The 144,179-nt window shown below is 41.8% G+C and overlaps 5 protein-coding genes and 1 long non-coding RNA gene across 16 annotated transcripts in view; 1 reads left to right on the top strand and 5 right to left on the bottom strand.

The window, feature by feature from the left end:
• cog5 (component of oligomeric golgi complex 5) overlaps positions 1 to 54,995 on the top strand; it is a 70,230-nt gene extending 15,235 nt beyond the window's left edge. The window contains exons 7-22 of one of the 2 annotated variants that reach the window (XM_070549797.1): positions 28,890 to 29,020; positions 35,226 to 35,385; positions 41,541 to 41,653; positions 41,744 to 41,821; positions 45,733 to 45,814; positions 47,168 to 47,372; positions 48,182 to 48,343; positions 49,254 to 49,353; positions 50,054 to 50,164; positions 50,324 to 50,386; positions 50,819 to 50,922; positions 53,054 to 53,291; positions 53,371 to 53,447; positions 53,947 to 54,073; positions 54,138 to 54,217; positions 54,640 to 54,995. In XM_070549797.1, coding sequence (XP_070405898.1) covers positions 28,890 to 29,020; positions 35,226 to 35,385; positions 41,541 to 41,653; positions 41,744 to 41,821; positions 45,733 to 45,814; positions 47,168 to 47,372; positions 48,182 to 48,343; positions 49,254 to 49,353; positions 50,054 to 50,164; positions 50,324 to 50,386; positions 50,819 to 50,922; positions 53,054 to 53,291; positions 53,371 to 53,447; positions 53,947 to 54,073; positions 54,138 to 54,217; positions 54,640 to 54,766 — 1,958 coding nt within the window. In that variant the 3' untranslated portion in view covers positions 54,767 to 54,995. Of the gene's footprint in view, positions 1 to 28,889; positions 29,021 to 35,225; positions 35,386 to 41,540; positions 41,654 to 41,743; positions 41,822 to 45,732; positions 45,815 to 47,167; positions 47,373 to 48,160; positions 48,344 to 49,253; positions 49,354 to 50,053; positions 50,165 to 50,323; positions 50,387 to 50,818; positions 50,923 to 53,053; positions 53,292 to 53,370; positions 53,448 to 53,946; positions 54,074 to 54,137; positions 54,218 to 54,639 lie in introns of both variants that reach the window. The other variant, XM_070549795.1, reaches the window with a different exon arrangement.
• LOC139068954 (G-protein coupled receptor 22-like) lies at positions 4,838 to 16,612 on the bottom strand. 2 transcript variants are annotated; one of them, XM_070549800.1, is made up of 4 exons: positions 16,400 to 16,612; positions 12,138 to 12,273; positions 11,079 to 11,225; positions 4,838 to 6,067 (listed from the first exon to the last, which is right to left on the bottom strand). In XM_070549800.1, exons 2-4 carry the CDS (start codon positions 12,249 to 12,251, stop codon positions 5,015 to 5,017), a joined length of 1,314 nt encoding a protein of 437 aa, XP_070405901.1. In that variant the 5' UTR covers positions 12,252 to 12,273; positions 16,400 to 16,612; the 3' UTR covers positions 4,838 to 5,014. The 2 variants fall into 2 exon arrangements, with proteins under 2 accessions (XP_070405901.1, XP_070405902.1); XM_070549801.1 differs by lacking the exons at positions 12,138 to 12,273; positions 16,400 to 16,612 and adding an exon at positions 6,173 to 6,219 and having other exon boundaries at positions 11,079 to 11,215.
• LOC139068960 (uncharacterized) lies at positions 17,075 to 25,354 on the bottom strand. Its single transcript, XR_011520190.1, has 3 exons — positions 25,262 to 25,354; positions 25,029 to 25,145; positions 17,075 to 17,290 (listed from the first exon to the last, which is right to left on the bottom strand). It is a non-coding gene; the product is annotated as an uncharacterized lncRNA (long non-coding RNA).
• On the bottom strand, positions 54,859 to 57,596 carry ndufa5 (NADH:ubiquinone oxidoreductase subunit A5). The gene is made up of 5 exons (XM_070549808.1): positions 57,501 to 57,596; positions 56,413 to 56,457; positions 56,216 to 56,332; positions 56,076 to 56,141; positions 54,859 to 55,031 (listed from the first exon to the last, which is right to left on the bottom strand). Exons 1-5 carry the CDS (start codon positions 57,519 to 57,521, stop codon positions 54,930 to 54,932), a joined length of 351 nt encoding a protein of 116 aa, XP_070405909.1. The 5' UTR covers positions 57,522 to 57,596; the 3' UTR covers positions 54,859 to 54,929.
• A 1,444-nt stretch (positions 57,597 to 59,040) lies between these two features.
• Positions 59,041 to 66,069, bottom strand: aebp2 (AE binding protein 2). The gene is made up of 8 exons (XM_070549803.1): positions 65,527 to 66,069; positions 63,741 to 63,966; positions 61,793 to 61,900; positions 61,520 to 61,706; positions 61,324 to 61,448; positions 61,165 to 61,232; positions 59,407 to 59,520; positions 59,041 to 59,326 (listed from the first exon to the last, which is right to left on the bottom strand). The coding sequence occupies exons 1-8, from the start codon at positions 65,976 to 65,978 to the stop codon at positions 59,314 to 59,316; spliced, it is 1,293 nt and encodes a 430-aa protein (XP_070405904.1). The 5' UTR covers positions 65,979 to 66,069; the 3' UTR covers positions 59,041 to 59,313.
• A 7,156-nt stretch (positions 66,070 to 73,225) lies between these two features.
• On the bottom strand, positions 73,226 to 135,308 carry LOC139068933 (pleckstrin homology domain-containing family A member 5-like). 9 transcript variants are annotated; one of them, XM_070549778.1, is made up of 31 exons: positions 135,138 to 135,308; positions 134,953 to 135,029; positions 134,153 to 134,210; positions 108,739 to 108,822; positions 107,763 to 107,934; positions 105,224 to 105,328; positions 104,284 to 104,356; positions 103,903 to 104,003; positions 99,543 to 99,658; positions 98,377 to 99,426; positions 97,482 to 97,768; positions 96,196 to 96,434; positions 95,958 to 96,041; positions 95,669 to 95,788; positions 92,221 to 92,274; positions 89,156 to 89,236; positions 86,981 to 87,043; positions 86,813 to 86,893; positions 86,586 to 86,738; positions 83,666 to 83,767; positions 83,349 to 83,457; positions 81,142 to 81,185; positions 79,407 to 79,601; positions 77,284 to 77,419; positions 76,932 to 77,053; positions 76,595 to 76,786; positions 76,361 to 76,504; positions 76,139 to 76,261; positions 75,570 to 75,712; positions 74,906 to 75,036; positions 73,226 to 73,482 (listed from the first exon to the last, which is right to left on the bottom strand). In XM_070549778.1, the coding sequence occupies exons 1-31, from the start codon at positions 135,227 to 135,229 to the stop codon at positions 73,448 to 73,450; spliced, it is 4,566 nt and encodes a 1,521-aa protein (XP_070405879.1). In that variant the 5' UTR covers positions 135,230 to 135,308; the 3' UTR covers positions 73,226 to 73,447. The 9 variants fall into 9 exon arrangements, with proteins under 9 accessions (XP_070405879.1, XP_070405876.1, XP_070405878.1 ...); XM_070549775.1 differs by having other exon boundaries at positions 74,906 to 75,039; positions 135,138 to 135,307; XM_070549777.1 differs by having other exon boundaries at positions 74,906 to 75,039; positions 77,284 to 77,416; positions 135,138 to 135,307.
• Positions 135,309 to 144,179: the final 8,871 nt, after the last annotated feature.

Here is a 144,179-nt window from a genome sequence, read left to right as displayed (position 1 = left end):
TACCCTTTGATATTCTTGTCAGCAATTGGACAGCTGGTCTCGTCCTGTTTGGGCGATTGAAAAACAGCACACAGCCTCCACCACTCGGCAGAGCTCGGCAGAGACCGGCAGAGACCAATATAGATATATATATATGATTTATTTTTGTTACAAAACACACAATTAACTTAGAATATGTGATTATTGTTAATTTTATTTATTTATTTTTTAAAATTAAAATTAAAAACACGGAAAAACTGGGAGGGCGGCGCCCTATCGCCCTCTACTGGCCAGCCGCCACTGCAAAAAACTATAATTAGCACACGATCGTTCATGTCTGCACATGTTCTCTATTTTCTGTCTTATTTGTGCCTGCAGCGCTCTGCTACTGCGGAGCTCATCACCTGTGCTGCTGTGATTTCACCTGACGCAGCATCGAAAACGCGCTCTGCGATTTGCGGTCAGGAGATCCCTTTGATCTGCTCAGAAGTAACTGATGAGGTGAAAAAGTAAGAATCCAGGCAGCAGTTTTTCTGGAGAATTAAGAGGAGATGCAGGAAGATGAGAGACAGACAGGACAGGAAAATAGTTAAATAAAAACAACAAAACAAAACAAAGTGTTGAAAAGTAAAATGTAGGTAGATTTATCTCCACTACACGTTTTTACCTATAAAACAATAAGTTACACACATGTAATATTTATAAATTTGATACTATTCAGGTCACCTTCAACACTCAGTCACACACCCAGGGCCGTTTCAAGACATTTTGGGGGCCAAGGCAAAATGCCCCCCCCCCCCCCCCCCATAACTGGGCTCCCCAGAAGCCTCTGTGTAATTCATACCCTCTCCAGTAGTGTTAGTTATACAGTGTTTATAAAAGCCCCTCAGGCATTACTGACATGTTCTAATATTATCAGATGAAAAACTAAATTATCAGACATGCTGTCTCATCTGCTTTTTTTCTAAACTTGCAGAAAGTAACAAAACCATTTGAAAGCCACTATTTGTGGATTCTCTGAAAGTTTCCATGGAGTGTGTGACAACTTATTTTTTCAGTCATTTTTGGAAATAGTGATCAGTTTTGATTAATTCACAGCCTATGTTTAATTACATTTAAAAATTAGTTGTTTGACATCTGTTATGGCTCAGAGCCATTTGTGTTTTTCCCTGTGTGTGTGTGAGAGAGGAGATGCAGCACCTGGCTCCAATCTCACTAGATTGCCTCCCGGTTAGATCCTCCCAGCTGATCCTGATGACCAGCAGCATAAAAGTCAGCCAGCCCTCAGTTCAGGGAGCGGCAGGCCAGGGAGGTTCTCTCTGGTCTGTTGTCTCCTCAGCAGCTTTTGGTTTTAAGTTTTATGTAACAACTTTGAGAGCTTAACTCTCTGTGTTTAACCGTTCGCCTTTTAGGGGTAAAGGATACTTTACCCCTTCGCTTGCTTTTATTAAGACATCACTCAGTAAAAGGGAAATCGTGATGGTCTTTCGTGGTGTTTTTGTATTAATTTGGTTAATATGAGAGTTTAGTTGTTACTCGTTTTGCGTTGCTGCTGATGTGTCTTGTTAATCTGTGTTTTGAGTTTATATTTATGTAAATAAATGTTGTTTTGTTACGTTTACCACGAGAACATGCGTCCTCATTGTTACCCCAGGCTCCCTAGACAGCCTGGGACGTAACAAATGGGGGGCTCGTCCGGGATTTTTGATCCCAAACCTTACTTGGACGCATGTTCTCGGGCTTACTGTTATTACTTACATTTGGCTTTTGGAATAGTTCACAGCAGCTCTGTTCTGAACACCTTGGTGGTGCATGGTGTGCAAGGGGGGAGGTGACTCTTCAGTTGTGCCCTGGACGATGGATCTAAAGGATGGATCATCAGAGGAATCGCTCTTCAGTGGGTGAGAGGAACCCACTTGGTATGGCACGTCTGACTGGGATGCTACTCCAGTGGCCAGGTGGTCGCTCCGTTGTCTTCCCCCCCCCCCCCCCGCTTTCACAGATGGAACACTCCTGCTGTGGAAGCCTGCCTAACAACTCTGGAACAAGGAGGTCAGAATTGTTATCTTCTCACTGTGGACTTATTCTTTGTGTTAAAGACTTTGATGGAATCCTGTCTGGGGGAACTGAGCGAGCAGACAGTGAATCACCATCGAGAGTTCGGCTTGACCCTGCGTGATCAGTGGATGTGGGACTTTTGGCATGGTCGAGTCCGCACCATCAACCCAGCGCCGATTTGTCGCCTTCCCGCTGTTGTTCCACCAAGGGAATTTCAGAACCAGGGGTTGCGTGGGCTGGCACCGTATGTAGGGGGGGATATTGTGATATAGTATAATTAAGTGTAAACCTTAATTATCCTTTTTAGAGGGGAAGTGTTATGGCTCAGAGCCATTTGTGTTTTTCCCTGTGTGTGTGTGAGAGAGGAGATGCAGCACCTGGCTCCAATCTCACTAGATTGCCTCCCGGTTAGATCCTCCCAGCTGATCCTGATGACCAGCAGCATAAAAGTCAGCCAGCCCTCAGTTCAGGGAGCGGCAGGCCAGGGAGGTTCTCTCTGGTCTGTTGTCTCCTCAGCAGCTTTTGGTTTTAAGTTTTATGTAACAACTTTGAGAGCTTAACTCTCTGTGTTTAACCGTTCGCCTTTTAGGGGTAAAGGATACTTTACCCCTTCGCTTGCTTTTATTAAGACATCACTCAGTAAAAGGGAAATCGTGATGGTCTTTCGTGGTGTTTTTGTATTAATTTGGTTAATATGAGAGTTTAGTTGTTACTCGTTTTGCGTTGCTGCTGATGTGTCTTGTTAATCTGTGTTTTGAGTTTATATTTATGTAAATAAATGTTGTTTTGTTACGTTTACCACGAGAACATGCGTCCTCATTGTTACCCCAGGCTCCCTAGACAGCCTGGGACGTAACAACATCCCCAGTTATAATAAATGTCTACAGATGAGATCAAACAAAACAGATGAGGATTGCCCTTAAGCTGTTTAATTGGACCAAGCATTTTAGGTCACAGATAGGTGTAGCTTAGTGTCTCTGTCTATACACCTTATAAGACAATTTAGGTGATGGCATGTTGTTTTTCTGCTATTGAACTGTTTTCTAATAATGTTGTGTTAAATAAAGTGAAGGAAGGAGAGAAATAACGTTTCCCTAGCAGTTTTTAAAAATTTCCCCACGTAATCCGATTAATCGATTAATCGTGTCGAGACCCCATCCGATTCGTCGATTATCCAAATAATCGTTTGTTGCAGCCCTACTGGCTAACTTCCCCTCTGTTCAGATCTAAATGTATTTTCTTGCAGTTCTGGTCAATCAGGCTCAGAGGAAACTTATAGAAACGTTGTTCTCTAAAACCCTAGATCCTTTTTGGATATCCATTCTGCTGTAATTCTGCTGTAAACTCTGTTTAGGGTTAAAGGGGGTGGGGTATCCCTTCCTGATGTATCAGGATTAGGGTTTTTAGGGTTTCATCATCTTCCAGTTTAAAGTGGTTGACCCCTGGGGAAGCTAGAATCGTGGGCCAGCCATCGTGTGTCAGTGACACTGATGCCTTCCAGCTCTCCCGTCACACGGCTCTACTTATCACAAGTGTTCTCAATGGGGGTGGGGGAGGGGGGCGTGTGTGGGGGGGATTCTGTTAATGGAGGCTTATTGGAAGAAGTTTGAATGCTGTCGACTAAGATTTGGTGTTGAGCAAACACCCGGGCTGAGACGCAGTTTAATTGTGGATCTGGGTGCTCTGACATTTGAAAACGAGACAGAGGATCAGTAATAATTAGTTGATCAGATGTTATAAACACAGGAGCTGCATCCTGGACTGATGCTGGAACGGTTTCTTTTTGTTACTTTGTGCAGCCCAGACACTTCCTGGTTCTGCTCTGATTGCTTTATATTGAACTCATGGTACTGGTAGTGGTGAAACGATGAATGATAAGTAAATGACCCGCACTCGTTTAGCGCCTCTCAGAGTAAGGACTCCAAAGCGCTTTACACTACAGTGTATCATTCATCCATTCACACACACACATTCACCCACTGATGGTGATGAGCTACAATGTAGCCACAGCTGCCCTGGGGCGCACTGGCAGAGGCGATCCCAGTTTATGGTGGGTTCTGGACTCTACTAAGGACTTCATCCCAACCAACAACTTCTTTAGAAGCTTAGATGAGCTGCTGTGTGCGGGCCTATCTTATTTGAGTTTCAGTGATAAACGTCTCCTTATTAAAGTTAAAGTTAAGTTAAAGTCCCATTAGTTGTCACACACGCTAAAGTATGTGCGACATTTGTTCTCCGCATTTGACCCATCCCCTGGGGGAGCGGTGAGCTGCAGACACGGCTGCACTCAGGAACCATTTGGTGGTTTAACCCCCCAATCCAACCCTTAAAAGCTGAGTGCCAAGCAGGGTGGCATTGGGTCCCATTTTTCTAAGTCTTTGGTATGACCCGACCAGGAATTGAACCCTGATCTCCTAGTCTCAGGGCGGACACTCTACCACTAGGTCACTGATCTGGTATGTATTAGAAACTATGACATTACTAGAGTGTAAAATACTGTTTGTCCTGTACCATCATACATTAAACAATATACAACTTACACCACTGCAGATTTTACTGTAATGACTGTTATGTGGGTCTGGGTCAGACACTGCACAGTAACAATAACCATCTATGTGCCTTGGACCCACCATAGATGGATGGAACTGGCTGAAAGAAATTTATTTGAGCAGTTACTGTGTGTCTGATGAGGAAAGCATTCCATTAAACCAAGAGAATAATGTTTCAAGCGATTGCGGGATGTTTGTAGGATGCTACCCACATGTTTAGCTGTGTTGTTGATTCCATGGAGACATGAAGGTCTACTTCCAAACAGATTTATTCCCAAGAGCATTGTTACAACAGAGACATGATCAAACACATTTCCTTACTTTTTGTGCAGAGTTATTTTTTCTTCAAACTAATTTTATTTCCTTAAACCAAAGACTAGTTTTGAGTATTTTCCACATTCATGTGTTTGGACTGGACCTTTGACCCGTTAACCTGGATCTTGTGAACCCAGACATTTCTTTCTGGGTTCACTATTCTCAAAGGTGACCTTCTTGTTTCTCCTTGGGTCGATCCACGAGTTATGAATGACCACGTTGTTCTGTGTGGGTTCTGCCTCCACAACAGACACCACTCTCTTCTTCATCTTGCTCTTGAGAGCCTTTTGGAACTTCTGCCTGGTGAAGGCGTAGAGTAGTGGGTGGAAGATGGTGGTTCCGTAGGCCATCACCAGAAAGCCCAGGCGCAGGCGAACAGTCCAGTCGCTAGGCCCGGTGCTGAGGATGATTGTATTGAGCACAGTTATTGGAGTCCAGCAAAGCAGAAATGTGGAGATGATGAGAAGAGACATCCTAAAGACTCGTTTCTGTCTCTCCCTCCTCTCCCGGTGGCGCTTCATGGCTCGTCTTAGTGCAATTATAACAGAGACTGATGCTCGCATCCCTAAAGGTGCATTTCCACCCACTTTGACCCCTGTGCTGGTCTGTGAAGCATCTGTTGACTCAGCTTGTGTTGCAGTTCTCAGTAAGATGGTGTTTTTGGCCTTCTGTTTCCTTTTAGGTAAGTTGTGTTGAAAGCGCGTTCCGATGCGGATGTTCAGTGCCTGAAGAATCTTGTAGTAAGTTATCAGCATCACCACAGCTGTGAAAAAGAATATTGGGATCTGAGCAAGCAGGTGATAGTTCAAACCCTCCTCTGTGTGATACTCATTTGGGTGAGCTATTGTCACCACTTCAGTCTGGTTCGCAAGATCCGACCTGGAGCTGAAGACGAAGCCTACTTCCATGAACGGAATCAGGAAGCTGAAACAGGATAAAGCCCAAATGGATCCCATCAGAGCAACAGCCCGGCCCATAGTCAGCACACGGTTCGCTGGCCGAACGGAGATGTCATAACGGTCCACCGTGATGGCTAGGACGTTAGCGGCTGTAGCTACACTCGCAAAAGAGACTGACGCCTCGTGGAAGCAGCTGATCATGGCTGTGTCGGCCTCCAGTGGAAGTAGCACCACAGCTGCTGTCAGCGGGATGCAGCATACACACACCTGGGGAGGAGACGGGAAGTTAGGCCAGAACCAAAATACATTTTAGTGTGTGTTACACAGCCTTTACAACCAGAGGATACATGCTTTATGTTGACCAGAACATACCAGGAACATGTATAACGTTTCTTGGTTCAGCATTTAACAGCGTCTGGCTGTAGGTAAAAACAAAGTCAGAGTCACGGTTCCTACGGTTGAATTCCACTTTATGCTGTAATCACACTACCTCAGCACGTTAGAAAAGCATGTGATTTAGACCATATTGAATATTGTAATTAAGATACTAATTGTGATAAATCCACATTTTCTTCACATTTCTATTAAAAATCCATGAAATCCATTATAATTTTTATAATTACTCATGTTTATTCATCATTAATATGTGTTTTTGTTTTCTTTTATATTATAAATGCTTTTAATTTATGATCACATATAAACCATCAAATAAAAGTCTCATAGGACTCTACATACACGATGAGCTTCACTATCTCTATCAAGTCAACCGAGTATTATAAAGGCAGGGAGAATCTGGACAAAAAACTATTGCAGCACCTACAATTGGATAGCTTGTGATTTTTAAGGTATACATTGATATTTTGATGACCATAACTTTTCTATATATTGTACAGCTTTGGTTCCCCTCAGGTCCTAATGCTCAGGTTATGTTTTTCTGAGATTTCATGCTTTTTTTCTGTTCTCATAATAAATGTTATTGTAACAAGGCTCCCTTTTAAAAGGCTATAAATAATTAATGCACATGCTATTAATTATCATTAAGTGTTCATTCTAGATTAAGGTCAAGAACTAGAAAAACGGAATGATTTTTTTTGCTACGTTAGTAAACCAGATGTGTTCACCATCTTATTTGATCAAGAGTTGATGGATTAAATATCTCACACACTCTTGTAAGCACAGTGAGCATTCTTAAACCTAATTTTTTGCTTATATGTTACTTTATATCTGCATTATAAATAACCACCAAACGGAACTGTTATAAAGTATAAAATGTTTAGACAGTTTTTTTGATTATTTGTTTAATTTGCATTCAAATACCTCAGTAGATAAAAAATAAAGATCTACCACAAGCAAAATAGCACGAGACAAGGCTAATCAAAAGGTATTGGCTGAAGCACATGCTTATTATGCCAACCCTCCTAACAAAATATCATCTAGCATGCAGCTCATGTACTTAAGGTTTGAAGCAAAAGTGTAAAACAAAACACAAAAACAAGAAAACAAAACTAATTGAAGTTAAAAAAAACTTCCACCTTGGATAAATAAATAAATTAAATTCAGCTTAACAATAATCAAAGTAAGACAATCAAGAGTTTCAAAATTATTATTGTTGCTCTTTTCATTCTTGATTTATATATTTTTCTGCTAATCTATTTTTAAACGTGTTTTTAAACATGGAGAATGAACTACACCTCTTTAAATCACTTTTATAGCTATTCCACAAGTTAACAGAGATGCCTCATAGAGATGTAAGAAAATATTGATATGGCAATATATCGTGTCTTTTTTCCCCAGCGACATTATATCGATATTCAAAAGCTGTGTATATAATTTTTAGGATAATTTACATGCAAACGTTTATGCATTTTCTTCTCTGTTGGTATAATTCAAACGCCGACCACTAGTTGGCAGCAGTTTGCAATGGGTTTTGTTTCCACCATTGAAATGTAAATTCGTCAATTATGGTTCAGATGCTTCATGTTAAACATGTTAAGGTATCAGTTTGGACTGTTCATTGAATTCTCCTATTTTAAATTCAGTCTAAAACATCGCTAACATTGTCTGACTGAATATATCATGATATATTGCATTGTATTGCCATAATTTCACCAATACACAACCCTATTGCCCCATATCTCTAGACAATAAGTCATATATGGAAGCAAGAACAATAAAGTGTGTATAATGATTTGTTTTGCAAAAAATAGCAATATTTTTTGACATTTTTGTTTTCACGTGATTTAAATGAGACTTCCAGTTAAGCTTATCAATTATTACCCCAAGACATTTACTTTCGTGTACTCTTTCAACTTCAGCAATATGTGGTAATATTCTCTTACTTCTTCTTATAATATTTACTAATCTGTTTTTAATCGACTTATACTTTAGTTCAGCATTTTTCGTCCTGTTTTATAAATATCTTATACAGGTTACTCTTCTTTTTACATGCATCTTCTATCCCCTTTGTGATCCATGGCTTATTTGATCTGAGATACCTTGTAGTTGTTTTCATTAAAGGACAGTGTGTTTTTCATATAGTGAAATTACAGTTGACAAGAATGCATCATACGCACTGTTACCCTGGCTTTCCACTGGCCATGAAAGCGGTTGCCTAGTACGTTTCACGGCCGTGTCACGGCCGTTTCACGACGCTTTCACATGCAATGGAAAAAAGGGTTAGGGTCTTCATTTGCAAAACCTCATTCCACAACACATTCCATTGTGTTTCTTTCAAGTCCACATGTAGGGCAACAATGGCTCTTGTTGTTCTGTGTCATATCAGGTTAAATTTTAGATTCTTTTGTTTAGTTTTGATCCCAAAATAATTTAGAAAAATTGCAAAAACAGAAAGATGATTGCTTATCAATTATAAGTCCACCTCCTATTTCATAGTCCATTTTATTTGTGAATATATTACTATCAATGTAGCTGTATCAATTGTTATTCTACTTGGTTCTATTCTACAGAGAAAAGGCAGTTACTATACGTTGTATCGATAAAATCTGTTGTTTTCTGATGTCCATTTGGGTTTAGCAAATCTATTTTAAAATCCCCACAAATTATGTGCACTTTTGTATCATTTAGGTTGGTAAACATAGCAGCTAGTTTTTCATTGAATGTGTCAAGGTGTGATCCAGGTGTCCTATAGATGCAACGTATAATTGTTAGCTTTTTCAACATGGATTTCAAAAGTAACTCATTCCAATACATCATCTATGGTGCTTAACACAGCTACGGGTTTCTGCTACAGGGTTGTACTACAGGGTTTTACTACAGGGTTTTACTGCAGGGTTGTACTACAGGGTTGTACTACAGGGTTGTACTGCAGGGTTGTACTACAGGGTTGTACTACAGGGTTGTACTACAGGGTTATACTGCAGGGTTATACTACAGGGTTATACTACAGGGTTATACTGCAGGGTTGTACTACAGGGTTATACTGCAGGGTTGTACTACAGGGTTATACTGCAGGGTTGTACTACAGGGTTATACTGCAGGGTTATACTGCAGGGTTGTACTACAGGGTTATACTGCTGGGTTCTGCTACCATTCCTGAGATTAATGGGCCATTCCCATCTGTACCGGGTCGGCCCGGGCCAGGTAGCCCCAGTCGGCCCCAGCCTGGCCTGGTTGATTCCACACATCCTTGTCTTAAGCCCATGTGGGCTGATTCTACCCACCAATCAGAGGCTTGCTCTAATGAAAGGTGTGAATTTGCTGTCAGCAGTGGGTGTGTTGGCCCTGGTCGGCCTGAAGCAGACCCCCTCGAGAAGAGGGCTGAGAATGAGCCTTGGTTGGCCCGGAAAAATACCAGGCCACCCAGATATGTAAACAACCTACGCTACCCGGCCCGGGCCGACCCGGTACAGATGGGAATGGCCCATATCATATTTTATTTCCTCCTACTTCATGCTTGTTCATTGTAGCTCTTGTTGCACCTCTGCTCTATCAACAGCATCTGTGTCAGAAACCTGATGTGTTAAAGGAGTCTGTGAGTGAACGAGGAAGGAAGATTTTTTTGTTTTTTGCCCAAGATAGGTAACTCGGATATGAGGCTCAAATAATCAAGTGAACTAAACGTATAGAGGCACACCTAACCAGAGTTTCTGACCAGAAGAGTGAAAATGAATCTTCTACCCAAAATCCCCCCGTCTTTCTGTGTGTGTGCATGTGTGTATGTGTGTATTCTTTACTTTTATTGTTAAATCTTTCATTTTTCATATATTTAAAAAATACGCCTGAGAATGCTTACACTGATTTCTAGTAAATCAGCACTAGTTTTTATTATTGAAAGTCTCTGCTGAATAATGGAGGGCCCAGAAGCATTTGGGAAACCTACTTATTCTTCTGCTGCTTTTTTTTTTAGAGATCCCAAAATAAACATCCTGTCTAAACTCAGTGGGTCAGAAGTAGGACAGGTGAATACTGGAATCTTGTGACTTGGACTGGAGTCATGCTGGGTGTTCTCCAAACATGCTGCAGTGCATTGTGGGTAAATGCATCCACTCTGGTCTCATTGTTCTAGAAGTATCGTGGTTCATCAGATCAGAGCTGCCATGTTGTTTTGGAGAGAAGAAACTTTCTTGTACATTCCTTTTCAAACATCTTTTCTTATTTTATGAAACCAAACTTGAATGTTTAACCTGATAAGTGAGCTGGAGCCCTTGGCTTTTTTATTTTTATTTCTTTTTGCAGTTTCATTGTTGCATGGTCTGACCTCAGAGTGAACCTGCCAGAGCATCTTGGTTGATGAGTAGCTGTCTTGAATTTTTTTATTTACTTTTGAACATTTTTCTCAGTGTAGATGGATTCCAGACGCTTGCTATATTTCAGTCATTGGCATTGTTACCACACACCTCTGATTAGAATTATCTTTGACCCTGGAAAAGACTGGATAATTTCCATTGTGTCCTAAAACAAAAAACCCAGATTTTTTTTCCCTGTGTGTTTAAAAATCAAAGCCTCTAAAATTCCACAATTTTTGGAATTTGGAATTGCTAAAGACTGCTATGCATTTGTCTGACTACTACCAGGTCAGTAGTTGTCTAGTTGATGGTGCCATGGTGACAGAAGGAATAAAACAGGGAGTGAAGACAAGTGGGTTTTTCAATGCGGATGTTGTTATTGCAATATTCACCAGTGTTGCAATAACATTATTCCAATACTTTGCAGCTGTAGTATCAATGTGTCTTATGAAGGTGCCAGGGTTGAGGGGCTGTGTAGCAGCTGTTTCCTGCCATGCATTGGATGGATGTCTACCTAAGAGAAGAGAACTCACCAACACATCCACCACATGAAGGTTCATGGTAATGATGTTGGAGACAGAACTGATGAGATTCTGTTTCATACAGTAAAGGACCAATACAGTCAGGTTAGAGCTCAGGCCCAACACCATCTCCAAAACCAGGAAGCTTGTCAGAGAAACCTTCCAAAAGAAAAAAAAGAAAAAAAAAAGGGTGAAAATGCTTTATTTATCAGCAGCGCAATAAACAAAGGCTATATATGTACTCCTATACATATATAGAGCACTAGAACTGAGAATGAAACGCTATAGGGAGCCTAAGTCTACTTCCCTTCTGGTCTTTTCATGGGTCCTCTGAAGAACTAAAAAATGAATGCAAGTCAACGGGGCTAAAAGAGCCATTTCTAATCTCCTTTGCCTTAGACACTGAATCACACATATGTTGTACTTCTATTTAAATGAAAAGTATTGAAGTGTGTTTGGACCATGTCTGTCACGTACTTTGAGATTTATCAGCTTACAAATGTTCATAATGAGCATAAATCAGACGTCGGTACGTCACATATATGACATCACCACAGAATCTCCTCTGCCCTAGCGTAGCTGCTAAATCCCACATGGCGAGATTTATGATGGTTCTTTCCTCATGAAGGAAGTATTCAAAGTTTGCTGAACTTACAGCCATTTTTCCTCAGCTTTTCTCCGTTTCTGGTTCAGTTATGTCAAATTGGTTATGCACTTTTGTAGTCCTTGACGTATTTTTACACAGAACCTAAAATAACTTTTGCCCCCGTTTGACAATAAGTGCGTTCTTGGCATCAGAATGTATCTTTAAATTTCACGGACAATATATGTGAAATACACATAACAACACATAACAACACAAAACAACACATAACAAACAGGATTAGAAAATTGCTTTTAAAGCCCCATTAACTTGGTTTCATTTTTTTGGTTCTCCGGGGACCCATGGTGCAGAAGTTGATGGCTGTGACTTAGGCTCTCTGTGTATATAGATGCTTGGATTTATGTATTCATTAATTTATTTAAATAAGGTAGTTATAAAGTATCCCTGGATTAGAGTTGAATGATTACCTGGAAGCTGATAGGATAGGTGTTCTCAGAGGAAGTGATGTCATGGTCATAGGAGTCCGGTACCATCATGTTACTCATTGTTTTGACAGACGTCAACACTGCAGATTTGTGCATTATCCTGAGTGGACAAAGAGGCCTGGAAATGGCACAAACATGGACTTTAATCCGAGGTGAAATATATCCTTACAGCCTTTGTTTTTTTCTTAGATGGGTGTGATTGTGTAACAGGCACAGCATATTTTTTTGTAGGTAAAATGTTTAATAAAGAGAGAGAGAGAGAGGGGAGTTGTAGTTAGTGTTGTGAAACAAGGTGAGCTGAGTTCCATCATATCAAGATTCAAATGTTTAATGCAGAAAAAAAATACCTCAAAGTAAAAGAAAAGGATCATGTGTCGAAGTTTGTCCCATTTGTATAAATCTGCACTGTTAGCATGTTTTTACTTTTCATTTAACTGAAGTTTGAAAGTTCTGGACTGGCTTTTCTAGAAAGACAGAGTTTGATGCCCATTTAGCCATCAGTCTTGATATTTAAATTGCTGAAACTTTACCTTCCTTAAAAAATGAAGTTATTTCTTTATAGATCTTGTGGCACACTGTAGATTAGCATTTCAAAATAATATCTACAGAGATAATTGTAGAAAGAAAGAAAGAAAGAAAGAAAGAAAGAAAATTTGACAGTTCCACATGGAGCAGTTTCATCCAATACAAGTTTCCCATGGACTGCTGATGGTTGAAGGGAACAGGTGCATAACTAGGGCTGTCGCGGTTGAGGAATTCCTCCTGCGGTGATTCAGGGTGGCTTAATATTGCGGTGTGCGATATTATTGCAGCCCTTTTTTATTGCAGTACTATCTAAACATAATGTTTACACATTTAAAAAAGGTTAAAAATTGCCGTGCCTTCTCTAATAACACTTTACTGAATGCAGATCAAAGGGCAGTAACAACACAGATCGCAGTAACGTTTGTTTCTCCGACAGTCGGAGTCCGACTGAACTTAAAAACAACAAAATTCAGGAGGTTAAACTTTTAAATGCAAATTTGGCTGCAGCATCTAACAAATAATAAACAAGTCCCCATTTTGTTTAGTTGTTTAAAATCAAGCATAAAAAATTACATGTACCGGGGGCGCGGGGCACTATCATTTCACTTTCACTTTCACACACACGAATGACGGTGATTTATAGCTCGGTCACGTCCTTGTTACCTACAAGGAAAACCAGCATGTTAACCATATACGCTTTGAGAGAGGATCTGAGAGGGGTGGCAACATTTGCAGCAACACTGAAAACCCTCTCGGATGGTGCACTCGTTGCACTAACGCACACGTACTTGCGTGCGACTCTGGCGAGCAACGGGAATCTCTCCCGGTTGTTGCTCCACCATGTCAGGGGGGTTTCTTTAGGGTGGATGCATTCCTCCTACAGGTAGCGAGTGAGCTCCAGCTCGGCTCAAACTCTCTTCGGGACGGCTGCAGAAGCAGTGCTTGTCCGGGACTTCAGCAGGTCTCCGAGCATTTATTTATTTATTTATGTTTGCCGCTGGTGGCAGCTCTGTCTCGGCCAAGGACCCTGGCTGCGCAGCAGCTGACGTACTGAAAACCAAAGTGCTCCCAAAGGAGCGAAGTAACGTTTCGTTTTGATACCAGTGCAGCCATCCTTCTCAACATGCATCATTGAGTTGAACCAAGTTCAGTAATTGCGGTGGCCCATGATGCAGCGCGGTGGGCTTCTTCATATTGCGATATTTCATTTTTGCGGTTACCGCGACAGCCCTATGCATAACCAAATGTTTAATTATCTCACATATTATACAAAAGGTATAACTGTCTCATTTTTGTATTACCTCATTGTAATAAAATTCACTTCAAGACAAAACACCTTGCTGACCAGTATTTATAAAATGTATTGAAATGAGTTTAAATTAATGTTTATTTATTCTCTGCATTAAGATACCAAATGATCCATAGAAGGGATGTAAGGAAATATCGATACGACAATATATCGTGATATTTTTTCCTGCGATATATTGATATTCAAAAGGCATGTATCGAATTTTTGGAAGAATTTACATACTGACCACTAGTTGGCAGCAGTGTGCGATGGGTTTTGTTTCCATCATTGAAATGTAAATCCCGGTATTATGGTTCACATACCTCATGTTAAACATGTTATGTATCAGTTTGGACTGTTTATTAAATTTTCCTACAATGAATTCAGACAAAAAAAATTTGCTGAGATTGTCTGGCTGAATGTATTGCAATATATCGTGATACACTGTATCCTCTCCCCTGTATCGTGATACGTATCGCGTGAATTTCACCGATACACATCCCTAACATAGATTGGTGCTGGCCGATGGTGTGTCTGTATCCTGTATCAAACCTTAATTTTAGTTCCTATTTTAGCTGTTATTTTTTATATTTCTCATTAGAAATAGCTTTCCTTAACACATTTATTCTTGAAATCTAACAGTGTATACAGTGGTGTGAAAAACTTTTTGCCCCCTTCCTGATTTCTTATTCTTTTGCATGTTTGTCACACAAAATGTTTCTGATCATCAAACACATTTAACCATTAGTCAAAGATAACACAAGTAAACACAAGATGCAGTTTTGAAATGATGGTTTTTATTTAGGGAGAGAACAAAATCCAAACCTACATTGCCCTTTGTGAAAAAGTAATTGCCCCTTGTTAAAAAATAACCCAACTGTGGTGTTTCACACCTGAGTTCAATTTCTGTAGCCACCTCCAAGCCTGATTACTGCCACACCTGTTTCAATCAAGAAATCACTTAAATGTGAGCTGCCTGACACAGAGAAGTAGACCAAAAGCACCTCAAAAGCTAGACATTATGCCAAGATCCAAAGAAATTCAAGAACAAATGAGAACAAAAGTAATTGAGATCTATCAGTCTGGTAAAGGTTATAAAGCCATTTCTAAAGTTTTGGGACTCCAGCGAACCACAGTGAGAGTCATTATCCACAAATGGCAACAACATGGAACAGTGGTGAACCTTCCCAGGAGTGGGTGGCCAACTAAAATTACCCCAAGAGCGCAGAGAAAACTCATCCGAGAGGTCACAAAATACCCCAGGACAACTTCTAAAGAACTGCAGGCCTCACTTGCCTCAATTAAGTTCAGTGTTCACGACTCCACCATAAGAAAGAGACTGGGCAAAAATGGCCTGCATGGCAGATTTCCCAGACGCAAACCACTGTTAAGCAAAAAGAACATTACGGCTCATCTCAATTTTGCTAAGAAGCATCTCAATGATTGCCAAGACTTTTGGGGAAAATACCTTGTGGACTGATGAGATAAAAGTTGAACTTTTTGGAAGGCAAATGTCCCGTTACATCTGGCGTAGAAGTAACACAGCATTTCAGACAAAGAACATCATACCAACTGTAAAATATGGTGGTGGTAGTGTGATGGTCTGGGGTTGTTTTGCTGCTTCAGGAACTGGAAGGCTTGCTGTGATAAATGGAACCATGAATTCTACTGTCTACCAAAACATCCTGAAGGAGAATGTCCAGCTATCTGTTCGTCAACTAAAGCTGAAGCAATCTTGGGTGCTGCAGTAGGACAATGACCCCAAACACACCAGCAAATCCACCTCTGAATGGCTGAAGAACAACAAAATGAAGACTTTGGAGTGACCTAGTCAAAGTCCTGACCTGAATCCTATTGAGATGCTATGGCATGACCGTATAAAGGCAGTTCATGCTAGCAAACCCTCAAATAAAGCTGAATTACAACAATTCTGCAAAGATGGGTGGGCCAAAATTCCTCCAGAGCGCTGTAAAAGACTCGTAGCAAGTTATCGCAAATGCTTGATTGCAGTTATTGCTGCTAAGGGAGGCCCAACCAGTTATTAGGTTCAGGGGCAATTACTTTTTCACACAGGGCAATGTAGGTTTGGATTTTGTTCTCTCCCTAAATAATAAAAACCATCATTTCAAAACTGCATTTTGTGTTTACTTGTGTTATCTTTGACTAATGGTAAAATGTGTTTGATGATCAGAAACATTTTGTGTGACAAACATGCAAAATAATAAGAAATCAGGAAGGGGGCAAATAGTTTTTCACACCACTGTATATTGTGCAAAATTGAACAAATTCTCACAGTCAATAAAATATTTCAGCTCATCTTTGATTTGTTGTCAAACCTGAATACTCCGGAAGTCAGAATTTCAGAAGCTACTGTGATTCAGTTTGACTTTCTTTGTATATCATACTGAAGGAAACAGAGACTTTGACTTACCACTCCCTCCTATTGGTGTCATTTCCAGCTCATCAGTTGTCGCAAAGGAACTTGCTGAAGCCGTTCAGATCAGCCCACATTGTTGTGTTTCTCTGTCTTTAATATGTCCTCTCAATTTTAGGCATTCTCTGTAGAAATTAACATAATCACTGATTTTGAAATGACTTTGAGCGTCTTCAGCTTTGGGGTGCCAGTCCTACTAAGGCAACTAGAAAAGGTAGTTTGCAAAACACAGAGGCAGCACACACCCACTCCTCATTGGGGAACATGTGTTTTGTAGCATCAGTTCTCTTGGATCAATGGTTTCTTTCAGCAAAGCTTAGAGGTCAGTCCTGTCATTGTTGTGTTTGAACTGTTGCTTCCAGTGTCGTCTCCGCCTAGAAATGATGCCAGTGCAAGAACAATCCTCCTTTCTCCACCAGTCTCCGCTGTCCAGGTATAGGGCGTCTTAGATAATTGTCCCAATATCTCCATCCAATGTGAGTGTCCTTTTATCCCAAACAGCATCTTGAATTAGGGTACATCATATTGGTGCTTTACTATTTAAAACAATATTCCAGATGGCAACAAAAAGAGTAAACCATTAATCAAAAACCCCAAAATTATTCAAAATGGAAGAAAAACATGCTTGTGTTGTTGCTGAATTGGTTCCTGATTCATTCAGGCCCATCAAATCTGAGGGGTGCTTGAGTTGCTTTAAAGATAACAGACCCAGATCTAGGCAGTACATTATCTTTGAATATCACTTAAAGGACTTAAACCCTTTATTTCCAGTCATAAGTAACTATATTTCTTGAAAAAAAAAAAGTCACGAAGCAATGGAAGGAAAAAATGATATCATGTTCCTCTGTTGTCTTCTCCTGTTTCCATTTTATACATTCAGATGGGATCCTGCAGAGGAAAAGAGAAAGAAATAGGTCAATTTGAAATGAATGGTCCTCCTATGTTCGGTATGTTGAATTACATGTTGACCAAACAATTACAGATGAGTCTTCATCCCCCACCCAACCTCTAATTAACTAGTTGTGTGTGTGACAAATTGATGCTAGTCTACTATCGTTGATGGCCATAAATGTATGTTTTTGTACAACAAATGAAGACGTAAACCTTTATTGCCCAAAGAGAAGTGTAAGACAGATGGAGATTTAATCAGAAGCCACCAGCTTTTCCCTTTTGAATGAGATCATCTTTCTGGCTTCAAACTGCAGGAGCATGAGGGTGTCAACTGTGTTTCTTGCTTTCACACCAAACAGTTCAGTGTTCCCTAAAAATAAGTCTTTTGATGGTATCTGTGCAGGTGTGCCTTTTTGGAATCTCAATAATAATAATAATAATAATAATAATAATAATAATACATTTGATTTATAAGGCACTTTACATTTGAAACAAATCTCAAAGTGCTACAAAGTTAATTTAACCCAAAAGCTCTGGTAAAAAGATAAGTTTTAAGACCAGATACCCCATAAATACACTGGTGGGTGAGAAGGGGAGCCTTGTAATCAATTCTAGATGAAACAGGGAGCCAGTGAAGAGATTTAAGAATGGGCGTAATATGGTCATATTTGCATCCTCTCATCAGGATCCTAGCAGCACAGTTCTGATTATACTGCAGTTTTTGAAGGATTTTTTCCAGTAGTCCCAATGAGAAGTGCATTGCAGAAATCCAGCCTGGAGGAGCCAAATGCATGGACCAACTTTTTCGCATCAGCAAACATTTGTGCTGGATGCAGTTTTGCTATATTCCTGAGGTGGAAAAAAGACGTTTTACACAGATGCTTGACATGGGTCTCATACGTCAAACTCGAGTTCATTTTAACCCCATGGTTTATAACAGATGTTGACCGTGGGATATCCTGACCAGAAAAGGTAATACTGTTGATGTTAGATGACCTAACCTGATGTGGGGTGCCTACTAAAATAGCTTCAGCCTTAGAGCTGTTTAGCTGCAGGAAATGTTGCTTCATCCATGACTTTATCTCCTCCAAACAGATGGTCAAAGTGGATGATGGCGGAGTAGACAAGGAGGTGGAATTTATCCTGAGCTAAAGCTGAGTATCATCAGCATAACAATGGAATAAAATACCATGCTGGCTGATGATATGGCCCAGGGGAAGCATATATAATACGAACAAAATTGGACCAAGCACAGAGCCCTGAGGTACACCAGAGGTGACATTGTGTATAGCAGATTTAGCCTCTCTCAGGGCAACATGCTCCGTTCTTTCAGTAAGATAAGACGAGAGCCAATTGTAAACAGAGTCAGAGAGTCTAACAGTGTGATGTAATCTGTGAAGCAGAATGTTGTGATCAACAGTATCAAAGGCTGAGGACAGGTCCAACAGGATGAGAAGCAATGGGAAACCAGCATCAGCCGACATCAGCAGGTCATTCGTAACTCTAACCAGAGCTGTTTCCATGCTGTGGCAGGAGCGGAAGCCAGACTGGAATTTCTCAAACAAATTATTTGCTTCTAGATGAGACTGAAGCTGTGCAGCAATTACTTTTTCCGGTACTTTAGAAAGAAACGGGAGGTTAGAAATGGGCCAGTAGTTTGCAAGTACTTCTGGATCTAAAGTAGATTTTTTAAAAACTGGTCTGATGATGGCAGATTTCAATGTGGCGGGAACATATCCAGTCTGGAGAGAGTGATTTATTATCCTGGTAATCAGGGGATTTATGGCGCATAAGTTGGATTTAACCAAAACTGTAGGAAAAGGGTCCAGAGCACAATTTGATGGTTTCATCCTTCTGACAATGACCTCAACCTCTTGCTGTGTAACTGTAGAGAAACAGCTAAAGGGTTGAAAGTTCCCTGGCTGTGGGTCATCCAACAAGACAGGAAGTGCAGAGGAACTCGATAAAGATGAGCAGAAGGTATCCACTTTTTTCCTGAAGAAGGTAATTATGTTATTGCAGTTCCCCTCTGTAGCTTCCATATGAGATTGAAATTGTGGTTTCAATAGGCGATTTATAGTAGAGAACAGTTGCTTTGAATTTCCAGAGCTATTGTTATTGATATTCGAGTAAAACTGTGATCTTGCAGCTCTCAATGCTGTTGCATATGCCTTCTGATGTTCTCTGTAAGCTTGCTTATGAACAGTGAGTCCTGAAGCCAGTAGACGTCGCTCGAGAACACGCCCAGTTGTCTTCATCTTCCTCAGCAAACATGTATACCAGGGGGCTGAACATGAAAAACAGACAGTTCTGTATCTGACAGGGGCATGAACATTAAGGAGACTGTCGAAGGATTTGTTGTAGAAGTCAACTGACTCAGTGACTGAGGAACATTCAGCAGAGGAGAGATTCTGAAGATCTTTGCTCAGAGTATCTGCGTTGATCTTATGCAAGTCTCTGTAACGTATCTGTCGCTTTGCTTTTGTAGGTGAACAAGAGAGTGACAACTCCATTGAAATGACCTTGTGGTCAGACACCCCCAGATCATATGCAAAAAGGTTGCTAATGGGTACAGAGTTTGTAATAACCAGATCCAAGGTATGCCCTCTGGAATGTGTAGGAACATCAACATGCTGTTGGAGATTAAGGCAGTCCAGTAGTTGTAAAAACTCATCTGCCAAATGGCAGGAGGGGGAGTCTACATGAACATTAAAGTCTCCCAGTATAATAAGTGGTACAGATGGATGTAAGAAAATCATGTATCTCAGAAATAAACATTGAGTTTGGTTTAGGGGGTCGATAAATAAGCAGCATAGTTATAGGCAGAGGGGCTTTACACTTAAATGCAAGACATTCAAATGAAGACAGTGTAGGCACAGTGAGGGGAGACAGATCCAGTTGCTGTCTATATAAAACAGCTAAGCCACCGCCACGTCCAGTACTGCGGGCTTTCTCCAAATTGCCTTAACCAGAAGGACAAGCTTCATTTAGTGCCAAAAAAGCCTCTGGCTGGTGCCATGTTTCCGTTATGCACATAACATCCAAGCCTTTGTCCATTATATGATCTTGTTTAAACACTGATTTATTTGTGAGAAATTGTGAATTAAAAAGTATCCTGAGCATTTTTGGTGCGGTAAATTTCTGTATTGGCCGTAACACTGTAAAACCCACTCCACTTTTTCTGTCCTGCTTGGTGGATAGTGTCCTCCAAAAGTTTACGAGTTAGTCCGACAGAAAGCTTGTGGTGTTTCCCATGCTACAAACACTTGTTGTGACATCGCTCTGATAACGCGTTTGATGAGCGACAGCGGCCCACACAGAGGGAATGGATGAAGCCGAACAGCTAGGCCGATGGTAAACAAACTTTCGCCGAGAACTTCTGTGGATATAACGCGGCCGGCGCAGAAGTCCGAGTTCCTTTATGGCGGCAATGCATGTAGGAGTGGAACGACTGTTGACACTTAACAACTGCGGGATGGTGTATTTCAGCCCCATGCCGGTCGCTGGAGAACCAGCAAAACAAGCCAGCAGCCAAAACGACTGCAGAAGCAGCAAAACCAGACTCAAAAAACTCCGGTGCATCGAGACCACAGAGCGAGCATCCAAGGAAGCACACAACGCCCCAGCAGCGCCGAGAAACGCCAAGAAGCCAAGGGTAAAAAACTAGAGTTTTAAAACTTCCTCCAGGTTACTAAAAAAAGACCATATAAAAATTCAAATAGTCCATAAAAATCCACAAAAAAATACAAATAAAAGCAGCAGCAGGAGAAGCAGCAAACAGCAAGCGCCAGCGTCCTCTCCCCAGTCCACTGAAGCTTCTTTGTTGGGAACTCTAGTGCCCATGTGGAAAGTGGTAGTCACCTGGAGTGTAGGGATGGGTACCTTTGACATTTGAATCGATCCGGTACTAATTCCCAGTACCTAGGAATCGATACCGGTACTTAACGGTACCAATTTTCGATACTTTTGAGTGTTTATTATTTTAATTCTCTTTTATAATTAAATATATTTTTTTCTCAATATATAACAATATTTGATAAATATCACGATAAATAACATTCAACTGTTTATATTTTAACATCGTCCTTGTAGTTTTATAAGCTGATAATTAAACTGAAGCAAACATCTTTACTGTGAACTAAATTTACTGTGTATCTTCATTCATTTTGCTGTCTTTTTTCATTAGATTTTTCCTACTGGGAAGTTAGAATTTCCGAGGAGAAAGCGAACGCACCATTAGCTGATAACAACGGTGGCAATGGAAGCTAACATATCAAGCTAACGTTATCTTTAACAGTTTATTTAACTGCTGGAGCAGATTAAAACGATGATGCCTCACACTTAGATCGTTGTCGCTGGTTTCATCTTCACCCAATCACCCGTTGCATTTAGTAAAGTGAAGCCAAACTTTAGACCACGTTCATGTTCTTCTAGTCAGAAATTCGGAGTTCCGAGGAGAAAGCGAACGCACCATTAGCGAAACGGAAGCTAACATATCAAGGTAACGTTATCTTAAACATTTTATTTACCTACCGGAGCAGATTAAGATGAGGATGTCTCACTTAGATCGTTGTCTGTCGCTGGTTTCATCATCACCCAGTTACCCATCGCATTTAGTGAAGTGGACCCAAGCGTTAGCGTGCGTTCTTTCTACCCATGCTGCTCTGTTTACAACTCGCTCGCAGGGACCGACGACATAACGCTCTTGCGCATGCGCAGCTGTCTTGGCAAGTTCTCGTTATGAAGGACGGGTACCGAAACGAGGCACCGTTTGAAATGACATGAATCGGTGCTCGGTCGGTACTATGGAATTCAGTCGGTACCTTAAAAAGTACCGAATTCGGTACCCATCCCTACTCGAGTGCTGCACTTTATCTGAATTTGGGCCTCGTTTTTTTTTTTTTTTTTAATGCTTCCATGTTAGAAATGGCTTGTCCTCTAAATTGTTTGAGCAATACCAGGCCTATAGGTGTATATGGTCCCTTGGGCCAAAGGTTGATGGTGGATCTTGTTGTGTCTTATGACGGCGTGCATATGTACTGGACACTTGTGTAGAGAAAGAGACAAAGCCATCAAATAATCACCTCTTGGTGATATGGTCAGTCTATTGACAGGGGAGTCCCGGATAGACCTGGTAACTCCAAACAGTTACTGAAAGTGAACTTCTGTCCCTGAGAAAGTCAACTCAATTGGTCTGGGATAGTTTTTTTATGCACTTTAAGGGAGGTTGGGGACATGGAATCTGAATAGGTAGAGTTCAGGACTTCCACCATGCATCTTTATTTTTACTACTATTTTATTATTTTTTAGGCCGTCGTGTTGAAATTAGAATAAATAAAATTCCTGATCGTCAAAGAGCTCTGGTATAGCTGAGTGTACAGTGTGTGACTTTTTCACTTGGTAGTATTTAGCTCTATCTCAAACTGTGCAGCATCCATGCAGAGCAAAGTTAATGAGTCATGTTCTAATGGTATGAATGAAGGCTCGGATGCGACATGAAAGCTCACGCTGTACGTGTGGTATTAACACATTAAAGCTAAAATGAGTAATTTTAGCACAACACGTCAGACCTTGGAGTCTAAAAACCCAGAAGACCAGGAGGAAGGAAGTAAATGGATGTTTTGGGATCTGTTTTATTTTACATAAACTTGAAAAACATGTTTTCTTGACAATCCTTGTCATTTTTGTGTGTGGAGAAAAGTGTAAAAATCAAAAGAACCAAGGTGTATTGACAGAGAAAAAACTGTGGAGCCGTGTTGGTGCATGCCCTGTTTGAGCGGTTCTGGTACTTTTGGGTTGCACAGCTGCTTCAACAGTGCAGTACACTCACAAGGGATGAGCAAAAAATCAAACATGTTTGATATTGCTGATCGGAAGCTGGCCGTGAGGTGCTAATCGCTTCTTGTTTTCCCCTGTATACTACACTATGCACAGCATAAAACTCACCCCGTCCTCAAAGATTCTTGCTCAATAGGAAAGTTGGCTCAAAATGAGCCAAAAATCGTGAAATGTACACCTGGTTTAAGAAAGCTGTTGGAACATCTCAGTGTGCTTACATGCACATCCAAGTCGAGCTATGGCAATAATCAAGCACAAATCTTAACCAAAGTGAGCCTTTATCATAGTTTAGTACATCATTTATGTGTCTGATGTCAGTCTTTTTAGGGCAGGGGTCACCAACTCCTGTCCTCGAGGGTAACCATCCTGCACATGTTAGCAGTTTCTTTGCTCCTATACACCTGATTGAAATGAATGAGTAATTAGCAGGCCCGTGCAAAGTTAAACGTGGTAAGAAGAGGATTCAATTACTTCATTAAGATGTGGTGGAGCAGGAAACACAGAAAACTAGCAGGATGGCAGCCCTCGAGGACTGGAGTTGGTGACACCAATATAGGGCAATAGTTCCGTTTTCTGAAGCACATGTAAACTTACCGAATTAGTAGTCCAGTTCATTTCTACATTAGCCAGACTAAGGGGTTTACATGCATTTTAAAAGTCTGACATCAGTCCACCTAAGGCAGTATTTCGGTTTTCTGACACTGCACTAATGGAAGCTGTCCGTTCAAGGAGGAGTCTTTTGGTGTTTGACTTTCCCAGAAAGCTGATTGAGCAACTTAAAGTGACCAAATGCCCAGTAGACTAAATTATGTATAAACAGAAGCAATCCTCAGGCATAGAAGGAATTTCAGGAAACTATGTAGAAAGTTTGATTAGGATTAAGGGGGTTCTGCCTGATCATTTGACTCACCAAAAGCGGGTTCTATCTAGGTTCAGTTTAATTTGGGGAAAGGAGCCAGGATTCCCAATTGAAGAGCTTGTTTCAGCTAGCTGACTAGCTAACGGAAAAACATTTTTTATTGATTATTTCTGATTATAATCTGTCACTGAGATTTTCATGCAGGCTGAACATTAAATTAGTCTTCTACAACTATCTCCTGCATTAACTTCTGATAGAAAATATACAGTGAAACTCTGGGATTTGAAAATCCTGACAGATCATCCATCTTGACTCTTGATGGGGAAGACTGTTGTTGGTTTAGCATCCAGGAATCAGCAAACAACATCCTGACTAAAAGCTAACCATTAGCATTAGCAACTTCACCACACAGAAAAACTCTTCCAGGCTTGTGTCATTTGTGGAGATGAAATATCCAAGTTGCAAGTCAGAGTTTCGTTGTTTCATATAATTTAGGGTTGATTAGTTGCAAATCCCCTGTCCTGAAACTTCGTACAACAAGAGCTGAAACATTCCAACCTATCAGGAGATATCAGACAGATTTAAAGACGCTTGGAAATTTTATGAATGTTTTGATTATATTGAGTTTAAGGATTGAGTGTTGTAGCAGTTGTCTAGAATGTCATTTTTTTTATGTCTCAGTCAGACCAGCCTGTATTAATAAAGGAGAAATGGATTCATATCTCAGTTTAGTTCCATTTGTCATCTGTATAAATATTTGTTTCTGGTTAATAGATTAAATTTGGGCTGACTTTGCAGTGGTGATTCACTTTAAGAGCATATGGAAGTTAAGAATGATCTGATTAATCCTACAAAATATCCTGATTCCTGTAATCAGTCAAAATGTTTTCCTCTCAGAGGAAACACGACACATGCTAAGCAACATGTCAGCATGCTGTGTGTTTACAGTGCATCTTGCAGCACCTTAATGCAACACTGGACTCACAAGCTTGCCATCAGTCCAGCAGCGGTATGGTTGTGTGCTTCGTGTTGGTTTACCTTTAGAGAAAGACGATTCCTCTGAGATCCTAGGGTCTTCTCCCCATCCCCGTGGAGCTCTGTGTTCCCTCTTGCCAGTGGTTGCATGGTGCCTTTAGGGGGTGTGAGCTTGAACAGCTGTGGTTTAGTTTAAGTAGTCCATCATTAAAATGTTCAACGACACGCTGAATTATTTTAGTGTAGAGATTTAACTGGCAGAAAACACGCTACCAGGGAACAAAGAAAATACACACGCTCTAGCTCTGCCTCCCCCTCTCTTCTCTTGGCTGTGCTCCTCTTTCTGTCGGTCCCTCTGTCATGCTTTCTGCCTCTCACTGTATCTGCCCTCCCTACTCACCCATCGTTCCCTCCCCCTTCATCGTTCCAGTCTCAAACTGGGTTTTTCCACATCTATCCTCATGACTAATTAGACTCACTAATCAGATTTAACTCACTTTGCTTGACCCCCCTCCCCAATTCATGATTTTATATTACCACCCACAGCACCCCTACCCCTAGAAAAACAGAATTCTTGATGTGAGTTTATTTATCCACATGTAATAACCCAGACACATGGTGTCCATGGCAACCCTAATGGCAGGATGTGTTCTGTCAGGACTTTGGCCACTCCTCCTCTGGTTTTATTTGCATAGCACCTGCTAGGCAGCACCTGAGTGAGCAGCAGGCTGATTGCTTAAGTCTGGCCAAGGTTTAAATAGTCTCCTGGCTAGGATGAAGCTGGTGAAAGAACTAATTTACACTACTCTACATTGAAACGTGAGAGCCAAACAAAGGAAACCCAGACTGATCAAGCTCAGACCTGAGCCCATCAGTTCTTCTCCTGTTGTAATAACCTTCTACATGTCATGAGTTTTAACTCTTTTCACCATACCTTTATTTAAAGATTGTGGGTAGGTGGATGCTTTCCTCTGAGGCTGCTTAAGCATAAGGTCTGCTGTCCCACGCCTTTAGAGGCAGTAGAGTCACTACGGAGAGCAAACAGCCCTGATCAACTGTCAGCATGACACGAAAATAGGAATCAAGTTGAAAGTTTTATTTGACTAAAATGACCACAATCCTTTTCATCCATTCATCTTTATAACTACAATACAGTAATATCCTTGCTTAGCTGTCCTAGCTCATCTCTTCCTTGAGTCCCATACTGTACAATCCCACAATCATTTCCTGTGTTTCATAGACCAAAATGCAAGGTTTTGTCTGCCTTTTCAACTCATCTGTCATCACTTTCCAAGAACTTTATTTAAATGGGAGATTTGAACATTCACATAGTCAACACTCGCAACATTTTCACTACAATCATTGTATCATGTTTACATGATTTTGGTCTGCAACAATCTGTGGATTTTTCTCCACAGTCCAGAGGACGTACATTAGACTTGATTTGCTGTTCTGGTGTCTCCCATCTTCACTGTGGCCATGTCTTTATCCCTCACCTGTTAACCAACCTCTCACCAAATGTAATTGCAGGACCCCCTTAAAAAAGAGGTTTTGAATTTCAATGGACTTTTTCCTGGGTAAAATAAAGGGTAAATAAAAATAAAAAATACATTTTTGCATATACAATATCAAGAAAATCAATATTGATGCAGTCATTCATGGTGTCAATAGCCTTCTAGTACTAAACTCTTTATAACCAGTCCAGATGAGTCGTGTGCATATTTCCATTTATGTAATGTTAGTTGACTACGTTGGTCCTCACACTTCACTGTGCTGCTATTCTTCTTCAAATCCTGGTCACGTCCTGTATTACCTACTGTAGTTACCTGCTTATTGGTCTTACTCAGATAACTACCCTCAATTACAGTTTATCGAGAACCTCGTCCGCCAAACACACAAATCCCATCCAGCACCTGCACTGGCTTTTGGTGAAAGTTTTGAATCCGTTTTTAAAATCCTTGCATTCAAGACCACTCATCTCGCTCCTCCAGATCTCAGGGAACTGTTGCAGATTCACATCCCAAACATGCTCTCTGATCCTCCTCCTCCTCCAGTGTGCGTGCATGCGCGTGCGTGTGTGCGTGCATGGCTCTTCAGGCAGCCCTTTGAGGTATTATGACACAATTCAGAAAAGATCAACCTTCCCTTCTTTCTTTCTATTAAACAAACACAAATCTAAATATGGAGCTGGATGCACAGCTTCGATGTTCTGCTCTAAAGCCTGAGAGGTTTGGTACTTGCTCGGAGGCTTCAGGCAGTCTGGCTTCAAAATAAATATGGTGTCTGTTCAACAGCCCCGTCCTCCTTTCTCCAGCTTTTCACCTGTTTGATAGCAGTTTTATCAAATAGAGAAAAATGTTACTCGAATTATATTTTGTCTAAATGAATGTAGGAAATAAATTTACAGTTGGGAAATTTTAACCTGTAAAAGGAAGTTGAGCTGGAATAGGGATCCCTGATTGGTGGTCTGAGGGACCTAGGTGTGGCGCTGACCTCTTACCTTCAGGTTATAGTACTCCTGGTCCAGTTTGCTGTTACCTCTCATGTTGTAGCTCACTGATGGAAGTACCAACGTTAGGCCTGCCTGCTTAAAATCACCAACTAACTCTTTGTGTGGGTAGCTGTTTATGGATCACATCTGTTAGTTAGGGGGGAGCTTACTGGAAGTCTGAACATCTGGATAAGAAACTTTGGTGAACTTCTGAACTTGGTTGCTGTTTTTATACTAAATTTTTATTTTCTATCTAGCGAGAGTTTGAGAGTAACGTAATTTCATTTCTCTTTATGTCCTGTACATGTGGTAGAAGTGACAATTAAACTGACATTGACTTTATTATTTTCTCTTCTCTAACCCTAACACTGGCTCTCCTGTCCTGTCTCGGTCAACCTCCAGACCAGAGAAACTTTGTGTTGACTTGAACCTCCTTGTGGAAAGCCTCATGATGATGGAGCTCCAGGCGTTCATGTTTTGATGAACAAAAAGACTCCTGTTGTCTAAATTACACTGATCTCATCTCATTCATCATTAATGTACAAAATAAGTCAGTTTTTCTCTCTTTAATGCAGAGTGAGTTTTACAAAGCAGATTGGTAGATGGGGAATTCAGAGGCAAAAGCAGTACAGTGTTTAACACGCTGTCACAAGTGCTATGTATTTCTTTGGAAAAAGTGTTGTTGACAAATCCGTCAAGCTGACAAGTCCTGCTGTCATCTTTTCTGTCTGCAGGATGAAATATGATAATTTAATCACAAAGATGATGTGTTGATGAAATTTCTAACAGAGAGATGAAAGTAGCTGTAAGCCCTGTTGTTTCACACTCTTTTCCTGCTGTTCGTGTACACTCATTTAGCACTTTTTAAATTCTAATCACACTTTACATGCTAGTCTTTTCACCTCTTAGTCACACACTGATGAGACAATAGAAGGGGGTGTAGTGGGTAGGGTTTATGCTGGCATTTAATACTCCAGTCATCGAGGGCCACAGTTCTTCAGGTTTTTTTTTATGTTTCTCTGTTCCAAAACACCTGATCTAGATCAGTGGGTGGTTAGCAGGCTTAATTCTGTAGAACCTGAGGACCTGCTGAGGTGATTTAAAATTAAATCACGTGTCGGAGCAGGAAAACAACTAAAACACAGAGGACAGTAGCCTTTGAAGACACGGTAACTCGTCACTAGTCTTCCGGCTGGGACCGCTTCACTGTGATAGAGCCACTTCCCTTAGATTTCTCACCTCTTTAACTGGTTGTAGTGGCTGCAGTCAGCCTGCAGATGAAATAGAAATATGGAAAACCTGTTCTCTGCATTTATGTTTCATATTTAACAGTAAAAACTGAACTTAATGCTTTTTAATCCACAGACTCGACATCACCAGGTTTGAATTTCTCTGGCAGGGTTGATAGGTTGCTGTCTGTTTCCCTGCTTCAGATTACCTTTCCCAAGGAGTGGATCTCAGTGGTATTGAGGTGATCGAGTATGACTTGCTGCTGATCAGTCGAGCCAGGCTGGAGGTGGAGAACCAAGCCAAGAGGCTGCTGGAGCAGGGCATGGAAATCCAGGTACATACCTCACACAAACAGCAGACTGATTGGTATTCTCTGTGAAGTCAAACATCAGAAGCATCTGTCCACGGACCATTGATGGTTCTGTTGTGGGACAGAATCTATGGTTGTGCTTCAAACTGTCTCGGCATGCTTTTGGACAACAAACAACGTGACATACTCACCACTACGAACGTCATCCAATGGGTCAGTCCGCCATACACTGTCGAAGAAGATGCAAATACATTATTTTTCTAAATAAAAGAAAGAAAAGCCCAAGTCTAAATAGTCTGAAGTTGATGCCAAACCCGTGGCCATCTTTGTTGTTTTGCTCAATTGCAGTAACATCCCGTACACCAAACTGACTGAGTGCTATGATTGGCAAGACACAAGACTGTTCAAGCCTATTGAGTTTTCAATGGAGCATGGCTATACCAAACTGCAGAGCAAAATCCTTTTGTCTAGATTTCTAGGCCACTGATTTAGACTTCTTTTGGTACACTTGTAGATCAGCAGTAGGTAAGGAAATGAATAACTAGTTTTCAAGGAGTGGCAGGAGTGGAAGGATGGTGTTAACATGCAGTTGTCTCACTATAAAATGCAACAAAAAGTTGTGTGTGTGTGTGTGTGTGCGTGCGTGCATGTGTGCGTGTGCATGTGTGTGTGAGAGAGATAAAGTTGTCAGTTTCTTGGAGGAAGATGATTTTGGATTTACTTATCAAAAACATGTTTAGTATGTTTGGATGTTCATGCTACACAACCAACATGGCTCGATCACAGGACCCCAAGGACATGCTGGGAACTAAGTATCTAAGATCTCTTTGATGTATGCTGGTGCTCATCCATGTAAAGGAAAACCCAAACCAGGATCCTTAAGTGGACATGGGTATTGATGGGGAGTCTGTGTAACTCGATGTGTGTTTAACAGGTCATACAGGCTCAGGAGTGGGACTTTGTAAAATTCCAGCGTTGTTCCTCATTGTTTTTCATCAACTGACATCAGTCTGACTTCACCTTTCCGATGTTTTGGGTGGTATAAAACAACAAGGTTTAGACTGCTTCTGGAACAAGGAGTCGTGGTTGGATTGTGAGTGACATCATGTCTGTGATTTGTCTGATACTTGCATCATGTGTTTATGTTTATGTTTATTCATTTGGCAGACGCTTTTATCCAAAGCGACTTACAATTTATAACCTATAGGGCATGTTGTGATCTGTGGGGGAAACTGGAGCCATGTGCTGACATGGCAGCTCCAATAGAGGAAAACCAATCCTGCCTGGGTTTACAAATCATCACCAGCTTTTGTCCTGATGTTGGAGTTGGTAAATTGAGTGCTTTAAGAGCTCAATATATTACCTCTACTTATGACCAATAAGCTGTGACACTCTGTGTAAATATAGAATATCAACCTGCTTGGTCTTGTATGTTTAATCAGAAGATTCTAGGATTCTTTGTTTATTCAGGGATTGTAAACTCTTTGTTTTGATTCAAGAAAGAGTCAGGTTTGTAAAAGTAAGAATTTATTTTCCAAACAATTAAAACACGACAAGTTAACTAATATTTACTGTGATGGATGGATCTAGATGGAGGAGATGTGGTAAATGGTGCCTATGTGTGAATGTGATGTTATCAGAACTTCCGTATCTAGGAAAGCTGAGTTCTGGGTGTTAAAAGAATTTGGTTTGCGTTAAGCTATAAAGTTGATTCTTATCAAAAAGCATCAGACACTATCTGTGTGTCTACTTCGCCCGTTCTCGGAGACCCTCTTCGTGGATCCGGAGGTCAGAGAGGTCGGATGACCTCTGGGCACCCAGGTCCAGTAGATTGACCACAGCACCAACTTCTCCAGTCCAGAGATGTCTCGGGTCACGACAGATGGATGGAACCGCGCGTCTGGGACTTTTAAGGAGTCGGAACAAAATCAGCTTTGTTCTGCAGGAACCGTTTGCTGTGTCAGCTTTGCGGCAACCTTGACGGCGTGTCAAAGGCTGCTTCTTAGTTAAAGAGACTTCACTACGGACGACCGTTTCCCTAGCTTCCTCTAGAACTCTGTAGAACTGGAACACACTCTCTGACTGGAACACTGACTCATCGTGAATTGAGTTCTGTTTTTATATTTTCATGTTAATTTCTTAACAGATCAGAGCGTGCCATTGGCTGGATTCTTGGCTATTACCAAGAATCTCAGAAACTCACGCCTTCTTTCAGATACAGAGGTTCTGATTTGTGGGTAAGAAAATATCTATGTGTCACGCGTTTGACTTAACTTTGATTTGTCCTTGATGAACCTTGAATGAGTGTAGATGATGATGACCTTATCTTATCAAACATTACTGATCCATATGCAAATTAATTTCACAGATTAATCAAAACATTTCATTTATTGTTAATATAGCATTTATTCATCAACCAAATTATTCTTTGACTAATTAACCTATAAGTTTTAAATGTTCACATTATATTTAAGAGTTAATTCTTTGATGAAGCAACTAATCCGAGCTGAGAGTGTTCACTATATTCAGAGGCATGAAGAGTCCTGTAGAATGATAAGGGAAGCTTGGGCCTTGAGGAGGGAACGTGATTGTTGACAATACGTTATCATGTGTTCAGAGCTGCAGAAAGGCTCTGAACTCCAGCTGATGGGATGCAGGATCCGGCAGATTAAAGGAAACACATGCAGACTCGTGTCTCCATGTCGACCAGATATTGAAGGGTCAAACTGTACTTAAAAATGACCATTACTGGACATTACACTCATATCATGTTGTGGATGGAGCCTGGAGTGTAGCTTCAGGTCACCTCTGGTAAAGATTCTGATGGCCCTGATTGCATAATGCTATGCCTTATATGACTTGAGTTGCCCCATGGTGAAGTTTTTAACAAGACAACTGTTGTTAACACCCTGCCTGTGTGTTTAGGGACCTCCTGTGTCATGTCAAAGTCCTATTTTGGCTAGCTGAGTTCTCAGATCATTTATTGATTGAACATGTGTCTGATCAGCTGGGACATAAACTCTGACCTGGTTCCACTCTGCAGGACTGTTGGGCTATATACAGCAGCTTTACCACCATGTCTAAATCAGCTGTGTGTTTGAAATGGTAACCTCACTATCCATTATCGGGTACAATCCTTACAGCATGGTATCATGACCTTTGAAAACTTGAAGCATTTAATTTTCTCCTCTTTGTCTGGGGGCTCTAGTGTTTGTATCTGTGTTTGTGATTTACTTTGTGAACAGATGAATATTGATGTGAGCGAACTCCTACATGTACATGCATTAGCCAAACTAATCCCACAAGCCTTCCCACCCAGCTGCTGTCTCTACTCACAAGGTGTGAATATTCCTTCTTGACTTATTTCAAACAACTAAAAGAAATCGGAGCACTCTTTCACTGATTAGACATTGTGATTTTATAATATGGAATATTAAAACATGTTTTGTTTGGAGTAGGGATGGGTAGTGACATTTGAGACATTGAAAATTTAGATTTTAGTACAAAACCTTGGAAAGTTGTACCTAATGTGACCCCAAGTTTCTGCCGCCTTTTCATAAAAAATTGGTCCTAAAAGAAGGGTGGGAAAAAGAGCATTTCAGAAAACCTGTAGTAAAAAGGACAAGATTTCTAGTAAACTTGACTTGGGGGTTACTGGGGACCAACCTTGTAGCAAGACCTGAGAATGGAGCTCTTGAATGAATGCTTGAACAGTTTTTCACCCATTGGGCCAAACTAGGCACTGCCCAAAATGGTTTATTTGGGTCATACACCTGTAGACCCACCACTTGCAGGAAGAGAGTAAAGGGTTCAGTGCATTGTGGGTCAGGTAGCAGGCTATTCACTGTGTGAAAGTCGAGTGGCGTTGAACTCTTTCCTTGAAGTTGTTCTGGGTAAGATCTGGAGTGTCAATTTGGACTTTTTGTTATTTAGCTTACACTTTCTTTATGTCGGAGTTTATCCAGAAGAACTAAAGGGTACCTTACGTGTCCCTTTGGATTGGGTAAGGGGTCCTGATCATTGTTTGCTTTTATCCACTGTCCTCTGATCACCATCTGGTGGCAAGTCGGATCGGAAGGCAAGTGAAGATGTCATATAAACCTAGTTGGCCCAAATGTGTAGTGAGGGCCCGCTGGAAGTGTCTGGAGGATAGAATATGTCAAGATACCGGTAAGTCCCCTAGCTTCTAACCCCAAGTGGAGGAGTTCAAATCTTGAAAATTTCATGAGTGAGAGCAGAGTGAAAGTGGAGATTGATGGATGGATTGGGGCAGCATCTGTAGCGATAGAGACATGGTACCTTTCTGTTGTGTTGAAAAGAGTCAAAAGGCCATTTACCACATAATTTCCAGTCTTTGCCTATGAGCGGTATGTACATACAGCTGAAATAAATTCCTTTTTTTGAGTGGCTGGACTCGCTCTCAGGGATTGGATGAGGAGCTTGGGTATCCTGGAGGAGTTCAGAGTTAAGTTGCAGCCACCGAGGATCAAAGTTTATAAAGTTTGTACATCTGGTGTGAGATGCTTCTCAATGTCGTCAGACATGTCTCACTAGGAAAAAGGCTCAAGGCTGACCCTGGTCTCCCTAAAGAGGCAAGACCACGAATGACTGAGTCATTTTGTTTGAGCTGGAGGAGGTAGCAGGGGAGGGGGTGTCTAGAGGCCCTTACTAAAGCTGCTGCTTCCATGACTTGGCTCTTTATAGGCAGCAGAAGATGGATGGGTGGATGAATGCATGAATAAATGGACAGATAAATGGATAGGGATGGGTACTGTAGACACCACCACCGCCCCTAGAATTAGTTTTTTGCCTTTGGTTTTGCAGCTGAATGACGATGAGAACCATAGTCTGTGACCAGCTGTTGTGATGTTGAAGCTAGGCTCAAGATGATTTTATTCAAATTTCATGCAAGTATTTTTTTGTGTGTTCAAATCTAAACCATGCCTCTTGGAGATGAGCTTCAGAACAGGTGTTAACACCTTTGTTAACACAGTGCATGTGTTTTAATATTAGCTTCCTTTCCTCTCCTTGTAGCTTGTTGCCTTCATTTGGCTGGGCTACTTGCCCACGATACTCTCCTTAAACCAGTGTCAGGTATTTTTAGCTGCTGCTGTCACTTCTTCTCTTGCTGCCAAGCAGCGTTTGTTTTGGGAGCTACCAGAACCATTAAGATGATTTAGTTTTGATGATAACCAGAGCCACAGGCACTGAGTGCAAACTTAATTTCTCTGTCACACTGCATCTCTGTCTCTTTGTTCTTCCTTCTTCTCTTGTTGTTTCAGCTTCATTCAATTTAGCTTAAAAAGAGAAATCAAACCAGTCAGGTCAGCACTGGTAAAGAAAAACAATACACTGAGTTACTATACAAACTGTAAAAGGGGTGTAATTGATTAGTCAGCCAAATACATTTCATTAAAGGTGGAACTAAATTCCAGCTCAGTTTTGATTTTGATTTCTGTAATTGTCATTGTAATTTGCCATTTTCACACTCAGAGTTTTAACAATCAAACTGTAACATTTGTTGCTTTATGCTCTTATATATTTACCCAATCACTTTTGTGTAGTTTTTTTTAAAGTGTGGTTGAATGAAAACCCCATTTTTAAAAACATTTTTTTCTGATTATAATCAGTCACTCAGAGTTTTTTATGCAGGCTGAACATGAAAATAGTCTCCTACACCTATCTCCTGCATTAGCGTCTGATATAAAGTGGATGGTGAAACATAAGGATTTGAAACTCCTCGCAAATCTACATCACACTGAATTAGCATTCATGGACTCATCCATCCTGACTCACGACTGGAAAGGCTGTTGTTGTTTTTACGTCTGGTAATCAGCAGTGGACGTCTCAGCTAGTTTAAGCTAACAGTATTAGCAACTTCACTTCACAGAAAAAGTGGTCCAGCCTTGTGATATTTGTGGAGATAAAACATCCATGTTGCAAGTCAGCGGTAAAGTTTAGTTGCTGTTATCCAATCCAGGGCAAGATGTCCAAATATCAGGAAATAAGACTCCAAATTATGTTATCGAAACCTCATCTGTGATGTTACAGGCTTGGTCTGCTGAGCCAGGGGTTTGTTGGTATTTTGTGCCCTGAGCACTGCTACAAGGCATCTGTTTCCTCTAGAGACCACCGTAAATGTATTGATTAAACATTTAATATCAATAAAACCATTCTAATTAAACTTGCTTTGGTCTGCTTTTCTCTTCTGTTGTTTTTCTGGGATCAGAATCCAACCCAGGTCGGCACAGCCTTGCAAGTTTTCCACAACCTTGGCAATTTAAGAGAGACCATTAATGTTGTGGTGGAAGGCTACCAGACCATCCTAAAGGATAACATCGTTAGTGCTCTTGACATCAAGGGACTGACGCAGCCAGCTAATCCAAGAGGTAAGACCCAATCAGGATCTGGTTCATCAACATGTTTAGCACTAGTGCATATCAACAGGTCAATCCAGGTCAAGAGATGCTTGGTCAACAGGAGTTTATTATCCTGTCAGTTCTGATTGAAAGGAATGTGTCATTTGAACAGGTCTAATGTTGGGCTTCACCATTGTTCTAGGTCAGGAATAACCAATCCTGGTCCTGGAGGTCCACCATCTCATTTGTTGTTTGAATGCTGCAAAGCATTCAAACTATAGTGATCCTTTTTCGCTTTATAGTCTGTTAGTTAGTTTATTATTCTGCTTCCGTATGTTTTTAGCATTTAACTACTTCCACAATTCTTCAACTATTTACACAAGTTTGGTATCAAAACGTTCAGCTCGTTCAGCTTATGCCAGCAATGACTTTTGGTATTAAAATATTTTACACTTTTTGAGATATTCAGCTTTTTCTGCGATTTTTGGTCCCATTGAAATAAATGGAATTGCTCAATTTTCAGCAAAATCCTATCACTTTTTTGAACTCTTACTCTTATAGGTTAGCTTTAACCTAGACTTCATTCAAATTTCAACAAACTCACAAGACTTTCAGCTATTAATGGGTTAAAAATCTTTTGATATCTGTTACAGTTTTTCTAAAATCACAGGTAGAAGTTGAGGTACAGCTTGAGATTTTCAGAAAAAAATCACAAAAATTATAATGGCCAGAGGTAGGAGCAATGACCCTCTTTTGCTCCATTTCTGGCATTGTCCTGAGCAGTGACGGGAATAACGCTGTTTAAAATAACGACGTTACTAACGACGTTCTTTTTTTGGGTAACGGAATAATCTAATTAATTACTTTTCCCACTGTTGCAACGCTGTTACCGTTACTGGGGACGGAAGGTTGTGCGTTACTATGTGCTTGTCGGACGCTGAACAGCAGTGTGAGACTTTCTGACCGCCACACTTCAGCTGCAGCCAGGGAGAGAGTGGTGTCGGTAACGCACTTACAAACACGATGATGATTGGTCGGGTGGGCGGAGACCCTCACTGTCTCAGTCACTGCCTGCTATAGACACAACAGAGCAGTGATGGGAATAACGCAGTTTAAAATAACCCGTGTTACTAAAAATTATATTTTTTTCAGTAACGAGCAATCTAATTACATACTGTCTTCTTTTATCAAAATGTCTTTTCTGTTACTGATAAAGAAAAAGCGTGCGTTAAGCAGCGCAGTGTGTTGAAGCTGTCATCAGCTGGTCAGGAGCTAAAGAGGTAGATGTTTTCATCCAAACGCATCATGGCCCGTGAAGAACGAGGAAGATGTGATGAATGTGTCTATGCCCTTCTTAGCGTGACAGCGGGACATCCCGAAGGTCCGCTCACCTGTTCACCACTCAGACGCCACAATCTTCTACCTTCCTAGATCATCCAGCTGTAACCTGTTTCTGATCATGTCTTTAGTCCTTCTGTAACACTGGTAGCATCAGTCTCAGACGTCATGGAGCTCAGGTGTTAGTAGAACTACCTGTTTGTCTTTTCCACTCAGCTTCAGCTCTTCTGTGTTTGGGTCTGACCCAAGTTAGTACATTTAAGTCCTCCATCAGATTTGTGCCTCTTCTAGTGTCATTTTAAAGGATTTTTATTTATTTATTTAACCGTTACTAGATTACCAACAACAGAAATGGTACTAAAAACACACAATTATGTGAAGCTGGAAAAATTTAAATACTGTACAAATTTACATTTATTTCTGTAATTTAACTAGACTGAGAGACCATTTAAAGGCTCGGGAACCTTTACAGGTGTTTATATTTGCAATTTTAAATTTTAGCTGATTGGGGTCTTGTTAAATAGTGACCTTTTAATAGCCTTGATAAGTGTAATGTTCCTGTTAGTAGTTCCTCCTGTTTAGTTATTTTTCTTGGTAATTGGCTACTTTTATAATCTCGTAACTCTGTAAGTAACTGAGTTACTTTTTTGACAAAGTAATTAGTAAGTATAACTAATTACTTTTTAAAAGTAACAATCCCAACACTGGTCCTAAGAAAACCGTAAGTCTGATTGAAATGAGACGCACACTGGCTTACAGCTAACGGATATACCTTCGTTTTGAGCTATAATTCATGACTGTACTCCAAACATTGTGGTCGTTTGGTTCATTTCTTTGAGAAAATTCAAAATTAAAAAAATGTCTCTCACCACTCTAAACTGAAAATTCCACATAACTTTTGACTTTTACACTTTCTGGAAACAACTCTTTCCAACACCCAGACCGTTTGGAGTACCGAAACAAATTATATCTCAAAGTAGGAATTTTTGTCAGCTTTTCAGAATGGGTTTCATTTTGTCCTTAAGTGTTACATTTCTTTCTCTACAAGCCTCAGAAGGAGGAGAGACCCTGATTCTGTCTCATTGAAACCCATATTAAAGAAACTGAGATTTTCTCCTCCGATTGGCTTCAGACAGCTAAAATGTTCTCGTCATAGCTTCTAGACAATTCATGGTAGGCACATAAAAATTCACACAGATGACCATCAAAGCCTTCTGCCGCTCATGCTTTTTGAATTTTTCCAATAGGTGCAGGAGTTTTTGAATGGCGGTGAGACGTTTCAGAGGTCTGAAATGACATCTGAGCATCATGTTAAATGCATGATTTATGAAATCTTGAAACAAAAATTTCCACCAACCACATCTTTTATAGTACACTAATGATTTTCTCAAATTTAGTAGGGTTTTTTCAGCTTCAAAGTGCTGTCTTCAGTTTTGCTGTTGATATTACATTTTTTGTACTACAATCCCCAGAAGGAGGACTGTGACAGCTTTCATTCATTTAAACCCCTTTAAAAAAAAAGGCACCTGTGGCTGACAGACAGATGAAATGTTCTCCTCATATCTTCTATAACATTTGTGGTAGGCACACAAGACTCCACACACATGACCACCAAAGCCTTCTGGTGCCCACGCTTTTTGAATTTTTCAAATCGGTGCAGTACTTTTCGAATGGTGATGAGAAGTTTGACAGGTCCAATTTCACTTCTGAAGGACAGATTTAAAGGCTTCTCTCATTAACAGGAGTACAGCTGCAGGCCTCCAACAGCCAGGGGAAAAGGCGGGAAAACAATGCTGCTCTCTGATTGGTTGAGAGTGTTCAACTATTTTCTGTCCAAGCAGGATCGAGCACCCATACATATGATACATCAAATCATCCAACTTGGTCTAAGGAATCTTGTATTAAATTTTAAATGCGTTATCTGTTACCATGGTAACACAAGTGCATAAAGATATCCCCAAACAAGTCTCATTGAAATGAATGTGAAAAGCCTAATATTGAGCCTATAACATACTGCTGTTTCTTATCTTTCTGAGCTCTATACACTTAAAACTAGCAGCATAGCTGACATTTTAACACTAGTCAGAAGGCAGGAACCGCCCCCTCCTCCTTCGCTGCTCTCTCATTGGCTGAGAGTTTTCAATCGTCTTCTGCCTAAAGGGAAATATGCACCCACACATATGATACATTAAATGGTAAATGGCCTGTATTTGATATAGCGCCTTCTAGAGTCATGGAACCCCTCAAGGCGCTTTACAACACAATCAGTCATTCACCCATTCACACACACATTCACACACTGGTGGGGATGAGCTACGATGTAGCCACAGCTGCCCTGGGGCACACTGACGGAGGCGAGGCTGCCGAGCACTGGCGCCACCGGTCCCTCCGACCACCACCAGCAGGCAACGTGGGTTAAGTGTCTTGCCCAATGACACAACGACAGCAACAGACTGAGCGGGGCTCGAACCTGCAACCTTCCAATTACGGGCGAGCACTTAACTCCTGTGCCACCATCGCCCCAATTAATTCAACCTGCTTGGTCCCAGGAGTCTTGTATTAACTTGATATTTTGTTCTGCTTTACCATGGCAACTTGCTTAGCAATAACATTTAGTAATATTTTAGACACAACTGTATCAACATACTTTAATATAGAAATGTTATTCAAAGTTTAATAGAGTCATGTGACATTGTACATTGCTTTATTAAAGCAGACTCCTGTCATCTGTTTACATGGCAACACAAGGAACTACAAATCACTTTAACCAAGTCTCATAGGAATGAAGATAAAAAGCTGAATATTGAGCCAATAACAGACTTCTGTTTTTGATCTTTTTGAACTCTTTGTACTTAAAACTTGAAACAAATTCAATTTGATTGACCGTCAGAAGGTGGGAAAGTGCCCCGCTCCCTCCCAGCTCCCTGATTGGTTGAGAGAGATCAATCATCTTCTGGCTAAATGGAATTACACACCCACACATGTGAGACATCAAATCGATCGGCTTGGCCTAAGGAATCCATCCACATATAAATCAATCCATCCATCCATCCATCCATTTATCATTTCATTCATCCAACCATTTATCAATTCCATACTAAGTATGAACATATGTTAATCTATCAGTTTCAGATATCAGCAAATATTTCTAAATTCACAGTTCAGCCAATTGTAAAAATGTACCCATTAAACTATTCTCATTCAAATGCCAGCTGTTTAACATTTCAAATTTTGAGTTTTTAATAAATGTTCAAAGATTAAAGTTTTCTGCTGTTTAGCATTTTTTGTCCATTCTTCACCTATATTCTGAGCTTTATTACACTTGTTGGTGATTTTTGCTTCTAAATCTTTAAATATATTCAGCTCATTTTGACAGTTTAGCTTAGTTTCAGCTTCACTATTCAGCAGCTTCAGCAATCAGTTTCTGAATTCAGCATATGATGCTAATTTCACAGTTCAGCTAAATGTAAAAATTAAACTGTTAAACTAATCCTACTGAAATAACAGGTGTTTAGACATTTTAGCTGTCCAGACAATGTTCACAGATTTGAGTTTTCTGCTGTTTAGGATTAGTTTTCTTGATTCTTCACTTACTTTTTGTGCTTTATTTGCTTTTTGTTGCTTTTTGCTTTCACATCTTTGACTACATTCAGCTCATTTGCCAGTTTAGCTTAGTTTCAGCTTCACTTCAGCTGTTCAACAACTTCAGCAATCAGTTACCAAATTTAGCATAAGCTGCTAATTTCACAGTTCAGCTAAATGTAAATATTAAACTGTTAAACTTGTCCAACTGAAATAAGTGTTTAGACATTTAGCTGTCCAGATTTTTATACATTGTTCAGATTTCAGTTTTTTTCTATTTAGGATTATTTTTCCCCATTCTTCACTTACTATTACTATTTGCTTGTTAGTGATTTTTGCTTCTACATCTTTCAACACATTCAGCTCATTTTGACAGTTTTGCTTACTTTCAGCTTCAGTTCAGCTATCCAGCATAATTTATCTAGTTTTATTTGCCTCTCTGCAACAACACACCTGAGTCAATGGCTTAATTGCCTGTTTAGCAGTTCATGAAGCTCTACAGATGCCTGTTAATCAGCCACTGATCAATCAATTTAGTTTCTATTCGGTTTTATTTATAAATAACTTTCAAATGTCCTACCGAGAGACCAGATCAGGTGAAAAAACCAAAGCATGCTGGATAGCGGCTGAACACCATATTGTGATATTCTCAGATGATATGGCTGTCCTTTTGAACCTTTTAAATAGCAGATGCAGGTCATCAGCTCTGTCCTTACTGTCTGTGGATGGTTTGAGGCAGGAAAAGCCCGCTGTGTACAGCTGTTTCTGGAGAAAAGATACAGATGATAAATGATCCACACTTGTATAGCGCCTTCCAGAGTAAGGACTCCAAAGCGCTTCACACTACAGTGTATCATTCATCCAGTGTCTTGTCCAGTGTCTTGTCCAAGGACATAACAGCAGTATTCTCTGTCCGGAGCCGGGATGGAACCTGCAACCTTCTGATTACTGAACAACTTGCTCAATCTGCTGAGCTACTGCTGCCCAAATGCCCCAGATGCTGCATGTTTGTTTGGGGATTATGACTGAAACATTCTTATTTTTTCTATGTGTGTAGGAATTGAGAGTAAGTTATAAAACAGTTTAAGTTAAATAATTAATGAATTGACCGCTGGAGATAGGCACCAGCGCCCCCCCCCCCCCCCCCCCCCCCCCGGCGACCCTGCTTGGACAAAGCGGGTTCAGAAAATGGATGGATGGATGGAACAAGACTGGGTTTAGTTTAAGTGAAAGAGGAATAAAACCTCTGCTAATCATCTTTTCAGGTGCTCCGGGCAGAGCAGCGATGCCAACACCCGGTAACACAGCAGCCTTCCGTGCTGCTTTATGGACCAACTTGGAGAAACTGATGGACCAGATATTTGCTGCATGCAGACAGGTACCCAGACCTGAACCTGACTCCTCCACCCACATTCTTGTATTCATCATCATTCCACTAGATTAAGCTTTTTGTGCTGAAATATTTCAGGTGCAGCACCTGCAGAAGGTTCTGATGAAGAAGCGAGATCCTGTCAGTCACGTGTGCTTCATCGATGAGATCATCAATGTGAGTAAACCTTGCGCTGTCAAATGCATGCAATCACTAGTCTCCTTAAGTATTAGACTAATTCATTGTTGTGGTCATGTATATTCCGTCTCTGGTTTTGTGGTTTGCTTTGTTCCTTGGATCACTCGATGGCATCTTCTGACTTCTACATCAAGATTACATTGTGTGATTTGTGATGTGTAGTCATTTCACAACTTGTCTCTTGTCTCATTATGTCATCACTGTTGTTTTTTTTTCCAAGCCTCTCTAAAATCGGTTCCTCTGGAATCAAACCGCATCCCTTTGACCTGACAGTGGAAAATTTTTTACCAGCTTCAATTAAAAACCGTGTTATTTCTAATGCTCTATACACATTGTGGTTCCTGGTGGAGAATTTTGAAGAACACCTACTTGCACTTCTAGTAGCCGTAGTAATAGTTCCGACGATGGTCACCAGCCACATTTTAACTCCTTAGTAGTAGAAGTCAGAGCAGGAGATGGTTACTATGGAAACAAAGCTCTCACCAATTACCCGGAGATGGAGGTGTGATTTGAGACCTAATGACATGTCTAAATGCAAGGCTCCTCAGCAGTGCAGCTCCACAGTCATCTTCCCTGTTCTCGACACAGCGATCCACACAAACAAAAACATCAGCTGACATCTGGATACAGCACCTGCATCAAAATCTGTCAAGTCTGTGGATATTTACCAGAAATAGAAGCGTTTAGATGTGTGAGCTGTGAAATAGGACTGATGAAGGTTGGAACTATTATCAGAGGTTTATTAACCTTCTTATCTTTGCTGTTTTCCTCCTGGTTCACGTTTTTGCTGCCTCCTTGTGATGAAGCAACACCGTTTGGTAAAGCATAAATAAAACACGCACTCACTGCTTTAGCAGTTTTCAGTTGAATGCTTTTCACTCAGTTTAATATCACATTATCTTGGTAATAAGGTCTATGATTGATTGATTTCATGATTTATTAATTCTGGAGCTTATTTGTTTTCAATAAAAAGGGGGACTAAAAATAGAATGTACATATTAAAGTATAGTTAACTGGAGTGAGAATCAGCTCCTCTAAATCCGAGACCACGGTCTTGAGTCGGAAAAGGGTAGAATGCCTTCTCCAGGTCAGGGTCGGAGGAGTTTAAGTATCTTGAGGTCTTGTTCACCCCCCAGAGTGATCGGTCACTCTGAGGTTCACACGCATTTTGTAAAGATCCTACGTCAGTAAAAGAGGTGATCCAGAAGTTCTTCCTTGTACCCCTATGAAGCTGTAGCATATTTTTGTTTTACTCTTAATATCTGGTGGTGGTCGTGGTGATGATGATGATGACGATATGTGGTAAAGAAGGGTGGAGGCTAACATTAAGCGAACAGTGCTGACAGTGAATTAAAAGTGAATAGTCTGCTCTAAAAAAATCTCAAGCTACTTTTTCAATTACCAGCGACTCAGTATTACAATGATATGTATTTATCTACTTACCAACTTACTGTGTATGACATCTCCTCGCTTGTCATCTAGAATATTCTGGCACTGATTCGTGACTGGCAACAGCCATGAAACTCACAAACGGGAGGAGGCAGAGTCACTTACATGGACCCAAATGTGACTATAGGATGTCATTCCTATTTCATTCTTGCATCATGCACCTTTAAATGAGTAAATTAATAAAATACTATGTAATGAAACTTGTTTGAACAAAAATGTGGAAACCTAGGGTCTGACTACAGGGATGTGTGCCCAGTAATCAGCATCACTGGTGTCTCCAGTCTGGTAATCAGTAAGTCAGCCTATTTAAAGGCTGAGAAGTAGTCACAGTGCTGTTTGGTATCAGGGTGTGTACCTCACTGGGCACTGTCTATCTAAAGCTGTGAACAGAATTGTTTCAGAAGGTTGAAAGGGCTACTGTTTAACAGCATGTTAAAATGAAGGCTATGAAGGACCTCACTCTGGACATTTTATTCAGAAAATTTCTCACGAGATCAGCAGGACCCAGTGCAACTCCTGCTGGTGTAGGCAGTAGTACGCATGCAGTGGGCGGAACAGGAGCAGGCAACTAAAAACAGACCACTGGTCCCAAGATTGTTATTAGGATGTAGAGAACAACTGAGGTTGGTAATAGAATTATACCGAGTATAAAACAGAAAAGTTGATGTATGGAAAAGCTTGTTCTGATGTATTAACACTAAGCTAATTGTTGACAAAGTACATCTTTTGAAAAAGTAATTGAACTGAAAATATGGTTTTATGGATCAGATTTGCTGAAAAGGCCAGCTGTTTCTCTGGTGTGTTCTCATTTTCTGAATCTGTGCAGTTGACCAGCAGCAGGCAGCTGAACTGAAGGGATAAAGAAAAAGCTGGCCCAATCCTTGGAATGGAGTAAAGCTCCTTCTACTTAGACTATATGTTGAGCTGCGAATTGGTTCAATCTGTCAGCTTCTGTCCTCTAGTTAAAAAAACTTGTTAAAATTGTACAATATACCACTTGGAGTGTAAGCATCCATCCGATGTCAGGTCACAGGGACAGCTGCCTTAGCAGGGAGGCCCAGACTTCCCTCTCCCCAGCCACTTGGGCCACCTCCGGGGAATCCGAAGGCGTTCCCTAGCCAGCTGAGAGACATAGTCCCTCCAGCATGTCCTAGGTCTTCTTTGAGTCTCCTCCCAGCTGGACGTGTTCAGAAAACCTCACCAGGGAGGCGTCCAGGAGGCATCCTAATCAGATTTCTGAGCCACCTTAACTGGATTCTCTCGATAAGGACCATATAAAACCCTGACGCACTGTCAGAAGTAAAAATTGATATACAGAATAAGAAGCACTGCCATGTAGACATGCAACAGTATAAAATGAGTATAAACAAAAGGCATTAGGTCAGAGTCTTGGTACCACAATGGAAGGCCACCAAGTAAAATTTAGTCTTCAGGCAACTCTTAAGCATCTGAACCATCAGGGCCTGACAGCAACCCATTCCAGAGGGTTGGTGTCAATACAGGACATGCTTTATTTTCTCATGACTTAAGTTAGGACCATGGGACAAACCACAAATTTTGCTCACCTGAACAAAGAGAGTGAGATGGAACATGCCTGTGCAGGGCCCTAAACACATGCAGGGGAATTTTAAATTTAGCCCGGTAATACACTGGAAGCCGGTGCAAAGATGCCAGCACAGGAGTGACATGACCCCTCCTCCTTTTCCCAGTCAAGAACTTTGCTGCCAAATGCTGGACCAGTTGTAAGCATGCAACTGCAGCTCGACTCCGTCCAGCATAAAAAGTAAGGCATGTATCACACATTCCAAATGAGCCCTGGACAACAAGGGCTTAATCTTAGCCAGTCGTCACAGGTAAAAAAAAAACAAAAAAAAACAAGGCCATACAACTGTGCAAGGTCTTTATCACGATCCAGACAAACATGCTCTCGGGTGAAAAATGATGACCTCTGTTTTGCTCTCATTGATATGCAAAATGTTTGAGGCCATCCTGGACTTCACATCCTCCACAGAAGCGAGCATTATGCTGACAGAGGAGCACCCCCAGAGGCAGCAGGTAACGAGCGAATAACAGCGGGCCAAAGACAGAGCCCTGTTGCTCCACTCACTGGAGTCTCCCAAGGAGAGAATTCCTCAGCCATCATGACACATAAGCTCCTGTCTTAACAGTAGGATCGTACCCGCTGGAGGGCCACCCCTGTATTTCCCACCCAGCACTCTAAATGATTGATGGGGATGCCGTGATCAAACGTGTCAAAAGCTGGTGTGAACACAACTGTTAAATCACAATTAATTACAATGAAAATTTTAAATGTAGCAAATCATTAAGAGAAATAACAAATAGGGTGTGAGTTAGACGTATTTCTTGCGAACTGACTAGCTGATTAGAACTGACGATAATTGATCAGGTCATCTGATAATTGTTTTTTATTTTGATGACAGGATGGTCAGCCCAATATTCTATATGTCTTCTGGACAGAAGTAACCAGCACACTCAGTGATGAGTTTCACAGAGCTACTGAAGGTAAGTTTGGTCCATTTCCTGCTTTTGTTCCTAAGTTGTGGTTTTAAGGCTTTCAGTCCTTGACAACCTCTCAGCCTGCAGGACTCTAACACTCAGGATTTTCATGTGCAGTGGTTGTGAGATCTGGATCACGACTGAAAGAATGCAATCCTGGATCCAAGTGGCTAAAATGATCTATGTCTGTAGGATGGCTGTGTTAAGCCTCAGAGAAGAAGAGAAGAGCTTCTTTATTCAGGCTTAGAGCTCTTGAGGTGGTCCATTTATCTGGTCACCTTCCTCTAGAAGTTTTTTGGTTACATTTCTCTGAGAGGAGACTTTTAGACTTAACAAAAACTAATTGAAGGGATTGAAGGATGAAATGGAAACTAAATTCAAAAAGCAAAATGGTAGGTATATAAACCTGATGGATGCATAAGTGTTGAGAGCCAGAGAGAGAACAGACCTATTTTAACAAAAACATTTGTCACTCACAGATCACGTGGAGGCATTTCTGAAGAGTTGTTTGATTATTTGTAATGAAGTGAGAAAAGGAGAAGTGGTTGGGCTCTCTCTCTCACACACTCACACACACACACACACACACACACACACACACACACACACACACACACACACTTAGCTGAACATGTCTGTTAGGCTTTGTCTAACTAAATTCTAACAGACTGTTAATAAAAAAGGACGTTGTTTTACGTCTGAGTAATGCAGCGACATCTTTGTGTTTCCTTTCATTACCTTGTCTGCACAGTTGATATTTTATCAGTGTGACCTCAGAAATCGAGGCCAAGGTTCTCAACCACAGAAGGTTGGATTGTCGACTCTAGCCCTAGGTAGAGGTCCTACGTCAGGTGGAGGAGTGAGGGAAGATAGTAGCGGGAAATCGACGGGCAGGGCAGCATCTACAGTGGTGAAGGAGCTAAGCTAGAAAATAAAACTCACAAATGCTTCACATCAAAGAGCCAGCTAAAGTGATAAAGGCATGTTCAACTAGGAAGAGATCTTGGTGTTGACCCAAGACCTGCTGGAGGGATTCAATCTGTAGACTGTTCTGGGAACACCTCGGGGAGCTCACCTGAAGGGCTGGTGGAGGTGGCTGGGGAGAAGACGTTCTGGGTCTCCCTGGCTGTTCTGCTGCCATTGAGAACCAGACCCCGATAAGCAGAAGATGAGTTGAGACTTCTAAACACTGAGATGCTGAAGCTTCATTAAAGAGTTTGAATTCAGATAAGGGTGCACAATAAACTCATCTTGTAGCATCGAAATGTATTGCTCACTTGGTTGTTTTATTGTTTTTCATATATTTGAGTGTTTTTGTTATGAATTATCTTTGGTCACACGCTTGTGTTTTGCTCCTAGCCTCTTCATTCCTGAAACAGGCTTTTGAGGGGGAGTATCCAAAACTGTTGCGATTGTACAATGAGTTGTGGCGCCGCCTGCAGCAATACAGCACGAGTCTGCAGGGGGCTTTGATGAACAGTGGAGGACCGGACACTTCTTTGGATATCACTGCTCCAGAAACGGAGAGCCAAGACCTCTTCACACATGGCAAACAGGACTACAAGTGAGTTCAGACAAATGCAGAAACACAATCAAAGCCATCTTGTTAAAGCAGTTCTAGAATTCAAAATCATGTTGTTTACCTTGTTGAATATTGGCAGCTTGGGGTGTCCAGTGTAGCATACATAAAGGTTGTGCTGTCTCTGACCTGCTTTCTTTTGTAAATTAGTAATGTTGTAAAGACCACTGAGAGAAAGTTTTGTCTGTTCTGACAAAAGCTGGTTTAGCACACCATAAACAAGACGCATCACCCTAAAGGGATACTGTACAACTTTTTCGCATTTTTAAATAATTTCCTCGAGCCAGTAGGTGCTGAAACGACCCTTTACAGGGTTAATGAAAGGTTATAAAGTATTGATTTTATAACTGTGGCACTAGAATTTCATGTGTGGTGCAGCGCCGTGCCTGAGCCTATGTGGATGAAACACTGGTTTTATTTTGCCATTTATCAGGGCTCCTGGGCCATTTTGAGCCCCAATAAAGTTTCATATGTTTTATAGATGCTCAAATGTAAACAAAGTTGTTCTAGGACCATCTTAAGTGTCAGATTTGACTCAAGGTTCCTTATTTGTCACATGGGCAGATCTAAATACCGTACCCCCTCATGTAAATCAGAAATGGTAATGGATATATAAATACTGCTGTACCTGTTTAACTGTTCTATTAGAACGTTCTTACTGAAATATTGATCATTAGAGCACATGATGCCACTCTAAAGGCTGCATTTTGTTGGCCCATCTGATCAGTGATTGTATATCCATACAATAACTGGCTTCTGTAAAGATGTACTAGGCTTTTTTCTATTGTGTGTAGCCCAGAGAAAGCCCTGAAAGACTCCCTTCAACCATATGAGGCAGCCTACCTCTCCAAGTCTCTCTCACGTCTGTTTGATCCCATCAACCTCGTCTTTCCCATGGGGGGTCGCAATCCCCCCTCCAGCGATGAGCTGGAGAGCATCATTAAGACGATCAGCAGGTGAGTATTAGCCCTTGTGAGCACACGCAAACACACACACACACACGCGTAAAAACATGTTTAGGTTAAAGGTGTTGCGGAGGATGTTTCCGAATTTCAGGAAAGATCCACCTTCTCCCTGTTTATAAAAAATGCACGCTCTGTTTATAAGTAGCTGCCGGCCTTGCAGCTCTTCTTCTAGCAGCAATCTGAAATTAATTTCTCCAAATAGCTGAACTTTGGCTTACCTGTCGAGCAGAAAAGCGAGACAGAGGCGTTTGTGGGGAACGCAGCCTTCGCTTTCAGCGCACGCCATTGTTGAAAAGAGTCTTCTAAAAAAAAACTCTGGTCTTATTTCTCACTTTAAAAGCCTCTCTCTTCTTATCATAGACTTCAAAAGTACTCTTTATCTTGTGACTCTCAGCTATTTTCAAAAGAACCCAGTGAGAATGGCGAGGAATGAAGGCGTGTTGCTCTACACATGAACAGAATGCGCAGGAAGGGAAAACTAACCCAGGAAGGAGCACAACGACAGCCTCGAGTGAAAGCTTCAGCAGAATGATTGACAGTTATGTAGACCAGTGGTTCAGATGATCCTCCTAAAAGAAAAAGATCCTCCGCTACACCTTTAATTTGTACGTTGCTTTGGGTTAACGTATCTGCGAGATGCATTGATATGAACATTAACTGGATCGGTTGGTATTTTTCTTCCTCACTGATGTTCCATGTTTCGTTGTGATGTCACCCCCAAATAACCACCCTTGACTCTTCAGACTTCAGTCTCACAAATAAATGTCGGGGTAAATGGCAGAGACAAAAGTACACATGCTTGAATGTATTTGTTACCATGACGATTGTTTCAGAGCTATAATCTAAATGAGTGTTTGAGTTTTTATTGGCTGACAAGGATTTTCTCTGTGTTGAATTCCAGTGAGCTGAACGTGGCATTAGTAGATCCAAACCTCGCTCTCGCTGTGGCTAAGAATGCTGCCAAGACCATCCAACTATTCGCTGTCAAGTCAGAACAGCTGGTAAAGCTCTTTGCCGTCCCCCGTGGTCTTTCACAAACATATCACAACGTATCTTTCACAAACCAGCCACATGTCTGGATCACAGGAAATCAGCCGTCGTGTTGCTATAGAAACATCTGTGTGTTTCATGCACACTCATGGTAACTGTTAGGTCGGCAGGGAGCTGATCCACAGAACTCATGGAGTTCATCATGGACTCCTCTGGGTACCAAAGTACTCAAGGGTCAGATGAGAGACAGTCTGTCTGAAGCTTCAACCAGACCATATCATAAAACAACAGTGGTCCCAAATACAGCAGCAGATCCAGATGATGTACACACACACACACACGCACGCACACGCACACACACGAGATCTGCAGTGGCCTACACACACACACACACACGAGATCTGCAGTGGCCTACACACACACACACACACGAGATCTGCAGTGGCCTGCACACACACACACACGAGATCTGCAGTGGCCTGCATGGTCCAGTCATGAGCTGAACTTAATTTTTGAATCCTAGCAGTTTTACTTTGACTTGTGTTTTATATCAAGTGTTTATATATTGTTTAATCAGGCACTGGTACTAAAAACCTCTAAATAGAGAGAAGATGCTGTAGTTTAATTTTAACCATAGATCCTAACATTTCTGGGATACTGTTCTCCTGTGTTTCTAACTTTCATTCCATTCTTGCCCACATTTGTGTGCAGCTGTGCACTCAAGGGGATGCCAGCCAGGTGATTGGTCCGCTGACAGAGGGCCAGAGGAGGAACGTTGCTGTGGTCAACTCATTGTTCTGCCTGCAGCAAGCTGTTACCAAGGTAACTGGAAACACATTCCAGACTTTATTAGAGGTTGATTCAAATGTTAAGAACCTACACAAACATCCACAAGTTCAAGACGCACATTTCACGCAACAAAAATTATAATATAATTATAATTAATTATAATAATGAATAGCTTTTTTTTTTTGGCTCCAGATTATTTCTGGTTTGGGGGCGTGTCCACCAGCTGCAGTAGAGGCACTCTCTTCTTCTTTGGAGGTATTTCAGTGTGTGCTCATGGTTCTGTATTTATCGCATGTGCGCGCGCGCACACACACACACACACACACACACACACACACACACACACACAATCTTAAAAGGATATTCCACCCCTAAGTGAAAATTTGTCTATTTCCGTATTCCCCAGAGTTAGGTAAATGAGAAAAAAGCATTTTGTAACCAGCGCAGTAATTCTCCTGGTCTGGCAGCAGCCCGTCTGCTTTAGCTTAGCTAAAACAGTGAAGGTGAATAGCAGGTACTAGAATTTTGTGTGCAAAAGTGATTCAAATTAATCACGAAATATGTATATAGACAAAATTTCACTTAGGGATGAAATATCCCTTTAAACACGGATACGGGAACTGTTTGAAAGCTTGTTTCCTGGTCTGTGATTGTCTCCCTCACCGTGTGTTCCTCTTTGGACCCCAGGGAGTCCAGGTTCTGATGAGAAATGCTGTGCAGCCTCTGGTGCAGTCTGTCAGTGACTCCATAGAGGCCATCATCATCACGCTGCACCAGGAGGACTTCTCAGGGTGAGGAGCCTCTCTTCCTCATCACTTTCCAGAACCACACTGGTTTAACATGTGCATAAATCATCACCTGAATTACTTAAAATATCAGTGGTCTGTTGAAGATGGAAATAACCACTTTGGAGAAAAATATCTAGGATTTAAGACATTTATTAAAGTCAAAAGTCCCATTAGTCATCACACACTGGTGAAATTCGTCTGCCTGTGGGGAGCGGTGAGCTCCAGCTGTGGCTGTGCTCGGGAACTATTTGGTTTTTTAAACCCCCCCAGTCCAACACCTTAAAGCTGAGCATCATGCAGGGAGGCATTGGGTCTTTGGTATGACCCGACTGGGATTTGAATCCCGATCCCCCAGTCCCAGGGCAGACACTCTACCACTAGGCCACTGAGAAACTTGTTTCTTATCCAAAGAAGATTTTAACATCTGGACAGTAGGTCTGGAAGCGTTCAGGTGCTTTCTGTTGAGATTTAATAACATCAACAAGGGAATTGTTGCCATTTTGGCTTGCTTTTATCCCCCCAGTGTCCTTTTTAATTCCCTGTTGTAAAAACAAAAAACATCTCCTTGCTGTGCGTTCGTATTTTCAACAACTTGATATTAACTGCTGAAATGTCTCAGCCTTCATTGGTTTCTACAGAAGTGGCTGTGTTCATGATCTAAAACGTGCAGGAATTGTCTTTGGCCCAATCCCAATACTCACACTGCACCCTGCAGTCTTCTGTAAAGTGCGCTTGGAGGAAGTGTGCAGTAAGGCTTTGAGTCCGTAGTAAACAAATGTGCAAATAATTGCTGATTTGAGACTAGGAGCATTGCGTCATCGACCACAACACGTGTCGGGATGCTGGTTGCTGTGTTACTTAAAAAAAAACTTTCAAACAAACAACCAAACAATTATTTGAAATAAATTTACATTCATTGCTTTGTCTAAAACATTCAGAGCATCAATTAATCATCCTAAAATGAACAACTTTCATTTGAAAATACTTATTTTCAGCAAAGGCACTTGAGCCTTTTTCTCCCGCAGCAATGGATTGTGGGTAATACCCTTCGCCCAAGTCTGCATCAACTCAGACTTGGGCGAAGGGTGGATCAGGAAGAAGAAAGAAGAAGAAAAGATCATTTCTATAGCGCCTCTCAAGATAAAAATCACGAGGCACTTCACTAAAACGTCTAGGGTGCAAAATGGGCGTGATCAACTTCCTCACTTGAGAATCTGGACACCCTACGCACTCGCATCCCAGGTCGGGATCGTGCAATTGAAGGGTGCAAGTGTCTGAGGATTGGGCCTTAGTGGATTTGCCACTCAGAAAACTCCAGATGTTTAATCTTTGACTCCTAATGTAGTCGGACCTTCTTTTTACATGCATACATTGCTCCCCAGTGGCCACACTAAGCATTACATAAACAAACACAAGAATTAGCTCACGCAACAGCGATATGATCTTATTTCCTCTCTGGGCTCTGACAACAAGAAAAAATATTCAGTGGCTACTAATCAGAGATGCTGCCAGAACTTTCTCCTGTTAGCCTCTCAGGGCTGAAAAATATAAAACCACATAAAGGTTCAAGTCAGGAAAGGTAATTTCAGACAGATTCAAAGAAATTAGTCTTAAGAATTTCAGGGTGGTTAAAAATCATTCACAATGAGAAAAAAAAATTCTTTGGAAACCTCTAAATTATTATTTTTTTCTCTTCAGAAAAAATGTGGTCACACTAAAAAAACAACAAAAAAAAGTGATTTATTTTATTTGTTTTTTCTCCAGGGCTTCTGTGCTGACTTATTCTGCTTTATTTAAGACAGTTTTATTGTTTCATTTCTCAGTTTTTACCAGGAATCCTTAAGTAAGGTGGAAGTCAACAATAAGAACTGGAAACTTGTTTAGTTTGTGATGAAACTTATTAGCAGGTGTCAATTTTCTGGGTTTTGTTTCTTTTTGTTCTTCACTGAAAAACAAATAAAGAAAAAAAGATTTATAATAATTTATTCCAAAACCGTCACAGGCAGCCGCTCCACCATTAGACTGGTTCTCCTCTGTGTGCACAAAAAGGATCAGACTGATGGGAACCAGAGTAGCTCTGTTTTAGTTCTGCTTTAATGTGTGTGTGTGTGTGTGTGTGTGTGTGTGTCTTCAGGCCCCTGTCCAGCCCTGATAAACCAGACGTCCCGTGCTCCCTGTACATGAAGGAGCTGCAGGGTTTCATCTCTAGAGTGATGACCGACTACTTCAGACACTTCCAGTGTTTGGACTTCATCTTTGACAGCACAGAGTCCGTCGCTCAGAGAGCCATCAAGCTCTTCCTTCGCCATGCCAGCCTGCTGCGGCCGCTGGGGGAGGGGGGGAAGATGAGGCTGGCTGCTGACTTTGCTCAGGTGAGGGCTCTCTGAGCTGCTCGGGGTCAAAGTTCTAGTCCGGTCCAAATCAGACATGGTGTTTCTGTCTGTGTGTCAGATGGAAATGGCCGTGGCACCTCTGTGCAGAAGAGTGTCTGATTTGGGGAAACCATACAGGATGCTGCGCTCCTTCAGGTGTGTTCTAATCCTCAAACACTCCACTGAAAATAGAATTATCCTTGATTGGTCTACAGTGGAGAAATCCAGGTGCACCAGCAGCATATCACAGGTAACTGTGTGTAAAGTACAAACACTGGAAGATGAGAACACAAGACTAGACAGTGAAGATTTGTGCATTAGAAACAGCTGACTGTTTAAAAACAATGATGAAAAAAAGGAATTAAAGTACAGAAACAGGAGTTGGTAAAAGTTGTTATGTCACAACCACTAAGGCCAGGAACCAATGAAATTCTTGATGTGTGGAACTTGGGTCATTTTTCAGTCTGATTGGTGGACATGCGTCCTTCAGGTCTTAGTCTAGTCCTGTTTAGTCTTTTAACTGCTGGTATCTGGAGCTACACGGAAGTTCAAGTTGATCCAGAAACAGGGATGTGCAGAGAAGGTTTAACGGTGATGATAGTTTTAGAGTCTGGACTTGGTCATGATGGTCCGTCTCACGATGTCCTGCTTTCAGACCGCTGCTGTTTCAGACCAGTGAGCTGATCGCCAGCAGTCCAGCTGTCGGTGACCTGATCCCCTACAGCATCGTGCTTCACTTCCTGTTCACCAGAGCCCCACCTGAGCTCAAGTCACCCAACCAGGTCTGTGCTCCCTCCCTCTCTCACACACACAGTTCATGAGGTTAACTGTTGGTTCCCTCCTCAGAGAGCAGAGTGGTCCGTCACCCGTTACTCCCAGTGGCTGGATGATCACCCCTCTGAGAGAGACCGACTCACCCTCATCAGGTGAGTTGATGTGGAGCGTTTCCACCGTCTAGTGGCCGAATGATTTCTCCATGTCATCATGAAGCAAATGGAGATTTTTAACTTCAGTAAAGTTTAAATGTTTTCACAACTTTTGAGGAAACTAGAAGTCCAGTTTCTTCTGACAGATCTGACTTCTGCCTCGTTTTTTCATACATTTGTTCTCTCCGTAGACTTTCAGGGTCTTATTACGTTTGAAGTATTTTGTTTGTAAGCCGTCTGGAGTGATGAAACCAGACTCATCGAGGAACACAAAAGTAGTTTTAGATCATTTAAATCCATTCTGAGAAGCTTTTATTCTGCTTGAGGTTTTTATTTTCATGTCACTAGATAAGTTTGTTTTGGGTGATCTGTTCCTGTTTGGTTTATTGAGGATGAGACGTGTTCTCTTCTCGTCTCCCCAGAGGAGCCTTGGAGGCTTACGTTCAGTCTGTCAGAGCTCGCCAGGGGAAGGAGTTTGCCCCCATCTATCCCATCATGCTCCAGCTGCTACAGAGAGCTACCAGTGTGGATCAGGAGACCAGAACCTGAGGCAGTCCAGCTACAGCCCAGCAGAGTCTGTTTAACATGGTGGTAAAGTTTAGAGTTGATACAAAACCACAGGAGAAGACAATACTAAATGAGCCATTTGAAAGATTTAATTTATTTAAACAGAAGCAGAATTATTATTTTTACACAAAGACGATGGGTGGATTCAGACGGGCCACTTCCACTGGTTGGGCAGAGGCTCCTCCGTCAGCGGCTCCCAGGGCTTCCACTCGGACATCTTCTTGGACAGAGCCAGCTCGCACTCCGCCTACATACAGAGCACATGTTAAAGGACCAGGCTTCCTGTGTTGCTATAGTAACCAACTCTAGCTGGGTGTCCATTTCATCTTTATAAAACAATGTAAACAGCAACAAATTATTAAAATCATTTGACAAAATAAAAGCATGATTTCAAAGTGGAATGTGACCAAATGATTTACATGTCCTCCTGTTTTGAAGACTAAACTGACAAGTGTCTTGTGTTTTCAAAATGTTTGCTCACCAGAATGGGGACACACCAGTGCATCAAAAGTAGGCTTCAATTATTTTTATTTATGGTTTTATCTGAAGTGAAAAATAAATGGTTTCCTAAATCCCCAGTTGTGGCAAATCATTGCATTTTCTCCATTATGTTTTAATAGGAAAAATCACAATTTAAACAATTACACCTAAATACATGATTTTAATCAACATTTAGATTAAGGTCAACACAGCTGAGCTTCATTTATCTGATGATTTTAGGAGCAGGAAGTGATCAGGATCAGTGAGTGTGTGTCACATCTATAATGGTCCGCGCAGAGACGCATGCAAAACACCCAGTTCCCCGTCAGACACCAGCTGATGAATGGATGGTCAACAGAATTTAATCCTTCATGGATGTCTCATGATGTAACGCCCTTCAGCTCAAAACCAGCTACGATCATTGAGCGTTAGATTTTGAGGAAGACTGTCTCCCAAGTTTCAGATGTTATGAGTGTTTAAGTCCAGAACCAAACTTGGTACGGTTTTAGATTTCAGCTGAATTGTGCTCAAGACATTCATGTGAGAAAAACGTTCTGTTAACTTCTCTCAGATGATCAGAACAACCAGATATTTCCTTTATACAAATCTAAACTCAGAATTTCTCCAAGATCCAACAGAAGAAACAGTGGTGTCTTTTGAGCTGGTTGTTAAACTGGTTTTGAGATTTGGCTACACAAACCCAGCAGTGACCAGTCTAGCTGATTGTTCAATCTAAGCTTTAGTTCCCTGATGGTTCTGGTACCTTTACAGAGTTCAGAATAGCACACACACACACACATTTCATTCCTACCTGGAAGATGACTTCTTCAATCTGACCACAGTTAATTTTCTTTTCTAGCTTCTCAACATCTTGCTCCTGTGAAGACAAATAATTTCAGCCAATCAAAGACCGCTGAGGCGTGGTCAAAGCACTTGACTTTGGAAGCTCACCGTTTTCACATGGTGGAAGCGCTCGTTGACCAGCTGCTCTGTGTACTTCCTGTACGCGGCATCCTGGGGCATCTTCTGTAGCGACGCCAAAATCTTTGTGTAGAGAATCCTGAGATGCTGAGAGATAACGCAGCTTTTTAGTAAAAAACATGACAGAAAATCCTTTCTGCGGTGGAGACAAATGGGAAGAGGCTCACCTCATGTGGATTTTGGGACACCGCGAGGCCGACCAAGCCGGTTGTCTGAAAGAGTAATGGAGAAACTAAAATCCAACGTGATGTAATTTTAATAATAAAGAATGTACCTGAATTCATCATTTAATGTTTTAGTCTATTCCATTTCCCTAACCTTTGAGCTTCTTACACAAAATATGGATGAATGACATATCAAAGGATGGCTTGTAGTTTTTACATCACTTATAGAAAAAATCTTTTTGAAACAAATTCAGTTTGAATGGATTTGAGAATCAAATGGAGTAACCCACTGTGGGCCCCAAAAACGCACTGGTTTAACTGGTTTCAGCTCTAGTTTGCCCCATTTATGATGGAGGAAACTGTTTTACCAGCCCTAGTAAATATCAAGTATAGAAATAAAACTTGGACTGAAATTTTAAGGTTTTTCTTTTGTTTTGCATGTCTGTATATAAATATTGCAGTGGGACTTTTAAATGTGCCGGATGAAAAACATAGTTCTGCTCTGAACTGCAGGACTTATTAGGCCTAACAAACCAACTCAGCAGCAACGCACTTAAGTAACACCTCCAGATTTGGCTTTAACTAGTCCTGACAAAGCTGTGACGTCTGATATAAATATGAGTTTAACAGCCCAGTCGTGGTCCTTAGGGGGCCCTATCCAGTACATGTTAGTTGTTTACCTGCTCCATCTCACCTGTTCAGCAGCTCATCACGCTCTGCCTAAAACTTGTTAAACCACTCTGATTAAAAGGAACAACTAAAATATGCTGGAGGGGGTTCCGAGGACCATAGTTGGACACGACGGGTCTAGCGTCGTTTAAGGTTCTAACGTGGTCCACATACAGAACAGAAACGTGCAACTGTGGATGTTTCTGACTATAAATTAACCTAACCGCTGAACAGCGTCGTCTCAGAGCCCTTAAACAGTATCTTATCGCGGTCACGATGCTAAAAAACAATGGGTCTCGTAGCAGGCTAAGCGAACAGCTAGCACCGTGACTCTGGAGCTGGAGCTCCACCACACCGACACAGACCCGCTGCGAGTGTGGGAGATGTATGATGGAAAACAACAGCCATGACCTCAACAGTACCTTCTTCAGAACCCCGGCCATTCTTCACCAAAGTCGAAAGCTGTTCGTAATTTCCGGCCACTGAATATGACGTCACAATTTTTTTTTCTTTAAAACGAACTTTATTCCTAAAACGTAGAGGTACAAATAGATTATGTGATCTTTTTCGTTTCACAATCTGAACCCAACATCTTCCTTTTGTATTCCTATGAAAAGTTAAACATTTTCTTTTCAACTTTACATAAAAATGACCCTGACATGACCCTTAATATGAAAGGATGATAACTCAGCTTTCTGCAACCTTCTGTGACCAGGACACACCTGGGGCAACGTATGAACCTGAACATAATGATCCAGTCCAATAATAGTATGAAGCACACCCACACAAAATCCAGGCACACCTGTTCTCTGGCAGAACTCCAGCTCGCTGTGGAAATGTGCTAACCTGATGACTGTAATATAAAAGTATGTGTGCAAATTGGTGAGACACAAAATGAATCTGTAACATGAATGGATTTTAAAGCAGGAGCAAACTTACCTGTAACTGCAGCAGAGACAAGAGAGCCTGGATTAGAGACCCGTATGATTTTCTGGACCAACATGAAGCTGACTCATCAGCTGCTTTTCAAGTTTCCAAGGACCATCCTGATGGAACTGTGCTCAGAGCTGAAGCGGATCTGAGCCAAAAACCCCTGATTGCAGTAAGCAGATCGGGGCGGGGAACAATTTCATGGGGAGGATCCATGAGTTTGTACGGTTTGTACTGTCCAGCTGCTGGAATTCCCTGGGGTTTCACAACAGGAGCATTGCTAAGGGAGCTGGAAGATGAGCATCTAGTCGAGCTGTTCTGGTTCGTTCAGTCTACAGAAGAGAAGCTGGAACTCTGTGGGATGGAAATTCATTTAACATAAACTCTACTGCTGTGAATGAAGTTTGTGGACATCCAAGCACAGTTCTGTCTTAGAAGCATTCTTCCTAGTCATTTAGTTTTTTTTCCATTTCAACTCATTTCCCAGTTTTCTACCAACACCCAAAGTGTTTTTGTTTACAGTAGCTGTACCAATAAACCTGTTATGTTTCAGCTTCACCGTTTCCCCAGTAAGCCTCGTATATTCTTCTATGGCCACCTTTGCAGAGAACTGGTGCCCATCTTCAACAGTCACCAAGTGAGAGGTGGGGGACACGTCCCAAGTCCATCACACGGAAAGAGACATACAACCACTCACACCTAGATTTAGATTCACCGGTTAACCTGACGTGCACGTTTCGGACTAGTGGGAGGGAACTGGCGTACCCAGAGGAAAACCCATGCATGAACTGGGAGAACAAGCTAACTCCACGCAGAAAGGCTGCAGCTGGGGGTTGAACCTGCAACCTTCTCAATATAAGGCAACAGCCCCTCCCCTCCCCCAGTTATGTGTATAATCCATGAAAGTGTATGGAAAGACAAAATAAAATTGCCCGCACTTCAGATGACACATAATATGTTAGTGATGTCATCCTTCAACAGCACACGAGAGAGGGGTTCATGAAGACAATTGATGACATCAGAGCACACAAATGAGAGTTTTAGACATTTATTATAAATGTCTGACAAGGACACGTCTACGTAAAGGAGTAAAAAAATATATTACATTTGTGGAGTATTTACACAGTCTACAGTACATTAGTCTGTCAGTCTAGCTGCTAAAGCATGAAACTACCAGCTTTCTGGAGATAACACTGATGGTCTAAGAAAGCCTTGAGAAATACGTCACTAAACTCCAAAAGTCTTCTGAGACGACGAGGGACAGGAGGAAAGATGGAGGAAATTAGCAGGACGTGATGGTGGAGGTCAGAAAAACATCCTAGAGGGGAAACAGAGGAGATGTTTCAGATGTTCTTTTTGATGTCTCTCAGATATCCTGATGCAGCTCCACATACTAACCTGTGGACGTTGGGGTCCATCAGGACAGACGTGTCTGTGGGCAGCTGGGACAAATGGACCACTTTGGTCTTCAGCTGCAGCCTGTCACTTTCATTCACCCACACGTCTGGTAATCTGGATTACAGAGGTTGGAACCAAGCGGTTAGCACTCTGAAGTGAGGTGGGGCAGTCTTCCTTGATCTTAGAAAAGCATTTGATACATTCAACCATCAGATCCTACTGGCTAAATTACCTTCTTTCAATCTATCAATCTATAAGACTGGAATCACAATCTGTCCGTATTCACAATAAGCAGTCCGAGCCCAACTGTGTGTCAGCGGGTATGCCACAAGGCTCCATATTAGCCCCTGTATGTAAATTAATGACCTCTCGCTGGTTGCCCAGATGCTAATATTAAATGTACGCTGATGACACAGTTATACACGGAACATCAAAACAAGAAGTAGCCAATAAACTTTCTAAATTAATGGCTAATGTCTCAATATGGTTAAACCAGAACCGTCTCCAACGTAATGTGTCAAAACAACAGGAATGTTTTTTACTAAATCATATAAGACAACAGCAGACCCAGAAATCATAGCTTCAGAAGAAAAACTTCATATTGTCCAAAAGTACAAATACTTAGGCATCCAAGTAGATTCCAAATTAAACTTCAAGTCACATGTGAAGAAAATTGTAAAAATAATAAAATACACCTTAGCCAACTTCCAATATATCTGCAACTCCATGTCCACCCAGGCCACTAAAACATAAATGCACTCAACGATCTTCTACCACATCACCTACTGTTTAACAACCTGGTCCCAGGCAAACTCCACAACTCTGAAACCTCTGCAGTTCCTGTACAGACAGACACTTTAAGTGCTTGATAAAACGCCAAAACACTTCCACCACTGTGCCATCTTATCAAAGTATAGGCTTTTTAGCTGGGAAAATCTTATTAATTACACAAATGCCTGCCAAATATACAAAATTTTACATGGAATGGCCCCTCCCCCTCTCAGTGAAGTTGTGAGCATTAGAACATCCACACACAGTCACTAGAGGAGCGTCCAGAGGTGACTGTATCATCCCTCTTACGAAAAGCACATTAGGTCAGTCATCTTTCTGTGTTAGGACAGATCAGCAATGGAACAACATCCCAACATCAATCAGAGACATCTCCACATACACCCTATTCCATCTGAAACACTGGCTCATCACTAATCAAACATGTCAACACTGACCTCCTGTGCTGCCCTTGTGTGTTCTTAGTCTTATGTCCCTCATTACTAATGGTCATTACCACATGTATTTTTTTACAAGCATTAATAGTGTCACTACTTTATCTACTTTTTAAAATAATGTAAATAGGACCTTTTATAAGTTGCTTTTTAAACAGATTGCTGGTGATGTGTGTCGATCCGCTACTCTTATTTTACTTTTGTGTGTACTTTAACTTGTGTAATGCTTTTGCTGCTTGTGCTTGCTATTCTGTTTTTAATATTTTTCCTTCTTAACACTGTTTTCATGCTGCTTATTGCATTAATATGCTGCCTTAGTTACATGGCATTAATGTACTTTATAATGTTTTTATCTAGGAAGCCAAATGTACAACTGGCACAGGACTACAGAAGAAAACGAGCCCATGGCTAATTCTGGCATATTTCAGCATGTCTGACGTTAAGATGCAGCGTCCTGATCAACAAATAAAATGGAGAAATTTTTTTAAAATAAAAAATAAAGTGAATTCACATGTAGAAGACAGGCTGAACTCACATGTCCTCAGGTGTCCAGTGAAGCAGAACCTTCACTTTCCCAGAGTTCTCCTTTCTCCTGGCGACCACCTGGAAACACAGTGAGACTGATGGGTAGTCCTGACCTCCTGCTGTGTGTGTGTGTGCGTGTGTGTGTGCGTGTGTGTGTGTGCGTGCGTACTGTGCTGTGAAAGACAACACTGTGTCCATTGCCCAGGCTCTCGATGTGTGTGACCAGATTGAGGCAGATGGCTCTGTGGCGAATGGCCTCCATCGTTTGGGCGTCAAAGAAGTCATGAGGTCGAGCTGGAAGCAGAGAGTTAATCTCACAGAGAGCCTGACCTTTTGGTTAAACCTGAGAGGTGAGTAGGTCATACGGAGTGAGCGTCTGTATTTGTTCCTGAGTTTCCTCCTCTTGTTAAGGCCAGCTTTGGATGGAGACTCCTCCTTCAGCTTGCCCTGGCTGGACATTTTGGACGAGCTCTGCGAGCTGAAGTGAGTGGGGACATGACGGGCCAGACCCCCTTGGGAGGCGAAGGTGGCGTGGCAGCCTCCCACCACACACTGCGGGGAACCAGAGGGTTTCAGCGTGACAGCAGATCTGAGGAGTGGGCGGGGCTTGGACATGAGGTGCTAGTTATTGTTTTTACCTTGAAGGGTTTGTCACCGCTGTGGGTCAGAATGTGTCTCTGCAGCCAGCTGTGACTGGTGGAGGGGGTGTTGTACACCTTACAGCCCTTCCACAGACACACAAACACCTGGGTGACACACACACACACACACACACACACACACACACACACACACACACACACACACACACACACACACACACACACACACACACACACACACACACACACACACACACACACACACACACACACACACACACACACACACACACACACACACACACACACACACACACACACACACACACACACACACACACACACACACACACACACACACACACTTAAATGATTGCAGTAATGCTGTGACTGCTGAGCGATCACAGTGATTTGAGTTTTTCTGTCAGAAATGTATCTAATGTCAGCAGGAAACCGCCACTTTAACACTTTAAACCATTAAGAAAGGTTTTTGCATTAGTCATGCACCAGTAGGTCACCAGTCACCTTTAGCTAGGATTATGGCACACATTTCCTTTGACTAATACACGACACACTCATTCCATGCAAAGCCAAATATCTGAAGCCTTGTGATGATTATGGTTTACAGCTTATAAAAAAAGCCCAAAATAACAATCCTAAGACAGAACAATGTGAAATAGTTCAATATTCTAGACTCAGAGTGTCACACTCTAATCAGCTATTGTATCCAAAACACCTGCAAAGGGTTCCTGAGCCTTTAGATGGTCTCCCAGTCCAAGATGAATTACTGAAATAAATCAACTTTTATATCATATTGTAATTATTAGTTTCATCTGTAAATAAACTCAACATTCATGAAGCACCTAGAACATCTGCTTCTGCTGGAACAACAAATGGACCAGAATGATCAGAGACCCACCAGATGCTGCTTCTACCAGTGTTCTGGCCTTACCCGTTCTCTCTGCCAGGGCGCATCTGAGCCAGGCTGTCCACTGTAGGCTGCAGATGTTTTCCTCATAAGTGAGGTCTAACAGGAAGCTAACACACACACACACACACACACACACACACACACACACCACACACACACACACACACACACACACACACACACACACACACACACACACACACACACACACACACACACACACACACACACACACACACACACACACACACACACACACACACACACACACACACACACACACACTTAAATGATTGCAGTAATGCTGTGACTGCTGAGCGATCACAGTGATTTGAGTTTTTCTGTCAGAAATGTATCTAATGTCAGCAGGAAACCGCCACTTTAACACTTTAAACCATTAAGAAAGGTTTTTGCATTAGTCATGCACCAGTAGGTCACCAGTCACCTTTAGCTAGGATTATGGCACACATTTCCTTTGACTAATACACGACACACTCATTCCATGCAAAGCCAAATATCTGAAGCCTTGTGATGATTATGGTTTACAGCTTATAAAAAAAGCCCAAAATAACAATCCTAAGACAGAACAATGTGAAATAGTTCAATATTCTAGACTCAGAGTGTCACACTCTAATCAGCTATTGTATCCAAAACACCTGCAAAGGGTTCCTGAGCCTTTAGATGGTCTCCCAGTCCAAGATGAATTACTGAAATAAATCAACTTTTATATCATATTGTAATTATTAGTTTCATCTGTAAATAAACTCAACATTCATGAAGCACCTAGAACATCTGCTTCTGCTGGAACAACAAATGGACCAGAATGATCAGAGACCCACCAGATGCTGCTTCTACCAGTGTTCTGGCCTTACCCGTTCTCTCTGCCAGGGCGCATCTGAGCCAGGCTGTCCACTGTAGGCTGCAGATGTTTTCCTCATAAGTGAGGTCTAACAGGAAGCTAACACACACACACACACACACACACACACACACACACACACACACACACACACACACACACACACACACACACACACACACACACACACTGACCCCTTCTCTCTGCCCATCCACGTGCGTAGCTCGGATGTGCTCAGCCAGGTCGGGGCTGTTGGAGAACAGCAGCTGACAGTGATCCCAGCAGCAGGTGTAGCTCAGAGACTTTCCCACCGCCGGTGCAGAGCTGCTGACCGCCGCCATGGCTCCACTGTGACCGTTGAGCAAGGCAGGCGTGGAGCGTCCGCTAGATGCAGTGCTCTCCAAGTCCATTATGGTGGAGCTGATGTTGGAACAAACAGAAAACACAAACAACCTTAAGAAAAACACCTGGTGGTGGCGCAGCAGGTCCACACAATCAGTTTGGATCAGAAGCACAAAAAGAACCAGCAGGTTCAGACAATGCAGCACTGACTCAACCTTTGCCTGGGATAAATGTCCCATCAATGTTGAGGTGCAAAAACAGTGTTCCTGCTTTTCACAGCCGTTCTCCTCCCGATGCTGGCAGACAGAGATGTTAAGGTAGAGGAAAGCGCCTCTCACGAGTAACGAGGCGAACGCACAAACAACCAAACCCACCAAGTTATCGTGCATCGGTTAAAAGGGAAAGATCTGGGTTCTGCAGGTGCTTCTCGTTTTTCACCTAAACTCAAGAGCATCTCAGCAGCATTCCCACATTTAAATTAGGTGATCTTCTGCATTTAAAGAAAAATAAAAACATCTGTGGTTTTACAAGATCTTAGAACACTGGAATGAATTAACCTCACAGACTGGTAGAAAATTTTCTGATCAGATAATCCTGCTGAATTTTTCATCAACCAGCAGATTTATTTTTAATGCATATCTAAAGGAATGAGACCAAACAGAAAGCAATGATAAATGTGGACTTGATGCAGTGTGTAAGAACATAGTGAGAATTTTACAGTGAGAAAATCCAATAAGAGTCTAATGTTTCAGTCATTTTGGAAGGAAGGTTCTACTGAAACACGTTTCATATCCAGCTGCAGGAATTGTCAAGTGTTTCTTCTTTCAAAGCAAAGGAAGGAGGGACGTAACTACTGTTTACCATATGCGAGTGTGGGGTTGCCGGGTCTCCTGAGAGCTAATACTGCAGCGCCGACGATGGGCAAAAAGCTCTAGAGTTTTAAAGTGGTTGCAGTATCCAAATTTTACCACAGGATATTATTTTTACTTCAATTCTACATAATGCACCTTTAATTATAATGTGTTCAGTCTTATGTTACAGTTATATCCCATTATTATAGATTTGTATATGTGACTATAAACTATAGCTGATGTTGTTCCAGTTCTTCATAAAGCAACACAAATGAGATTTAAACACCATTTGGTCAAAACTCCAGAACAGTCCCAGATCTGAATGGTTTCATGGCAAAACAGTACTGACCAGCAGGGGGCGCCACTAGGTCTGTGCATCCAGAGAAATGAACCATTTTTCCATCACAAAGTGGAAAACGTCAGAGCCTCATCTGAACATCACTCTTGATCAGAACCGGCCAAAAACAAACCATCAGCAGGTTCGTCTGAGGTATGGAGTTCATCTCAAACCCAGTCTGCTTTAGGGCCCACGTGACCCGGACCACTGGGCTCAGACAGACAGTTAAGTGGGTTTGTTAACAGAACATAACTCCTGCCTGGTTCAGAGTGGTCTGATGGGGAACATTTCATCAGTCAGCTGGAGGACCTTCACAGAGGAACCGCAGCAGAACCTGGCACCTCACACAGTGAACATCTGCCCGGACACGTGACCTATGCACGTGTCCTACAGTGAACCCGGGCCACTCGGCACATCTGGACCGGTGCCGGTAGAACCGGAGACAAGTACCTGTCCTCTGAGTCCATCCGGCTGAGTGAGTCCGCGTCCGCAGCAGTCAGCTCCAAGCTGGCCTGTCTCCTGATCCCGTCCTCGGTGGACACGTTCTTCCTTTGTTCTCGCTTCAGCACCCAGCAGTCCTGACTACAGTCGGTGCTACTCAACGAACTTCCTCCCGTGAGATCTCTGCTCGGTTCGGTAAGCTTTTGGTCCGGTTCCAGTTTATGTGAAGCTGTTTTACAACTTTTCGAAGCACTTTCTTTGTCGGAATGGGAGGATGGGCTCTGGCCACGCTGCTCCGCCACACACCGACCAGTGTCCTCTGCTGGGCTGTCGCCCGGTTCCTGTTTGAGGTTCGGTTCGGCCCGGTCCTTTATACCGGTTCCTACAGTCTCACCGGTTCCGTGTTGTTTCGGTGCTGGTTGAGAAGCTTGTCCGGTCACATGGGTCGATGCCTGGGCCATATCCGAACCATACAAACTGAGTCGGTGTTGTACCAGAAAACTTGGTCCTTCTTCGCTCTCAGCTTTAAGTGTAAAGGACAGCGGGGGGTTCCGTGACGTCACACCCAAAGCTGGTGTATTGGAACGAAGCTTCACTATGAGGAAAGAAAATGTGTTTCACTCGAAAAAAAGATGTTCCACTCTGAGAAAAAAAATTATTCACTCGGTGATCAAAAATATGGAAGCCCATTCCCGCCACTCATAAGGCAAGGCAGCTTTATTTATAAAGCACCTTTCATACACAGAGGCAATTCAATGTGCTTTCCATTAGCAAGAACATTAAAATCAACGTGGCAGAAAATACAATTTAAAAATGAAAAAGAAACAAAGTTAAAGGGTGAGCAAATACAGTGCAGGAGGTGCAGCATTATTCAAAGGCTGATGAAAACATGAAGGTTTTCAGATCTGATTTAAAAGTTTCTAGAGTGGGAGCACATTTGAGGTCACGAGGAAGCGGATTCCATCTGTGTGCAGCATAGTGACTAAAGGCAGCTTCAGCCTGTTTGGTTCTGACCCGAGGTTCTACCAGCTGACTGCTTCCTAAGGATTTCAGAGCCCTGCTGGGCGTATATACCTGAAGGAGATCCAACATGTATTCTGGCCCCATACCATTGGGTGATTTATAAACTAGTAGAAGCACTTCGAAATTAATTTTGTAGTTTCCTGGTAACCAGCATAGAGATCTAAGAACAGGTGTGATGTGTTCGGTTCTCTTGGTTCTTGTTAAGACTCTACCAGCAGTATTCAGAATAGGCTGCAGTTGCTTCACAGCTTTTTTGGGTAGACCAATCAAAATACCATTACAATAGTCCAGCCTGCTGTAGATGAACGCATGAATAAGTTTCTCTAGGTCTCTTCTGGACATGAGACCCCTGAGTCGTGCTATTTGATGCAGATGATAAAACGCTGATCTAGTTATAGCCTTAATGTGACCAATGAAGCTCGGGTCTGAATCCATTATGACACCAAGATTTCTAACCTGGGTCTTCGTCTGTATTCCTCTGGAGCCAAGTTGAGCAATTACTTCCATCCTATCCTTCTTATTTTCAAAGACAATAACTTCAGTCTTGTCTTTGTTTGACTGTAGGAAGTTTTATTGCATCCAATCCTTAACTTGCTCCAAACACCGATAGAGTGAGTCTAGAGGGCCACAGTCACTAGGTGATAGAGCTAGGTGGACCTGGGAGTCATCTGCATAACTATGACAGGCAACATTGTTATTGTTCATGACATGACCCAGCGGGAGCATGTAGAGATTGAAAAATAAACAAAAATTCTCATACTTATTGTAGTAGTTGTTTTCCTCCACTTATCCGGGTCTGGGTCGCGAGGGCAGCATCCCAGCTAGGGAGCTTCAGACCGTCCTCTCCCTGGCCACGTCCACCAGCTCCTCCGGCAAGACCCCAAGGCGTTCCCGGACCAGATTGGAGATGTAACCTCTCCAACGTGTTCTGGGTCAACCCGGGGGCCTCCTGCCGGCAGGACATGCCCGAAACACCTCCCCAGGGAGGCGTCCAGGAGGCATCCTGACCAGATGCTCAAACCACCTCAACCTCAATCCTTTCGATCCGGAGGAGCAGCAGTTCTACCCAGAGTCCCTCCCGAATGTCCGAGCTCTTCACCCTATCTCTGGCTGAGCCCAGCCACCCTATGGAGGAAACTCATTCCGGCCGCTTGTATCCGCGATCTCGTTCTTTCGGTCATTACACAAAGTTCATGACCATAGGTGAGGATTGGGATGTAGATCGACCGGTAAATCGAGAGCCTGGCTTTCTGGCTCAGCTCCCTCTTCACCACGACAGATCGGTTCAGCGTCCGATGCTGAACCAATCCACCTGTCGATCTCCCGATCCCTCCTACCCTCACTCGTGAACAAGACCCTGAGATACTAAAACTCCTCCACTTGAAGTAGGACCTCTCCCCCGACCCGGAGTTGGCAAGCCACCCTTTTCCGGTCGAGAGCCATGGTCTCAGATTTGGAGGTGCTGATCCTCATCCCGGCCACTTCACACTCGGCTGCGAACCTACCCAGCAAGAGCTGAAGGTCAGAGCTGGATGAAGCTAGGAGGACCACATCATCCACAAAAAGCAGAGACGAGATTCTCCTGCCACCAAACTCGACACACTCCACACCACGGCTGCGCCTAGAAATTCTGTCCATAAAGGTAATGAACAGAACCGGTGACAAAGGGCAGCCCTGGCGGAGTCCAACCCTCACCGGGAACAGGTCCGACTTACTACCGGCTATGCGGACCAAACTCACGCTCCTCTGGTAAAGGGACTGAATGGCCCTTAACAGAAAGCCACCCACCCCATACTCCTGGAGCATCCCCCACAGGGTGCCCCTGGGGACACGGTCATAAGCCTTCTCCAAATCCACAAAACACATGTGGATTGGTTGGGCAAACTCCCATGCCCCCTCCATCACCCTTGCAGTTCCACGGCCAGGACAAAAACCACATTGCTCCTCCTCAATCTGAGATTCAACTATCGATCTGACCCTCCTCTCCAGTACCTTGGAGTAGACCTTTCCAGGGAGGCTGAGGAGTGTGATCCCCCTATAGTTTGGAACACACCCTCGGGTCACCCTTCTTAAAGATGGGGACCACCACCCCGGTCTGCCACTCCACAGGAACTGCCCCCGATGACCACGCAATGTTGCAGAGACGTGTCAACCACGACAGCCCAACAACATCCATAGCCTTGAGATACCCTGGATGGATCTCATCCGCCCCCGGGGCTCCGCCGCTGTGTAGTTGTTTGACTACCTCAGCAACTTGCGTTTGGGTCTGCCAGGTCTACGCGGCATCTTCCCCTGCCATCTTATCCAACTCACCACCAGGTGGTGATCAGTTGACCGCTCCGCTCCTCTCTTCTCTTGGGTGTCCAAAACATATGGCCGCAGGTCAGATGATACGACTACAAAGTCTATCATTGACCTGCGACCTAGGCTGCCCTGGTACCAAGTGTATTGATGGACATCCTTATGTTCGAACATAGTGTTCATTATGGCCAAACTGCGGCTTGCACAGAAGTCCAATAACGAAACACCACTCGAGTTCAGATCAGGCGGGCCATTCCTCCCAATCACACCCCTCCAGGTCAAGCTGTCATTGCCCACGTGAGCATTGAAGTCCCCCAGCAGGACAATGAAGTCCCCAGGAAGCATGAAGAGCTCTAAAACTTCCTGGTAGATAACTGTGTTGACCTTCAACCTCAGAAAACACAATGGACCAAGACCAGCAGATGACAAGGCACCCCAAACCATCACTGACTATGGAAACTTTACACTGGACGTCAAGCAACATGGATTCTGCGCCTCTCCTCTCTTCCTCCAGACTCTGGGACCTTGATTTCCGAACAAAATGCAACATTTACTTTCATCAGAGAACATAACTTTGAACCACTCAGCAGCAGTCCAGTCCTTTTTGTCTTTAGCCCAGGGGAGACACTTCTGACGCTGTCTCTTGTTCAAGAGGGGCTTGACACAAGGAATGTGACAGCCGAAACCATGTCTTGCATATATCTGTGTGTTGTGGTTCTGAAGCACTGACTCCAGCTGCAGTCCACTTTTTTGAATGGGTTTTGTTTCACAATCATTATTGCTTGTACACTTTTTCCTACCACATCTTGTCCTTGTCTTCACCTCTCTATTAATGTGCTTGGACACAGAGCTCTGTGAACAGACAGCCTCTTTAGTAACAGACTTTTGTGTCTTGCCCTCCTTGTGCAAGGTGTCGATGGTCGTCTTTTGGACAGCTGTCAAGTCAGCAGTATTCCCCATGATTGTGTAGCCTACAGAACTAGACTGAGAGACAATTTAAAGGCTTTTGCAGTTGTTTTGAGTTCATTAGCTGATTTCAGTGTGGCACCAGGGGTCTTCAATATTGAATCTTTTCACAAAATTCTAATTTTCTGAGATACTTAATTTGGGATTTTCATGAGTTGTCAGTTATAATCGTCAAAATTAAAGAGATAAACATTTGAAATATCAGTCTGTGTTTAATGAATGAATCTAACATACAAGTTTCACTTTTTGAACAGAATTACTATAATAAATCAACTTTGTCATGATATTCCAGAGTTTGCAAAAACTTTTGAGCCACACCTGTCAAACTGGCAGAAGTGGAAGTGTCTCGTGTAGGACATTTTTGAACCACGGGACTATGTCCTTATGTGATTCAGATTTATATCCATTTAATAGTGGGTATTGTAGTGACCTCTGACCTTTTCATAGTATACATATTTTTATTTCGTCAATAATCTGTTGACATAATTTGAAAAAAGAACCATCTATGTGGTTTTCTGGATTAGACCGTCCTGCTTAGAAAATAAACTTACAGTTTACCAGGAAATATCAGAAATCCTCATATAATTATTATAAAACACCAGAGTAAATACGAAAGCATTTCTCAATATTGTAATGATCCAAGAGGGCTTTTTGTGATTGCTGTTGCAGCCTACCGTCACTGTTCCATTACGCGTTGGCTGGTTGAGGAGTAATGAATGCAGGTGATGCGGGTTCATCAGCTGTTGGACTTCTCTAGCAAGCCGCAGTTAAAACAGTCAGATTGTTTTAGTTCAGCACAAATATCACAATAATAAGAAATGATCTTAAGTTATCTCAAGTTTGTAATGCTGCTGCTTAAAGCTTGTGGTGCGCAGTTCAATCAAATGGCTGAGATGCGCTCCTGCAGAGACGATCTCTGATGACCGGCATCTGTGTATACTGCCGATTTTTATGTGCCGATACCAAAACATTTCCCACAATATTTTCATGCTACAATGTCACTAATAACGCACAAAATTTCTTAAGCTGAATCGGTTTTTGAAATTCGAATTAACCAACTGGTAAATCTGAGCTTTGTGCACTGCTCAGTGTTAAAGTCAGACGCCTAAATAATGTTAATTTAGAATATTCATTATGCATTTGTTATTAGTGAATATAAAAATACATTTTAATTAAATTCTGCAACAGCACTGGGCTGCCTGAGTAAACATCAGCTGATGCATCAGTCTACCCCAGTCCAGAAAGATCAGAAGTGACCGTGGGATTATAAGCACATCAAACGCCCAAGCAGTTCAGTTTTATTAAATAGTTTAAAAATATCTTAATCCCACAAATTATATAATGTAGTTCCTGCTAAGAGTTGCTTCACTCTCATCTAGCACATCCCAAAAAGGATTCTACAAATAGGGTCCCATGTCTGATGACAAGGGACCTCAAAATGTAAAGACTCACCTCAGTCACAAGTCATCAAGTCTTTCTGGAACTTTTAAACGTATTCATCCTCAAAGAAAAAAAAATCAAGACAAGCAAACAGCAAAGCCTGTTGTAGGAACATCAACGTTTATTTGACATGATATAAAACAGATGGGGTTTTAACTTTTGTCATATCTTCTCTAATAATATTCTCTTATAATAGTCGCTCACTTCAAAGTGTAAATAAAATTTTCTTTATTTTTTTTAATCATTTTGTTTTACAGTTTAGTTTAAAATTTATTTTAAGTCCTGAAACTCCAAAGTCCAACTTATTGCTTCATATGTGTGCTATTCTGATTCTTCACCATCCGGGTAGATTAAAAACTCTGAGTGTCACTAATAACCAAAGGAACCAAACTAAACGATGCAGACACAGAAAGCATCCAAACACCCTGTGCTCAACAGAAGCTTGAAGATTCCAAGATGTTTCACATAAAAAAAATCTAAATACTTACTCCTGTAAAAAAAAAAAAAAAAAAAACAGCAGCATGATGTGGCACTATTCTGAAGTAAAAAGTACTTTGAGTTTGCATTTATTTATACTTTTTGTACATTCATGTATATGACAACAGTTTGCTGAGTTATAGTAGCAAAAGATGTAAAAACAGCAGAAGCCTTTAGCTTGGAACCAACAGAGAGTCCGACTAGACCGGTGAGTCGCTTTGGACTGACGTAAAGCACTGCATGTGTTGAGTTTGGACGTCTAACTCTGGAGACTTCTAGAGCTTGTATATCTATACAGTACGCCTCAGCAGCTCAGGAGCAGCAAAGCCTCCAGAGATAGGAACAACTCTGATTACTGATGTTGGAGCTGATAGCTCATAGGCGTATAATCACTCACTCAGTGGCAGATAACAATAATAAGGATAATAATAATAATAATAAGGATCATCAAGCCTCTTTGTCGTGAACCGTTCTTGTTTTACTGCAACAGCCCCGAGTTACAGTCACCTCAAATAATTTACAATAAAAACATTTATCTTTATACAACATTTTCAAACAAAGCTGTCTGATATTAGGCTTGGATGACCATCTTAGCCACAACCAGGTTAAATCTGACCCGGCCCTGGTCCGATTCAGCCAAACGTAGGATTTCATTTAAAGCCTTTAGCACTAAATACTGATGACAGGCCAATAATATTGTGAATCTGTTATTCTCATTGTAACTAACATCATGCTACAATGACTTTAACACTGATTAGGTATCAAAGGTTCTGTGTAACAACAACGACCCCAAAGCGAGCTCTGCGTGGGTGAAGAATGTGAAATGGTTCGGTTTTATTTCTAACTCTGAAATGTGACACCTTCAAAATGTTGTTTGTCCACCTGAAACGGCAGAAGGTACTGCAGCTGGGAATTAGTCACATGGTTGCCTGTGGGAAAGTTAGCAAATGATTCATGTATGCGTGCTTGTGTGTGTGTGTGTTCACTGGTGAAGACACTATTAGACTTTATGCAGATAATAAAACAGTGAAAGCCAACAAATGCTGAACTAGCCAGTCTGGTCCAGTAGGTGGGGCTAATGCTAGCGGCATGGATTCTGTCCAATCAGAGAGCAGCACAACTCAGGACAGGGGGTTTAAAATCCTGAACCGCTTCTGTTGTGGTTTCCACTTCCCGTTTAACACAATCAGGCTGCAGCATCGCCCACCCTTCACAAAAGGTCCTAACCAAACAGCAGGAGGCTGAAAACCACATGTTCCTGATCTGGTCACTTTCAGATCATTTGACCCTTAAATAATTCTGGTGGAACTCAAAACCTCCTGGAAAAGTCTTTTTTTTAGATTAAAGTCTTAAAACAATGGAAAGTTTAGATATTAAGTCATTTTTTTTTCTACAGAAGATGTTAAAGTGGCAGCAACATTAACTAATCTCTAAAGGAGGAGATTAAAGAGCCACACAATCGTAATCTAAAACCATTGTTTTGGGGTAAATGATGACAACTGGAGCAGATCTAACAAAACTAAAGCTAAAGTCTGGTTTTCTGGATGAGAAGGCGAGTCTGGCTGCAGCGAGGCGCTGGTCCTCTCTGGCTCTGTGTGGGCGGGTAACAGTAGTGTCAGCATAGTTCTGTTGGGAACACGGGAAGCCGTGTAGCATGTTCTGTGCAGGCTGGCTACATTAGGGCTCTACGGAGTACCAATGTGGATGCCGACTCCAGTACCGCTCACGTGTTGCTGTTTACCATCGTGAAGGTCTGCACTGTTGGAGGAGAGAAACGCATCAGAAACAGAAGATTTACTCACATCTAAACCACCATTGAACTGTGTTAAAATGAAAGAACTGAAGAAATGTAACCTTGATGAGTAAAAGAAAAGTTCTAATGCAAATCAGTGATGTCCCGTCCTGGTCCTGGAGCTCCTCCATCATTTGTCTGATCCAAAACATCAGATTAATGAAGGGGACGGTCCAGGAGGACCTCTGATGGTCTGATCTGGTTCCTGAGGTTAGTTAATCATTTTAATCCTGGAGGTTCCTTGGCAGGAAACATCTGAAGTTAAGGGTTATTAAACCAGGTTGGTTCTGAATGGTCGTCTGTCTGGGTTCAGGTCTGGATATTAGAATCTTAATAATTCACCATAATCTAATGATTTTATATGAAGGGCATTAATTAGATCTGGGTCAGGATGCTGAACCCAAATATATAAAGTGGATAGTTCTGGTTTGATTCAGTATCTGGTTCTGTTAGAAAATCGTTCTCATCATGGATCAGAATCCTGATCTCTGGGCGGAGGAACTGAAGGTGGATCATCTATTAAACACTCGTTTCCATGTAAGGAAACATCAGAACTACAGCTGACCGCAGATACTAAAATCTGACCTGGAATCGGGTTCCTGATATGTTCCTGAACTCGTGTCCAAAGTCATGAGGCAACCAGCCCTTTTCCTGATTAGTCAATAATAGAACTAATCAGAAATCCTTAAGGCGTTACCAACCTGGTGTCTGGAGGACTACGGGGTGCATGTGTAAAGTCAAACAGTTATAACTTAATATTTTCCGTTATTTAGCCTATCAAGAGAAAAAAATGGGAGTTTATTTTTTAAAGTAATATTTTCACCACGTTATTCACACATTTATAAATGTTTAAATTCCCAATTAAATATTTAGTTTGAAGCTAAATCTTTAGTTTGTAAACAAAATATTTAGCTCCTGATTAAATGTTTATTTTCCAAGATAAATATTTAGATTCCAGCGAAATATTTATTTGGGGGCTAGACCTAAATATTGATCTTGCTTAAGAAATATTTAAATATTCAGCTGGGATCTAAATGTTTATTCTGGAAAATAAATATTTAATTCAGAGCTAAATATTTTGTTTGTGAACTAAATATTTAACTCCAAGTTGAATATTTAGTTAGTAAATTAAATATTTAACTTTAAATTTAATATTTAGATTATGATAGACTAAATAACCCAAAATATTCAGACTAAATAACCCACAATATTTAGTTAAATTATGACTCTTACTTTACAAATGGCACCCCATAGAGGACCACCACCCTCACAACCCATTTAGTTCTAAAGATGTTTCAAGCTCTAAATAAGGTTCGAAAAATAAAAGTTGATGTGTTTTTTCATTAAACTAAAAGAAAAGTTTGACACTAGACAGTTTTTTTTCCTTACGAGCCATCATGTTGTTGTTCTTGCTGTCTGTTGTCAGTTGTTTGTATGAATCGAGGCTCTTCTCCTCCTGAATCACTTCTTGGGTCTTATTTGTGTCGTCCTCCTTCAGATCCGGGCTCAGAGTCTGGAAACTGCTGTTAGAAAAACAAAATGGGTCAAGCACACCTCATCTGCAGTTTAATCTAGTCCAACAGGGTTCAGAAAGCACAGATTTAGACCTGAACACATTTCCATACAATCTGGTGTCCTTGATTCAGGGAGCTGGAGTGAGAATGTCTGACCCGAGTCCTACAGGGTTCTACTACAAGACTAGAACAAAAAGGCACAAAGACCTCATGATGACAAAACTGGTCTCAGTGTGATGAAATAAGGAAGAATATAGAGCTTAGGAGAGTTTATGCAAGACCTCCACCGCTAAGACCTTCTGCTGGACATGGAGACACAGAGATGGATGAGCTGTCACACCTAACACATTTCAGCATCTTGAATAAAGCTGTTGCACACGCACACACACACGCACGCACGCACGCACGCGCACACACACACACGCGCACACACACACACACACACGCACACACACACACACACACACACACACACACACACACACACACACACACACACACACACACACACACACACACACCTACACACACACACACACCTGTCTTCAGCGGTGTTCGTAGGGGAGCTGACCAGATCTTCTTCTTTGCTCTTGTCGTCATCAACAGGTTCAAAGTTCACAATCTCCACACGCTTTGTCTCAGAGCCGAGATCCACGATCACGACTCTCTGGCTCTCACCCGACTAAAAAAAAAAACCCCACATTTTTAATCCAAGATGGGATTAATAATCCAGAGCAGCACATTGTTTCTACTAAGCAGCAGGAACATGAATCTACCTGCTCATCTGTAACACAAGAAATCTACATTATGTTGGATTGTATTTTACAATGTTGAATCATTTTAGGAAGGAGTTAAAACAGACTAAAATATTCTCATAGAACATTGAGTTAAAGGTGAAACGCTATAGGACAGAGTGTGCAGCATGCAGACATAAGTAATCAAAGTGTGCGGTGTGAGTTGTGCAGCTGATCCTTAAGATTCTCTCTGCTTTGGTAAAAATACAACAAGTCAAAAAGAGTTTAGCAGCTTTGTATTGGATTGAACCAGTTGTGACTGAAAACTGCCCAGGGGTTTAAATAATTCTACTGTGGGTGTTTTTACTTCCTACCTCGCTGCCCACACTGTTGGTCTCAGCCTGAGTCTCGCTCACACCCAGCAGGTTCTGGTCTGCTTCAAGCTGCTTCTCTGTCCACTTGGCGTTTTTCAGCTGGTCCTCCCTCTGCACTTTCTGCTAGTTACAACAGAACCATCACATCAGTGTGTAGTGGAGGCCAAGTAAATCAGTGAAACTCTCTGAATCGATCAGCAACCATGATAAAGTAAGACGAACCTGCGGTGGTGTCGGTACCCTCTCCGTTGGACCTCCAGTAGCCTCTGGACCTGTGCTGTCCTGCTCCCTATGAGCCACCTTGATCTGCTGCAGAGCTGCCTCCAGTTCCATCTGGTCAGGAAACGTCTGTACCTGGGTCTGGCTCTGCAAAAAACATTCACCGTACATAAATCACACACTGCTGTTATACGCCGTGTCTCCCTCAGGCTTGAAAGCATATCTCAGCAACATCACCTGCAGGATTAGAAACATGTTGTCTTTGCTGAAGGACGGTGAGCGAGATGGGGTTTCTCTTCTCTTTTCTCGTAGCAACAAGGCCTCCTGGTTTCTCCTCATCCTCTCCAGCTGCTCCTCAATACTCATCCTGGCTTTGATGACCTCTCGCTCCCCAAATCCCATCTGATCCACAGCACTCCTGGGACGATCCTGCACAGGTAATCAATGGACTTAAACACTGAAACACAGATAAAAACTTGACATAAATTAAACCTGAGAAGTTCAAGTGTGTTTGGAATCCCAACATCATTAGGAACTCAAGAGCCCTCTTTGCTCTTGCTGAGGGAGCACTTACAGATCTGGACTCGGGTTTTTTGGTCTTCCTCAAAGTAACGTAGGAGGCAATGGTGGAAGACTCAGGGGGGCTCATGGGAGATTTGGTCCTGGGTGGAACAATGCCCACAGGGTAGGGAGGCACTGTTAAAGAACAAACCCAGTCAGAACTACTGCAGCTCACACAGGAACCAGGACCAGACTCAGACAGGAAACTGGACAGAGGTTCAGATATTCCTAAATGTTGAGATGTTTACATAATATTTAGACACCAATTATTTTCATTCAATGATTTATTCAAGTTCTGAGTCACCGAAAGGGCCACTGATCCAATTTTAAAGACTTCAGCCTTGTGTGACACAGTATGAACCTACCTTTGGACTTAGGAGTGTCTTTGGTCTCTGCAGACACTTCAGTCTTATCCTTGTTCTCCACATTGGCTTCGTCCACCTCCTCCTTCACAGTGGTCAGCTCAGGCTCGCTCTTATAGAGCCGATAGTCTGGATTCTGCTGCAGGGTGGGGTTGGGAGGGTTAAAACAAACTGTGTAGCACACATTCATTTATTTTCATACGAACAGAACACAACCTCGTTTTTTGCATTTTACCCTAAACGTCTGTTACGTAAATCAGGAATCTTGACTTGATGAGAATGACAAGTTGAAGCAACAGTTTTAAATAAAGATGTAAATTGGAAGAAAAATACCAGAATTAATTATTCTGTTCATCTTAGTTCTTCTGACGGCACGGAGAACCCAAACAGAACTCTGTTTGTTTAGGACTTAAAGGAACACAAGAAATGATCGGTGGGATAAATAAACCAAGTTTCGGGCTTAGCTTCATCAGCACCTAAAAGACTAAGTTCCCTTGTTTTTACAACTCGTGTGCAGTGATCTCTTAGTCTAGTGAACTAGACCAAATTCTTGCTTTGCAAAGTTTGGTCTAGGAACGCTCCACTGGAACCTCTGCAGCCCCTAACAGCATTCTGGCTGGCCAATCACAGCTCTCTAGAGGGGTTTCAAACACAAAGAGCTGTGATTGGTCCATAATGGTGGGCCAATCATAGTGCTCTATCTGCTTAGTGAACAAATCACTGAGCTTAATCCGCTTTGTGAGCCAATCAGGGCACTCTATATGCCTGGTGGGTGGGATGATGCAACAGAGTTTCAGTGACTTGATGCAATTTGCTGGGTTCCTTATATAGGAAACATTATTTCTGATTGGCTTAATGACCTGTGAATTGGAATGTTTATTATGTGAAGTGCCTTGAGACGACTCTTGTCGTGATTTGGCGCTATATAAATAAACTTGAATTGAAAACAAGATGGCGACAGCTCGTTTGAAACGGCTTTTACATCAATTTTGGACTATTAGAACTTGGGCTTCATTAGAATCAGGAGCAGACAGATGTATTTATTTGTATTATTTTTTTTAGAAAAAATTATGTATTTTCCCCTTCTTCAACTGTGGACCGCCTCATTTACCGATAGCTGTTGCGGTGAGTATGTCACATTCATTGTCCAGTAGCATGCGGAGATCATTTGAAAGACAACGGTAGAACCCGCCCCACAACCGAGAGCCGTCAATGGAGCGTTGCCAGACTAAATAATACATTTATTTAGGCTGGCTTGCCAGGCTAGTGATCTCTAATATAAACGAATAGCTTATGAGTGGGGAAGAAAAGCTCTGGCGCTCCTGTTTCAGGAACTAGAAGTGAGTCAGAGGAGAGATGAGCAGAATGTGGCAGGTTTTGGAGCCTTATTTCCTGATATTCAGACATCTCGCCTCTGATTGGCTAACAGCAACACAACTCTACCACTGACCCAGTTTGCTTTGCAGAGTTGATGTTTTATCTCCACAGATAACAAAAGCCCGTAGAAGTTCTGTCATGTTGTGGAGCTGCTAATGCTAACGATTAGCTTCTGCTAGCTGAGACGTGCTCTGCTCTCTCCTGGATGCCAAATCAGAAACAGCCTTCCCTATCATAAGCCGAGATGGGTGAGTCCATGAACGCTAATTTTCAACGTGACGTCCAGTTGACATACCTTTCTAATCCGAGTGTTTCCCCTCATATTTTCTATCAAAGCTAATGCAGGAGATAGGAGTAAAGACTGTTTTCACATTTAAATCGCACGTTAAACTTCAAGTGACCTATATTTCACAAATAAGTAAAAAACATTTTACTTGGTCTTAAAGCACATACACGCATGCACACACACAACAAAAAAACAAAAACAAAATGGAAATGATAAAATTCAAAAATGGCTGTTATGAACCATGAAGGAGGAGACGACAACAACGGAGGCTGGATGAAGCGGAGATTTCAGGGGGAAAATGCTGAAATGAGTTTCAGTTATTTCCCACTTGCTGCTTCAAACTCCAGCTGCGGGACAGAGCGGTGGGAGTGAACGTGCTCAGATGGAGGGACTAAGAATGCTGATGAATGATGGAAGCCCACTGGAGGGGCGGACGGAGCACAAAGTTTCGAACAGCTCTTACAGAGTGGGCTCCATTTCTGCAGCTCATCTTGCGCTCTTCAGGTCGGGAGGAGTGGGAGGGTCGAGTGCCCGGGTGTGAGTGATGGGGGGGCACGGTAGGGAGGCGTTCTGATGAGTTGTAGTACTGAGGGAGGGGGGGGCGTGGGGGCACACAGTTCCCCTCTTGGAGTGGACTAAGTGGCAGCAACGGGGTGGTCTGTTGATGAATAATAAATCAGGTCTCAGTGTCAGGACCAACGCTGTCAACCCTCATATCTGAGGGTGCGTTCAGACCAAACACATTACAGAACGCCCTCTGTATAATAAAGGATGTTTACTTTTGCAAATCAGACAAAAGATGACTTGAACGGTGTTAAGCCTGTATTAGTTACTTTATAACGAAAAGTAAAAAATATATATTTAACAAAGCAAGTTGAAAATGTCACTACGTTCAAACATTGTACTGTTTATGAAGAACTGAGTTACTCCCGCGATCTGACCTCTGACACCAAAATAAGAGTCATTACGGACTAAAATCAATAAGATTAAAAAGCTACAGCTTAAAGCAGTGATTAGCTAGACTGTTGCATCCATGAAGTCAAACATGCCCAAAATGTCTATTAGGAGTAATGGTGCAGTCACCTGATGCATCAACATGAGTTCAGTACAGGACACATATGAAGCATGAGGGGTTTACCACAAGTTCTCAGTGTTATTAAAGCATGGGGAGCTTCCTGGACCTGGGCCCAACACATTTTATTCCCAAAGCCACTTAGTTCTGAAGTTAGCCTCATGACCTGTTGTTCCATCATGCAGCAAAAGACATTGTTCATCACCAAACTGTTCATAGATGGTTGAGGAGTTCCTCTGGGAGGATGTTTTGGGACCGTTCTTTAGTCACAGCTGTTCTGAGGCTAGACTGAGTGAGTTTACTCCCTTGGCTGATAAGCGGCCCCATACATCAATGGTTACAGGAGGCTTTAGTGGTGGCAGAAGACAGGACTTATGATGGGACCTTTTTCTTGTCAAGACAATCCTCTTTCCAGACGCTCCAAACAATCAGAGTCTGTCCACCTATCTGCTCCATCCAGAGCCTCATTTCATCCACAAAACCTTTGACAAATTGGTCTTCAGACATTTCCTTGTCCAAACAGTTGAATGTTGAGTGGTAGTTGTGTTCCAATCATCCACAGCTGAGCTCTGAAAAGTGTGAATCTTGACTCCATATGGACTTGGTTTCTGAGATAAGGAGGTTCTGGAGAACAATGGGTTCCTGGAAGCCTTGAGTTAAACAACTTCTGATTCCTTAGTGCTAGTTAAGTCCTTCTTTGGTTCTTTTTGTCTGAAGTAAAGAAAGTGCCTTTGTTCATGCTCATCTTGATGTAAGGGCCACACCCCTCCCCAGCACAAAAATACACCACCTGAGAATATCCAAGTCTAGTTAACAGTCTCTTTTGCTCGGAGTTGAAATAGCGAAAAAGAATGATGAGCTATTATTTTCACTAGCCAAATTATTCATGTTACCATGTCATAAAGTTTCAAACATTTAAATCACTAAGAAACTAACAGACACATTACCAGCAGACCGTAAAATCTTACTCTAGCTCAGAAAAACAAAAATGCCACTAAGCACTTGTAAATAAATAGCTCTTGTTGAGAGGATTGTTGAACTGACCAATGAAACTCAGACATACATGGTGTTAAATATATAACTGCACTGGAGCCAGAGGATGATGTACAGTGAAACGCAGCTTTACCTCATTCTTCTGCAGGCTGGAGAGAGGCTTGGAACCGGGAAAACCTGCAGAGCAGCAACAGAGAGACGAGAGAATTCAGTCAGATCCACTCGCAGCTTCTCAATCAAAACAAATCAACTTCAAGCTTCAACTGACAAGTAGCAATGCAATTTTCATAATAATAATAATAATAATAATAATAATAATACATTTTATTTAACAGCGCCTTTCAGGACACCCAAGGACACTTTACAACAATGGGGGCAAAAAATAAAACAAGATAAACAGTACAGAAATATGTTAAAACACTAGGATGCTAAAATTTAAAACGATGCATTAAAACTATGTGGTAAAAGCCTGTATGAAGAGGTGGGTTTTGAGTTTTAAGAAGTGCGAGAGAGGGAGTGGTGCGTAGATCAGGGGGAAGAGAATTCCAGAGGTGGGGAGCAGAGCGGCTGAATGCTCTACTCCCCATGGCGACAAGGTGAGCGGAGGAAGCCGAGAGTTGAGGTGCAGTAGATGAACGAAGAGCGTGGACAGGAGTGGTGATGTGAATGAGATCAGAAATGTAGGATGGAGCCAGGTTATGGAGAGCTTTGAATGCGATGAGCAGAATTTTGAAACTGATTCTCTGGTTAATGGGCAGCCAATGAAGTTGTTGCAGGATGGGGTGATGTGATAAGATGATGGGAGTCCTGGTGATGACACGTGCGGCAGCATTCTGGAGAAGCTGCAGTTTATGGAGGGATTTGCTTGGAAGACCAAAGAGAAGTGAGGTGCAATAATCAATCCTGGACGTGACGAGGCTGTGGACAAGGATGGCAGTAGTGGAGGGAGTAAGTGATGGACGGAGGCGGGAGATGTTACACAAGTGAAAATAAGCAGACTGGGTAATATTGTTGATGTGAGATTGAAAACAAAGTGTGCTGTCGAGGACGACACCCAGACTCTTAACATGAGGGGAGGGAGTAACTGGGCCTTGATGATGGACGAGGAAGCAGAACATCCCAGTTCCAGTCTTTTGGTTCCTGGCAACCTCAGGTCCAAAGCTCTCTCCTTCTGCCTTTCCTCTAAATCTGCCTGCTCTTCTGTCCTCTAGGACAGGATCCAACCTTAAGGTAGCATGTAAGAGAATTTGTCTGTATTGTCTTATTTATCAGTGAACTTCAGTATTGATCCATCTTCTTTGAAAAGTAGCATAGTCACTGCCCAGAGATACACAAGAGGATCTGCCTAGTTCCTCCTGAAAACTACTCAGATCCAGGGGCGTCCTTGTCAGTCTGCATGGTGTTCTTGAGAAGAGGGCCCCAGGTCACCTTAAGCTGTTGGTAAGAGGTTTTGTCTTAAGACTTTGCCATGTTACGTCTGCCTTTTGCCCCAGCTCAGCAACCATCACCCATCTGCCTACAAGCTCTCTTCGTGGGTCCTTCTCTCATCTTCAGCATGATCAACCATGATGTTTCCAGGGTCGAGCTTGTGTCCCAGCGCTCCTCCAGGCCCTCTCTCCCGTCCAGTCCATTGTTGTTGGTTCTATCTGCTCCCTGTGGTGGGTGTGCTCTGTCCAGTATCAAGAGGACTATGATCCTAAAGGACATTCTTGGTTGCCAGTACCTGACGTCTTAGATTCAAACCTCAGATCAACATGGAAGGTCTGCAGCCAGTCATGAAGGAATGGGGTGTCATGAGTAGGTGGTGATGTTTTCAGTCATCCCTTAAGGTGCCTCTGCTTATCTGCACCTGTACTCGTCTTACCTTACCTCCTATTTCTACACAAGGTCATGGATTTTCTCTTCCAACATCAGCCCACAACTTTCCTCCTACTTACCTGGCTTCCTACTCCTCCTGCTGCCTTCGTAGATCAGGACCATCACCAGATCCATGGAACTCAGTTTTTCTGAATAATGTTAATGATCTCCGTTTTCCATCATTAGAATACAAACCAGAATACGACCCCTAATCTCTGTCCCTCTGTAGAAAAGACAGCTGTTGAAGATCCTGGTCCACTCCATCAGGGTCCAATGGCAAAAGCAATCCAGACTCTATGAGTATATTTCTGTTGTATTGCTAGGGACCAAATGCAGAACAATCTCCTTAAAATGGAATATGTCCCAATAATGACTCCTTTGTCCCTAATGCCAGTATGTAAGATTTAATGTGGCAGAGAAGCTGCAGAAGTGAGATGCATAAAGTGGAGTGATGAGGTGAGTTTTTGTTTCTTGGAGACTCACTGTTGTCTGCGCTCTGCTGGGGTTTAGTTTTAGACAGAGCCTCCATCACGTCCTGGATCCTCCACAGCTCCTTCTGGATCTGGATGTGTCGCTGACTTGGAGGTTCTGTCTGAGAAACACACACACATTAATGATATTAGAGCTCTGTGTGTGTGTGTGTGTGTGTGTGTGTGTGTGTGTGCGTGCGTGTGTTTGTGTGTGTGTGTGTGTGTGTGTGTGTGTGTGTGTGTGTGTGCGTGCGTGCGTGTGTGTGTGTGTGTGTGTGTGTGTGTGTGTGTGTGTGTGAGAAAAAGAGAGCATCTGAATGTGTTTGTTACTTGTGGACTGCCCAGGGACTCCAGCTGCTCCAGCAAACTGGTCTTGGCCAGAGAGACCTCTGCCTCAAACTGGGCGTACTCTCTCCAGGACCGCTCCAGCTCCTGAAAACACACCAGCCACCAACAGGGTTCATGTGTGTATGTGTGAGTCTCTTTAATCAGCACTTTTGAGTGAAAACTTTAGCATTTTTGCAGTTTCTTTAAAGTCCCTACCACTCCAGGAAAGCTGAAGATCACGTTCTGATGAAGCCAACAGAACCACATCATCTGCAAAAAGCAGAGACCTGATCCTCAGGCCACCAAAACGGATCCCCTCCACACCTTGGCTGCGCCTAGAAATCCTGTCCATAAAGGTTATGAACAGAATCGGTGACAAAGGGCAGCCTTGGCGGAGTCCAACTCTCACTGGGAACGAGCCCGACTTACTGCCGGCAATGTGGACCAAGCTCTGACACCGGTCATACAGGGACCTAACAGCCCGTATCAGAGGGCCTGGTACCCCATTAGAGGTGTGAATCTTCACTTGTCTCCCGATTCGATTACAATTATTGGGTAAACGATTCAATTCGATTCAATTTCCCAATGCATGACGATTATTTCTTATTGATTTGTTTTCATCGATAGATAAATAAATAAAAGATGATTACGCTGCAGCCGCAGTCACTGACCCCTGCCACCTCCCTAAGACCGGATCTCCCGACACTCGGTCTGACTGAGCACTTCGAGTTGAAATAATAATTAAATTATGAAAATAATAATGCGTGTTTGGAGGAGCGTCCGCCAATCCTCTCTCTTGTGTGAACAGACAATGTCTCTCTCTCTCTCTCAGTTGCTGTGCGAGCGAGCGAGCGGGCTGCATGACAACCCGCTAAATTAACTTAATTCACGGCCCAAATCCAACAAAACCGGTCGGGCTGATTCGGTTCTGGTTCGGTCTCAGGTTACAACTCCAGCGCTCAGCCCTGCAGTACCACATTAAGGCGGAACGATACTTGGTAAATGTGGAGGACTCACTCTGACAGATCTGAATGCTGCGCTGGTGCTGCCATTAAAAAAACAAAACTACATTCCACTATAATCGATTATGGCGTACTCTTCTATGATGCAGAATCTTTTATGTCCGCATCCCGATGCATCGATTATTTGATTATTTTCCTCAGCTCTATACCCCATACTCCCGGAGTACCCCCCACAGGACCCCCCACAGGACCCCCCGAGGGACGCGGTCAAACGCCTTCTCCAAATCCACAAAACACATGTAGACTGGTTGGGCAAATTCCCACGCACCCTCCAGGATCCCCCTAAGGGTATAGAGTTGGTCCATGTTCCACGGCCAGGACGAAAACCACATTGCTCCTCCTGAATCTGAGGTTCAACAATCGGACGGACCCTCCTCTCCAGAACCCCTGAATAGACTTTACCAGGAAGGCTCAGGAGTGTGATCCACCTGTAGTTGGAACACACCCTGTGGTCCCCCTTTTTAAATAAGGGTCAGAGATCTGGAAATAATAAAACATTTGAAACTTTCTCTAACAATATGACTAGCACTAGAAACTAATGTTGAAAGACGGGAGCTTGAGAGAAACTGACTGCTGCAGAGAAAAGAGGCCCTGATATGATAAAAACAGATCAGAACCAGGGTCTTGGAGAAGCCCGGTAGCAATTAAACACCGGCAAGGCCAGGTCAGCTCCTCGAGGGGCCCTGAAGCAGGACCAACCAACATCTGCAGGTGACGATTCGTTTTTGGTCTAAGAAAGTTTAGAGAAAATAAAAGTAAAAAGTCTGTTCAATGCTGAGTTTTTAGAAGGTATAAATCGATGCTCGGGGCAGAAGGATCACCCAGGTGACCTCGCCGGTCCGTGGTTCAAAGCTTTCATTGAACCAGTATCTGACTCTTGCCCTGGGAATTAAGTTTTTGTTGCAATCATATTTTTAAAATGACACCAAGCAGGTTTCAACACTTTTACCAATTCCTTTAAAAGTGGGGTTAATGATTGTTTTGGTAGAAACTTTATCAACTTCACATGGGACAGCACTCTGCAGCCCTCTGCTGACCAGAAACAGCACTGACAGTTTTGTGAAGCAGGCAGGTGACCAAGCTCTTTACCTGCTTAAAGGCTGTTAGCTGTTTTCTGTGCCCGTAACTTAAATAAAGGCTAACAGTTAGCCTTTTCATTTGGCCAACCATAAATAAAAAAACACAATATGAAGAAAAATAAGAAGTTTGGCGCTTTGTTGGTATCATGGTGGAGCCTGGAAGTAAAGGTCAGAGAGTTATGTCTTTGGAGGCGAAGCAAATAGTTAAACAGTGTGGATCTTTTTAATTTGTGACTTATTTAGTAAGACTTGGCTCATGTTAGTGTTAGCTAGTTGTTAGCGCTAGCTACAGCAGGGCTGCTGCAGGGTTGTTTTTGGCAGTGGTAATTCCACTTTTGACCAGCAGGACAGAGAAGCTGGAAACTGTTTATAGTGTTGCTTGGAGCTTTCTTTTCGAGTGTGTGTGTGTGTGTGTGTGTGTGTGTGTGTGTGTGTGTGTGTGTGTGTGTGTGTGTATACCACAACATGAATTAGACACCTTAACAGTGCAGTGCAGGGGCAGATTTACTAGAGGGCCCCCCCCCCCCTGGTTGTAGAGCCTTGAGACCCCCCCCAGCAGCCACCCTACTATATGTTCTTCAACAACACCTTAAGGTCCCTTGAAATGAAGGCTGAAATCAGTCCTGTAAGGTATTTTTCTGATTTTGACTTAAATTATTTTTTGACAAATTATTCTTTGGACATTTTGTTGACTTCATTTACATATGGGTTAGGTTTAACCCTAGGGGGATTTTCTTGATCCACCACTGCTGCAATGGTGTGTAGTGTGTGTGTGTGTGTGTGTGTGTGTGTGTGCGAGTGCGCGAGTATGTGTGTACTCACAGCAGCGACCCTGGACAGCTCTCTACATGTACTATGCAGGCCGCTCTGCAGGACGTCTCTCTGCTGGACCAGGCTCTGTGTGGCTGCTGGGTTGGAGCTGCTCTGTTCACTCAGCTCCTGACTGGCTGACTGCAGCGCCGTCTCCAGAGTGTGCTGCCACATAAACACAGTCCCATTTATTGCTCCTTAAAATACGCAATCACACATTCACACCCTTGTATCTGTACCTTCTCCCTGTGTAGCTGCTGTAACTTCTCCTCCTGCATCTTCACTGCCTTGTTCTGCTCACACAGTTTGCTCAGCTTGGTCTAACACACACAAACACAAACTCACAAATCAACCACAAATGCCTCGAGGCTCGCTGAGCATCTGACAGACAGCAGGGCCTTGCTTACATCAATGTCCACTTCTTCTGTGTGTTGTTGCAAGGAGGCCTCTTTGAAGCCATCTGGATTGATCTGAAAGAGGAGATACATTCAGACTTGGACAACACATCCTAGGATGGAAAGTTAAGAAGCTAACACAGAATTCTGTGTTATTATTCTGCCTCCACATGATTTTAGTCAGACTTTAGTTCCAGTCATTCTCCCTTCCTGCTGCAGACTGCAGTGAGACACAATAATGTGACTGTACAGACACAGAGGGGATGAACGTGTCCACATGTCCTGTTTTTGTCTCCTGCTCAGTAGATGATGTGCTACCCAGTCACTACTGGACTGGGAATGACTGGATTTAAGTGATACTCATCAGTATGCATTGAAAAAGATTGTTTTGAACTTCAGTTTGGTACAGAGTCAATGAAAAGCAAAAGGAGGAGCAGATATCTCTCTAACAGCCAGGCCCTGCAGGATGGTGAATGCATCTTGCCACAGAGCAGCTAGTCAATATTCATAACCACAAACTGATAAAAATAGTGAAAATAAATTAAAATCTCAACGGCAATGATCAATTTTGCAAAGCCGGCCTTTCTAAATGAGTTTGTTCCACTTAAGAATGCAGACACAATAGTTGGTACACTCCTATTAGAGGGTCAAATACTGGTGAGCGGTCTTTAACGCAGGGCAACCAACCAATTTATCCACGTTTGTAGATTTTAAGATTTACCCTTTCCTAAAGGGTAGATCTGATCATCTCATACTGAAAAACACCCACCAGAGCAATGAAACACAGAAAAACGAAAGAACAGAAATGTGGTGGGAGCATTGATGTGTCCAGTGGTTCTCAAACCTGGTTCAAAAAAAGTAGGTACTCATCACTGGAGGGAGGGGGGGGGGGGGGGGGGGGTTCCTTCCTGACATGTCTGCCCTCATTTTTGTGAAGGTTTAAGATTACAATCCAGCAGAAGCTTCAATGTCTGGCTTTCACCAGTTCTCTAAATATTTCACACTAAATGAGTGTCACAAAGAGCGCAACACTGAGAATCTGATGCTTATTGCCCTGACGGTAACCTCTGTAAACACAGGTTGGGTTCCCCTTAAATGCAGCCTAATTCCTCATTTAAATGTAAGCTACCTGCACAAATTCTGAGAGGACTTGTCTGGCCGGAGGTGATGCAAATGTCCCTTTGGGAGGGCTCTGCAACGTAGATGGAGCAAAATGCTAAGCTGAACTGACAGATGCACCAGTTTTCTTTTTTTGTATTATTATTATTATTTATTTATTTATTTTTTTGCTGAATTTGGGCTTTAATGAGCAGTTAACACACTTTTAAAGAGGTGTATGGGCTTTTGAAGCTTTGCTGAGATTCAGTCCAGCCTATCTACTATTGCTCTGGTGATACTTCCTCTCATAAACCCTGTCCTGTCACTTCCACCCGAGCCCTGCAGTGGAAATGAGGTTTGTTTATTGTGCAACACAAAAGTATGTTTGAGTAGCAATACTCAGTCTAAATATTACTACATTCTCAGAGTCAATGCCCAATAAAAATACAGTCATGTAAGCACACCCTCACAGCTTGAGAATCACTGTCATGATCCATGCTACCTTCAGATGACCTCCAGCAGCATGAGAACAAGCAACAAATGATGTGCTGAAACACAGAGGTTCAAATACTCTTGGGGAAACGGTAACAAAAAAAAATGATAAGCTGGTAGGAATGGGACAGGTTGACTGCAAGCAAGAGGTAAAACAAAAGTTCATTGGTGGAGGGGAAGATATGGATACACGCGAATGGGCTTCCAGGACAAAGTTCTGGCTTGAATCTGCTTTTGCTTTGAGTCAATGTGAGAATCTAGAGCTGTGCTGAAAGAATGGTAAGATACTCCAGACAAACTCAAGTCTGCTATAATGTAGTATCGGCAGAACTAAATAGAAGAAGAAGAAGAAAATATCATTTCTATAGCGCCTCTCAAGATAAAAATCAAAAATACTTCTAAATCTTCTTGAGAGATTTTTCCATTGATCAAAACTCATGTTTTTACTTGACACTCCAATTGACTAGATGACAGCCATGAAGTACAAATGAATAGAGGCCTCAAATCCAAAAGAGCTTAAACTCCACAATGAGGCGGTGGCCCATAAACAACATGGCCGTCACGTTGACTCAAGCCAGAACCTGCTAAGAACCTTACTTGCTGGTAGAGTTGTGGCCTTGGCGCAGAGTTCTCGATCATAGAATGAATCTTGAAGATTAGAGGCTCGTTCTCCTTTGTCTAGCACCAAAGCATGCAGGGAAAGGATACACAACGGTGTAATAATACAGCTATAGACACAGAGATCAGAAGGCGCTCATCTAATGGAAGAAGTATGGACCAGATCAAACTTCTCTTCAAACAGAATCAAATCTATTCAGACCAAGTTCTCAAACAGCCTTTTGAAAACTGCTAAGTTTTAACCATTAAAGAAAAAAACATTGTTGACTGACTTTGCTCCAGCTGAATATTTTACTCTTAAAGTTGATTGATTTGTGTCTTGAAGTTATGAACATATTTGAAGTTAATTCACCAACTGATTCACTTCTCGTGGTTTTATGTTATTGTGTAAAAGAAGCCTGACTAATATTCTCATAAACCTGATTTTGCTTTGGTGTCATAGCACAGTTCAATTAAACTGGTTAAAGGCTGAATATGGAACACGAACATCAAAGCGACACCTAGTGTTTGGAGGTTGTAGTTGCAACAACAGCTTACTTATCCATGAGAAAATTAACTTTTTCCATGTGCGTTTTGATGCTGTGAAATTTTTGATTTGGGTTGTAGGATTCACCTAAACTCACTCTGGTTTTAGGCAAGACAGCTTTATTTATAGAGCACATTTCAAACACAGAGGCAATTCTGTAGTTTACTGGTAACCAGTGTAGGGATCTAAGAACAGGAGTGATGTGCTCCGTTCTCTTAGTTTTTGTTAAGACTCTAGCAGCAGCATTCTGAACAAACTGCAGTTTCTTCACAGCTTTTTTGGTAAGACCAGTTAGGAGACCATTGCAATAGTCCAGCTGACCAGAAATTAAAGCATGAATAAGTTTAAGTCTGGTCTGGACATGAGACCTCTGACTCTTGACATTTGATGAAGGTGATAAAATGCTGATTTAGTTATAGCCTTAATATGTCCAGAGAAGTTCAGGTCAGAGTCAATGACAACACATAGATTTCTAATATGGGTTTTTATCTTAATTCCCCTGGAGTCCATCTGAGCAATAACATCGATTCTATCCCTCTTGTTGCCAAAGACAATAACTTCAGTCTTGTCTTTGTTTAGTTGAAGGAAGTTTGACTGCATCCAGTCATCTACTTGCTCTAGGCACTGACAGAGTGAGACCAGTGGACGACAGTCACTAGGTGATAGGGCTAGGTAGATCTGTGTGTCATCGCATAGCTATGATAGGCAATGTTGTTATTAAGTATGACCTGACCCAGGGGGAGCATATAAAGATTAAAGAGTAGTGGTCCTAGAATTGAGCCTTGGGGGACCCCACGTGTCATAGTGATCCGCTTTGATTGGTAGTCCCTAATAGAGACAACATAGCCCCAGTCTTTGAGATAGGATTGGAACCAGCCAGGCACCATGCCTGATAGTCCCACCCAGTTTCTGAGTTTGTCCAGAAGGATGTTATGGTCCACCAAAGTATCAAAAGCTGCACTAATGTCAAGCATCATCAGTCTTTGTGCTGTGGTGCTGTCTAAAGCCTGACTGAAGACCATCCACAATGTTATTTGACTCTAAATAGTTGTTTATTTGGATCATTACCGCCTTTTCAACGATTTTTCCAATCAGAGGGAGATTAGAGATCAATCAGTAGTTGTTCAACACCGAGGGATCAACACCGTGGGATCCAATTTGCTCTTCTTAACTCATTCACTGCCACTGACGACTAAAGTCGTCATTGGCCTGTTTTTACTGTGTGGGCATCGGAATGAGCCCCCGCGCCGAGATAACAAACATCTCAGCTCTGAAGCCGATCTTCATCTGCATACGTCACACGTCACATGATCAGGAAGCAGAAAATCCATGTGTTAGGAGATCTTTTTGGGCCGCTGCTGTAAAAAAAGTGAGGTGCGAACCGGAAAAGCTTCTGCCGATCACAATTCAACAACAGATTATGAAAGAACGGATAACGCTCGAAATGCGCAGATTCTTCCTGATGTAAGAGGTGAGTCTTTGCTTTGTTTTGGTTGTTTTGGCGTCGACATCATCCTAGCGTGTAACGTTCTGACTCATAAAAAAACAGTAAAAACGGCGAGAACCGCTGGCAGCGAAGGGCTTTACCGATCAGGAAACAGCTGGCAGCAAATGAGTCAAGGAGTTTCACAGCAGCAGTTTTCAGTGATTTGGGAAAAATTCCTGACATTAAAGAGCAGTTAACAATTTCCAGTACCTCAGCTTTCAGGCAACTAAAAACATTTTTAAAGAAGTTTGTAGGCAGGCTGACTGTTTGGCAACCCGCAACGGTGCACTCTATTGGCTGGTAAATGCAAACATAAACCCAGTGTTGTCTCTGTCAAAATAAATAAGTGATTATTTTTTAATTAAAATTTAGCTTTTAAAGGAAATCCTGTACATTCACTCTGCACACCTCTAAACGACCCGTGGAGGAGTTTTATTACAGCTCTTAATTAAATTGTTCCATTCAACCTTTCAGTCTAGGACAACGGAAGAAACATCAGGCCTAAAAAAAACTACAAAAATGAGCATTTTAACAGACTTAAGAAAGTTAATTACAAGAAAAGAGTCTGAAAAAATATTCCTCAACAGCAAAATAAATCAACTGTTGGGGAAGTGAAAATGACTTTTCCCCCCTTATTTCTAAGCAAATTTTTTATTTTTGCTGAAACATTTAGTTTGAGGAAAAAAACCTAGAAATCTGTAAGGAGGCAAATATAGTCTCAAAGAGCAGTAGGTGAATGAAAAGGATGTTTGCGTTTGAATTACACCAAACCAGACTGCTTTTATCACTCAACAGGTGAGTAGACGGATTGATTTCTTAAGCTGCTGCTTTAATGAGACAATTTCTCACAAGCAGCTGCATTCTCACTACAATACAAACATCTCCATTTGGGACTTTGGATTTAGAGAATGGAATAAACAGACACAGATAAAATCAAAATGTCCCAAAACATTTTTTTACAAGTGTTTAGAAAGTTAAATGTAGTTTTGAATTGATTTTATGAGAAACAGGGATGAGCACAGATATTCTCACCTGGCTGTCCAGGTAAACAAGGTTTCTCTGGAGATGATGGGAGACAACATCAGTCTACAGAAGCCACACAAGTAGAAAGAGAAGAAGCAGGAAATTTAAAGCTTGTTACTGTGGACAAAAGAACTCAGGCAAAGGACGACAGAGGAGAAGAAAAGTTAAGGAAATGAAGAGAACCTCCTTTTCTTCAAAGTTAAAATAAGCAATCTTGAGACAGGGCAAAGAACTAGATTAGAGACGAGGATTTACCAGAGTGCATTCCTCATTACCAAAACGAGATCAAAATACTAAACAACCACTCAAATCACCTCTATCTGAAGTTACTAATAAAACCATGCTCAAATAAAATCATTTAGAACAAGCTAAGTTCTGTAAACCTAAATGTCCATATACGATTGCCCCTATCGACTGACACGTGGCCGGCCCCATACCATCACTACCTGAAAGAAAAGGCAAGCAGGAGGAGGAGCGTGGATGAGAATCAAAACAACATCATTAAACAGGAACAGTCCATTTCAACATAAAGCAGAGCTGTGGGACAGAGAAAAGGAAAAGTCTATCGATCTGGTTGAAAATGTTATCCTATTTATGTTGACCATCACATCTTACGTTGGACACTCCACAAAGTGGTCCACTAGATCTGTCTTCTGTCCATCTCTTTTACACTCCACATGAGGCTGGTGAGGGTCAAAAACTGATCATCACCACACCCTTTAGGAGGAGCTTCAGGTCACCTGTGAGCCAAGGTTTGCCACCGGGGAGGCAATAAACAGTGCTGCTGGTTGCTGTCTGCCGTGATGAAGTCAGTTGCTGTGTGGATGTCATTACTACGGAGTGCTCAGAGCCAATTCCAGCCAATGGGTTAAGGTTCACCTCTACGCACACTTGATCAGAAGCATCTAACTGGTGTAAATAGATGGTTAAAGGGACTTTACAGAGTTTTGAATTTTTATGCTCGCGATTGCCCCCTCAGGCCAAAAGCGTAACGGCAGCTTCAATAGTAGGCTCGTGCACGAGGCGCGCATGCTGTACGTGCACAATCCTTAACGAAAATAACAGCTGAGACAGTCCCTTGTATGTGTGTGTGTGTGTGTGTGTGTGTGTGTGTGTGTGTGTGTGGCCCAGAGGACAGAGGACAGGAGAATGCACAGCTAATTAATTAAATAATTTGGTTCTGTACCTTTCTCTTCAGCACAGCCGACAAAGGTCTATGATGGGTCAGTCTTCCTGCATGCTCAGATCATTCCCTTCCCTTGCTTGAAAAATTGTTCCAAAATTAAAGTTGAACCCACATCTTTTTTATCTGTGAATTCAATGCCGTTCGGCGAGTCTCAAATAAAAATGTGGGCATCTTACTGTAAAAAAATATACCATTAATGTAAAAAAGAAACTCTAAATAAACTATGTTCACATCCAGAATCGAACCCAAGACTTCTGCACGGGAGTCTGACCTCTGACTAGGTGAGCTAAAGCGCCAGTGCCATCCTTTGTATCTGTAACATTTATATACTTGATGACAGCTGAAACAACGTTCAAAGAACGGTTCGGAGCAAAAATGGTTATTTTGTTGCTAATTTGCAGGAAATATCTAGAGGAAAGTTCTACAGAAAGTAGCTAAGGGTCCTCAGAAATGTAGCTAGCTTTGTCACTAGGCATTAGGAACAGCGACAAAGTGGCACTACCTCGCTCTCTGCTGCTAAAGCTACTGATAGCAAATGCTACGGGCTATGCCTGAGCGTGAACGCGCATGAAGCAGCCTGCTCGACCCGAGCAGCTCTCTTTTTCTGTGATTTAACAGAAAAACAGGCAATCACAGTAAAAATGCCAGGGCTCATTCTACAGGACCAGGGCATTGCAGGAGAATGTGTTGAGAAGAAATTTATTATTTCTATACATGTTTTGGCTGTCAAACTGCCATAATACACCTTTAATTGTTGCTCTGTGTGGTCAAATCAACAAGATGAAGAAAGCTGAGGAGAGTCCAGTGATAATAGTTTATAGTGTGTTTTTGCAACTGCAGTGTGTGTGACATCACATGCTGCTGCCATATCAGCTGACGGTGGTGTAAACTGTACACCATTTCTAACTGGAACATGAGTATGACTCTAGCCATTAAAGGGTCATCTGAGGAGTGCGCCTGAGTGCCTTGTGCTTGAAAACATTCCATCACACTGCGTGTTGCATCTCCAAAGACTTACAGAAAGACCGAAATAAAGAGGTGAAAATGTACAGAATCAAAAGCAACTGCCGTGGAAAAAGAACGACCAAAAATAATTCTAAAAGGCCAAAATGTTTCTGTCACTGCACCCCAGGGCAGCTGTGGCTACGTTGTGGCTCATCTCCATCGGTGTGTGAATGTTGTAAAGTGCCTCGGGGGGTCAAAGAACTCTAGAAGGTGCTATATAAGTACCAGGCCATGTATCGTCGATCACAATAAAAATGAGAAAACATTTAAAAATACCAACCACTCTGCACCATCCTGTTGATAACAAAAAACAAGGCATGGCAAAAGCAGCACCAAAGTTATCAAGAGAAAAATGAAGGAGCTGAAAAAGACGGGGCATGGTGATTAGAAGCAACAGGTGTGCTGAGTCAGGATGGGAAATAAGAGATAAACAAGGAGTTGAAAATAAGAACTACAGGTGGCCGAAGAATAATAAAAGACTAAAAACTACACTAAACCATAATGAATATCTAGCAGCGTTAAGAATTCCCCCCAAAAGCAAGCAACATGAAAACAAAGACCAACAAACCTTCACTATACCACTGCTGTTACCCTCACAGGAAAAACATTTAAATGAGCAGCAACACAGAGAAAAGGGAGGCTTCAGTCACTACCATTCACCGTCTCTACAGGTTAGCATAGGTGTTCTGGTGATCTGATATGCTGACCGAAACAAAGCCAGACCTCAGACAACAACAGCTACTACAGTTTAACAGAGAAGGAATTACACGTTCTGCCTAACTGCCAGAATTCCGTTTATGAATCGGACCTCATGTGTGGATCATGTGTTCGGCCTTGGTGAGGAACCTGGAGAAAACCCACATATGTCTGGGGAGGACATGCCAACCACACACAGAAAGAACATGCTGGAATTGGCACCGGTGACCTTCAACAGCTTCAAAAACTGGTTCACCATGTGGCCTTGTATTGCAGTTATGGTTAAATACCCATTTATTAAAACAGGAACTTGGTCTTGTTGATACAAAATATGTGTTGGGAGACATTTCCATGAAAACAATTAACCAATCAAAATTCTGGACCATTGATTACAGAAATGACACAATCCAGGATAGCTCATGTGTGTAAATACAAAAATAGGTTAAATTACCTTTTTCACACACCGGATATAATTTACTCTGAGGAAAAGTCCACACCTGGAATCCCTTGTGGAAAACAAAAACCCATACAGAACAAGTGATTTCTACTGTTGTCTGGGTGAACGCTCACCTTGGCATTGGGCCCCTCCATTCCCAGGGCCATTAGCTGAGCTACCGTGTGTTCCCGCAGGCTGTTGAGCTCTGCCTGCTGCCGACGGAGCTTAATCAGCAGCAGCGTCAGCTCCTCAGACTGCAAACAGCAAGAGAGGCAAAGATGTGACCACTGTGAAGACTTTTGTCTGCTTACATTTTCAACAGAATTTCCACCAAACAAAGGAAACTAATGTTTAGTATTGTACGTGGTTGTTTCAGTGGGTGTGAGAGTAAAGTGGGAGAGGAGGTTGAAGCTTTTCACTCACCGTCTTGCCTTGCAGCGACTGTGGGGTGATGGTCGGAGGAGGGACGTAGGCCGCTATAGATCGTCGGTCAGATGGGTATCCATACTGTAAGCAAAGGACATTTTCTGTTAGAATCCAGGCCCTGTGGTAGAAACATCTTGGGTAGAGATATATTATGGTGTCCACACATATTCTTTGGTATCAGTCGATGCCCGACGATTGATTTTTCTTCACATGGCACCTAAAAATGAAGACTTACCTTGACAGGATGTGTTCGGTGTCTACGGTCCAGCGTCAGGTCACCTCTGAGGATGGGTGAGGTCACCTCAGAGTGTGAGTTGCTAGAGTTGTGAGTGGCCTGCTGGCTGGGAGGTGAGAAAGTGCTGTAGAGCGCAAGGGAACCATGAGATGGTGAAGTGGTGATGGAGGGCGCCACAGTATGTTCAGAGATGTTTCCCATGGTCTTCATGTTGGGCAGGGTTCCATAGTGACCTACAGCTACAGCAAGAACACAAAAATATGGTCAGGATTAGTAGAGACCCAAAACCAGAGGTATGGTCTCTACCTGACAACTGTTCTTAGCAGGTTTTTGTGCTGTGATTTTTAACAGTTAATTCTTTTTCTAACTTTTTACTTTTAAAATATCCTATATTTCATGAATAATGACATTTTATTTTGAGTTCAACATATTATTCAATACTAAAGCAATTAAATCTCTGATATTCTAGAATTTTGGTAAAGTATCACAAAATGTTTCACATAAGAGGATAGAAATCCATTTTTGTAACATAAAGCATTTCACTTTGAACTCAAAATTCACACATTTTATAGATTTCACATATTATAAATGATTATTTCTGGATTATTATCATGTCCTGTTTGACTTGCTGAGGGTGATGTTCAGGAGTTTCTTCTATTTTTTTGCTTTGTTGATGATTTGATGTTTTTCCAGGAAATCCTGCAGACTACTTTTATGCAGCAACATGGGGTTAACGAGGGTCTCTTGACTATTTTTACATAAGAGCATCACATTCTGGTGATCCAACTTAAAAATCGTTAATAACCTCACGTCTCCCTTTTGCTGACGTGTTGTCATGTAGCGGTTACCTGGAGGTGAGGATAACTAGAGCTAACTTCTCTGTGCTCTACGAGTATTTTCTCACAGCTCTGGTTCAACAGGCTCTGAGAAAACTTCCTTTACTATTATTGATGAAATACGGTGATCGTACAGCACTGCCAGGGTACCAATTTCATTTATATCCCATTTGGTTTAAAATAAAATAATGATGTTATTTGCAGGACCATAAAATTCAAACCCCAGCCCATTCTCACTGACATAAATTAATAAATGGAATCGGAAACCATCTCAGACCTTTTTCTCATCGACAAAAATAGCTTCTTCCATTTGGATTGGAGAGAGGAGGAATTACAAAATGTTTGAAATCCAGAAAAGAATCTTTAGTACGAAGGTATAACAGCTCATTTATCAGTGTTAGAAAATGCTGTTACCTTCCACGTTCACTAGTGTGACATGGAGAACTGTACCTGTTGGCTGGGCCAGACTCTGCCTAGAAAAGGCCTGCCTCTGCTGCCACTCATACAGCTGCCACATGGTGTCGTCCCTCATAGACCTCCTCTTCTCTGCTGTAGAGACTGTGGAGGTGGAGGCAGGACGGAGGCCCTGGTCGTACACGGGACTGGTCACACTGCAAACGCTATCTGGTCTCATCAGGGTGTTGCGGGGCAGCGTGCGATAACCCTCGGGGTAACGGGGCAACACCTGTGCCCGGTGGCTGGGCATGTTCCTAGGTAAAGTCTGGTATGATGTAATGCTGAAAAACACAAGAGAATAAAAAAACCTGATGAGCAGTTTGATGATCACTAATGGTGGTTCTTCCTTACATTACTGAGCACTCAGTGGTTTAGGTTGGAGCTGCTTCATTACAGAAAAATAAAACTGGTTACAGTAATTTTACACAGTTACTGACAGAGTTGGAAACGCTCTGCAATCATTCCTCTTTAAACAAAAGCACTAGGAAAGGCACTCTCCACTGACTCTCTTCTGCAATGTTGATGTTTTATCTCCACAAATAACACGAGCCTGAAGGGTGTTCTGCTGTGTGGTGGAGTTATAAATGCTAACAGTTAGCTTCTATTAGCTGAGACATGCTCTACTCTCTCCTGGATGCTAAACCAACAACACCCTTTCCCGCCATGAGCCAAGATGGGTGAGTCCATGAACGCTAAGTGACAGTGTGATGTAGATCCGTCAGGATTTTGAAATCCTACAGTCTAATGCAGGAGATGGGGTAGGAGTTCATCCTGCCTGAAAAACTCAGAGTGATAGACTATAATCCGTAATAATCATTGAAAATGTTTTTTCAGTGTTCCACACCTTTAATATAAAAAAAAACACATTCAAGTCCTCAGCGATCCTTACCTCCTTGTATCTTCTTCCAGTCCTCTGGTCCTGGGAGTCCGGACCCATGGCTCAAGCTGCTGTGAGGTGTTTGTCCTGGACACACCACTGTCTGGTTCCTGGACAGGAGCTGGGGACTTGATCCTAGCGAGACTGTCCTCCACTTTAGCCAGGCAGGAGTCCCCAAGTTGCTCTGCTGGCCCAAGGTCTGAACCATTAAGTGCTGCAGGTTTCTGGGCATTGGTACTTGCCTGGTTGTGGAAGGATCCAGACATTGCAGCAGTAACAGCAGCAGGGAGCGCTGGTTGGAGCTCGATGCTGTTGACTAACCTGTCTACACTCCGGTCTCTCTGGAAGCCGTATTTATCCGCGTCTGTTAGAGCCGCGTATCGATCTCCTGCACGGAGTGTGTTGTACTTCCTCACTTCCCTTAGAGCTCCACATTTACCCACAACATGTATGGTGCCATATTTGTTGTCCATCTCCCTCACAGCACCGTACCTTTCAGTTTCCTTTAATGAAAGTTGTCTCCTCACCTCCTTCTGGGGAAAGTGTTTTTGTCCATCCTTCTGCTGCGCGAGTCGATCACTGACCCTCTGCAGAGCGTACTTCTCTCTGTCCTTAGGAGGAGCGTGTTTCTCCTCCCTCAGCACCTCTGTGTTCTTAGAGCTCACCTTCTGAAAACATTTCTCCAGATCTCTGTGGATGGAGAATGACTCTTCATCTTTCTGTAAAGCGTACTTCTCCCCTTCCTTTCGAAGGACGTACTTTTCCCTGTCTTTGTGGAAGAGTAACCTTTCTCCTTCCTGCTGAAGCATGTAGCTAACGCCGTCCTTCTTCAGGGATAACTTCTCCCCATCTCGCTGGAGCGTGTAACACTCATGCTCCCTCTGGCACTTGTGTTGTTTCTCAAATTCTTTGGACCGTTTGGCGTCAGCCCACGTGAGGGACGGCTGTCTCACGGGTTCTCGGTTGCGTTCGTTGTTCTGGATCTCGGGCCGTGTTAGAACTTTGTGATTCAGCAAGTTATTCTCCTGAGGCGTGGGCTGGTCAGCTTTTAACTTGTCCAGCCTGTGTCAAAAAGGCAGAGTCAGACTCTACAACAAGACCATCTTTATGCCACTTGAAGAAATGACTTTAGATTTCCCGACAGGAAGCCTGCTTTGGTCCTTATGGTGTGCACCAACCTTCTGATAGGTTCAGTGTGGACCAGCGTGGCATCCGTCATGACTTTCATCCAGGACTCCATCTCTTTAGCTGTGTCAGTGCAGAAATAATACGTCCGCATGTTGGGGTGAGTGGCCTGGGAGAGAGAGAGGACAGAAGGTCATGCGTCTTTTCGTTACAGAAAGGGGTCTGTAAGGTGTTTGTTCCACGCCAGGATCAGAGGCGGTTTTACCATTAGGCATAGGTAGGCGGCCGCCTGGGGCCCCCATGTGTTGGGGGGCCCCCTAGCCCTGACCGTCGGCACCCCTCTGTCAATGCCACAATATTCTTATTACCAACCTGTGGCCGCAGACGGGATTGGACATGCGCACTTCTCATTACCATAATTCCTGAACCATTCAAGATATCATTAAAATTACAAAAGTGCTGGAAAGATTAAAAATGGGGCTTTTCGTGCATATACAATACATTACGGTAGCCACCGGGATTCCCTGTCTTGAGCGCAACGAATCACAACACAGATTCAGAGACATGCTGAGTTTGTCATCCAAAATGCTCCGTTTTATAACTTTTGAATGGCTGATCAGATTCAAATAAAGCCAATGGTTCCTAAGAGTACATAAAAGCAGCTTTCCAACAATCTATAGCATGAAGCAATCAGAGTTAGGGAAAATATCACTAAGAGGGGAAATCCTGCTGTACAGCCTGATTGAAACGGAGCGCAGCGCCCCGTGAAAGCGGATAACGGAACGGGGAAGCTAATTAGCATAAAAAGCCAGCATGAAATTATGGAAATCAACACGATCTATTAGGTGTCCCAGAAGTCTTATATCTGAAGACAGTGACCACGAAGAAGGACAGATCTCCGGTGAACCAGGGTATGAATGATTGTTCAGTCTTTATTTTTTTATTTAAACAACCCTCAACTATTTGCTAATTGTAAGATTCAGCTTCATTCCAGCATTATTTATCTTTTTACAATAAGTAATTATTTTTGCTAAAACAAAAGTTTTTGGTATAGCAGCACGGTGTGCAAGAGAAGCACCCCATGGCGGTGTGATGTGTGCAGGTCTCTGCCTGCAGCTGGAGAAGCTGCTTCAAGGTCTACCACATCAAATAAAAACGTCTGAAAGTTTACAAAAATAAATGGTCTTAAAAACTGCTAAAAGTGATACCAAGGTTCACACTTTTTTAAGATTAGATGCATTACAGTTCAAAGTTTAAATTGTTTGCCCAGCAATTTTGAAATTCCTGTTCAGTAATAATCCATTTTTTGCTTTTTTCACTTTTAAGCTGATTTTTGAAGGCTTTAATAGAAATAAATTCTAAATACAAAACATACACTGAAAGCTGAGGTTTTTCTGAAAAAAAGAAGAGTTACACACACTTTGCACTATTTATTACAAATTTACAGCCATAAGATTAAAAAATACCAGGCGGCCCTGTTATAATTGCACAAACAGGAAGTGATTGGTAGTCATTCCACTCCAATCCAGTTGGTGGCGGTAATGCACCAAATGGTTGTTTGCCAAGTGCCATAAGACCTCAAATAAGAATAAGAAGAGAGGCAGGGGCGTTCGTAACAAACGCAAAGCGATAGTCAAAACATTAAGTATGAAATGGAGTTATCCTAGTGGCTCCAATAAGAGAAAGAAGCAGCTTGCTTCATAAAAGCTTTTATTTTCACATCTGAAAGTGACGTCGTTTTTCTATGTAAACATCAAAAGGAAGCAGAAAGGAAAGACAATGGAAAATGTTTCAAGGGAGGAAAACATAGACCAAAATGGAAAATAGAAAAAAAAAATGACTAAGGCTAAAGCACAGGAGCACTGACAGGAAGAAAGCAGAGCAAATATTGAAAGCACTCAAAGGGAGGGAAAGACAGGAAAAAAGAGGAGGACTAATAAAAAGAGAAAATAACTCGTGTCAGAAGAGGGGAGAGTTTCGCAAATCCAGTTAAAGATAAGATTGTTGAAAATTTAGTGTAAGGGGCCCCATGTCTGTGTTCGCCTTGGGCCCCCAAATTGCTAAATCCACCCCTGGCCAGGATTACCAGACACTCCTTTCACATCTTAAAACCTCTGAAGCATTTAATCTACAAACATCGTTCCAGAAGAAATTAATTTAGGAAAAATTAACAGAATAGAAAAAAACATGTTTGTTTGATTTGAAATGAAGCCAAGAGGGAAGTTTTCTCCCTCCAGCGGCCCTAGCTTTGTTATGGGACCGGTGTTAGGCAGCTCAGTTGTGGCTCCTCCAGAGTGACTCTACTTATTAAGATGAATACAGACCAATAGAGCTCTCTTCAGCTCACACACCAGAACAATGTCTACCAGGCTGAGCGGAGAAATGAGTAAAACAATATTTGAAAAGTTAGATGGTCAAACACCATCAACTCCATCCGTCAGATTACTAAAAAGACCGTCCTGTGGAGGAATCTAGTTAGTAAAGAGTAGGTTGGTTTTGGTATAACGCAGTTTTCATTTCAATAGCAAAAATGTTCACCAATTTCTTGTCATAAATATATTTTTGTGGACAAAATAGTGGAAAAAAACAAGGCTGCATTGCCGGAGGGAGAATGGAGACCTATCCTTCTGGAAAGATGTACCTTCAGTCATCACCAAAATTATTATTATTATTGTTATTATTATTATGTAACATCCAGAAAGGGTCAATTTTGACCTATTTTTTGACCACATAGTGACCGGTCACCTACAGACATAATTCCACTATCTAGGTGGAGTTGCTACTCTATCTTCTAAAGTCCATGAGGACAAGATTGTCAAACTTATCTCAAACTGTACCTTTCAGGTACCTGTTCAAGCTGGCTTTTGTATGACCTTCTTCACCACTCTCTCTTTATTCTGCTCTCCCCACCTATTCCACCTTCCTCAGGATCCACTGATTTCCCTCTTACCTATTCACTCTCTCTCTTTCTTTCTTAACATTTTTTAATCTGTTTTTTGCTCATTTAAAATATATTTTTAACCATTTTCTAAATTCTTTTTTATATTTGTACATTTTTTGTTTTTGTGAAGCGCCTTGTGATTTTTATCTTGAGAGGTGCTACAGAAACTATATTTTCTTCTTCTTCAAACTGCTGGATTCCACAGTCTGAATGAAAAGTGAACTTTTACAACTCATAAGTTAAATAATCATAAATAATCATATGGTTGAATGAACCAAATGTTATATGAATAATAATAATAATGTTTGAATAATCTGTGCCTAATTCAGTGAAGTTGAAATGAATATTATTATTACAATGATCAATTATAAGTTATGATCAGTACTGTTTGATTTAACGAGTTAATCGTTATCTCCGCTCATACACAATGTTCATTAGATACAATTTCAGGTTAAGGTCATCTCACAAAGTTGAAAGATTCTTTATCCACAGAACAAGAACAGCTTGTATCTGGAAGGCGTGGTTTTCTGAGGGGTGTTTGATAACGCCGACAGATATGTCAAATTCTGATTCGCAGAAACGATAAACACTAGATTATTAAAACTAGAGTGACTTCCCGAGTTATTCAGTTTCCATCTGACACTTCGAAGTGGCCAATTGGAACCAGCCTCTTTTGAAACAAACTCATTTGACCTTAAGTCAAAACCTTGCCACGACGCTGCAAGTGATTACAGACACAACGGCTCTGTTCAGAGCTACTGCAACTCTCAGACATCCATCTTGGACACCTAATCTGCAGACCTTGGGTTGCATCTCATGGCCGGGGAAGCTGAACTCAGAGGAAGCTACTAATCTCTGAGAATCGTGGTCTTGACGTCCGGTGACCTCACCACTCTGACAGCAAACCTCCGGACTGCCAGGAGCAACTCACACAAGGGTATCGTAGACCTGCATACTGGTGTCTGATGCTGTTTTATTAATAATCAACTCTCTAGTTTATAGCAGACCGCAAATTCTTTTACACCCAGAACTCACAGTTTTTTCTGGATACAAAGGTTCAGATAAACATCACCATTCCATCACATGTCATTATTCATAGCTTGTCATGTATTATAATTAGTCTAGAAAATAAAGTTTATTTTTAATTATATACTTGACTGTCTGAATTAATACAAAGTGTGTTTTTGATCCCTGAATGAGCAAAGAATCCTAAATTCTTCTGGTCAAACATTCAAAGATCAATCAGCTTGATGTTCTATATTTATATAGAATCATCACATCTTATTGATCATAATTAAACCCTCCAATTCACTACAACTATTATTATTATTATTATTATTATTATTATTATTAACAATCTTAGAAAGGCACACTTGGCTGAGTGATTAGCAACATTAAACTATTTTTTGGTGAAACCAAGTAGAATTTACATGTTAAATGAAGATGAGGGAACCTTTAAGGCATGTGTTTACCTTGAAAGCGTATTTCTTGCTGACGTGATCGTCGACTGACAGCATGGAGATGTGGAAGCTGGGCAGCAGGATGCTTCCCAGGATGTTGTCTTCCTTCTCATCTGCGTAAAAGATGGAGAAGACTCAGAACTGTGATACTACAGAAGTCACTTCACCTACTTTAATCTTTCTAAAGTGAGTCAGACCTTATTTATTCTACTACAAATTCTACTTTAAAGCAACAATAAAGAGTTTTAACACATCTAGGTATTGCTTTTAAACTGCTTTCAGTGGATTTTTTTTGCAATAAGTCTCTAAAAACTGAATTTAAGTAGAATATATTTCTGAGTGTGTCTGTGTGTGTGTGTGTGTGTGTGTGTGTGTGTGTGTGTGAGTGCTCACCACGATAGTAGAAGAGGCACATATCAGACAGAACAAACCACCTCTTCTTCCACAGCTTCATGCCTGCGCTGTCCTGCAGGGGTCAAAGGTCACGGGTAGAGGGATTTATTTTCATCAGATTTTTTATTAAATTCATCTCATCTAGCCTTCTCCTTACAAGTGACCACCCAAAGCACTAATAAACACGGAGGTGGATGAAGCGGTCTCATCCGTGTCTTCAATTAAGTCAAAGCCTTCATGATCTGATTCTTAACAGGGCAGAGCTGGATAAGCCGGCTTACTTACTACACACACACACTTGTCTTTATATCATAATGAGGATTCTCTCTCTCTCTCTCTCTCTCTCTCTCTGGATAAGCCGGCTTACTTACTACACACACACACTTGTCTTTATATCATAATGAGGATTTTCTCTCTCTCTCTCTCTCTCTCTCTCTCTCTCTCTCTCTCTCTCTCTCTCTCTCTCTCTCTCTCTCTCTCTCTCTCTCTCTCTCTCTCTCTCTCTCTCTCTCTCTCTCTCTCTCTCTCTCTCTCTCTCTCTCTCTCTCTCTCTCTCTCTCTCTCTCTCTCTCTCTCTCTCTCTCTCTCTCTCTCTCTCTCTCTCTCTCTCTCTCTCTCTCTCTCTCTCTCTCTCTCTCTCTCTCTCTCTCTCTCTCTCTCTCTCTCTCTCTCTCTCTCTCTCTCTCTCTCTCTCTCTCTCTCTCTCTCTCTCTGATGTTTAATGCAGCAAGAGGAGAAGTCACACTGGTAGAATAGAGAATACATTTTACAAAGTTTGCTCCACCTTTTGACATTTTTCAGAAACCTACCTATGTTTTCTCACTCTTGAGTACAATTTCACACTTATGGAACCTTATAGGTGAACTCCAAAGTACAAGAAACAATGAAACTATAAAAAAAACCTGGGACACATCAACAGATTTAGACCTTAAAGATGTACCTGTTTATAAAGCCAGTTGCTCTTGACCACAGGAGCATTGATGTTTCTTTTGATGGAGTTGGACCTCTTGCCAAAGTTGTGGAGTTTTTTAGAAGACCTAGAGGGCTAGAAGATAAAAACATTCACACGTTAATGATTTTTTTAAAAACTTCATTAGCTCAAAAGACAAAATAGACAAGAGTCATAAAAACATTTAACTGAAAACACAAAATACTGAGAATAAAACTCAGACTCAGTCTTTAGAAACTGCTTTCACATCCAGAATGAACACAACATATAAAAGCACATTTCAGCACAGAAAATGTGAAACAGCTAATATTGTTCTAAAAGGAAAACAAGCCAACAGAGATCATCACCCAATTGGGCACCGGCACCAGAGGTGAGGCCGAGTAAACCACCCCCCATTCACGTGCCAATGACTGTGCTTACCCCCAAGGCCCAAAGTGTGCACTTGTGTGAGTGTTATAGGTAGGAGTGTTAAAACTGAAAGAAAAAGAAAAAATACCTGGGTTGCAGGCTGTCGCGGGCAGAGGCATAATTTGTAATTAGGCAAGGCGGTGGCTATGATTTAGTGTCAAAATAATATCATAATAATAATGTCATAATAATTTTAAGGTTCTTTTAATGGTTTTTAAGCGTCTTAATGGTTTCGGGCCTTCTTATCTTTCAGAATTGCTTTTACTATATAAACCCTCGCGGTCTCTGCGCTCCTCTGGCAGCCGTCTCCTAGTTATCCCTAAAGTTAAGACACACACCCACGACGAGGCGTCCTTCAAGTATTACGGCCCTCGCCTTTGGAACGGGCTGCCGGAGGACCTCAGGGCCGAAGGGAACGTCCAGGCTTTTAAGAATAGGCTCAAGACCCACCTTTTTAGTTTAGCTTTTAACTGATTACTATTTATCTAGTCTGTTTAACTGTATCACTGTTTAACTGTATCACTTGTCGTATTTGTTCATTTATATATATATATATATATATATATATATATACCTATTTATCTTTTTTAATGAATTTTATTATTTTATTTACATCTTAGTGTTTTTATATGATTATGTTTTCTTTTACTATCTTTATAATCACTTTTTATCTGTTACTTTCTATCCATACTAGCTTTTGCCATTTTACATGTTATATATTTTAATCCTCCAGTGTTTCCTCTACGGAGCCCTCTGCCTTGGGGCCGGTGGTCGGCGGCAGCGGCCGGGGCGCTCCTCGGGTAGTGCCCGGGCAGTGGTGGGGGTCTCCGCCCTCCCTCCCTGGGCGTCATGGGTCGGTATCTTGGCTGCTGCCGTGGATCTGTTGCTATCGAGGCAGATGGCTCCGCTGATGATGTCGTCCATTACCTGACCCATCTGAACTCAGCCTATTGTTTACTCTGTTGTTCACGTGTGCGAGTGTGTGTGTGTGTGTGTGCACGTGTGTGTGTGGGTGTGCGTTTACCTTGGAAATTGGTTGTGGGAGGGGAAATGTAATTGTCAATTGTTTTACACTTGGGGAGGGGGGCTGGGATGGGAATATGGGATCTATGGGGCCATTTTAATCTGTGAAGCACTTTGAGTTGCATTTTTTTGTATGAAATGTGCTATATAAATAAAGTTGATTTGATTTGAAAATAGGTGGTTATTCTGCACTTTTAACCTAGCTAAATTGGCTGCCTTGTATAGAAGGCTAATTAGCTTAACAATAGCAATAGGGGTTCGCTGATTCACCATTTAATCATGCATGGCTATGTGAAACATACGTGCCTATTAAAATCAATTTGTAAGCGTTTATAAACTATAATAAAAAACAGCCGGGAAGTGTTGAACAAACAAAAAGTACATGTGCCAGTGCCTCCTGGACACTTGCACATGTGCGGGATGGACCAGCGGAGACAAAACGAAACAACAGCAATGGTGGAAGCTTGAGATTAACTAGTTGGGAAGATAAAAGGAAAGTTGTGTGAAACTAATCCAAACTGTATTTTAGTGCATATTTGTGTAGTGTATTTAAGTGTGTTTAGTTTATAATAATGCGCTACATGAGCAACACATTTCTTCCCAGGTTAGATGAAGAGAAGAAGCAGATGTTGTTCCTCTAACCAGCAAACAATTGAGTAAAGATTAATAAACCTACCCAGGACCCACAGCAGTGGCATCACAGAGCCCCACAGACCCCGAGGGTGCCCACCTAACCCACCCCAGCAGAATATCTACTCCCACCACTGCATTTAGTCAATTTCCAGACTACATTAGACATCAGCCATTCAGGAAGAGTTAGAACAACACCCTCCTGCAGATCCCCATCCCTCGTTTATGTAAAGTAGAAGTACTCCTGGCAGTTGGGAAGGTACCGAGGTCCACCAGTGCACCCAAGGCCCCCAGGCCAGGGCCGGGCACATGCCTCCGCTCATACCAACACCCTACAAGCCAAGACCCAAGCTCCCTTGGCCCAGCCCAGACCCAGCTGACCAGTGTCAGACCCTTCAAAGAACACACCCCTAGGAAACCTTCAGGTGCTCCAAACTCAGGCAGGCTGTATGTTTTTAAAAAGACTGACTCTTGTTGATGAGGTGAAGGTGGTGGAGGTGCTGGTGGTTGTGGTGGGGCTGGCAGGGAAGATGCTGTAATCCGAACCGCTGGTGTAATTGGATGCTTCACTCATGGTGCTGATGGGACATTCCTTCTTATCGGAGCCACTGTCCTGCTCGGATGAAGCCTTTGGGGCTGACCTGACACACAGAGACAAACGGAGACACAGAGGAACAGAAAAGTAGGGAGGGACACAGAGAGACAGAGACAAGAACAACACAGACAGTTATCATTTCAGATTCTATAAAAATAAACATTTGTTTTTAGGGTTGTTATGTGATTTGCCAAAAGGCTCCAGTTGGTCTCGTCTGTCTAAAGGACATTCTGCCATGGACATCGTGGCTCATCAACATACATGTTTATGAATTTCAGTCTGGCTTTTGGGTTTTCCTCCAGGGTCGTCGTCATCTTCTTCACCCAACCTGAATAGTTTCTGATGGTTTATTTGCTGTTTTTCTACCATCTATCCATCTGGGCAACCTGGGGTAGTTCCTACTAGGTCCACGTCTTGGAGATTACCTGCAGTGCTCTGGACATTCAACTTTTTCATAATATTAACCTATTCTAGAGACCATCTCAAGAACATGAAGCTGCTTTTGAGGTGGGGGGTTTTCTGAGCTCCTGGGATGGTTCTGGCCTTTGGTTTCTCTGGCCCAGGTTCAGTGTAGACCACAGCATATCATCTAATTACCCAGCAGCAGGTTGGAAGGCTGATGAGAAGTGTGAAGGCTTCTGTGATTCTAATTAAGGTTAAAAAGCTTAGATTCAAACTGGACTAGAATTCTTTACAGGGACCAACAGATCTGTCTAAACTGGTTTAGCAGGTCTTTGTGAAGGCTGCTTCTTCTGACTCAATCACATTTCAGGAAAAGTGAAGAGTATTTTTTAATGGGCTGCAGAATGACAAACTAGTTCACCCATATCCGTTTATTTCAGATACTTACTGTTCATTTACAACAAAGATGCAGTTGTCTTGGGAGGGGATACCCGACACTGGGTGCTTACAGGTTACCTTTCGCTCATTGTGGCTGCATGAAGACAAAGAGAGAAACAAAAACACGAGAGGTTAAGGTTAAACGTTAAGTGAAACAATCATAACTGAAAATGACGCAGTCACCATCACAAACATGTTCTCACACCTGGAGCTGAACTTCTGTCCTTCTAAAATAAACTTAAGACATCAACTATTCTAGTTTTAAATCACTGTGCACTTACATGCACATCTGTGTCCATCTAGGTCGATCTACGGCAATAAACCCTTTATCCTTGGTTACATGCAAGTTAAACAGCCTCCAAAGAAGTTTGTTCCACTCTGGTACTCTAGGTGGCAACATGCGCCAGGATTCTTCTAGTTAGCCTATAAAAGAGGTTTTCAATTCCAGTCCTGGAGGGCCGGCATACATCGTGTTTTAGTGGTTTCTCTGCTCCAACACACTTATTTCAGTAGTTGACTCACCAGTGCAGCAGCTCATCAGGCCTGTTAATTTCCTGCTGATCGCTGATCAGGTGTGTTGAAACAGAGCTAAAACTAAAACGTGCTGGATACCAGACTTCCAGGCCCGGAAATGAATACCCGTGGCCTTTATAGCAACACAAATAGTGAATGCTGGCAGGACTGAAGCAGACGGAGTTAAAACAGGATATGCAAAATGGCCAAAAGAACACAACAAAAACGCTGCAGCACAGATTATTTGATATATACTGTTTGATGGTGTTACACGTGTTACTTTGTGCCAATACTATCTTAAGACCATTTCCATGGTTTGGTCATTTCCGGGAGGTGAGTGTCCAACCGGTCATAGCCCCTCTGAGCTGTTTACATGCACAGAAAGTCGGCTCCAACTGCATTATCTGGGTACCTCAACTCCATTAGAACCAGTCTGCCAGACAAACACGTTTACATGCATTTAGAAAGACGATTTTATATTTCCTCATTAGGTTGATGCAGTGATAGCTTGCTCTTGTTGTATTGTTGTGTGTTCCTTTTGTTTTTTGTTTTTCTCTTTCTGCAGGTCTAGAAACAGACTCTTGATCATCATTGATTGTTTATTTTTGTGGAAACCCCCCTTTTTGTCTCTTCCCTTCTCTTTCACCTCTGTCTCAGTGTCTGGTAGGAATTATAAAGCATCCAAAAAACAATGACAATAAAGTTTTAAGTGTCAGGCGTGACATTAAAGCAGAAGCTTTTATGACCCTCCTAAGAGCAAATCTGTAAGGCTTGTCACCAGCATTCAGACGTCAATTCTGTTTGCTTCACAGCAACGGTTCGTCCCCGTGTCCAGCAGGCATCTTTAGATCGTGTTAATTTGTCTTCAATCAGTTGATTTAAGACAATAGTTTGGTTTACTGAGTGTTTGATCAGTACATGGTAACAGCAGCACAGTGAGCCAATAATGGATGTAATGGATATGTCCTTTCCTCCGTTCGTATCTTTTCCTTCTTCCCCAATCTCTGTCTCTTCTGTTCTGTGAAAGGTAAACTACTGCTGCCCAAAAAAAAAACCACCACAAGGTTTCATCAAGAAAAAAAAAATCGCTGACGATGATAAAGACGGGATTTAAAAGGGAGTGAGAGCTTCTTTTTGTGTGTTTCGATGAAGAATTATAAAAATTACAAAACCCAATTCAGAAAAATCAGCAAAGAAAATGGAAATGTGACTTCCTTGGACCCTAGTGATCCTTTTATAACAGTTTGTGTTGTTGTACGCCGTAACATTGTATGCTGTAATTACCAGACTTGTTCCATACAGACGAATAAAATTAGATTTTATTCTGTCCTTTTCACCCAGCTCTACTTTTTTGGTCAGATGCTGCATCAGCTGACTGCCACACACACACACAACTTAGACCAGGATTCCTGGTAACCAAGACCCCTGAAGACACTATATAGGCCACTGTTACAGCCTGGTACAACCCACATATCGAGCCTGAACGGTTCTCCCTGACATGCTGCACCAACCTCCATTCACAGAGGACAGACCAGACATGCTAACCCATGATACAATCGTATCCAATTGGGCTGCATGATACTGGGAAAAAACAATCACATTACATATTTTTTCTAACCGACGACATGTACTGTGATATAAAAAAATGCAGGATTTTTTTACGGATTATTTGAATAGCATCTTAAGTTATGCTGCTCCTGTCATCTTGTTGACAATTAACCCGATGATGTTTTAAGTACCACAGGAGGTAAATTATGGGTCCCATCATCATTTTGTAGCAACATACAATCATAACTACAGACACAGTAAACACTTTTGTCCAAACACTCTGTAAAGGTATTAAATCACTGTTCCAAGCCTCTTATGACTGATACAACAGAACCATCTCAAATAAAAACATCTTTTTACATCCACAAGGATCCATTAATGTCCTCCAATAAATGTCTAACAACTACAATCAAACAAAAAATACAGCTAAACACCTCAGAATTTCTTTCAGATACATGATAAAACAGCCAATTCACTGGAAAATGACAATATTTCAAACGTTTTATCACAAAACCCAACCACTCGTGGTCTTTTCACGCAAACTGATTAGGAACGATTGTGGTTGGTGGATCGCTGCGTGGCAGGCATCTTTGGATCATGTTTATTTGTCTTCAACAACATCGTGCAGCTCCAACACCCAGCCTCATGCGTGAATAGATTGGTAGATAAATAGGGTGAGAAAAAAAGTGCTCAAATTGTGCACAAAAATGTTATTTTATAAGTACTGTTATTAGTTCTATTTTGATACCACCATGAAACAATATTATAACTGACAGCAACACAAACATCCTAACCCGGGTTTCTGCAGCCTTCTATCTAAAGAATATCACAGCGGCTCATGCAATCCCATCATGGTTATGGCAGAAATATGCTGACCAAACTACAGCAGAAAGGAGTTAACACGTTACACACGTGTTTCTGTCAACATTCTGGTATGTCCCTCTGCGTGAAATGTCAGCTAATGTTTAATATCATCTGCCATTGTTGTGGGCAAACATGCTTTGTTTTAAATGTCACATGAAAACAGCTCCTTGTGGTCAGATGCTTTTCTCTCCTCCCTGCAGAGTGCCTACCCTTTCCTACCCCCCCCCCCCCCCCCCATAAAGGCCACCAGCCCTGAAAGAAATGCCGTCTTTCTCTTCCTACGTTCTTCTATTTTCCCTTCCAAGGCTTTCTTCTTCATATCCGTCTTCGTGCACACCTCTGACTTCTTTCTTCGGCTTCCTCACCTCTACTTTGTCATCATTGCTGTTTTAGATGGCAGAGGTTGTCACCACAGTAAAGCAGTAAAGTATCGACTCCGTAGGGATGACTTGGTTGCTGGATTTAGTAATTACCAATGTTATAACCATTATGAAATTAATTTACTATTAAAGCCCAATTCTACTGTCACGCTATTGAAAGCCCTGGCTAAGCCTTTGACCATTTAAAGCTGGGAGAGAAAAGTAGGGATTATTAAGTTTCCAGAGAAAAACAAATCTCTGGTTGTATTTTAGATTTTAATGAAGAGCTTTTCCCATAAACTCTCTGTTTGTAAAACGGTGAGCGAAACACGGGTGATGAAACCTAATGTGGTTGTTAGAGTTTGGTACTTTTGCTTAATTAAAGTGATGTTCTGATTCTCTTTGATGCTACTTTGGGATGAAAACAAGGAAGAGATGATAATTGAAAGGAGCAGCTGTGGAGAATGGACTACATCATGATGTACACATCATCTACTGGATGTAGTGGATAAACAAATCAGCAGCAACACAATGAGGCCACTCAAACAGACTGGACTCAGTCACACTGACACCAAAGATCTCAGGTCAATTCAGACTTTAAACCAACTTCGCATCATCAACTAAACCAGGAAGAATCAAAAACTAATATTCAGACTTTCCTGGATATGTCCAAACGTCTTTGCACTCCCATTATTAAAACTGTAATAAATATGTAGTCGTCATTTTGCACAGATAAAGTTTAAAGTGTAAGCATGCATAATAGGAGATTTGTGTTGTTAGAGACCTAAAATGGTTTCATGATAAATGATCTGCACTTGTATAGCGCCTCTCAGAGTAAGGACTCCAAAGCGCTTTACACTACAGTGTATCATTCATCCATTCACACACACATTCACACACTGATGGTGATGAGCTACGATGTAGCCACAGCTGCCCTGGGGCGCACTGACAGAGGCGAGGCTGCCGAGCACAGGCGCCACCGGTCCCTCCGACCACCATCAGCAGGCAACGTGGGTTAAGTGTCTTACCCAAGGACACAACAGCATAATTCTCTGTCCAGAGACGGGATCGAACCTGCAACCTTCTGATTACTGGACAACCCGCTCAACCTGTTGAGCTACTGCCTTTCTCTTCTGAGGGGTGGACCTTGCATACATCGTTACTCATTTGTATCGGTATCAGAAATTAAGAATTACCATACCATACCAATTTTATTTATATAGCACATTTAAACACGGCATGAGAGCCGACCAAAGTGCTGAACAAAACACACAATAAAAACAATCAAAAATAAAAACTAAATCCATTAAAATCAAGTAATCCAACCCTAAAAGGAAAGGTAGAAAGGGAATAAGTTAGACAGAATTAAAAGCCAGAGAATAAAAGTGAGTTTTTAAACAAGACTTAAAAAGGGAAAGAGAGGAAGAGAGTCTGATCGGGAGGGGCAAGTGGTTCCAGAGCTTCGGTGCACAAACTGAAAAGGCGCGCTCCCCGCGGGACTTACAGCGAGAGCTAGGGACATGTAGGAGGTGTTGGTCAGCTGATCGGAGAGATCTTGTAGGGACATATGGGTGAATGAGCTCAGACAAGTAGCCAGGTGCTAAGTTATTTAGGGATTTAAACACAAAAACCAGGATCTTAAACTCTATCCGGAGATGGATGGGTAGCCAATGAAGATTTGCTAAAACTGGTGTGATGTGTTCCCGCTGCCTGGTGCCAGTCAAGAAACGAGCTGCTGCGTTCTGCACAAGCTGAAGTCGAGCGAGAGTGGAGGAGGAGATACCGTATAGCACTGAGTTAGAGTAGTCGAGACGGGAAGTAATAAATGCATGGACAACTGAATGAAGATGACGCCCTTTTAAAATGGGCTTAACTTTAGAGAGACGCCTCAGGTGGTAATAACAGGTCTTAACTACCTGGTTGACATGAATGTCCATTTTTAGTTTAGCGTCCATCACAACCCCTAAGTTTGTGACACGGTTTTTCAACCCACTTGTGATAAATGGAAGGGTCAGTTGGGGACTTTGAGAAGTACCAGGGCTGAAAATGATGGCCTCTGTCTTAGCGTCGTTCAGCAAAAGAAAGTTTTCTGACAGCCAGCTCTTCACATCATTGCAGCATTCAACAAGGGGCAGTAAGGAGTCATTAGGCTTCACAGAGGCATATAATTGGCAATCGTCTGCATAAAAATGGTAATCAATGTGGTGTTTTTTAAAAATGTCACCCAGGGGCAAAATATATAAATTAAATAAAAGGGGTCCAAGAATAGAGCCCTGAGGAACACCACAAGTCAAAGCCGCAGAGGGGGAGGCAGCACTACCCATCATAACATTAAAGGTGCGGTCACAGAAGTAGGACCTAAACCAGTCTAAGGCAGTCCCCTGTCTAAGGGGACTTAGACAATATAGGTACATCGGTGCAAAAAGCTGATATGGAACATCCATAATGATGTCATATAAAAATAATCTGATTTTCACAGTTCAGATGTTTTTGTGCTATAATAAAAAAAAAACAGACAAAACAACTATTCCAGGGTGAAACCTAAAATAAATCAGCATTTACATCTCATGAGAAAAAACAGGCATGCAGACTTGCCAACCTGTGCGCATTTTGCCTAAGTACGCAATTTGGCATCTAATTACACAGTTCCAACTCGCCCCTCTAAACCACACAAAAAGCCGCGGACACGTGAGTTCTGTAGCAAATATGCCTGTGTGGTAGTCATGTCTGACAACATGACTCAGCAGCGTAGTGAAGAAATTAAAGCCAATCATCATAGGAAAGCAGAGAAAAACAATTCTGCCTAACCTATAAGATAACACCCCATCCTCTCTCCTTGTATTGTTTTATATTTTTAAATAATCCATTTCCAGACAGTGAATGGGGACGTTACAGCATGGAAAGCAATGGAGTTGCAATAATCCATGAAAAAAAAAACAGCTCAAGTGGTACTAAAAAATGTCAGGGTTGGCAGGTCCGGACATGTGACATCTTATGTTATACATTATATGTTTGATATTTTAAAATCTGCCGCGTACCTCAATGCTTCAGCCTGATGAACCATGACTCAGATATGAACACTCCGGTCTTCATTCTCTCCCAGATGAAAACAACACATCTTATAACTGTCCTCTGAGGTAATGTGCTGTTTGGAAGCACAGTTTTAACCCAGAAGACTAAATGTGTAAACATTATATTACTTCACTTCTGGATCAAAAATCAGCTGCTTTCCCTGAGAAACAAGTAGCTTGTTATTTACTCGACAAGGAGCACGTCTCTCTTCCTCCTCTCTGGTAAACTTTCCAGGTGAGAGCGAGGAGTTCTTCAAAGCTTTTTGGATGGGCGGCAGAGAAAGCTGTGATGCATTTAGAAGCACCTGAGAGAAAGAAAACTCCCAGTAATTAGATGCAGACGGCAGAAAATAAGCCTTAAAATGTGACGATAGAGATATGATTCAATTAGAAACTCACACAAGGAACAGCATATTTAATATGTCGCCCACACCTTTAAACATCAGCTCCAATTAGCTTAATATTCCTCATTTGCATCAGCAGCAGTGACACAAGGTCCATCAGCAAGAATTCAATTAGCTGTGTCAGGAAATGACATGTCTGAGGCACTGAGAAGAAAAACCACACAAACAGCTCCAAGTGAAGCTCAGCAGCTCTTCCTTGGCTTGTAATTTCATAGAAAGCCCTGGCAACGGCACGTGTGAATGGTCCCTTACAGTCTAGAACGCCAACAAAGAACCTCTCAGCATATGCAACACTATGAGGCAGATTTCACAGTGTCAGGTTTCCTCCCGACACACACACAGCCTAACACACACACACAGCAGAAAAGTCCACAGCTTGTTGACTTACCGCACGAGGAGTTACAGAGGAGGCAGAACAAGTAGAAGACAGCTGCTTCAGGGTACAGGCATCAGTGTTGTGGTGTGAAAGCTGTTAAACAGCTCTCCCTCCCTCACCGTCTGCCTCCTCCTGCTCTACCAGCGCCACTTCTGGTCAAGCTTCATCAGAAACATGTCAGCTTAGAGCAGAAGTCTGCAAGGACAAACCACTCAAGGCCATCGTGTTTTACCCATTTACTCAAACTAAATGAAATGAAATCCTAAACATTTATTTCTCAAATCGCACACAGGTGGCAGCACTGACAATTATCACTTTAGCCAAAATATGTACAAACATCCACAATATGGCGGGAAAGCCACCTCATAAACCACCACGAGTGTACAGCAGGGACATGAGCTTTCTAGGTAATCACCAGCACTGGAGAACCACTGGGAGGACTAAATGATGCTAATGTGGTGAACTGAGCATCAGACGGTGTTAGACAATGACCAGCTGGTCGCACAGACCATCTGCCAACACTGCATCACACCTTCTAGCCAAATTACTCCTGGTCAGATGTTTAGACACAAACCCTAGTGTCCAAGTTTTCACCTTCAGTGTTTTTAGATCTTTCTGTCAGATGTTTCTATGGCTACGGATGTAGCAGAATTTCAGACGTTTGAAAAATTGTCAAATTCATGCAAAGTTGTTCCAAACTGTGAATATCTACATACGGTCTTTGTCGTTTCTTTCCAGTCCTCTGCAGAGACATGGCAACCCATTCCTCAAAATCCATACTTGGAGATTGTTTTACATGGGATTAAGATCTGGGGAGGACATCGGTCCTCTGGGAGGATGTTTAGGTACCTTTTTTTTTTCAAGGCTGATCTGAGGTTAACTACGAGTTAGTCCACTTCCGCTAAGAAACAACTCCACACATGAATGGTCTCAGGATGATTTACTCTTGGCCGGATACAAAACTGATGGGCGCACTCCGCTACAAGAGATCTTGTATTAAAAAAAGGAATTTCCTCATTTGTTGAGCACTTTAATTGTTTTAGGGGTGTAAACAAAGATAAAGATGTTATAAGCTAGTTTATGAGGCTGATGTACTGTTGTTTTTTTTACTTGTTCAAACACAAGTACGTTATTTGTCTGTTTGCAGAGAGACTCGCTTTGGAGAAAACATGAAATATTGTTACAGCAAAGTTTTTATATCATAACCAACATATAAGATGCTGTTTGTCATGATGAGCATTTTTAAATTTTCTCTCTTTAACCATTACACTATGAAATAATTTAGATGAAATAAAATTGAATTTTTCTTGATTAGAGTCTAAAATTGTGGAACAGAATGTGCAAATATTGCCCAACCAAAGTAAAAACATGTTAGCAACCCACCCTTTGACCATTTGCCCGTTTATGGTTGTTTTGTTCAGCTGCCCCTCCTGTCTCTTCCCATTACAGATTCAGGTCTAAACTACTAACAATATCTATAACAATGGATTTAATGAAGGCTGGAGAAAATATTTTGGTTATTATTTCAACACAAACTTATAGGAACACTTTATTAGGAGTTCTGTTTGGTAAAATTTGAGCTTTGCTCTCATGTCTGAACAGGAGGGGATGATAATGAAACTCTGGACTCCCTTTCAAAAAAATGCTCATCTCAGATGATTTTATGACATCACTCAGGATATGAAGCAGAAAGAGGTCCCAACAGGATACCTGGGAACATCTGGAGCCACAGTAACTTATGATGCCTGTGAACAGAATTCTATGTAAAGCAACAGAGTGAAGGCTTACAAAACAGTGTTGGTAAAATCTGCTGTGAAATGAGGGGCTTGGAGCAACAAACGACTTAGCTTTTGGTTGCTCTCAGACTTGCTGTTAGTCCACGATGTTCCCTGAACTCTATTTCTCCAAACTGAGGCCATTCATTGTTCCAAATGTCACTTTGACATATCCAGCCTATGCTTTTCAAGAGGGGGTTGTTGTTTCTGTTCACATCCTCGTCAAAAGAGAGAAGAAGTGCAGAGAGAGGGCATCGGGCTGAGCCTACTTTAGACTGCTGTTGTCATGGTTACCCATCTCCACACATACCCTGTCTGCACCAGCACACACAGGCCGTCACAGGCTGTAAGCATGCCAAAATGCAGAGAGGAAGCATTAACAAGAGGCATGGATGGAATGATACGGGGAAGGAAAAGAAAGAGGATCTCTACAGATGGAAGGAACAGGGAGGAAAGATAAACTGCTGCTCATCCATCTCCCGAAACAGTCATCAGGCTTCCTCTCAGCCTGTCTTCATCAAATTTGACCTCTCCCTCTCCACACACACACACACACACACACACACACACACACACACACACACACACACACACACACACACACACACACACACACACACACACACACACACACACACACACACACACACACACACACACACACACACACACACACACACACACACACACACACACACACACACACACACACGCACACATACACACACGCACACATACACACACGCACACACACACACACAGCTTATCATACATAAGCTTTGGTGGGATTTTCAGGGCGGAGCTGGGATCATGACTCAAATATCAGATTCCATGTTATTATATCAAAGACTTATCAAAGTCACACGTTCTCTCACACCATTCCTCATTCTTGAAAATTTACAACAATGACAATTATAGTAATGAGACCAATCTTAAGATGAAGACGATGAAAAGATGAGAAGAAGCAAAGATAACGGAGAACATGGAGAGAGACAAACTGTCAACAAAAATAAATATGTTACCTGAAGAAACATGCTGTGATGCAGATCCACATAAGAGAACAAGAGCAGAAAATAATTGGTTGATTGATGTTGATCACAAAAACAAAACGCAACACAAGTGGCAGGTTTGTGTTACACTGACACATCTGGATGAGTGAACTTCATTCAGTCAGACCTCTGACAGATCCACAACAGCAACACAGATAATGATCAACAGCATCAGCTGGTTATCAGAATCCAACATCAACCCTCCAACCCCCACACCAGGAAACAAGCTACGAAAAATGTTTTTATTCATCTGGATCCACAGGGGTGATAAAAAATGTTTGCCAATACAAAAGTTTAAATAAACCTATTAATATTAAAATATCAGACTGTAGCAACTTCCATGGTCGCTATAGAAGGATGGGTCCAGTTTGATTTGTGCGACGTGCCGTCATCTTCTCATTAATGCACAGAGGTAGAATACGTTTCTCTGTTTATTACAGTCATTCACTGTTACAGGAATACATTTTACTTGATTAGAGTCAAATACTTGTACATAATGTGACCAAATATACAAAGCAAAAGTAAACTGCCTTAAAGTGTTGTTTTTAATAATTGACAATGCTTTAACTGCTACTGAGCTGCATTGTTTTTAAATCTGTGAAATCCTTTGACAGTCCATCACTCCGCTGTGGCTCAGAGGTTTTGTGTCGGAGGGTCTCTAAAAGCAGTCAAATGGTTTGGGAATTATTTAAGTGACAGAACACAAAATGTTGTAGCTGATGGTTTTTCCTCAACTTCCGTGAGTTATGCTGAAAATAATAAAATATATTGAGCAGGTAAAACTCATAAAATTAAAAAAGTTTTAGAACTCAAATGTGTTGACTTAGTTCAACCTTTTCCTTGCTTTAAGTACATAGTGGGCTGCATGGTGGTGCAGTTGTTAGCACTGTTGCCTCGCAGCGAGAAGGTTGCAGGTTCAAACCTCGGCTGCAGCCTTTCTGCATGAATGTGAGGATTTTCTACGGGTACTCCGGTTTCCCCCACAGGTCACAAAATGCCCTATAGGTCAAAACTTGTATGTGGCTTTGGATAAAAGCGTGTGCCAAATAAATAAACATAGACATAGAACTCAAACTTTTTAATTAATCTGACCAATTTCTTTAGTTTATTGAGCATTACTTAAATAAATCAATAAAGAACAACTTAACTTGAATGAGTAATACAGTATTACAAATAAATTATTAATTTATTATTTTATGTCTATATAATTCTATACATCTTCATGTCAACTTAAAGTGTGTCTGATAAACAAACTTGTATATATTTAAATATATTTGTGGATCTATAGGAAAAAAAAATACCCCAACCACAAACAAGCAATGTTGGTGGATTTCTGGAACAATAAAGTACTGGTGGGAGAGGTGCTTTGTGGGTGCATGTATTTGGTCATTTTGTTCTTTTTGGGGTGTTTATGCATGTTAGTCCACATCATATTGTGGGGGATTATTGTTCTTAGTTATTACTTCATTCAGTGTTGCAAATGTGGTATTACTACTCGTATCATGTTGGCACCATAAGTGAGGAGGTTGGTCAATGAATCACCACGCTGTGCCGTTCCACTTTTATCAATGCTATGGTAGTTCACACCAGATGCTCTTGGCTTCGGGTGTTCCACTCTCACTGGCTGTGTGAGTCATGTGCTGGTGTTGGGTTCCGCCTTCACCAGCCAGCCACATTGTCATTTTTAAGTACATTTAACTTATCTGGGTTAGTGTAGAGTGGTTAAAAATTCTAAGTTTTCAATTCATAATTTTGATTAGTACCATAAACTAAGAATGCCAAGTACAGATTGCCCAGAAAAAAGTACTTTACTTTAAAATATAATGTTTGTTTTACTTAAAAATATTAATCTAAGCCAACAAATTAAAGTGTGTTTTTTTTTCAACTATTTCATTAACTCAAATTTTTTGTGTAATCCATTTCACCCAAAATTTTGGGTTATATCAACTTATCAGGTTTTACAGTGGATGTTTCCCAGGAATCTGTATAGGGAGCCTAAGTCCTGCCCATCTTCTTCCGGCTCATGGGTCCCCGGAAGAACGAAAAAATTAATGCAAATCAGTGGAGTTATGAATGCTATTTTCTTATTCTGTTTGTTATGTGCCATGGTTTTCACATGATGTCCATGAATTTTAAATACAAATCTTGATGCCAAGAAGAGGGTAAACGTTATTAAACCATTTATCCAGAACTACAAATGTGCATCATCAAATTGACGGCATCGAATCACACAAGGAGACAAGCAGAGGAAAAATGGCTGTACAACAAACTTCAAACCCTTCCTTAAGGTGGAGAGAACCACCCTAAATCTTGTCATTGATTGAACAGGTATTAGTCTACAAATGACTTGGTGCTTTGTATTGAACTTATTCAAGTAACACATCTATCATTACTTCATTGTTTTACACATCTATGCAGAGTTATTGTCTATGAAAATGCTTTATTCAGTGTTTGATGCAACATTTGGATTACAAACTAATTCTAGTTTTCCTTAAAATAAGATTGTGGATGGACTTTCTTAGCAGACAGCAAGATGGGTACATTTGTCTTTGTTATTTGCCTCCATATGGTTTCTTCTGATTCCTAAAGACACCAGGAGGAAGAATCTTTGGTCATGCAGGATGTACGTCACTCCTTGAACACAAACTGCCTCTGGTGAATATGTCTTTACTAGGTGCACCCTGGTCATGGTGTGAGTTACAGAAACATCTTAAATAGACTACCTGCTGTGCTGAGTTTGGATCAGCTTAAAAGCTGAATTAAGGACCATCTGCATGCCCTGCTACCAAAAAGCTGATTATACAACTTATTTTGTTTCTGTCTAGTTTGTTTTGTTGTTGGGTTTTACTAGACGTGTTTCAGTGGGATAATTCATTGTAAAATAAAGGTTAAAAGCATATTTTCTGTTTTATGTTAAGTACTTCGATAATGCCTACGGGCTAAAACATGCTCTTCCAAGTGGTTGACCTGCAGGTCATTGGGTTAAATATGGTCCTCAACATGCAGAGGGGGTCAGTTCTGGCTGTACTGCTGCTGAGACAGAAAATATTTTAAAGTCAAGTCGACAGTTTTATTCAAAACTAAAGGAATTTATGCTTTAAAAATGAGTTATTTTTGTTCAAATGACTAACTTTGTACCATCACAAAAACTAAAGATCTGCCAAAAAATGTTACTTGGTAATCAAAACTAACCAATATTCAGCAAGATGTACTGAAACAGTGATAGATCAGTAAACAACTCAAAAATCTGATTTTCCTTTAGAAATAATCCAGTTTTTGGCTAAAGCCTGTTCTACGAGAACACAAGTATAAGCCCCCTCTGCCCCAAGTGTCCTGCCATCCCCAAGTCTAGACACGATGGTCTGAAAGGCCTGAGAACTACAGTAACCAGACAGGAATTATAAAGGTCAGTAAAAAACCATCAATAGTGATGAAGAGACACAAAAGCAGGGACAGAGAACCTCCACTGAAACAAAAGTCAACTGCTACTGTGAAATCAGAGCTGTCCTACACTAACAGGGCTTTGTCCCCCTCTTCAGGCCACCATCTAACACAACAGCTACTTAAAAATAAAATCACAGTTCAGAAAGCTGAGGTGTTGTCAGAATCTAGGTAAACCCATAAATGTTGTGTTTGTCATGCGTGCAAAAGTCTAACTGAACTGCATCGTCTCCAGGAGGCAGTTTAATTTCCCCACGGATTCTGGTGTCATACTCAGGCTGGAACATGGTTTCTCACAGAGCAGAAAGTTAAATCTAATCTCAGTCTTTCAGGTATTTTTTCAAATATTATTTATAGAAAAAAAAATTTCATTTTATCTGATTTTTGTTAAACTTGATTCTAGACTTGATGTGTGGGGCTAAAAGTCCCGCCCACTCACCTGTACACCAGCCTAATAATCAGATACCTAGTTATGGTCCCACCCTTTCAACAACACATGTCTCGCTTTATACAGACCAGTTTGGACTGTTGGACCAAACATTAAACTTTGCTAACTACCAGTGACAACGCTCCTCATAACCAGGCGGCTCACTAGTGATTTTTTCCACAGTTTTCTCTGATTTTTACCTCACCGTTCATGGAACCTCTAACTAATGCAATGCCGTTTTTATTTTTGAGGCAGTGAGACCAACGGTGAGCGTCGCCCTTCCACCACTCACACAAGTACACAAACCAGGAGGTTCCACTCCTCTACAATAGGTTTAGGTTTCTGGGCTGAGAGGATTTGACAACATTAAATATTACACACAGGAGTCCTGGAAATGGAAAAGAGAAAGTTTAGTAGAGGGCTAAAACAAGTTTCAGGAACCAGATGAGTGAGTTTCAATTGGATTCACTGGTCTGACTCCAGAAACAGAAACAGTAAATCTATAAAACCTCCAACAAGATGACTACATCACACAAGTTCTTCACCTTTGGTACTAGGGATGTAACAAAAAAACAATACAAAGAAATATTTTAATAGTTCGAGTCACGATACTATATGATATCTTAAACTAGTGATTTTGTATTGAGAATTTACATGCAAACATTTACTGTATTTCTTTTATGTGATGCAATTCAAACTCCAACTGCTAGGAGGCAGCAGTTTTTACCGCCTTCATTCCAATGGAACGAGATGTCACGATAACATTGATGTGTCTTGGAAGCGTCTGGCTTGAGTTCACTTCAGGATTAATGGATTTGTGTTATATCGTTTCTCCTGCATTGTGATACATATTGCATCACCAGATTTTCGTACCACTACCTACGAATGTGAAAACAGTTGAGATCTCACGTTTAGTGTTTTTATTTAGCTTTAATTCAACCAGGTGAGAACCAATCCTCATTTATGCTGACAACCTAGCCAAGACATAGCAGCAGAACACAAGTATACAAAAACAACAGTCAGCAAAGATATGGAGGGGTTCGGCTGATTACTGTTGTGTGAAAGAACTGGTACCAGTCCAGCAACCTATAAGTTCTGCCAGAGAGGGTTTGAGTGTTAGAACAAGAAAATGAGTTTGAGCCTAAATTAGTAAGTCTGAACAGAAAAGACGAGGTAAGCTAGCATTACTCTGAGTTAATCTAATCAGCCGAACAGAGATGAGTTTATTTAAGACTTTGAAGCTGAATCAGCAGAATGAGACGTTCTGATATAAAAACAATAAATCTGCACCCAGTTAGGAGAAGTTCCAAATAAAAGAACAAAGACGAGCGCGCTTACTTTCTGATTATGTAATTTTAATGTAAATGTGGCTCCCCACTGTCATATCCACCACCAAGTTATTGCCCAGGCTACATAAATAATAAATGGTACTTTCTATTTTCCGAATAAACTATTTATTGTATTTGGAGGAAAACACATTGTTATGTATTATCATGATAGAAATCCCTTCAATCAGGAGGTGAGGCTTTTTTTTAATCTTTCCACACAGCTCTATGAAGAATAAAAGCAAAGTTCTTCTGTTCTTTTGCTTGGAAATATTTTGACTTCTCTTTGCATCTTTGAAATAAGGTCTAACTCAAAGAGAATTTATTGGTGTTAGACCTGAAAAAGGATACAACCTAAGTGTGCTCCATGATTCAGTAGTGTGTAGGACCTGCTTCAGCAGCAAAAACGTCTTCTGTATGACCTTAACTGTCTCACACAGTGTTGTGGAGGACTTCTGGCCTACTTTACAGTGTAAATGTAGTATGCAGAAGTTTGCACAGTGTAAGTGTGTGTGTGTGTGTGTGTGTGTGTGTGTGTGTGTGTGTATACGCTGCACAGGAAATTACTTTGGTCAGCACTGCTCCACCCAGCCAACAGCCCACTTAAGATGTCTGTGTCCCAAAACAAATAGAATAAACAAATAGTCCATTTATGAAGTCACACACTCACATGTATACACACGCACACATTTGTGCACACGCACATGCAATCGTGTATGCCTAGATGCACACACATACACACACACGCCTACTAAGAAATTTGAAAACATTCTGTATTTCCAGAGACTCTGAACAGCGCGTGATTTTCACCATCCGTCTGAAAATGTCAAAGCATTTCTTGCAGAAAATAGGTAGAAACAAACAAACAATTATTTTTATTGGCTATTATGTTCACCTAATTCTGCTGGAGAAAAGCTTCCAACAACACTGTTGGCAAAGTCTAAAAAAATTAGCAAGCAGCTTTCAGCAGACCAGAAAACACTTATTTACCTCTAATAATCTATTAACGAACAACCAGACTGGAAAAAAGAGAACTTATTTTACTTTAACTCATGAATAGACTAGCTCAGGTGCACAATAGGAAACCAAATTTCACAATGTTCAAATTTTCTACAAACAAAATAACAGCAAACATGACTGTAGAAATAATACCATTAAAAGATAAAAGTTTCTAAAGAGGAACAGTAATGCAGCTTGTTGCTAGGCAACAGCAGCAGTAGCAAAGTATAATACTGTAGGAGCAGATTGACTCCATGTGGGAAATTTGGGAGTCCAACTAAACTATGACAGTTGCTCAAAGTGCTGCAACCAGTGAGAAACCCAAAAAAACTAATTCTATTGATATGTGGAAATGTGAGCTGTCATAAATGCTACCACTGCAGCAGGAGATCAAAGTTAGTTTGTTGTTCCATTTTGTCTTCTTTGTGATCAGCAGAGCTGTTTTGATGATGGTCTTATTTGACTTGATGGCCAATAAGAGGTATGTCTTTGGGAGGAATGGGGTGGGTTCAAGGCCATGGTTCCTGACCAGATAACTATGGAATGCTCCAACGGAATGAGAACAAGTCTCTGCCGTAAGTGAAGGAGTTCAAGTATCTTGGCGTCTTGTTCCAGAGAGATGATAAAACAGTGAGGGTTTTCTTCCAGCCAGTCACTGTAACAACTTTGGTCATAGGATGTGGATCCTTACCAAAAGAATCAAAACATGGATACAGAGGGCCAAAATGAACCACTGATCAGCATTTCTGATCAGTGGTTCATTCAATGATCATTTGATTTGATCATTGGCCTCCATGTGTCCCAGACAAAGTTAGTTACTCACTGTAGGTTGTTGGTGTAGCTCTAGATTTATAGTGCTAATGTAGCTCCAAGTTTATAATGTTAATCTAGCCCTAGGTATATGGTGCTTCTGTAGCTCTAGGTTTATAATGCAACTGTAGCTTTGTTTATTTTGTTACTGTAGCTCTACGTTTAGGGCACTACTGTAGCTCTAGGTTTATAATGCAACTGTAGCTCTAGGTTTATAATGCAACTGTAGCTCTAGGTTTAAAAATGCTACTGTAGCTCTAGGTTTATAATGTTACTGTAGCTCTATTTAGGGTGCTTTATGTTTATAATGCAGCTAATTTTCCTCTGGGATTAATAAAGTATCTTTTAATTTGAATTGAACTGTATGTTTATGGTGTTGTTACTCTAGGTTTATAATGTTATTGTAGCTCTAGGTTTATGGCACATCGGTAGCTCTAGGTTTAAAATGCTACTGTAACTATGCTTATGGTGCAACTGTAGCTCTAGGTTTATAATGCTACTGTAGCTCTAGGTTTATAATGTTACTGTAGCTCTATTTAGGGTGCTACTGTAGCTTTATGTTTATAATGCAGCTAATTTTCCTCTGGGATTAATAAAGTATCTTTTAATTTGAATTGAATTGTATGTTTATGGTGTTGTTACTCTAGGTTTATAATGTTATTGTAGCTCTAGGTTTATGGCACATCGGTAGCTCTAGGTTTAAAATGCTACTGTAACTATGCTTATGGTGCAACTGTAGCTCTAGGTTTATAAGGTTACTGTAGGTTTGGGTTTATAATGCTAGTGTAGCTCTAGGTGTATAGTGCTACTGGATCTAGGTTTATAATGTTACTGTAGGTTTGGGTTTATAATGTTATTGTAGCTCTAGGTTTAAGGCACATCGGTAGCTCTAGGTTTAAAATGCTACTGTAACTATGCTTATGGTGCAACTGTAGCTCTAGGTGTATAATGTTACTGTAGGTTTGGGTTTATAATGCTAGTGTAGCTCTAGGTGTATAGTGCTACTGGATCTAGGTTTATAATGCTACTGAAGATCTAGGTTTGTGGCACTACTGTAGGTCTATGTGGTAAATGCTACAGTTACTCTGTTTAAGGCATTACTGTAGGTCTAGGTTATTTCTCTCATTCAGCATGTCATTTGCATGTTTGAGAGTTAACAGAGTAAAACTGTACTGCCCATCTGGATTCTGATAACATCTCACTTCTGATCTTTAACTGCTCTAGCCTAAATTACAAATTCAGAAACAGGGCCTAGTTTACTTACACCCACTTTAATAAAGGTCAGCTGCATATAGGGGTCCAATAGCTCTAACTTAAAGTTATTCAGGGTGAACTTTTAACCCCTGACTCTCATTCCCTTCTAAAAGGCAAGCCTACACTACAAGTGTTGTATGTTATTTAAGCTGCAGTTGTGTCCAACACAAAATTAGTAAAGATAGAAAACTCTTACTACATTCATGTGTTAGACTGACAAATCTTACCATTATAGTCACTAGAATTGGGCCAGTAACTGGTTACAAGATATGCTGTGATTTTAAGAACTTACAGGATAAAAAATGAAAACTCTAGGCTAGAAGTTACAGATATTCCTCATGGCAGGAGCAAGCTTGAGGGGGCATCACTTTATTTCACTTCTACAGGATTAGGGCTACTATCCATCTTCTTGCTAACTTTTAACAACATTTGCAAGCAGCTAAGGGAATCAGCATGAACTACTGAAACATGAGAATAGATTTCTAAATGAGCTGCTTAGACTTATTAAGTTCTGAACATCAAAAATAAACCTCTAGAAAACTGTCCCAGTACAAAGAGGAAAACAGAAAGTTTTAGTTTTCTACTAAATGAACTTTTTTAAATAAATTGACACTTTTGTTTGTTCTTTTATATAATTATCTCAACATAGAATAAATAAAAACATCATTTAAAAACAGCTTTCTTTAGTGTTGTGTTAACAATAAAATAACTTAAACATCGTTATTAGAACTTTTTACTACTTTTAGCTGCTGCAGAATCATTCATCGTTTATATTATGCTTTGGTTCGCTCACTTATAAGTGTTCACAAACTAAAAATAGTCTAAAATAAATTGTATTTTAAAAAAAAAAGCCTTTCTGTGAAAACAACTAACTAAATTAGTTCAAGGGCTGGAATTTTTTCCAGCAGACACCATGAGGGCCAAAGGCTCTTCTAAAATAAAGTTAAAGTATTTTGTATCTTAATTTCTTAATATTGAAATTGTTTTCTTTTCGATCTAAACAGTTTTGTTTTGGAGAACGTAAACAATAATTGATATTTGAGACATGAATTTTGCTGCTAAACTTCAAAGTCCCCCAATAGAGCTCCGGGAGTTGACATCACTTCTCCCGTCATGCAACAGTTCAAATCGAAACGGCGCCATATTGGCAGGCAGAAGCCGGCAGCTGGACTATATGTTATTGTCAGAAAACTCAATCAGACGGGAAATATGGTAGATTCCTGTTGTGCCCCAGGATGCAGAACAGACACGGACGACATAAGGAATGAGCCATCTACAGGATTCCCCTAGATCCGGAGCGCCGCAAACGTTGGATCATTGTAATAAAATGCGCTAGTGACCGGGCTGAAATGAAACTGTGGGATCCCGAGAGTAAAGGTTTCATATCAGGTACTTAAACCAACGTTTCCTCAACTGTGTATGGTATTTATTTTAAATACTTTTATTACGATTCTTAGTGGGCTTCCTAAACTTATTTTGGCGTGGCTTTTTCTGTCTTATTACTCATAGTAACAAGTAAACTTCACGTAAAACGTTGCCTCGCGATTTCTGCGTGCTGCCGTTTCCGTGTCTTATGATCACAGCAATTAACCGGCTAAGCTGTATTTAATTTTTAAGCAATGGCTGATCAATTGTCAGATCACACATAAAAAGCACTTTGGATTGCTATTATCTGTCTCACCGAGACAGATCTCAGACAGATCCTGAGACGCTCCTGCCTGACATATTTATTTTATTCACGGGAAAAAAAATCAAACTAGTGATTTCTCTTGGTGTTTAGTTTATACATTCAAACAGCACAGAGCTCTATTTAAACTACTTACGTGTAAATCTGTTATTTATCCATCCATTTTCATCCGCGTATCCAGAGTCGGGTTACGGGGGCAGTAGCGTCGAGAGGCCCAGACTTCCCTCTCCCCAGCCACTTGGGCCAGATCCTCCGGGGGAATCCCAAGGAGTTCCCCGGCCAGGTCCGGTAAGAAGTCCGCTCTGACAGCTTCTGGCGTTTTTAAAAAGTATCCCAGGGGCACGGTAAGGGTCAGAGATGTTTAGTCTATTTAATTTCTGACTATATAAAACGATTTCTTCGGTTTTAAAGTGTGAAGTAAACTCTGACGAAGTAAAATCCAAGCCGATCCCATTCACGTTCATGGTTAAGATCCGTGTTTGTTTAGCTTCTTTTACCTGCCAATATGGCGCCTACTAACTGAGAGTCACGTGGGGTCCGGAGCTCTATAGGGAGTCATTAGGGCCCAAAAGGTTAGGGGGCCAGGTGGAAAGGTCTGGAGGGCCAGATGTGGCCGGTGGGCTGCCAGTTGAGGTTCACAATTCTAATGTTTAGGCTCTGTTCACATTTTGTTGTATTGGATACTTAAAGTTTAGTTATCAGATTTACCGGTTTCAGTCTTTTTGTTATTTAGAAATAAAGCAGATTAGTTGTGTTCTTGTATGTAAGCAATAACTAAAGCTGATATAAGTATGCTGCTGATGATTACATCATCTGAATCTCATACCAGCCCAGGACTAATTCTAACTATCTGCACCACAACCTACAGTTTTATAATCAGAATGAATACATTAAAACTTACATTTATCAACCTGCTTGCAGACTATAAATATCTGGATGCTAAAATTTCCATCCCAAGTGTTGCTGAGCAGAACAACAAGCTGCAGACGTTCGTCCTTTTCACAGCCTCTAAAACTTCTAGAGTTTCGGATTTCTTTAAAAACTCCAAAAGACCTAACACCTTTACTTCTACATGGAAACTAGTCTTTAGCCACAGTGCCTCTACAGCCAGAAATAATGTTCTGTTTCTTCTCTGCTTCAACAACTCTGCCTGTTGACTTCTTATAACAGCTTTTATAAAGTGGAGCAACAGGAATATTTGGCACTTGTACAATGTTCACGCCCTTTTCTGGGAGACAGCTCACCCCCACACTACCCCTGTCGTATTTACCATTTACTTTAAGTACTTAAATCATAAAATCTATCAGCCAACAAATATGTATGAAAACTAACATTATACATAAAAGCATGCACACTAAATTGTGTCATTGCATGTGCTGAGTCAATGGGTAATCTATTCTCACACATGCTTTTTAATGACATACAAATGATTGAGCTGCAGCGGCAAAATTTGGAAAAAATAAATTGTTAAAGCATTTTTTCAAGCCTGTTAATAGCGTTCTAACAACATATAACTATAAATATATTGTGGATGGATCTTCAGTGGAAGACTGAGACAGCCCAGATGTAAAACAGAACACCACCGTAGGTCATTCATCCCCTCTGCAGTAAGAGTGTATAACTCCTCAGTAGGGCTGGGCAATAAATCGGAAATTTATCATTATCGAAATTTCTGACTTAAATCGAGTTCATTTATCCAATGCCAATAAATTTGATAATAAAAAAATGAAAAGAGGTGTGTAGGCTGGCAACATTTGTGTCCCTTTAAGACGCTGTACCACTTTGAGTCACGTAAAAATGTGACTCAACGTGATACATGTGCTGGTGGTGGTCGGAGGGACCAGTGGCGCCAGTGCTCGGCAGCCTCGCCTCTGTCAGTGCGCCCCAGGGCAGCTGTAGCTATATTGTAGCTTCATCCCCACCAGCGTGTGAATGTGTGTGTGAATGGGTGAATGACTGATTGTGTTGTAAAGCGCCTTGGGAGGGTTCCAGGACTCTAGAAGGCGCTATATCAAATACAGACTATTTACCATTTACCATAGTAAACAACTTTTGTTTCTGCCCATACCTGTAGTTATCGTCCATTTATCGTTGCCGAGGTGAAATCCTCAATATATGTGATTTTAGGCCATATCGCCCAGCCCTACTCCTCAGTTTAACTGGTACTGACATTATCCCAGTACACAATAACATCAATGCAATACTCAGTATGTGTTCAATACTTGTGCAACACCAGATGTACATTACTATGTGTGTCCCTTATGCTGCATAGTTCTGGAAACCCAAGTTTCCTTTTTATTTGTTGGTTTTAGTGATTGAACGTTACAATAATAACTTTGTGTGTTTACCTGTAATCTTGCGATTTTTTCTTCTTCCTTTTCTCTAAGTGTTTGTACTGAGTAGAAAATGGCACTCTAGTTTCTTCCGGCATAGAGTGTTTCCGGTTACGACTCAGGAATGATACCCAAGGGGGAGGGGTGAGTGTTCTGTGACCGTGTTTGCGTTTAAAACCTAGCTTGTTTGTAGATTCGCTATAGCAGTTTTAAACTACAACTGAAACGTCCAGCCTGTATGTGACTGAGCTGCTCACACATTTCTAGAATAAAGGCTTTCCTTAAGTACAGCAGAAGGTTGTCAGTCATGTTTCCACACGCCCATCACCTAGAGTTCGCCCCTCACCACTTCAGGCCTACAGGTTTAAAACTAAACAAAGGAAATCTGAGAACATTTAAAAAACAGGAGACAGTCTCATATGAAGCCGAAAAATATTTTGCACCTCAGAGATCCAAATCTAGGGGAAAAAAGCTTATAAAAACAAACTGAGTTTCAACTTTCATTTTATGTGTCTTTCTCTCACACTTACACACACACACACACGTATTTTAATTTTTCCCAGTCAACTGACAGATCAGCACCAAAGTGATCTAAAGCTGCACTCACAAATGTCATAATCCGCACATTTAGACTGAATGTTTGACTCACGGCAGACTTCAGCCCCTCATTCCATCTTGATAAACAACAACAAGCCATACAGTTGTCTCTCGATCTGCAGTCTGGGAGCATCATTTTAAAACAAAGGGTTGTTGTGTGAGCGTGATGATGACCCACAACAGCTGATTTGGTAGAAGTGCTCCTGACCCACCACAGCAATCACACTCACACTGGTGACAGCCAATCAGAGCAACACATCCACAACCAACAAACCATAAATGCTGACAGTGGTCGAAGAAACCAACCAGAGACCTGAATCATCAGAATCATCAGCTGTTTGAACAGCTGCTTATTTTCTAAGAGAAAACATTCATTAAACCTACTTAGATCTAAAATAAATAAAACATGAAGCTTGATGAACTAATTTATGTTAAACACAAGGTTCACTGTTTGACACAAACTACACAACAGTGCTGCAGGAACACAGATAAAGCCAAACTCAGCATCTGACGCTGGTTCAGTTCCCGCTCAATAACAGAGCTGGACTTTCCACAACTTCTCTATTTGATTTTGCTGACCTGACAGCGAGAAATCAAGAACCTTTTCTGCTCTGACTTCCACGATGACTGATGGAGGAGCAACAAACCACCAGCCTGCAGCGTTGCTGTTGTAGTTTTGCTCTCCCTCTCCCTCTCTCTGCTCTCGGAAGAATCTTGAAGAAATGAAAGTGCTGTGTGTTTTAGGTCTGCATTTAAATTTTAACAAAAAAATCCATTAATTAATTAAATGTCTGACATGTAGACAAACAGATTTTAGAAATGACTGTACATTTTTACTGATGTTTTTCCCCCAGAGGTGTGTCTGAGTGTTCTGGGTGTGTGATTGTGCTGCTCTGTCAGTTACACACTGGCAGCATGTGTAAGCACGTACAGCAGCTCCTGACTGGAAGGGGAACACGGAGCGGACAGGACATCAGCTGTGGTGTGTGAGGAGTTCCCTAACAGAACCTCTGGATTACGTGCCTCAGTAAGAAACAGCTGGTCAAATCTGACAGCTTGCATCTCAAGTCCATGTGCTTGCCTTCATGTGCACCTCATGTGCACGAGTCCATATCCCACCAATTCCTACATACCACCAAGCAGCGGTTCGGTTATTTATAGAGCAGCTATATTAGCTCTCTATATGTGTCAGCTGCTGCTCTCAGAACCACCGCAGACAACACAAGCAGTGATACCCTTACACATAAACCCGTGTGTGTGTGTGCGTGTGTGTGTGTGTGTGTCAGCATGGCCCGGCAGCATTAGGGTACTTTTTTGCTGAGACAGATCCACAGCATGTACACAAATACTTTCAAAGGACAGCTACACACACACACACACACACACACACACACACACACACACACACACACACACACACACACACACACACACCGTCTCTCCCCCTCTCTCTCTAGCACGCACACACACACACACACACACACACACACACACACACACACACACACACACACACACACACACACACACACACACACACACACACACACACACACACAAACAAGTAGAGCCAGTTCAGCGCAGCTGAGCAGCCTGTGAACTGTCAAACTTCTGTCTGACTGATGACGGAAAACTTGTTCTGCAGCAAATCTACAGACGGAGAGGGCGAGTGAAGACAGACAGAAAGAGAGAGACAGAGACAAAAACTAAACCAAGAACCTGTATTAAACAGACGTTCCTATTAAATCCTTAAATAACACATTAAAACATTCTGTTCTTTGGAGTTCAGATGTGATTGTGTTTTTTTCCTTTTTGTGTTTTGCTGATAATTAATAAACATCTTTATGACAAAAAAAACCTTATTTCATTTTATCTGCAACTTTATAGACAATAAATGAATCAGGTGTTAAACAGAGATCTGATTTTTTCATAACCTGTGAATTGAACATGTGAATCTTCTTTTATTTTGTTTTCCTGTAAAATTCTTGTTTTGTTATTTTGCAGAATTTTATTTTTATTAGTTTGTTTATTATTGGAAAAAAGGGGCTGCATGGTGGTACAGCTGGTAGCGCTGTTACCTTGTAGCATGACGGTCAGAGACTGAAAACTCGTCTGTGGTCTTCTGTATGTTTTTTTCCGTGCATTTTCTCCCTGGGTGCTCCAGTTTGCTCCAACAGGCTGAAAACATGCATGTTATATGGACTGGTGCCTCTTAAGTGTCTTTGGGTGTGTGTGTGTGTGTGTAGTGTGTGACTGGTTTTATGTCATCTTTGTCCCTGGGGTGGACTGTAGACCTGTCCAGGGTGTCCCCCACCTCTTGCTCAATGATTGCTAGAGACAACGGGCAGCTCCACGAGGCCCGACTCAGGACCAGCAGTTTAGAAAATTTATTTTAAAAAGACTCAAATTATAAATTTGAGGGAAAACAAACTAAAAGATCTAGTTAATTGGCTCTTGATTGAATATTTGGCTACTTTCATATCATCCAGCTGCAAAACTACATAAATTATTTCATTTTCACAATTATCCTTGAGTCCAGTTAGTGGACAGGATCACTCTCTCTCCCTCTCTCTCTCATTTATTTCTACTCACTTGATGAAGCAGCGAGCTCCTTCAAAAGTGTATCCTTCCTCCCATCCACTTGGCAAGTCTGTGAGACAGGACGGACAGGTGGGACACATGAGACATGGGACAGAGGAAGGATATGCATGCATGAACAAGCGCACACACAATGCACCCCCCAACTCCCCCTCCTGATGCAGCTCCTCTAACATCACCTGTCCAACAGAACACACCTTTGCAGGTAGAGCCACGAAGGAAGCATTGTAATAAGGGGAGTCCAGGTGTGTGTGTGCGTGTGTGTCTGCAGCACAGCTCTAACTAGAAGCACTGTTACTGTCGCCCTGTTTATTCCGCGGTGTGTTTGGTTCCGTTGGGACGTGTGTCAGATGTTCGGTTAGCCTTTAACGGGCACCGTGATGATGGTGAAGATCATGGTGAAGATCATTATGATGTCTACCGGAGGCTTCCGGTGGCTGGCTCCGTGATTTATCGCAACACACCGTCTTTGGTCGGCTCTTCAGCAGTACCGGGTTACAAACAGGGACGGACCCGAACAGGCTCGCGCCTACGTGACGGAACTTTAAAGAAGTGTGTCGCAAAATGTTCAGGTAGAGCGAGATGGTGTTGGGGTTCAGTGTGTGTGCGCGCGCGTGTGTGTGTGTGGAGGCTGTTGCTCTGCTGCAGAAGAATCTCCCCCTCACCGCTTTCCTCCCCCTCCATAACTTCTCCCCTCCTCTTTCATCGCGACTCGTGAATAACCTTATTGGCGACGCGTGTGCGCGTGAGCGCGGTGACAGAATAAAAAGCCAGTGGGTGGGGGGGTTATTTACCTGGAGTTTTCCGGTGGCCAGTGATTACAGCCTCTCCGGTAACAGGATGCAGCCAAGTCGTACTCTTTGCTTCTTCGCTGTTGGGAGAAGAAAAACGGGTGAAACCGAAAACTGGACAGACAGGGAGACACGTCGGAGACAAGCAACGGAAAACCGTGACCCCGTGAGTCCAGCGTGATATTTACTTGATGAAGAATATCCGTCCATCTCGAGTCACCCCGTAACTCCAGGAACAGGGGAGGGAGCAGCGCCAGTCCAGCTTTGGATCCGCCGCCATGTCTAGATAAGAGCCCACTGCTCTGGTTTGGGTTTACACACACAGGCAGCGTGCGCGCTCCCGCTCCAGCTGCGTACAAGCACCTGGCTCGCCTCGCGCAGTCTGAACGAGACTGAAGGAAATTCATGCACGCGCACAGAGGTGGACAAGAGACTGATGAGAAATTTGTTTTCATTCAAACTGTGTGTGTGTGTGTGTGTGTGTGTGTGTGTGTGTGTGTGTGTGTGTGTGTGTGTGTGTGTGTGTGTGTGTGTGTGTGTGTGTGTGTGTGTGTGTGTGTGTGTGTGTGTGTGTGTGTGTGTGTGTGTGTGAGAGAGAGAGAGTTGGTTCTCTATATTGGAAGGATTCTTCTCAGTAATAATCTGATTTTCTTTATGAATGTATTTGTAGGCTGAACAATTTTAAAAATGTGATTGTTTTAGATCTAACCTACCTGTCTCAGTGTGTCAAAGATGTGGAAACACTGGTGTAACAGTCTTTTTCTTTTTTAGATTACAGGGAGCTACAGTAATTTATACTCAACCTTTCACACACTGCTATTATTTTCTCTATTATTATTGTTTTTGTTCTCATGATTATTTTGTCTCTTATGCTTGAGCGTGTCAAACTGTGCTCATTTCATTTTATCTTATCTGTTCTGTGTTTTTCTACTTCTGTGAATTGGACTGAGAGACAGGAATAAAGAATGCTTGACTTGACCCTGTAGAAAATCTGAGTGGTCCTGTGTGTACTGTGAGGTACGGCTAGTGACAATCACGGAGCCGCAGAGTTAATGTGTGCTTTTATCTCTTATGTTTTAGTCTCTTTATGATTTATTTGCAGATCTGAGAGTTTTAAGCATTGGTACAGGTATTAGTGTGGAAACTTCACACACCCTGGTGTGAAATTGTAGTTGATTGTGTAGATTCGGCTTGCAATAGTTTGATTTGATTATTTACAGTAGAGTTCTCATGTTTGTTGTGGATAAGGGGGGCTCAAAGATATGACCAAGTAGCAGTCAGGTCAGTATAATCCAAAATATGTTTTAATGAATAATAAAAAATTCTCCAAGAGCAGAACCACAGCTGGTTCTGGTTTAAAAGCTACAACCAATGACCTGGTCACCACTGATGGATCATGGGACAACTCAAATCATCTGATCAGTGGATGTATGAAATCTGAAGGGTCGACATAAACTGCAGGAGGCCAGAAAGATGCACAGGAGTTGTTTATTAAAGATCCACAAATGAAAACAAATCTTCAATCCACAGAGAACCAATTAACACAAGTACAAGTAGGAGAAATCTAGACTTCTCAAAGACAGACTGCAGTAGTTCAGAACAGCTGGAGTATTCTAGACATGCTGGTCTAAAGAGCTGCAGCTGGTCTAGAACCTGTTCTGCTCTCAGCTAAAGGGTTCTAGAACAGCTTGTGCATTCCGGACCAGTAAACAAGTCTTACAGCTTCATTATTAGGCCCGAGCAGCGAAAGCGCTGCGAAGGCCTCTTGTTTTTGCTCTGATTATTATTATTTTTTGTTATTCCGTGCCCCCTTTGAACAGCTTTTTGGGGACCTTAACATACCCCAAAACTCACAATATTTTGCACACTTGACAGGCCTGGTGAAAAATTTGATATTTTAAAGGTCCCAAAAAAATCGCAAAGAAAATGGCTGAACAGCGCCCCCTACAAAGTGAAAAAAAACCCTCTCCATAAAGCTTAGTTTATCGTACAGTTATGAAATTTGGTACACTTGTAGTACTCAACAGTCCGCACAGAAAAGTCTCTTGCAACCATGGTCAATATCAAACAGGAAGTCGGCCATTTTGGGTTGAAATGGCGATTTTTTGCCGTTTTTGCCGTTTTTAGGGTCCGTCTCTGATTGGATTGCTCGATCATTTTTCGCACGATCGTCTCAAAAATTGTGTAAAATTGCTCAGAAGGGATGGGCGAACAAAATGAGATAAGGATTCTGAGTTTTCGTATATGTTGAAGGGGCGGAGCCAGGCCTCAAAGTTTGACTACTCGCCAAAAAAATTTAAATTGCTATAACTTCATAATTGAATGGAATAGAGTTACCAAACTTTGTGTGGTCATTTGTCATCGACCCACAAAGTAAATTGAATGGTCGGTTGATGACATCACACAAGCCCCGCCCCCTCAGGACCAAAAAGGTCAAGTTTTACTGTGAAAGGTCCCAAATTGCCCCATTTCACTTAATCACCACAAATTTGGAGCTGGTAACTCAAGGCAAGTGGGGGTTGCTTGGCGTCACTTTATGGGAGTTTTCGGCAGAGGGCGGGGCTGTGGCGGCGCGGCGAAGTAAGGCGTACCGCCGTGGCCTTACGTTTGCCTCCCATTTCTTTATTTCTAAAGATGTCGTCACGAAACTTCTTGTGAGTGATCCTAGTCTGGCCCCCCAAAAAATCTGACGTGAACATCCGGTGGGCGTGGCCAATTTTCTGAAATAGCGCCCCCTAGGACCATTAAAACTGTCAGCCCCAAGCCATGCTTTGACTGAGGATTACGAAATTTGGTACACTAATGTGGTGTCTCAGGACCTACAAAAAAGTCTCTTGGAGCCAAGTGCAAAGTCGCACAGGAAGTCGGCCATTTTGGTCCAAGTGCGCGATTTAGTTGTTTTCGCACACGTTGTTTGGAGAGTGATGCTCCGTCGCCCTTTTCACCAATCTCCTTCAAACTTCTGCTATATACTCTTAAGACATAGGGGAAAAAATTCAACCGTCGGATTTTTCAAAAGTTGAAAGGTGTGGGCGTGGCTAAGCCTCAAACTTTGAACTGTCGCCACGCCACTCTTTTTTTCACAGCTCCCTACTGGACTCCTTTTACCCAAACACCAGGATTCTGTGGCAAACAGCAGTAGACAACTTGAAGTTACTTGGTCTCCAGTACTGGCAGGTTTTGAAAAAAGGCGGGGCTTTGGGAGCATGGCGAAAATCACCATCACGCCATGGAAATACGTTTGCCTCTCATTCCTTAAGTTATCGAGATATCACCTCGAAATTTGTTGTGAGTGATCCTAGTCTGACCCCCAATAGAAATGGACAGCTAAAATTTGTGGGCGTGGCCAATTTTCTGAAATAGCGCCCTCTAGGACCATTAAAACTGCCAGCCCCTAGCCATGCTTTGACTGAGGATTACGAAATTTGGTAAACTAATGTGGAGTCTCAGGACCTACAAAAAAGTCTCTTGGAGCCAAGTCCAAAGTCGCACAGGAAGTCGGCCATTTTGGTACAAGTACGCGATTTAGATGTTTTGGTATACGTTGTTTGGAGAGTGATGCTCCATTGCTTTTTTCACCAATCGCTTTCACACTTCTGCTATATACTCTTAAGACGTAGGGGAAAAAATTCAACCGTCGCATTTTTCAAAAGTTGAAAGGTGTGGGCGTGGCTAAGCCTCAAACTTTGACCTGTCGCCACGCCACTCTTTTTTTCACAGCTCCCTACTGGACTCCTTTTACCCAATCAGCAGGAATCTCTGGCAAATAGCAGTAGACAACGTGAGGTCACTTGGTCTCCAGTACTGGCAGGTTTCAAAAAAAGGCGGGGCTTTGGGAGCATGGCGAAAATCGCCATCACGCCATGGAAATACGTTTGCCTCTCATTTCTTCAGTTATCGTGATATCACTACGAAACTTCTGGTGAGTGATCCTAGTCTGACCCCAAGAGAAATAGACAGATGAAGTTTGTGGGCGTGGCCTATTTCCTTAAATAGCGCCCCCTAGGACCTTTTAAACTAATAGCCCCAAGCCATGCTTTGACTGAGGATTACGAAATTTGGTACACTAATGTGTTGTCTCAGGAAAAAAAGTCTCTTGGAGCCAAGTGCAAAATCGTACAGGAAGTCGGCCATTTTGGTCCAAGTACTCAATTTAGTGGTTTTCGCAGACATTGTTTGGAGTATTATGCCCCATCGTCCTTTTCACCAATTGCCTTCAAACTCCTGCTATATCCTCTTAAGACATAGGGGAAAAAATTCAACCGTCGGATTTTTCAAAAGTTGAAAGGTGTGGGCGTGGCTAACCCTCAAACTTTGACCTTTCGCCATTACATTTCTTGGCTTAATAACTCCCATGTGCATGATCTAATCTATATCAAACTTTGTCTGTGTGATCACTGACCACATCTGAAGACAATGCCAATGTGGACAGCTGACATCCCCTAAGTCCCGCCCTCTACTACAGGAAGTCTATTGTTTTATGGTGAAATGCCCATATTTGTCATGATCTGAAAGCTTTCCAGCGGCCCTAGATAAGTTTAACCTACAATAACTTCAAACAACGTGGTCAGAAAAGCATTACAGTTGGTCTGTGTCATCAGATCCACGAGAGTCGTAAAGGTAGAGTATGCCCTAGTTGTGAGACGTGTAATATAATGGTGTCCTCAGAGGGGATGCTGAGTCAGGGTGAGGTGCGGACGAGGTGATCGTTTGCGGTTTCTGGTGTCGGGGTGGTCGACGTTTCTGTTCCGTGGACGTGCCCTAGTGCCCCGGGCTGCCGGCCAGGCCGGAGCGGCGCGGAGCTGCGAGGGCCGAACGACGCTGCTTGCAGCTTTAATTTTACTTTGTTCTGCAGTAAAAGCACAGATTAGTATTTAGTTTGTTAATTTCATAATATAGTTAACTATAATTTTTGCACTCATATTTCATCTCCACATAAGAAGTGTTTCAGTGTGGAAATGCCATCAGATCCTGCTCCTGAACCATTAAACATATTCTGGAGCCGACATCACACTCTGGGGAAATCTTTTGGATAAAAACGGGATTTCTTCTCTAACTGAACTTTTATTCCTTTGATCAATATTTTCTGTTTTAATCAGTTTTTTTCAGGTTGCCACATCACATTGATTGTTTGAATCCAAACATTAAGATTCCTGTTGATCAATATTTCATGCCATAACTGTTTCCTTCCACAGAACGTTTATTCTCATGCCTGAACATTTTCTCTCTGACTGTTTCTTACAGGTTTTTGAGCTAATCTGATTATTTAAGTGATCTTATTCCGATTAATTTAATGATTTTCACATGATTGCTGATTTCAGAGTGAAGTGTTTGTTTATGTTATAAATTAAAACAATGTTTTTTTTGTTGATTCCAAGAATTTAATTTCTTAATTCACAATAATTAATACACATTTTAATGATAAAAGGCATGATTGAAATAAATCTTATTAAAGGTCAAAAATGTATTTTGTACATAACCTTCAACAACCCAACGCTCTCTGAGAAAGAAACTTGGTTATAAAACAATATAAAACACAATTATACATCCAAGTCTGTTATGTCCCCGACAGGAGGTGTTAAAATGTGAAGGAGGGGGTAACATGACATGATAGTGGGTTTAAAATGGGTTTAATTGTTATAAAAGGCTCTAAAACAAGTGCAAATAGATGGTAAGCATGGACATCATTTTCACTTTAGAAGTGGGGGGACGGGGGGATCTTTACAGTATGCTCTAATGGGAAACAGGCTTCAACACAAATGGTTGTTTTCCGCTTGGTCCTAGAGCTCAACCAGTGTCAATTTAATTTAGCATAATATTGTTTATGGATGGTAAAAAGTGCAGGGGTCAAAACTTGACTTTGGAAAAAGTGTGTGTGTGTGCGTGTGTGTGTGTGTGTGGGGGGGGGGGGGGACATGTCCCCCTCCCCAAAATTACATCCATGATGGTAAGCATTATTGAAATAATGCCAAACACAAAAAAAACCTCTCAAAAATATTAACATTAAAAGAGAAATTATCAACATTAAAAACACCTGGTTAAAACGTATTAAAAGTTTTACCAAAGAGAAGGTGTTTCCAAAATCCACAAAATCCGCATACAATCCATAAAATTGTATCACCAAGTTAACCTTTAAAACGATCCCTCTGGATCACAGAGTTAAAACTATAAAAAGCTTAAACTCATCCACTCGATGGGGCTGAAAACAAACGGAGGCCTGGAGAGCAGCAGAACCCTGCACTGCTGCCTCCCAGACTGCTGAAGGCACAGCCTTTTTTTTCCCAGGTGTGGGTCATCAGAGGGATTCAGCTCAGCTGTGCTCCTCAGCAGCCTGGAAGAGAGGAGGATGAGGGGCGGTGTCGGGCTGATCACCGGGGCTGGGTGATCCTGGCTCCTCCACCCGAAGAGGCCAGGCTGGTGGCCATAACAAAGTCTTTATTTCTGAAATACGCTGTTTTATTGTTCCACTCATCAGACAGACAGGTATGATCTGTGTGGGGTGTACAAACCCTCTGATCTCATGAGTCTCACACTGCCATCAGACCTGCTGCCTCCATCCCTGAGGACCTCTGGACCAGATCCTGCCATCAGCTGGTTGACCTTTAACCCTATATCCCTGATCCACAGTTCCCCTGAGACATTCCACCTCCTGGGACAGAGGACATCGATACGAGCCCCGACCCAAAGCAGGAGTCTGTTTTCCTGTTTCTTGAAGGCAAAACTGAGAGAAAACATTGTTACTCAGTAAACTCTGAATCTGATGCTAAAAGATTTCTCCCTTAGCTCACTTTAATTCAGTCCTGATTCTACATCTATAAATTATTTATTACAAAAAAACCTTTTATAGCCACTCTGAGTTTCCTCCCTCCAGTAAACCATTATTTATGTCTTAGGAAATCTTCTCAATTCTTCTTTTTATCTGTTTTTGTCCCTAACTCATCTCTATTATTTAACAGATCATTTACTGACATCAGTTCAATTTTCTGATTGGGTTATTTTAGGACGTGTGCAGAAAGCTGATCGATAACTGATCAGTGGTTATTGTGGGGACAGATTTCCTGGGGTGGTGGAAAGGTCCACCCTCTTTGGGTTATTCTTCTTACACGCTTCTTCTAGTAACAATTTATTTAGTCTCCATGCCTTAATCTGGAGTGAGAATGGAGCTGTAACCATCAAATCAGTCAGTTTACCTTCGTGAACATGCTTTAACCCTGATGGTGCGTGTGCATTTCTGACACAGCAACCATTGGTCTTTTGCAACATCTCACGTCTTTTCCATTTATTTAAACACATTTATTGATCATGAAGTCTTACAAGGTTCTAGAATAAACAGTTTGTAGATAAGTAGAGAGGAAACACAACACAATAGAAACATCCCTTATTGTTCCACAAAGGGGGAATTCAGATGTCACCAGTCTAACCCATCTGTCTGCAACACAGCTGGCTGACTAGTCCCTCTGAGATGATTGATGGGCTGCTTATTAATCCATCAGTTATGGTAGAAAGTCTTTCTGAAAGGCTTTACAACAAGATACCATGTTCGCAAACTATGGTCCACCCATCAAGATGTCCAAAACCCAGTAACACAATAACGATTTCAGTCAGGTCCCTTGAGTCTGAGGAAGGACAGTGAACTCCGAACTGAAATGTAGATTGATTAATCTGATATAAGAGTCTCAGGACTCTGGGTGCCCTGAGGGACAGCAGGGTGGAGGACAGCTGAGAACAGTAGTGATACAACTGAGTATCACCTCAGATATTTCATAGCAATTCGGCTGTGAGCCACTGGATGATGATCATTAAATTCTTTTGAAGCTGTTATGTCCTCTTGAAGCAGACAGGACAGGAGCCATAGCTTTGGGCAGTATTGAAAACGTCTGCCAGCTTCTTGGTGAATTCCTCAGCACGCTCTCTTAGAGCCAACCCCATGATGTTGTCTGGACCAGCTGCTTTCTGTGAGTTTATCCTCTGCAACGTCCTTCTGTCATCTGCAGTTGACTCACTAGAGCCCCCTGGTGGGGTTGTGGCCTCAGTGCAGGGAGAGGAATTTGATGACTCCAAGTGGGTGTGGAAGTTCTTCAGAGCTTCAGGTACCCAGGGTTTCTGGTTTGCATAGATGTTTACTACCTTTGATCTGGGGCCGCACTCCATGGTATCTTGTTGTAAACATGAGGTGATGTTTATGGATGTACGGCACAACAATGGGCTTCAGGATCTCATCACGGTATCTCTGTGCATTCAAAATGCCATCAATAAAATGCACCTGTGTTCTTCGTTCATAACAGATGCCTGCCCATATCATAACCCCACCACCACCACGGGCCACTAGATCCACAACATTGACATCAGCAAAGCCCTCACCCACACGACACACACGCTGTCTGCCATCTGCCCTGAACAATGTAAACCGAGATTCATCTGTGAAGAGAACACCTCTCCAATGTGCCAGATGCCATCGAATGTGAGCATTTGCCCATTCAAGTCTGTTACGGCTACGAGCTGGAGTCAGATCAAGACCCCGATGAGGACGACGAGCATGCAGTTGAGCTTCCCTGAGACGGTTTCTGACAGTTTGTGCAGAAATTGTTTGGTTATGCAAACCAATTATTTCAGCAGCTATCTGAGTGGCTGGTCTCAGACGATCTTGGAGGTGAACCTGCTGGATGTGGAGGTCCTGGGCTTGTGTGGTTACACGTCATCTGCGGTTGTGAGGCCGGTTGGATGTACTGCCATATTCTCTGAAACGCCTTTGGAGACAGCTTATGGTGGAGAAATGAACATTCAATGCACGAGCAACAGATCTGGTTGACATTCCTTCTGTCAGCATGCCAATTGCACGCTCCCTCAATGCTTGTGTTATCTGTAGCATTTTGCTGTGAGACAAAACTGCACATTCCAGGGTGGCATTTTATTGTGGGCATTATAAGGCCCTGTCCACACGTAGCCGGGGATCTGCCAAAACATAGATATTTTTCTACGTTTTGGCCTGTCATCCACACGAAAACAGAGTTTTTCACACGAAAACGGATCTTTTTCAAAACTCCGGCCAAAGTGAAGATCTGCGTTTTCTCCGTTTTGGGTGTCTGCGTGTGGACAGACAAAACCGGAGTTTTAAGGTCCGCAACGTCACTTTCCGCGACAAAAAATGCTGACATCACGTGTGCGACCTGTGTTTACACTAGCCGACAGCATGAATGCCCTCAGAGCTGCGCTCGCTTTATCAATTGTCC

This window comes from Nothobranchius furzeri, chromosome 1 (genome assembly GCF_043380555.1).
Source record: "Nothobranchius furzeri strain GRZ-AD chromosome 1, NfurGRZ-RIMD1, whole genome shotgun sequence".
Classification (NCBI taxonomy): Eukaryota; Metazoa; Chordata; class Actinopteri; order Cyprinodontiformes; family Nothobranchiidae; genus Nothobranchius; species Nothobranchius furzeri.
Note: the sequence above shows the minus strand (reverse complement) of the source record. Positions and strands in the feature narration are given on the sequence as shown.

Excerpts from the sequence above, each read along its gene's own strand:
- LOC139068954 (XM_070549800.1), bottom strand. The coding sequence starts at position 12,251 with ATGCACAAATCTGCAGTGTTGACGTCTGTCAAAACAATGAGTAACATG. Across the intron at positions 11,226-12,137 it reads CCTATCCTATCAGCTTCCAG|GTTTCTCTGACAAGCTTCCT; the intron begins GTAATCATTCAA and ends TTCTTTTGGAAG. Across the intron at positions 6,068-11,078 it reads TTCATGTGGTGGATGTGTTG|GTGTGTGTATGCTGCATCCC; the intron begins GTGAGTTCTCTT and ends TCTCCTCCCCAG.
- ndufa5 (XM_070549808.1), bottom strand. The coding sequence starts at position 57,521 with ATGGCCGGGGTTCTGAAGAAG. Across the intron at positions 56,333-56,412 it reads TGTCCCAAAATCCACATGAG|CATCTCAGGATTCTCTACAC; the intron begins GTGAGCCTCTTC and ends GTTATCTCTCAG. Across the intron at positions 56,142-56,215 it reads GCTTCCACCATGTGAAAACG|GAGCAAGATGTTGAGAAGCT; the intron begins GTGAGCTTCCAA and ends TTGTCTTCACAG.
- aebp2 (XM_070549803.1), bottom strand. The coding sequence starts at position 65,978 with ATGGCCCAGGCATCGACCCATGTGACCGGACAAGCTTCTCAACCAGCA. Across the intron at positions 63,967-65,526 it reads CGGATGGACTCAGAGGACAG|CTCCACCATAATGGACTTGG; the intron begins GTACTTGTCTCC and ends TTCCAACATCAG. Across the intron at positions 61,707-61,792 it reads GCGGTGACAAACCCTTCAAG|TGTGTGGTGGGAGGCTGCCA; the intron begins GTAAAAACAATA and ends GGTTCCCCGCAG.
- LOC139068933 (XM_070549775.1), bottom strand. The coding sequence starts at position 135,229 with ATGGCGGCGGATCCAAAGCTGGACTGGCGCTGCTCCCTCCCCTGTTCC. Across the intron at positions 89,237-92,220 it reads TTGTTTACCTGGACAGCCAG|ACAAAGGAGAACGAGCCTCT; the intron begins GTGAGAATATCT and ends CTTTGGTGCTAG. Across the intron at positions 76,505-76,594 it reads ACATGTTTCTAATCCTGCAG|AGCCAGACCCAGGTACAGAC; the intron begins GTGATGTTGCTG and ends TGTTTTTTGCAG.